At 41.0% G+C, this 116,091-nt stretch overlaps 2 protein-coding genes across 9 annotated transcripts; both read right to left on the minus strand.

Moving 5' to 3' along the window:
* Window positions 1-19,179: 19,179 nt before the first annotated feature.
* On the minus strand, window positions 19,180-38,270 carry DNAJC8 (DnaJ heat shock protein family (Hsp40) member C8). 3 transcript variants are annotated; one of them, XM_072136932.1, is made up of 10 exons: window positions 38,121-38,217; window positions 36,953-37,032; window positions 36,134-36,234; window positions 34,080-34,136; window positions 33,119-33,185; window positions 31,640-31,734; window positions 30,466-30,537; window positions 29,715-29,806; window positions 28,812-28,887; window positions 19,180-20,582 (listed from the first exon to the last, which is right to left on the minus strand). In XM_072136932.1, the coding sequence occupies exons 2-10, from the start codon at window positions 37,020-37,022 to the stop codon at window positions 20,460-20,462; spliced, it is 753 nt and encodes a 250-aa protein (XP_071993033.1). In that variant the 5' UTR covers window positions 37,023-37,032; window positions 38,121-38,217; the 3' UTR covers window positions 19,180-20,459. The 3 variants fall into 3 exon arrangements, with proteins under 3 accessions (XP_071993033.1, XP_071993032.1, XP_071993031.1); XM_072136931.1 differs by having other exon boundaries at window positions 36,953-37,142; XM_072136930.1 differs by lacking the exon at window positions 36,953-37,032 and having other exon boundaries at window positions 36,134-36,235; window positions 38,121-38,270.
* A 5,635-nt stretch (window positions 38,271-43,905) lies between these two features.
* Window positions 43,906-76,833, minus strand: PUM1 (pumilio RNA binding family member 1). 6 transcript variants are annotated; one of them, XM_072136940.1, is made up of 22 exons: window positions 76,682-76,833; window positions 66,363-66,739; window positions 63,530-63,598; window positions 62,498-62,606; window positions 61,942-62,120; window positions 61,327-61,493; window positions 59,986-60,256; window positions 59,812-59,905; window positions 59,154-59,255; window positions 58,883-59,034; window positions 58,549-58,687; window positions 57,397-57,540; window positions 54,282-54,566; window positions 53,921-54,157; window positions 53,534-53,801; window positions 51,786-51,915; window positions 51,502-51,636; window positions 51,185-51,322; window positions 50,953-51,078; window positions 49,415-49,536; window positions 46,785-46,977; window positions 43,906-45,541 (listed from the first exon to the last, which is right to left on the minus strand). In XM_072136940.1, the coding sequence occupies exons 2-22, from the start codon at window positions 66,726-66,728 to the stop codon at window positions 45,410-45,412; spliced, it is 3,558 nt and encodes a 1,185-aa protein (XP_071993041.1). In that variant the 5' UTR covers window positions 66,729-66,739; window positions 76,682-76,833; the 3' UTR covers window positions 43,906-45,409. The 6 variants fall into 6 exon arrangements, with proteins under 6 accessions (XP_071993041.1, XP_071993038.1, XP_071993037.1 ...); XM_072136937.1 differs by having other exon boundaries at window positions 59,154-59,270; XM_072136936.1 differs by having other exon boundaries at window positions 61,876-62,120.
* Between the last annotated feature and the right edge of the window lie 39,258 nt (window positions 76,834-116,091).

The raw sequence follows: 116,091 nt of genomic DNA on the forward strand, positions 1-116,091 counted from the left end.
AGGGCAGCGCAGCGCCGCCTCCAACTGCCCGCTCACCGACTGTTGTGCGACGTGCCCACGAGGTGGAATTCAACATTAACCATGTTATCCAGAGTTTACCAGCAGCGCAGAGCGATTGTAGACTGCCAGATGTCAACTTCCACCAGAACTGGTAGTCAGGTCAGTCAGCTTCCTCAAGTCTACAATGAGGAGTGGACGTGGATGTCTGATATCTGTCAGGTGCTGAGTAACTTCGAGGAGTCAACACAGATGGTCAGTGGCGATGCCGCCATCATCAGCCTCACCATCCCGCTGCTTGGCCTGTTGAAAAACTCTCTGATCAGCATGAAGTCGGAAGCTTTGCGCTCGTCACAAGCGACGGGGGAAGAAGATTCCCTTGTTGATAGCCAAAGCACCCTTAGTGGGTATTCACCTTACTGGGTATTCACTCTCCTGGACCCACGGTACAAGCAAAATCTTTCCACTCTCATCCCTGGAGAGGAAAGGAGTGTGAGAATGCATGAATACCAGCAGGCCCTGGTGCACAAGCTGAAACAGTATTTCCCTTCTGACAGCGCTAGCGGCAGAGTGCGTAGTTCTGCGGGACAAGTAGCGAGGGAGAGTAGGCGAGCAGGCAGCTTGTCCAGCACTGGCAAGGGTACGCTTTACAAGGCTTTTGTCAGCTTTATGTCACCCCAGCAAGACACTGTCACCTGTCCCCAGTCTCGGCAGAGTAGGGCTGATCTTTACAGAAAGATGGTGAGGGAGTACGTAGCTGACCATACCATCGTCCTAAATGATCACACAGCTCCCTACAACTACTGGGTTTCAAAGCTGGACATGTGGCACGAACTGGCGCTGTACGCCTTGGAGGTTCTTGCCTGCCCTGCCGCTAGCGTGTTGTCCGAGCGGGTTTTCAGTGCAGCTGGTGGCATCATCACCGATAAGCGTACACGCCTGTCGACTGACAGCGCTGACAGGCTGGCGCTTATTAAGATGAATAAAGCCTGGATTTCTCATAATTTCCAATCTCCACCAGGTGAAGGAAGCTCAACCTGAATAATTTATGCACTCCTCCTCCTCATTTTCCTCCTTCTCCTCCTCTTTGTACACTAAAGCAGAGGAAACTGGCTATTTTTTGACAGGGCCCACTGGCTCTAGCTATAGTACTTTATGTATTTAATTTTTCTGGAGGGCCACCTACCCGGTCCTCTGTTTTAAACAATTTTTGGGACTGCCACATACAGGCACTCAATCTATTCAATTTTTCTGGAGGGCCACCTACCTGCTCCTCTGGTTTGAAATCTTTTTTGGACTGCCACATACAGGCACTCAATCTATTTCATTTTTCTGGAGGGCCACCTACCTGCTCCTCTGGTTTGAAAACTTTTTTGGACTGCCACATACAGGCACTCAATCTATTTCATTTTTCTGGAGGACCACCTACCTGCTCCTCTGGTTTGAAAACTTTTTTGTACTGCCACATACAGGCACTCAATCTATTTCATTTTTCTGGAGGGCCACCTACCTGCTCCTCTGGTTTGAAAACTTTTTTGGACTGCCACATACAGGCACTCAATCTATTCAATTTTTCTGGAGGGCCGTACCTGCTCCTCTGGTTTGAAAACTTTTTTGGACTGCCACATACAGGCACTCAATCTATTTCATTTTTCTGGAGGGCCACCTACCTGCTCCTCTGGTTTGAAAACTTTTTTGGACTGCCACATACAGGCACTCAATCTATTTCATTTTTCTGGAGGGCCACCTACCTGCTCCTCTGGTTTGAAAACTTTTTTGGACTGCCACATACAGGCACTCAATCTATTCAATTTTTCTGGAGGGCCACCTACCTGCTCCTCTGGTTTGAAAACTTTTTTGGACTGCCACATACAGGCACTCAATCTATTTCATTTTTCTGGAGGGCCACCTACCTGCTCCTCTGGTTTGAAAACTTTTTTGGACTGCCACATACAGGCACTCAATCTATTCAATTTTTCTGGAGGGCCACCTACCTGCTCCTCTGGTTTGAAAACTTTTTTGGACTGCCACATACAGGCACTCAATCTATTTCATTTTTCTGGAGGGCCACCTACCTGCTCCTCTGGTTTGAAAACTTTTTTGGACTGCCACATACAGGCACTATCCAAATTAAATTGTCTCCATAGAAGCCTCCACACGTTGTCTCCATTGCTACCTCCAAAAGTCGTCCATATAGCTGCCTCCATACATCGTCCCCTTATCAAACGAGGTGTGTCAGGCAGAAATTTGGGTTGTTTTCATGGATTCCACATCAAAGTTGTTAACTTTGTCGCCACCCTGCTGTGTAATCCACAAAATATACTGGCAAACTTTTACCATTTACGGATATTATTTCAGCGCTTCTTGCACATCTGTTTACATTCCCCTCACCCGCCATATCCCAAACTTATAAGAACGCTACTACACTTAACTTGGTGGAGGCTGGGACCGAGTCTGACCATGGGGCTGGTCATATACTGCCGACGCAGAGGATTGCGGGGCCTACCTCGGTCCAGGTCTCAAAGGCCTACTATACCTCCTCCTCCTCCCACCCCTCCTCCACCTCCTCCTCCTCCGAATTACCATCCGTGGGCATGGCGCCATCAGTCGGTAGCTCTAGGCACAGCAGCAGTGCCGTCGCTAAGCGACAGCAGGCAGTGCTCAAACTGCTGAGCCTAGGCGATAAAAGGCACACCGCCCAAGAGCTATTACAGGGCATTCCACATCAAACTTGTTAACTTTGTCGCCACCCTGCTGTGTAATCCACAAAATATACTGGCAAACTTTTATCATTTACTGATATTATTTCAGCGCTTCTTGCGCATCTGTTTACATTCCCCTCACCCGCCATATCCCAAACTTATAAGAACGCTACTACACTTGATCTTATAGAAAAGGTGCTTAGAAGTGCTGTTTGGGGAGTAGCCTAGAGACAGGGGCTTGGATTGGCGAAAGCTCGCCTGGCAGCGGAGCGCCAGCTCCATCCCAAGATCCAACTAACATAGTTTTAACTGCAGCACCTTTAATCTACTACTAGTTCACTGCCTCCATACATGGTCCCCTTATCAAACGAGCTGTGTCAGGCAGAATTTTGGGTTGTTTTCATGGCTTCCACATCAAACTTGTTAACTTTGTCGCCACCCTGCTGTGTAATCCACAAAATATACTGGCAAACTTTTATCATTTACCGATATTATTTCAGCGCTTCTTGCTCACCTCCTTTGGTTCCTCTCTGCCACCCATTGGTTTTAAGCCTGAGTCCATTTGGGGTATGTTGCCAAGACACTCTCTAGCCTGCCGCTGCTGCCGCTGTCTCTGCATGCCGTCCCCTCTAGCTTCATTCTGTCACTCTGTCATGGCCATGCTGTTGCCCATAATTTTGGCATAATGGTGCGTTTAAGCAGCCTCAGAGGCATCCATGCATGCTGCCCCTGCTGTATCCTGTCCATTTCCGTGGTGTTTCCATCCTTTTCTGAGGTTTCCAGGTGTTTGGCCAAGCTTCCCTGTGCAGAGCCTTGGTCCCCTTGAAAAATGCTCGAGTCTCCCATTGACTTCAATGGGGCTCGTTATTCGAGACGAGCACTCGAGCATCGGGAAAAGTTTGTCTCGAATAACGAGTACCCGAGCATTTTAGTGCTCGCCCATCTCTACACTCAACCAAAAAGAAAAGAATACATTAGTTCTTTAAAAAATAAAAAAAGAAAATTCAAGAAACACTGGTTTTGCAAAGAAAAAATTTAATTATCTCTTCGAAATCCGAACAAATAAACAAATTTTCAGAAACAAAAAAATACATTAAAAACAACATCAATAATCATCTTGCCAAGGTACATAGCCATCTTCAGAAACAAAATCATTGGTAAAGCAATCTCTAACCCGCCACCCAGACACCACAGAACAATTACATGTTGATCGTGTATTTACACCAACACATTCTTGGTTGGTAACACTTTCTGCCAAACTTGATATGGGTTTGTTAAGGAAATTATGAAGCACGCAACACGCTTTAACTACATCATCCACTGTACTCCTTTCTAAACACATTGCAGTGCATAGTACCCGCCACTGATAGTGCAAGATAAAGGTGTTAAAAATTCTTTAACTTGCAGTTAAACCACGGTTGCAAAAGGGACGCATCAAATGAGACTTAATCTTAAAAGCTTCATCAGCTATGAAAGCAAAAGGTAAGGGAGGTGTATTTGGGGTAAGGGGTTGTGGATTGGGAATTTGAAAATGAAAATTCAAAAACCTGTTACTCATGTGGCTGCTCTCCAGAATTCGGGTATCATTGGTGCTCCCATAAGGCCGCGGTCACACGTACCGCTTGGCCTCCGTTCATAACATGATGCTAGCGCACAGGGGGAGGTCCTCGGCCCGAACACACATGCGTTTCCAGGGAATTGATGCGATTGATAAGCTGATCGTATGCCGAGGACCTCCCCCTGTGCGCTAGCGTCGCATTATGAACGGACACCTAGCGGTACGTGTGACCGCGGCCTAAGAGCCCATCTCAATGCAAACAAAATTTAAATTGCTATCTGCAATGGCCATTAAAACTAAAGAATTTTTTTTTTTTTTTATTACAGTATTGAATTTGGCAGCTGAATTACACGCACATGTTTTCCATCAATTGCACCAATACAATTTGGAAAGTTAGTCGATGCATTAAAATCATGAGCAATTTGTAAAAAAAAAATATGCCGGGTTGGAATGGGCATTACAATTGGTTGCAAAATGTCCCACAAAGCCACACTTGTCTCTTTAACAATTTTGCAAATTGAGCTTCTACCCACCAAAAAGAGGTAATGGAGAGAGGTGTAACTTTCGCCTGTTGTCAGAAATCTGTTAGAAAAAAAAAAAAGAAACGAACATGAAATTTACAAGAAAAAAAAATTAAACCAAAAAAAAAATTACCTTAAAGTTACAAATTTCGATGGAAAGCTGAATAAGGGAAAAAATGACACACTGAATATCTATCAAAGAATATCCAAAAATAGCCTAAAAAGATAAATAATTACCAACGCAGTGTGGAGAAAATTTTAACAAAAAGCCCATGAATGTCATGAAGTACCATTAGCGGATGAATCCAGTATCTTCTTTGTGCTTGATGCTGATTTACCTGATCAATTCAAAATAAAAATATTTATGTAAACAAAGAGACAAAAAATTACCCCCCCCCCCCAAAAAAAAATATACACAAAGGACAAAAAAAATACCAGACACAGACGCCTTCGCCTACTTTGCATCCCAAAATAAATAGCAGCAAAAACACCAGTAGATGGGAGACCTGTGGCATATCCTCCATTATTACAGCAGGATAAAAGAAGTATAATTATAGAAAAATGAAGTGTAACAAACACCAAAATCTAATACACTGTACACCCAGTAAGGACCACTGCAATGTCCAGGCAAAAAGCTGTTGCCTGCTTTTGTAATATGTAACTGAAACGCACCTGTATCTAATGAGGGCATTAGAATGTCTGCATTTTAAATTAATAAAACACACCCTGCATTGAAAACGCATATAGAAACGCATGCGTTCAGCCGCAGTGATTACAAACGCAGCCAAAACGCAACGTGGGACAGCGCCCTTAAAATGAAAAACAAACAGATGATAAATGACCTATCATGGCTCACATTCAAGGGTTTCTATCGCGGTGGTGTCTGTTTAGGCTGCAAAACTACAACATTCACAAAGAAGACCACTCTTGTAAAATCCACAACCAACAACTTTGAAGTGGAAATACAAGAATTCCTAACTTGCAATACCAAGGGCACTATATATTTATTAGTGTCCATGTCACTTAAAATATATAGGGCGGATATATAGACCCCTTAGGCCGGCGCCACACGTGGCGCTTTTGTCTGCGCTTGCAAACGCAGACAAAGTCGCGCCCACTGGGGCGGGCCTCGGCCCGATCGCATCGGCGTTTCTATGGAAACGCCTGCGATCGGGAACGAGCCGCCGGTGTTTCGCGTCAAATTAACGCAAAACACCGTCGGCTCGTTCCCGATCTCAGGCGTTTCCATAGAAACGCCGATGCGATCGGGCCGAGGCCCGCCCCAGTGGGCGCGACTTTGTCTGTGTTTGCGTTTGCAAGCGCAGACAAAAGCCGCCAGCATTAGGGTGATGCCACACATGGCGTTTTGAAACCATTTTTGGTCTGTTTTTAAGCAATCCGTTCAAAAACGCATCCGTTTTTTAAAAATGCATGCGTTTTTTGAAAACGCATCAGTTTCTGACAGGTTTCCTGAATTTGCGCAATAAAAAACGGACAATAACGGATGCATTTTCAAAAAACGCATGCGTTTTTATAAAACGGATGAGTTTTTTAACGCATGTGTTTTTTAACGGACTGCTTAAAAACGGACCAAAAACGGTTTCAAAACGCCATGTGTGGCATCACCCTTAACCCCTAGGCCAGTGATGGCGAACCTTTTAGAGACCGAGTGCCCAAACTACAACAAAGACCCACTTATTTATCGCAAAGTGCCAACACAGAAATTTAATTTGTGATTTATACTCCCTTTCTGTCACAGTTTTCATTGATACCAGCACCCTGAGGACACCAATAAAGCAGAAAATAGTCCCAGGTAGAGCTGTCACTTTAAAATAGCTCTGTGCACAGCAAGTCCTGGGCTGTCTGGGACTGCAGGAAGATACCTGGAGTCATCTCTGGTAATGGCCTGAGTGCCCACAGAAAGAGCTCCGAGTGCCACCTCTGGCACCAGTGCCATAGGTTAGCCATCACTGCCCTAGGCGCACCAGGACGTTATAGTACGTCCCCGGGGCTAGATGCTTAGCGCACGGGGATGTTCTATAACGTCCTGCTTCTGGCACCGGCTCACGAACGGAGCCGGTACCAGAAGCAGTGGCTGTCAGCTGTCTAGTACAGCTGACAGCCTGCGCTAACACCCGCGATCGGAGCCGGCTCCGATCGCGGGTGTTAACCCCTTACACGCCGCGGTCAAACATGACCGCTGCGTGTAAGGGTGTTTGCGCTGTGGATCGGATCCCCCGTGCCGCTTACCGGGGGACCCGATCCACTTCTGGGCAGCTCCGAGGACTGGCATGTGCCCCGGAGCTGCCCGGTCTCCATGGCAGCCAGACCCCTTCCGGGTCTGACTGTAAACTGTCTGAGCATGCGCAAGCTTGCTCAGACAGTTTACACTGCTCTACAATAAAATAGTATTGTAGAGCAGTGTATTGAACTTAAACCAGTGATCAGAGCATCACTGGTTCAAGTTCAAGTATGTATAAGTAAAAATATGCAAAAACACTTAACACTACACATTATAATAAATAAAAAATAAATACATAAAAATATAAGCCCCTAAAATGTCACTTTCCCATAAAAACACTTAATAAAGTATAAAAAACACAAAAACACAAAAAACCCCGCATATTTGGTATTGCCGCGTCCGTAACAATCTGTATAATAAAACAGAATCGTTACTGGACCTGCACGGTACACGCCGTAGAAAAAAAAACGCAAAAACTTTCCGAAAAAAGATAATTTTTAATTAATACCCTATAAAAAAAATGCTCTAAAAAGTAATTTAAAAAATGTTATGCACTCCAAAATAAGCCCACTAAAAAGAACAACTCTTCTCGCAAAAAATAAGCCCTTAACTAGATTTGTCAGCCGAAAAATAAAAAAGTTATGCATATGAAAGACGGTGATGCTAAAAGTAACAACATTTTTGCCAAATTACTTTTTATGCACTAAAAATGGGAAAAAAATAAAAAATCTATATAAATGAGGTCTTTTTGTAATCGTGGCGACCCATAGAATAAAAATAATATACTATTTTTATGGTATGGTAAACAGCCAAAAAAAAAACCCATAAAAATCTTCCTGAAAAGTGATGATTTTCATTTCCTCCACCAACAAAGAGTTAATAAAATCTCACCAATTAGCCTATAGATTCCCCCAAATTACGTACCAGAAAAGTGCATCTTTTGCATGGCAAAAGAAATAAGCCCCTATAGGTCCAAATTTAAAAAAGAAAAAAATTATAGCCTGTACAATGTGACATAGCAAATCTGCTCTGGATGGCGCCTCCTTCCCTTCTATGCCCGGCCGTGCGCCCATACAGCAGGTTACCACCACATATAGAGTATCCGTGTACTCGGGAGAAATTGGGTAACAAACTTTGCGGAGCCTTTATTCATTTAATCCATTGTAAATGTTTAATTTTCCACCCAAAATGAGTGTATTGTGAAAAAATATTACAATTTGCAGACTGCACCTCCATTTTGTTTTAACCCCTATAAAACACGTAAAGCGTTAACAAACTTCTTAAAAGTGGTTTTTCATACGTTGAGGTGTGTAGTTTCCACAATGGGGTATTTTACGAGTCCCACTATTATTTAGGCCTCTCAGTGTCAATTAGAAGTTGAGCAGGTCCATCTAAATACAGGTTTTGGTGATTTTACAAAAAATGTGAAAAATGATACCTAAATTCTGAGCCTCATAACATTCTAGTAAAATATGTGGAATCTTAAAAAACCATGCCAACATAAAGCAGACATTTGGGAAATGTAAGTTATGAATTTATTTGGGAGCTATGAATATCTGCATCAAAAGTAGAGAATTTAGAACGTTGAAAATAAAGAATTTTTCCAAATTTTTGCCAAATTTAGTTTTTTTCATAACTAAACACAAAAGATATCATCCAAATTTTTAAACTAATTTGAAGTACAATGTGTCACGAGAAAACAATCTCAAAATCCCCTGGATATCTCATAGCGTTCCAAAACTATAACCACTTATAGTGACACAGGTCAGATTTGAAGAATGGGGCCGCGTCCTTAAGGCCAAAATAGGCTGTGTCCCCTAAGGGTTAAAGAGCGAGTGAAAGAACATATTAGGAACATCAAAACAGGTTTTACCAACAATTCTCTATCTCTGCATTATTGGAAATACCACAATAGAGATCCAAAAACTCTGAAATTTTGCACACTACATACGGTACCCAAAGATTGGTGGGGGGCGGGAACTATGTTGCCAAAATGCCTAGAGCAGAGTCTTAAAAAATCTTTGAATTTCAGTCAATCACTAGAAAAGGTTTGAATGCGGAAATGGAGGTCTTTGGGTTTACATGAACTTTTGATTTTCCGTTTTATACTTTTAAGGATAGTTTTTAGCTTGGGGGGGGGGGGGTCGGCTGGTTCGGTGCATGTCAGGCTGTTTTCCAGCACACGGACCCTACTCCGCTTAACTCTCTTCCTCATTTGTTTGCCATTTGTTTACCATTTGTTTATCATTGGTTTATCATTTGTTTACCATTTGTTCACCATTCATTTGTTTATCATTGGTTTATCATTCATTTGTTTATCATTGGTTTATCATTCATTTGTTTATGATTGGTTTACCATTCATTTGTTTATCATTGGTATATCATTAATTTGTTTATCATTTGTTTATCATCAATTTGTTTACCATTTGTTTACTATTTGTTTTTCTTAAAAAATGATTTCTCAAAAAATGATATCTAAAAATTACATCCCATTTTGAACTTATGATTATCGCCACAACTGTATCTATTTACTCTTTATCCATCTAACTTTGCCCAGGTTTTGTAATCAGAGACATTCCCTGTCTTTATTTGATGTTGTCCGATATTTTTATATTTATATTTTTATTTCATATATCTTTGTAGTCAACATTTAGGAGACATAAACATGAATAGTATTGTGCATACAGTAAATAAAGAAATACAAAAAACATGTTGAAAGACCAAAAAAACACTAAAGAAAGAATAAAAGAAATCCAACACAGGTTTTCAGTTTCACCCAACATCCAGGTTTTTCTTCCCGCTGAAAGAAAGTATAAAGTAACAAAGCAGTCATTGAGCAGCAGCTATTGAGAAAGGAGGGAGAACCTCTGAAACGCGTCTAGCTTGGCGAGTGAACTTGACTGCGACCGAATCTTATTGCATTTTGACACTGAAACTCCACTGCGGCTTCACAGAAGACATATATGCACAGACCCCAAAGAACAAGTGTGATTTTTAAATCCTACCAAGGTTAAAACTCTCCTTGCACCATTTCCACAAAGGAATTTACTACACCTGGCCAGATGAACTTTGGTAGGAGTGGAGCACACCCTTGGAGAAACACTATCATTAAAAGGAACCAGCAGGTACGGAGCTACGGATTATTAAACACACCGGCTTCACGCCTGCGCAGTAAATCAGGCCAGACGCCGAAGAAGACACACGCTTGCATGATCCTACATTTCTCAAACACTTGCTTTCTTTACCATTTGCAAGCCTGATAAGACTGTTAATGTGTGTCATGCTTCATTCAACTAAGACACCAAAGTATTACGCTCTATCCAACTATTGCGTCTTTAATTGAGACTGTACATATAAGAAAGCAATAAAGAAAAGATTTTTGACTTTTACATTTTTGTATTCATTTCATGATTAAGACTTTTCTGAGAAACAATGTGTGTTTCAGGGACCTCTTTTACCAACCAGTGTATACAGCCATACTCACATGTATGTTGCTAGTGATTTTCTTAGGTGTATTAGCTTGATATATATTATTTTGATATATGCATATGCGATTGGTAGGGATTGGATGTTGGACCTTTAGTACATTAATATTTTAATAAAACTATTTTATTGAAAAACATTGTATTTTATTTGCAACTATAATTGGGTGTACCTTAAACTGGTGCTCTGGACACTTTTTTTTTTTTTTTTAGTTTTTGTTTGTTTGTTGCCGATACTTCAACTATCTGTGAGCACATGTTTTTGTACCCCTATTGGATGGAATGATTAATGTGGTATTCCCAGGGGCGGCGCTAGGTCAAAAGGTCTTTTGGCTGGAGTCCCGGATCTCCCCAGGTCAGCAGGACATCCTCCCCTCTTTCATCACGATTCGTAAAGAGAGTGTGTGCATTACTTTCCCCTGCAGGTCCTAGCCTCCGGGATAAATTAGAATAAGACTCCCGGAGGCTGATGGACCTGTAGTGATGTCACTGATCACATGATCGGCAGAGGAAAGTAATGTAGAGCTGCACAGGAGTGAGATGAGGAGGGAGACATGATAGGGACTAAGGAGGGGAGAACATGGGGTGCTGTGTGGGCACATTACTGGTGGGCTGTGTGGGGGACATTATGTACTGGGTGGCTTTGTTTGGGACACTCAATCCGCCACTGGTCTTTGTACTAAATCTCAGTGATGTGAGAAGCTCCAAGATTGTAACGTCAGCTAATAAGAATAGCCGTGTAATGTGGACTTTGCAGATTGACCAAATGGACATACAATAAATCAAAGCATGAGGAGACCCCACACTGACCGGCCAGACAAATCCATTTTATAGTACGGGGTGTTCACATGAAATTAGGATTTACACCTGTCAGCTAACCAGTCACATAAGAGTATTAGCAGATTTTAATTAATGTATATCACATTGATAAGACACCAGATCCATTCTGCTGCTCACACAATTTTGTACTTAACCATTTAGATAAAGAAGAACCTTCATTACCCATCCCTGTCTCTGCCGGGATCATTATGAGCATAAGCTGGCTGTGTCACTGCTAAGTTTCTGTACAACTGCTTACACATACCTCCCAGATCTGTTGGGACAGTTCCATATATTGCTAAGGTATTAGAAGTGTGTGTGGGTGGACCTATAAAAGGGCTGACAAAATGGGGATCTAAAAGTAATGGGGGCATCATATGTGAAGTGTATTTAGTGGGGGGGGGGGGGTGAAATGTATTAATTTATGATTATGTGACGGTGCTTGATGTTTCCCCCACCCCGCAGGTCACACTGTGTACACCAAGACCCTCAGTAAGTTGTGCAGGCTAAAGCTACATTTTTCAGCACTAGGTGTCCACTTGTGGAGGTGATGTAGGGGGGGAAGGGATTGCAATTCCTTACATGGCATCAGAAATTGCAACTTGGTGTAAAAGCATCAACTGCTGTAAATGCCAGTTTTAACTAAATTCAAAAACAAGTTTCCACTGGTGTAGTCTTGCTTTTTGCATGTGGGCGGTGAAAATTTCACAATATTTTTATTAAAGTTTTTCATGAATTTCTGGAAAGGGTACAGAAACCAAAAAAGGAAGGGAAGGGGGGGGGGTATCTTATGCAAACATCATACATTTCATTAGTTACACCACGGCTAGTCTGACAAGGCTGCCATATAAAAACATAAAGACCTGCCGGATCCATTATAACTCTATGTAAACAGCTATTTTCATTATAAGACGGAAGGGGAAATAGGAAGGTCAGGGGGCGGTGAAAATTTGTGTACATGTTACAACATATCATTTTGAAATATCACAAAACAGGGTCAGGTATTTCCTAACTAGAACAGAGGATGTGGAACCAAACATTTTCTCGAATTTTCTGTTTATTGTCTTATGTGCTAAGTTTAGTAATTTCTCATCACCTCATAAATTATCCCTTTTTAGGGGCTTTTCCATGGCTTGTACAGAACATGAGTATGCATTAATAAATTGACTGCAGGATACAGCCCCTATTAGATGATGTTAAAGCCCTCCCCTTAGGTCCCTTAGTCTTGTTCAGAAGTCAACACAATCATGGGGAAGGCTGCTGAATTGACAGATGCCCACAAGGCAGCCATGGACAAACTCCACAAGGAGGGTAAGCCACAAAAGGTCATTGCTAAAGTAGTTGGCTGTTTACAGAGTTCTGAATCAAAGCATATTAATGGAAAGCCGAGTAGAAGGAAAAAGTGGGGTAGAAAAAGGTGCACAAACAACCGGAATATCCAAAGCTTTTGTAGGATTGTTAAGAAAAGGGCATTCAAAAGTTTTGGGGAGATTCACAAGAAGTGGACTGCTGCTCGAGTCAGTGCTTCAAGAGCCACAACACACAGACATATCCAGGACATGGGCTATAAGTGTAGCATTCCATGTGTCATGTCACTCCTGACCAATAGACAATGCCAGAAGCATTTTACCTGGGCCAAGGAGAAAGAGGACTGGACTGATGCTCACTGGTCCAAGGTGTTCTTTTCTGATGAAAGTAAATTTAGCATTTTATTTGGAAATCAAGGTCCTAGAGTCCAGAGGAGAGTTACACAACCCAAGCTGCTTCAGTAACTTTATTTGACCCGCACAGTAAACGCAGTAAAAACAAAACCTGAAAAACTTTTTCACAAAATCCCTTTACAAAAATGTTCCATAAAGTGATCAAAAAAATTTGTGTGCCGAAATAACACTAATATGAAAATAAATGAGATTTTCTCTATATTTAGTTTTTCTTCAGTAAAATTGTAAAAATATATAAAAACCTATACAATGGGTTATCACTGTAATATTAGTGATATATGGAATAGAGATAATATATTATTTTTATGGTATCGTGTACAAACCCCAAAAAAAAATACAAAAAGAAAGGAAACCAAAATTGACTATTTTCTTTTTCTTCATACATTCAAGAGTTAATAAAATCTCATCAATAAGTTAAAGACCCACTAAAAGTATTTGTAAACTGCATCTTATGTTGCAGAAAATAAGCCCTTATTTGTCCAAACTGTCAAAAAAATAAAGATTTTATAGCCAGTAAAAAATTGACAATGCAAATCTGCTCTGAATGGCGCAGCTTCCCTTCAATGCATGTGTCAATACAGCAGGTTACCACCACATATGGGGTATTGGAATACTTGGGAGAAATTGAGTATCAAACTTTCTGGAGCATTTGGTATTTTATCCACTGAGAATGTGCAGATTTTTTGAAAAACACATTCATTTAGACAAAAAAAAAATTAAAATTTCAAAATTGCACACAATTTTGTTTTAAACCCTGTAAAACAATTAAAGGGTTAACAAACTTCAGAAAAGTTGTTTTATATATGTTGAGGGGTGTAGTTTCTATAATGCGTTATTATATTCGGTTTTAGGCATCTCAAAGTGACTTGACCTCTAAGCAGGTCCCTCAAAAGCAGGATTTTGCATTACTCCCATTAACACAGCTACATACAGCCGCCTCACCCCCAGGTGGAGGGCGATCGCGGGGGGGGAGGGGGTGTTATGATCGTGGGGGGTGGGCGATCGCAGGGGAGGTATAACATGAGAGGGGGGGGCAGCCTGTCTGGTCACTGCAAGCTGTCTCTAGCTGGGAGCGATTCTCTGCAGCAGTGCATCGCTCTATGCTTAGGCAGTCAGCTCACAGCATTGTTTGGGGGCAGGGCTGCGGGAGTGACAGCTCGCAGTCTGGGAGCGGGAGCAGCACACATTGCATAAACCAACATAGAAATGTCTGACTGGGGGGGGCAAGGTGGTGGGAGCCCCGCCTATAATCCGGCCCTGCCGACCTGGTTCACTCAGACCAAGTGGGGTTTATGCCTGAATCTTCAGGCGACCTCCAGATAACCCAGTCATTGTCTCCCTAGACATAGTAAAAGCAGTTTAACAGTATGGAATGGAATTATCTTTGGGTCGTTCGGGTGAAATTAGGCTTTGGCGCTAGATTTAACACATGTGATCAGCTCACTTTTACCTTGGTGCTCGCTGGACCAAACCGTGCTCGGATCCTCGAGGAGACACATTTCAGGATAGGTAAAGGATAGGTAAACTTTATATAACTATATATATGTAACCCATAAGCAACTAAGGAATCCCATGCACTCACACTTAGTAGAGCAGAGTGGTTGGGGATTTCATCCACCATAGGGCTTCCAGAGATCTTCGAGCAGGCAAGGTTATAATCATGGGTGTCTGTCACATCCCAGCTCTGATTGTCACTCACTTTTCCTCAATTCTTGTATGAATTTAGCAACATACTCTTGAAGTATTTTTGTGTATGATATATGGATGCATCATGTTGATATACCTTTTGCTGGCCACCGTCTTAATTTTACTATCTGGGGGAGAGGGGATCTTTGTGCTTTTTTTTGCTTTTAATTGTTTTTAATCATCTTTAAAAATAAATGATTTATGTTTCAAAAAAGCACTAGTGTATGCTTCCTTCTTGTCTTTATTTTGATGTATAAAGTCATAGGTCACATTACATTAACATTACCGAGTCCCCACAAATGTTTCCTACTGTAGAGGGACTTGTTTAAAGCGCAACTATAAAGTACTTTAAGCCTCATTATCATCTGGAGTTGTTCATTACTGATAAGTGATTACTAATATGTCACCAAGACTGGGGTGTCTTGTTAGCCTTCCTGCACACAAATGTGCTTTCAGAGGCCACAAACTAAAGATCCGTAGTCCAGTGTTTGCAGAGCAGCTCACAACTTCATGACAGCAGAAAAGGCTGTCCAAGACAAAAAGTCAGGTAGGGGTAAGATCTCATGCATTATGCTCGCTATGCGCCATTTCCTGACTATTTAAGGTTGCCCTTTATGTACACCCCGATTTTTAAAATTTGCACCTCCTGACAAAGCCTTGGGCGGTGGTGCTTTCTTCCAGTCAACTCTCGTCCTAGCTTGTAACATTGACCTTCTTTCTAACTATCTTTTTCCAATTCTATTGCCATACTATTTGAGTGATAATTATGTAATTTACCCCTAAAGGTGAGATTTCATATATACCATCTACTCTAATATTATAAAAAAATCATATAAAATCTGTGATGAGCTCTGAATGTATTCTGTTCATGTGAGAGATGATGTTTTATATATAGCTGGATAAATTATAACTGGTAGTACCCAGCTATTTTAAATATCATCAATTTTTTTCTTATTAATTTTGTATAATTTAGTTATTTTCCTTCTCGGCCCTCTCTCCTCGACCCTGGGATTCCCCGGAATGCCGACAACACTTAAAAACTGCCCTCTTTTACTAAATGACAATGGCAGTCATAAGACGCTAGGAGATATAATATCCACAACAGGGATACGGCCCCTAAATGATATCCTAGGAGGTGGGAGACCTTATCCTGGGGTTTGGCTACATTATTTACAACTACAGAGTGCTATCCAGGCTCTGACTCCGAGGGGAACTCTGCCAACCACACCTACGACATTTGAATCTATTTGCAGATCAGGCAGGCAGGATGCTGTCGGGGTGCGAAGGGGAGGACCTGACACTGCCCTACATGAGGACCTGGGAGGAGGAGCTGGGCAAAACTTTCACTAAAGAACAGTGGGAAAAGTCCCTCCAGGAGACTAGTTTTAAGATTCTAACCAGGTGGTACAGGACCCCCACTCGCTTGCACAGCATGTTTCCTTTGGTCTCTCCTATCTGCTGACGGTGTCAAAATGCCAGGGGCACCATGCTCCATGTCTGGTGGGATTACGGAGTGGTGGCAGCAGTTTGGAATGCCATTTGGGATCTTTATAAGCAGCTATGTGGCTCCACAGGGAGCATATTCCCTGTTATTGCCTTGTTGTCTATGCTCCCAGGAAGGCTTAGAGACATTAAAAAAGGTCTTCTACGTCACTTTATAGTGGCAATGAGATTGGTAATCCCCAGGATGTGGAAATCCACCTCCCCACCTACTAAACTACTCTGGGTTGAAGAAGTGGACCGACTTAGACATATGGAGGAGCTGAGGGCATTAGACAACAACCAATCTTATGTTTTTCATAAAACTTGGTATAAATGGGAGACATTCAGGAACTCACCCGCCCTACTCCCTTGGATTCAGGAGGCTTAGCAGTCAGACTCGCTAACCCAACAACAGTTGGCCTTTCCCTACCCTTGAGATGTAGTGATTGAACCTCTGTCCCCCCCCCCCCCCCCTTCCCTATTCCCCCCCCTTTTATTTTCTAGTTAATTGTTTGGTTAAACTATATGTATTTTCCGGTTTGCCTCTCTGAGCTTGAGACCTCCATGCATATGACGTCATGACATAACCAAATATGGGGCTGCGACCCGAACATGTGCCCGATCTGTAGGCTTTCTGCTCGTTTGCAATAAAGTTTATTGAACCATAATTTTGTTATTTTCCTTTTATGTGATGAATATTCATATACTATATAAGTGAGTGAGCTAGGTTTTCCACCCCCTAGCCATATTCAATCTAGGCCTGTTTTTATTCTTCCAACAATGTCTATAAAGGTTTATTGCATATACTTTTCTGTGAGGTCTTTAAAACTTGATGAAATAAAGATAACTGATTTTTTGGGGGGGTCTATGAGGTTTTAGAAGTAAAAAGTTGAGCAGTTTGCTCACACATAGGGCTGTTGAATAAATGGATAGCACATGGACAAAAACAATGGCCATGTGCTTGAGGGCTTAACCTGTAAAAAGTTGTGCAGAGGGTTCACACAGACATTAGTAGATGATACTAAGCTCTGTAAAGCCATCAACAAAGGAGAGGACTGTATTACATTAGTTAAGGATTTGTGAAAGCTAAAAGCTTGGGTTGATTAGAGATTAAAGTAAGATTTTATGCACTTGGGCCAGAGAAACAAAAAACACAATTTGGTATTAAATAAGGAAATTGCAGTGGAAAAGACTTAGGAATATTGATGGACAGTAAACTTGGCTTTATCTATTATGGGATGTACAAAGAACCGCATAGATGCTTATATATAGTTTTGCTGTTATAGGAATCACTAGTAAGACTACACCGAGTATCATGTAATGTTTTAGCCACCAGCGTATAACAAGGGCATAGCTGCACTCTAGTGGGTGCAGAGGAGAGCGACCGTGATAATTACGAGTATGCTGGGAACAAAGGATAAGGACAGGGGTTATTGAGTTTGGGATAAAATGACAGTTTAAGGGGTTGGACACTTTTCATTGAATGTTCCATTAGACAGGTCCTTACTTCCTGTGAGAGCTTCAATCTTTCCCTGTTAACCACATGCTGCACTTTGCATCTTTAAACAAATTCCTGTTTCTCACTCCTTCAGTCCGCCCTAAAGGCAGCTTCCAGTGTTTTTTTTCTCCTCACAGTCTGTCTCACTTACATACACAGGGAGAGGGTGTCAGTAGGATGAGTCATAATCTCCTGCTGCAGTCCCCCCTATTTACTAGTGTAGGATCTTTGTTTACATGTATATGCAGAGTGCAGAGTCTGCACACAGTAATAAAGTAAGCATCATGATAATGAGTCAATTGTTGAGCATTTAGGGATTATTATTAAGGCAGTAAAGGCACATATGCAATTTTAGAGTGGCCAACCCCTTAAAGAGGACCTGTCAACCAGAAATTTGGCACCTTAGTAAGCAGCTCCTAGTGCTGCAGTGTCAGAATGATAACGCTATCTAACACTGCTGCGGAGTACAATGTAAACGCCGGACTGCTCTCAAAGCTGTCAGATGTATTAATGAGGGGGTGGGATTGTGGGCGGGTTTAGGGGTGGTGACTGCCGCATGACACGCAGCAGTCACCGCCAGCCTATAGAGCAAGCAGGGCAGTTTTCTTCTAATTGTACTTCATCTTTTACATGTTTCCCCCTGTAACTAAGGCATCTATAAGAGCCTCAATTACAGGGAAATGACCACCTGTCACTCGCCTGTAGCTACAATAATAAAATATAGTTCCGACTTGCATGGTCTTCAAAGGGCATCTACAACCACGATGCACTGTATGCAAATGAGCCTGAGGGGCTCCCGACTCCATAGCTGTTAATGGAGCCCCTAAGGCTCATTTGCATACAGTCTTTCATCCTGGTGGCAGATATCCTTTAATATGCTCCATTTCATACATTACAAAGAGAAGGAGGGAGGTTGAACAGCTTAAGTTTATAAAGAAAGAAAAAAAAAAAAAAAACAACAGAAAAGAATATTATGCTGATAGACAAGGTGGATAAATGAGCTTGAAAACCCATAAGGAGAGAATGTGGAGGAAACTGCTCCATTATAGTCACACTAGTGTGTGATGGAATCATAGGAATAGGTAGAAATATATATACAGGTGGTCCCCTACTTAAGGGCAACCGACCTCTAGTTACAGATGGACCTCTCCGCCACTGTGACCTCTGGTGAAGTACTCTGGATGCTTTACTTTAGGCCTAGACTGCAATGATCAGCTGTAAGGTGTCTGTAATGCAGCTTTATTCATAATCCTTTGTCACATAACAGCAAAAAAATGTGGAAACAAATTGTCACTGGCGCAAAAAAAAAAAAAAAAAAAAAAAAATATTGTCTGGATTCAAATTCAACTAAGTACAAACCAAAGGAACCTATCTTGTACATAACCCGGGGACTGTAATTGTTTTTCGTAAATCAGCAAAATATTTTTGATAGGGCATGGGGATGTTTTTTTGTGAGTGAGAAACCTTAAAATGGTATTGAGTTTACTTTATTGGTTAAACAAAAAATTACTTATGTAATATCAAACTTAGACATGCAGCACACAGTGTCATTTTACTATTTATTAGAATACACATGTAACAGGTGTTTGAGTTCAGTTACATTTGCAACAACATATATTCCAAATCAGCTGACAGCAGGACTTCAGTGGTAGTCAGTGGTGCAGAGTAAGGCTGCATTTACACGATTGTCCAGTCCTGTATGAATCCGTATATATGCGACTTTATCATCCATATCTGCATGTATAGTACTGTATCCATATAAAATACGGTGGGCTGGCAAATGATGGATGGCTGACAGAATGCATGTTCCACTGGTTCTGGGTACAGGGCTTATATACAGCAGCATGGTGCACAACCACATGCAACTCGTATTTTATACATTCCCATAAACTTCTATGGGGCATATGGAACACAAATACATGAGAAAATATATCTATTTTTATTAAATAAATTGGGCCGTATGCCACCTGTATATACGGCAGTTATCTTACATTCGTGTGAATGCAGCCTAAGTAAGGTTTATTCTCTGTCATTTCATCAGTTATTTTAAAGCCAGATTCCCACCTATGTCAAGATGTTTCAGAGATGTATTATATAAAAAATGCAGGCTCCTGCGCTATTTTGTCTACTGTTAATAAAAGAAGGATCTAACAGAACCTGATGAATGCAGGTGTGAACTTGGCCTAAGAAGAAAAAAAAAACACTGATGAAAAATTGCAAACTGCCCTGACTTTTTAGTTGGTGAGGAGCATCACAAAAGGCATCCAGGAGCACTTCTAAAGTCTTCTACAAGCCAATAACAAAGGACCTATGAATCTATCACATAGAAGATACATTGGTTTTCAAAAAAAAGTGAGCATTTGAGGAAAATTCCTGCTATGACACATGTCAATGATTCCTCACGGTAAGAGATCATTACTCAAATTAACAGAAACTTGCATTCTCAATATTGTACTTGAAGACGATTTTACCTTACTGTGCTTTCTGCTTTTCACATGTGTACTTGGTTAAGTCATCCATGTACAAAACAGTTAATGGAAGCAACCCCCAACCCCACCGCACCCCACCCCAGTAGGAAAATGAAAAAATGAAATAAGAGTTGAGCAGAAACTGTACAAAACAGAAGTCAGGATGTAGTAACTATTCCAATAGCAGATGGACAGTCAGTGAAACAGATACTAGGGAAAAATATGAAAATGCTGTTCATAAAATGAAGTTTATCACAAAGTGACATTTGTCCTCTGTCAATGGTCACTCTCTCTGCTCCATCTTTACTTTAGGTGGTTTTAAGAATGTCCTCGATTTCTTTTCCTTTTTGCCTTTTTTATGCGACTGGAAGTTTCTCCAACTATCAACGCGTCCATCACGACTCTCCTGTAAATATACAAGTATTAGCATTCAGGACAAAACTAGCAAATAGAACACTGCATACAGATAGAACACCCGAATCTTTTCAATATTTAGTTCCAGAAAAGAAGGTAGATATATTTTCAAATATTTACAGCGTGCAATGGAGTTGGCCAGGACCTCAAATGCAACCCTAGTGTACAGTAATAAAAACTGTACAAAACCAGGGAGTTGTAGTCTGGGGGCTACAAAATGTAGTACATTATGTGTAGGACAGAATTTGTCATAATATGGTTAGATTGTTTTAGCAACCTTCAAGTACAGGTTTATGGTTTTCTTATACAAAATGCTGATGAAATCTGCAATGTGTGAGTTTGTAAATGGGTGAAAAGATTTTACAATGTGGGTTTTCACATTGTTCACTCCTTCCTACCAATGCCTTGTTATTTCAGTTTCTTTTTTTTTTCTCCCCTCCATTAAAAATGCAACTATTTATTTCTCTGAATATAGAGTTTTGAGTTCAGAACAAACTGTGCTTTCTAGTGGCAATAATTAACCCCTTACAGCCAAAGCCACTTTTCACCTTCCATCACTGCCCATTTTTAAATCTGCCCTGTGTCACTAAGTGGTTAAAACTTTGGAAAGCTTTAACATATCCAAGCGATTTTGAAGTTATTTTCTCATGACACTTTGTACATAATGTTAGTTGAAAAGTTTTGGTGGTATGTTTTGCGTTTATTTATGGAAAAAATATATATATATTCTGTGAAAATTTGGAAAAACTCAAAAATGTTCTACTTTTTCCACACAGTCATAACAGCAACAATTGATAACTAACATTTACTGAATGCCTGCTTTAATGTTGACACTTTTTTTATGCATCCTCTTGTTTTTGAAAGATGTTATGCCATGCACCCATACAACAGTTTACCATCACATATGGGGTTTCGGAACACACGGGAGAAAATGGGTTTCAAACTTTGCAGAGCCTTTCACCCATTTAATTCGTAATCATAACACCCCTCCCAGCAATCTCCGGTGACAGCCAACTTCCGCTCAGAAGAACACACTGTAGCCACTAGTAGGCTAAAGGACGCCACAGCCATGTGATCAATCACATACTTATCAGCCAGTGACGTTATCCAGCTGCAGAGAGGGCTGCATAACAAGTGGGAGAGTGCATAAATTAGGTATCGGAGGAGCTTGACCAACGGGAACCCGTCTCATCTGAATATTTTTAGAACCTTATTTTCTGGCTCTGACGGAGGCCCTGGAGAAAGCTTAAAAATCGCCATCTCCGGCAGATAGCGAGCGTGCGTTATAGGACAGCCTACTATGTAAATGTCCTACTAAAATGGTGGTAGAAGTGCTTTAATCCCTAGCGCTCTGCAATGTACAAGCATGGCGCCAGCACACCTGTTGCATGGCAAGACAGCAATAGGACTTTGGAAACTGAGGCAGGAGAACCCGCTACTGACGTCACCTGGCTAATTTGATTAGTCCTGTCGTGTGCGCGTTAACCACAAGGACAAGAGAGGGCCTTTTATTGACAACACATGGGCACACCAGCACCCCTGTTCCAGTACAAAGTACCAGTACAGGAACCCACAAGCCTGACTGTAAACTGAATTATAACAGGTACACAGGAGGGGTTGACTTGTCGGACCAGGTGCTTCAGCCATTTAACACCAAGCGGAAATCAAAGGGTGTGGTGCAAGAAACTGGTCGAGCACATCAGATAGCACTATATAATTCTTACTTGTTATATCAATGTGCAAGCCAGAGGAGAGCTTTCCTAGAATATCAAGAGGTGGTTATTAAGTATTTATTTTTTGGAGACCAGGAAGGGGAAATGAGGCCTCATAACTTATTGTACCAGGGCAGCACTTTCAAGGAGAAGTTCCCCAAACTGCCAAAAAGCTGTGACAAAAAAGGTGCAGGGTGTGCTCCAAAAAAAAGACATTCGGAAGGAGACCATTTACATTTTGAAACATGTCCAGAAAAACCAACACTATGTATGAAAGGCTGCTTCCGTATTTATCACACATCCTTGGGCCTATGCACAGCTTATACATCATGCCGTACCTTCCCTTCTAAGCCCTGCCATGTGCCCAGCTTGCAGATTATTGCCGTACCCAGAAGAACCCACATCAAGATTTTGGGGCGTTTCCCGTTGCAGGAGCTAGGCATAATATGACATAATGGATATTTTTACTACACACTATCCATTATGCATTTTATTTGGGGTCCACCTATGGGGTTAAAATACCAACTATAACCCTATATTAATTTATGGATGGGTTTAGTTTCCAAAATAAGGTCAGTTCTTCAAGGTTTCTACTGTTATGGAAATATAAAGAAGACGAAAGGCAAAAAAGTTTTCTACTTTTTAGACAAAATGTCATACCAGAATTTTTTTTATTTTATTTTTTTTGGTAGAACATTTGAAACTGTAAAAATTGAAATTTATTCATATTTCTCCTAAATTATAGAATTTTTAACTCCCCAAAAAAGTAACTGATCAGTGAAATTATACTACTAAAACTATAATGTCTCGAAAAAAAACAAACGGTTTTAAAATCAAAGGGGTATATTAAAGTGTTGAAAAGTTCTTACCACAGGAAAAGACACAATGGATAGCCTTAACGTACAAACAGGCTACGCCCCGAAGGGGTTAATCACACTTGTTTTAGTCCCTGTGACACACTTAAAGGGTGAGTAGTCTCAAAGTGGGGTAATTTATGGGGATTTACTATTATTTAGACCTTTCAAAGTCACTTGAAATCTGAGCTGTCCCTCAAAAGGCGAAGAAACAAAAAAACAAAAAAACAAAAAAACAAAAAAACAAAAAAACAAAAAAACAAAAAAACAAAAAAACAAAAAAACAAAAAAACAAAAAAACAAAAAAACAAAAAAACAAAAAAACAAAAAAACAAAAAAACAAAAAAACAAAAAAACAAAAAAACAAAAAAACAAAAAAACAAAAAAACAAAAAAACACAAATCGAGCCTACAGTTCTAAGCCTCAGAACATCTTAAAATAATGAGAGGACACAAAAAAAACTCATCATAAAGCAGGCATTCCAAAAATGTTCTCAAGCTTTTTGGGTAATCTGCTTGGAAAAATCAAAACTTATCACTTAGTTTACAACCAACATGAAGTATAATGTATCACTGGAAAACAAATCTCAAAATCACCTGGATATTTAAACCCCTTAATGACCGCTGTATCGGCTTTTTACGACGGCGCGTCAGAAGAAGATTTTGGGACATCGGGTCCTGCAAGTGCCGGTGTCGGGCTGTGATCTTACAGCCCAGACCCGAAACTAACACCGGGGATCGGAAAAACTCAGATCCCGGGTGTTGAACCCCTTACATGCCGCGGTGTGTAAGTGTCCACGCCATGGATCGGACCCCCCCCCGGTGTGCTTACCGGGGGATCCGATCCCTCCTGCCTCAGTCCCCGGTTCCGAAGAGTGACCCAAGGCTGTCGGCTCTTCTCTATGCCGGGTTCCGCCTCCTGGCAGGACCCATGTGTGTATAACTGAGCATGCTCAGTTACTTACACTATACACTGCAATACAAGTGTATCGCAGTGTAAAGGCTTGAACAAGCGATCGGATGATTGCTTGTTCAAGCCAAGAAGTAGAAAATGTAAAAAAAAAAAAAAAGTCATTTTAGAATATAATTAAATAAAAAGTCCCATAATCTCCCCAGTTATACATAAAATGCAAATAAAGTATATAAAACACAAAAACAGTACATATTTGGTATCACCGAGTCCGTATCAATCTGTACAATAAATCTAAATCAATATTGAACCGGCTCTGTGAACGACGTAAAAAAAAAAAAAAAAAAAAAACACACCTCTAAAAACTTCCTGTAATATACAATTTTTCATCAAACATCACTAAAAATGTTCTAAGAAGTGATCAAAAAAAGTTACGTTCCCTAATATGATACGACTGAAAAGAACAACTCTTTTTGCAAAAAATAAGCCCCCAACCATTTCTGACAACAGAAAAATACAGAAGTTATGGCCCTAAAAAGTTGTCAGTAGTAAAAACAATGCAATTTTCTCCAATATTGGTTTTGCTCAGGAAAATTGAGCAAAGATAAGAAAAACTATATAAATGAGGTATCACCGCAATCGTAGTGAACCAGAGAATAAAAATATTTTTATATTACGGTGAGCGGGGGGAAAAAAAATGCTAAAAATCCAAAATAAAAAATTGATTATTTTGTTTGTGTCCCCCTTACAAATCTGCTGTGAATGGCGCCTCCATTCTATGCTCGGCCGTGTGCCCTTACAGCAATTTACCACCACATATGGGGTATCGCTACACTCGGGAAGAACTGGGAGTCAAATGTTGCAGTGCGTTTCATCATTTAATTTATTCTGAAACTGTCAGTTTTGGCCTAAATTAATCTATTTTCCAAAAAATTTCGAAAGTTTCTAAATCGCAGGTCCATATTGTTTTAACCCACGTGAAACACTTAATAGAAGTTGTTTTACACGTTAAGTCTATTAACCCTTTGAGGGGTGAAGTTTGTATAGTGGGGTAATTTATGGGGTTTTACTATTATTTAGGCCTTTCAAAGTCACTTGGAAGCCGAGTTGGCCCTCAAAATGTGAGTTTTGGCAATTTTCAGGAAAATGAGAGGGAAGGAGAAAAAGAAAAAAAAAAAAAAAAATCGCACCTAAAGTTCTGCACCTCATAACATCCTAGAAAAATAAGAGGACGCATAAAATATCAACTGAACATAAATCAGACATTCCGTAAATGTTAATTAACAAGCTTTTTGGGTAGTTTTACTTCCTGTCTGGAAGTAAAGAATTTTTACGAACTTTTGCCAAATTTTCACGAAACGCAAAACTTATCACTTAAATTTTGTAACCAACATGAAGTACAATGTGTCACGAGAAAACAGTCTCAAAATCATTGGATATTTTACAGCGTTCCGAAGTTATAACCAATTATCGTGAGACATGTCAGATTTGAAAAATAGAGTCTGGTCATTGAGCTGAAAACTAGTGTCGGTGATAAGGGGTTAAAGCTTTACAAAGATATAACCAATTATCTTGATGCATGTCAGATTCTATTCTATGCGTCAATGGAGTCTGGTGAATAAGCTGAAAACAGGCGTCAGTGATAAGGGGTTAATATTCCATTCAATGTACTGAAAAAATATTCCAAATACAGCGAAATAAACAAAACTGTTTTAGCAGCATTTTTTGCTTTTTATAGCTTTAACTGCTAAATGACTCCTATTCATTCTGTGGATTAGTAAGATCATCGAGAAACCAAATTTATTTAAACTTTTTATGTCTTAATCCATTCTCTCCAAGCACCTTTTTCATTTTTGAGTTTCCATTTTTCAAACCCCACTTTCAAAAATCTGCATCTTAAAATTTTTACATGTTAGGAGCTGTATGAGGGCTTGTTTTCTGCGTAACAGATTGCACTTCATAGTGATGGTATTTAATATTCCATGCCATGTACTAAGACGCAGGGAAAAAAAAATCAAATGCAGTGAAAATGGTGAAAACATGCATTTCTGCCATTTTCTTGTGGGCTTCGATTTTACTGCTTTCACTGAGTGCCCCAGTCGGTAAGATCACGCCGATATCAAATTTATACCGTTTTTCTAAGGTTTTCTTACGTTTACAAACATTAAAACCTCCTGTACAAAAAAAAAAAAAAATCTTAATTTTACTATCTTCTGATTATAATAACTTTTTCATACTTCAGTGTACGGAGTTGTGGGTGCTGTAATTTTTTTCTGCGACTTGAAAATGTTTTCAATGCTACCATGGCAAAAAAAAAAAAAAAAAAAGGGCTATTTTGACTTGGGGCGCTGTTTTCTGTTACGGGGTTAAATGCCGGGAATAAATGCTATATTTTATTACATTGGACATTTTGGAACACGGAAATACCTAACATGTTTATGATTTTTTCTGTTAATTTATATCAGTTCTAGGGAAAGTGGGGCGATTTGAATTATTATTATTATATTTTTAAGTTAATAATAATTTTTTTTATTATTCTTCAGACCACCTATGGCAGGGATGGTGAACCTTTTAGGGTCTGAATACCGAAACTACAAGCAAAAGCAACATATTTTCCATAAAGTGCCATTTTAAAGTAGCTCAAAAGGGTTTCAAACTTATTGGCGTCCCGAGGACACCAATACAGTAGAAAGATGGAGAAATTTGTATTATTATTTTAGTTTCTCTGCAAGGTCCACTTGAATCACAGGTCCAGAGAAAGGGCTTCAATGTTAATCCTTGCTCCTCCCGCACTTTAAAATAGCGCTGAATGTGGCAAGTCCTGGGCTGTCTGTGGCTGCCGGAGGAGTTCTTGAGTCCTGAATGGTGAACTTTGTGCTTGGTGATGGCCAGGGTGCCCACAGAGAGGGCTCAGATTGCCACCTCTGGCACCCGTGCTATAGGTTTGCCACCACTGCCCTATGGTAATTTAATCCTAGGTTGTATGATTGATCCTACCATACTGTATGGCAGTAAATGGGGATTTTCCTCATAAGGCTACATTCACACTACAGTATGGGGGACGTATATACGGCCGACGTATATGCGGCCGATATACGTCCCCCTTACACTTCTATGGGCTCACGGCCCTGTACGGGAGCGGTACGGTGCCGCACACGTGCGGCACCATACCGCTCCGTAGCCCGGGGAAAGATAGGACCTGTCCTATCTTTCCCCGTATTACGGCGCCGTGCGGCATTACTTTCTATGGAGAGGGGCGGGGGTGAACTGCGCTCACCACCTCCTCCTCCTCTCCCCGCACTGCCGTGTGCCCGCCGCACTACGGCGCGGCGGGCTCACGGCAGTGTGAATTTAGCCTTACAATGTGAAAATCGCACATTGTAATGAATGGGTCTTCGTAAGAGCCGAGGCTGACATAATTCCTTTATTTATATAGCGCACACAGATTATGTAGCACAGAACTTGCCAAATGAGTCCCTGTGCTCACAATCCAAGTACCCAGGGCTCAGAATCTAATCAACCCACCAGTATGTTTTGGAGTGCGGGAGAAAGCCAGAGGACCCAGAGGAAACCCACAAACACGGAGAGAACATACAAACTCTTTGCAGATGTTGACTTGGATGGGACTTACACCCAGGACCCCAGCGCTACAAGGGTGTAGTGCTAACCACTAAGCCACCGTGCCGCCCATAACCGATTGCCCCCCCAATAACCTCAGGATTTTAATGCCTCTGGAAGTTTTCCCATATCCCGTGGCAAATCCATACTTTGTGGGAGGAGCTGATGTTTTCAGTGCTAGCATTTTGGGGACTGTTTGATTTTTTGAATACTTTTTAAGTGTTATGAAACTGCGAAAGTCATCATTCGGATGCCATTTTGCGGTTTAAAATGTATTTTTAAGACCTCTCGAGGGTATTTGAACCCTAGGGTGTCCGATCTAGGATGCTACCATATGCTGAAAAACTACTTTATTGCAGAATATCCGATTTTAGCGCTGATCGGTAAAGTTACAGATCTGGCTGAATGCTTTGACAGCCAAAAGTCTTTACGTGTCAACAATTCACCATCCTCTATCACCTCATTCGGTGGTGGTGGTGGGGCAATTGAAAACCAATATGGCTAGCACAGTGGATGTGTTAGTAGCAGTTTGGGAGAGCAGTGCCTCTCAAAACAGATGAATGTCTGATGAATGAGTTTTTCTGGTGTGTGGATGCTGGATTACCAAGCCATACTACCTGTACCACTGTCAGGCTCAGTTTTGAGAGCCACTGCTCTCAGAAACTCTATAAGCCACCAATATTATATACATAGGAGTCTCTGCAAAAATTGGACTTCTTTTACGACTTTGCACTTTACTTTTATCCCTGATTACAGCTTCACAGGTGCATGAAATGGACCCTTTATTTTGAAACAGTTTAGTATTAGGGCACTTTTAGCAGGGACAGAAGTGGGAGTGGGAGTCAAATGGGGTTAGTTGTCCAGCACTTACCCTATGGCTGAGAAAGTTGCCTGTGACCAAGAGCTACAGTATTCAAACTCTGGTGAGACCTGCCCCATTTTAATTTACTGGAGTTTGGCTCCATTCGTTTGAGGACCTACATTACCGTCTTCTATTAGAGGGGTTTTTGATGGCTTATAGTGTTGACCTGTAAGGGTCACTGACCACAGTGGCTTTATTATAAGAATGTGCCCCATGTGTGAGACTTGGAATAGCAAAATTTTTTCGCAAAGCAAAGATGGACATACCTCAAAGTTCTTCTGCCACTCTCTCTCACGTTTAGCCTTTTCCTGAGCTTCTATTTCTTCCTCTCGCTGCCTTTTTCTAAAAAGGAAACAATGGTCACTACATCGAGCACATTTCCATAAGTACAGATCATTGAACTATGAACAGCATAAATTAAGAAATGTCAATATCCCCTGACACACAGAACCAGTTTCTACAAGTTTATAACACATGTAAAACATTGTAGATAACCCCTTACCGACATGTGACGTAATAGTACAACACATGCCAGGTGCATGGAGAGGGCTCATGGGCTGAGCCTTCTCCATAGCCAGTTAAACATTGCTGCATATTGCAGCAAAGGCTTACTGGTAACACTCACTGTAAAAAAAAAAAAAAAAAAAGGCGCCGCATAGAAGCCACCATCTTGCTGAGGATCGGCGCTCCCCGTGACGTCATCGTGCCTTCCGAAGGCCCAAAGCCAACTCGTTTTAACCCTTTCATTACAATGAGAACGTTGTAATGAAGGAGGAGGAAAATCCCCATATATATGGCAGTATATGATAGGATCGATCAGACAACCAAGGGTTAAAGTACCCTAGGGAATCTAAATTTAAAAAACAAAAAAAAAAGTTAAAAAAAAATATTAAAAAATTAAACATTCACATCACCCCCCCCCCCTTTCCCTGTAACTGATATAAATATTAAATCAGTAAAAATCATAAACACATTAGGTATCACCGCATCCGAAAATGCCTTGTCAATATACCCACTGGGTACCATGCAAGAGGTGCAGTGCTGGAGAAAACCAGGCAAGTAGACTTTCATGTGCTCAGAGTCTGCATTTGGAGAAGTAATTTTAGACAATTCCAATATTTTTCATTTCAAATGATAAGATAATCACCAATAAATTTGGATTCACAAACCTTTCATGCATTTCTTTGGCTTCTCTCTCTTTCCTTTTTATTTCCAGCTCTGCAAAAAGCTTCATGGTTTGTTTGTATACTGCCTGTTTGAACTGAGAAAATCCTCTGCTTAGCATATCAAGTTTCACTTTTTTCTCACACAAAAAATGTACTCTGACAGACATGAAGGCACTGTAAGTAATGTGAATATGCATGACGACTTTTTCCCCCCATCTACAGGCTTGGATATATCCCACAGAAAGCATTTGTGGAAGTTGGCTCAGGAGAAATTACAAGTGGCTTGTACTCTTGATTCATGCAAAGTAAAGTAAGCTGCTTTTGACAATCTTGCGTTCAGTCAGCTTTTTGTTTGTTTTTTTTTCTTTTGCAAAGAAGCTTTTACACAAACATATTCATAGATTATTCTTATAAAAAATGCTCCTAAAAATTGTGTGTAAAGAAAGCACCTCACTGCAAGGCCGTGCTCTCACTAGACAAGAGGGCTGCTTCTTGACAGAACTTAAACCAAGCCATACCCTGTGGGGTATCCCAATAAGGCTACATGTACACTGCCTTGTAGTCAATGGAAGCCACAAACTGTGTGGTGATCTGCTGGGGGTGAGTGGTGTGCAGGAGGGTTGGGGTGGGGTGGGTGAGTGGTGCTCATTCTTCTCTCAGCTTGGGGCAGTGAGCACTTGGCCTCAGATGTTTATTTTCTAGAAATACATTTATGTTGATAACCCCCCATTAACAGTCCCATTGTGATACTTACAACTTCAGGGTCATCTTCTTCAACATCTAATGGCTTTCCATCTTTCTTTAATTGCTTCTTTTTTTCTTTTAACTAAAAAAGAAATACATGAGTAACTAAAATACAAATCTCTGGCAGTAACAACCCACGATTATATATGTGTTTTTCCATCCAGATATGGATGCAGTCCTAACCAGATAATTATACCATGGATCAAGCTATAATTGCCTACAGAGTGAATGCAAGAAATTTATTCCTACAACGCCAAACTGTAAAGTTCTCCAGAGTAAGCCCTCATATTTCAGCTTTGGCTCACAAAAGGGAGTGCATAAACAAATTTTTACATGCCTCCTGTCCTTTATGTAATCACTGATTATCACTGGTTATCATCTCCATAATCTAACCATATTGGGGGATATGTATCAATCTTTCTACACCAGAAAATAAATTTGAGCAATTCAAAGTTTGTTGAGGGTTCTGGACCATTTTTAGGCAGTTGTCTGAAAAAAGGGAATCGTCTTAGCATGTGCACCAGAAAATTCATTATTGTAATGCAGCAAACTAGACCAACCAGTAGGTTGGTCCAACAAGTATGACTTGCCGATCTTGTACTGCACAAGAATAATCATCAAGAATCGGACATCGCGATTAAGCTGTCTAGTTCTACTCTGCAGTGGTCTAATGATGAACACATTAAAACATCTTCCCCATTCACATGAGTTGAGGTGAAAGGATCTTGCCAAACCATATTCAAAATATGGAGAGTGAAGTCTTGACCTTTTAGCATATTAGTAATATAATAAGTCATTTAATCTTTATTGCCAAATAATCCAAATTAATGAGATGTACCAAGAAAGTCCTAGTTTCCCACAGCTCCAATAGAGACATTGTGGTAACAATATAGTATAATATTTGTGCATGACCTGCCAAGTAATGATCCTCTTTTGAAAATAAACAATTAAGTTTTTACCCAATATATTTGAAATACATATTAAGGCAGATGAAATAAACCTAACTTGCCAGACATTTTGAAATCGTTCATGCCCATCAGTGTTCTTACTATGCAGCTGCTGAAAACAAAATGAAACTTCCACTAGACTGATGTGACAGGTTACCAAGATCTAAAGCAATGTTATCACCCAATATTGTTACATAAAAAATATAATATAATATATATATATTGCACAGGACTTACCAAATGCTCAATGTATTCATGTCCCGCCTGGATAACGTCCAGTGCCCGCTTCTTATGCTCCGGGTCTAACAACTGCTTGTATGCCTTGTCCACAGCTGTAAGAAGCAAAATGGTTTAAAGACCTGGAGCTGAACAGATTAGCGTAAATGTGACAAATTATTATAATATCTGTAGAAATTAAATGATTAGTATTTAACTCAACAAATATCAGAATATAAACAATGGGGTTAGAAATTTAGCTCACTCCATTTCGCTTCTATACTCATTACTAAAATAGGAATTAAATAAAAGGAAAGGGAGGTTATTTTATTTATTTTAGCAAAGGGAAACAGGAACTGCACGATACAATCACACCCCAAGCAACAAAAATATTTTTTATTTACCCAGATACTTTCCTCAGCTTGCTCTTCTCAGAAGAAAACAAAAACTTTACAATATCCTCACACTGTGGTATGTCCCTGTATTAATGCACTCATTGTACCCTTATGCCTTGGATCTTTGCTGGCTTTGTGATTCTGGACTTGGAACCATGATCTACATTTGGCGGAAATGCGTAGGATCAACCAAGTATTCACCATCTACTAACAAGTATGAAGACGTCCAGTAACCACTTTACCAAAAATATAAATCTCCTATACACATGTAGGAGTCTGCCAGGATCTGCTCAGCTTCTGGATGTCCATACAAAAAAAAACTTTGGGCATGCTCTTAGAAAGTGTGCCTTATGTAGTCTAAGGAGCTACCTCAAGTATCTTAACCAGTCTCTGACCACTGGCTGACTTTAGACGTCAGCAGGCGCAGGTCCGCATGCTGCAGCGACGTCTTGAGACACCCGGAGACCCTAGGGAGAAGGGAGATGCAGTTTATTACTGCTTCTCCCTTCTGCGTTCCTCACAGCATGGCGCTGAAGAAACACAATGCACAGAGGAGCAGAGCTGGCACTGCCACCGGCCCTATAGACTTGGCGTTCACATGAACGCCGGGTCTAAAAGGGTTATTCAGAGCTGCTGGGTCTAATTAAACCCAGTCCTGCACCACCAGTGACAGGTGGTGGTTTTAATCTGTAACTGAGGCTTTTATAGATGCCTCAGTTACAGGGGAAAAGTAAAACAAAAAGGAATAAAGTAAAATTGGAAAAAAAAATTAAAAGGGGTCTTTTATGACCTCACGGGAGACGTATTAAGTGGGAAATAAACCCCCCACAAATTATTAACAAATATTCATAAAAATACATTAACATCTACCCATAAAATTACATAAAAAAAAAAAAAAAAGTGTTAAAAAAACCAAAACGTTTACCCACTTTTAACCCAAAATAAGAATATAAATGAATAAATGAAAAATGTTAAACTTAAAATGCCCAGTCACTACCTTTTCAGGTTGTGTCACTAAAAGGTTAACTATGCATTATGCAGCTGTGTTTTAATGTGAACCAGAGTATTGTACATTTTATCTAATGCTTTAAACATTGAGGATTACCTTCAAAAGCTTTCTGGGCTCTTTCAGGATCATCTTGATTTTTGTCTGGATGAACAAGAATTGATAACTGGAAAAGGCAATAATAAAGTTAATAATTTTATTCTAAATAATAAGATTTCAGGCTGGCACTGGGGAAGGAAAAAAGACATGCATTGCTGTGCATAAAGTGGTCATAATACTTGAGAAATTCAATACAAAGGAGGGAATTTATAAAAGGAAACCTGTCACAAGGATGCCCAATTTTCACCAAGGACAAGTTCCCCAAGACTATTGAATGAGTATTCCAAAGGATCTTTAGTTAGATTTCATAAAAGTACAGTTTTCTTAAAATCCTTTAGTCAGGAGGTGGCGGTAAGAAAAATTCATAGAGAGTTGTGTACCTCCTCACTGCCTAGCTACCGGCCAGGCAACGAGACATGTGCAGGAGTGAAGACATCTCAGTGTGCATGATCACCACGCAAGTGCAGGAGATGCTTGCTGCAGTCAGCCTGTGGCATGGAAAAGGAGGCACTGGAGCATGTGGGCATGGAGGAGGGACCCGAAAGCAGATGCCAGATTAGATTTGGGGTAAGCTAAACTAAAGGGGACAAGGTAACCTAAAGTAAATGATTTTAAGAAAATTTAAATCATAGGTCCTGCAGCCGCCACTTTGCTCTCTGGTGAGGTTCACATAGTGGTGACCTCATCACACGTCAACAGAATTGGTGGTTATCAGTTATTCACATTGCAAATGCACTAGTGGAAAATCTGTAATGAGGGACCTGCTGTTAAATACAACTTAGTAATGAAATTCCTGGTACTGATTCACTGGGCAACACTAGTGTATTATTATAAATAGAGGAAATTTGCACCAAGTTAAATCCTGCAACATAGGTTTAGAGAAGGAGTTCTAAAGAAATTGTGTATCTCAATTTACCATTGGTTGCACTTCCAGTAAAATGGATAACAAGGTATGGCTTACCTGTCGAAACCTCTTCTTAATTTCATCATCTGTCACTTCAGGATCAATCTGCAGCACCTACAGAAGATAAATTAAAAAAAAAAAAAAGTTTAAAGATTCCACCAGTACAGTTAACCAGAGAATAGAAATCACCCTGGGAAGTGAAATAATGTACAACTACATTATATTACAAATAAAACTTTTTTCTTCTTGCCAAGACTACATCCAGGAGACATAAATAGACTGGGTGTGCCCTACAAGAAGATTAATGGAGTAGTGAGTAGTGTGCCCCTCCCCCAGGCTGTAAATGAAGCAGATAAGAGGTGTTATTTGGATTGGAAAAAAAATAAAAATAAATAAATAACAGCAAGTTTTTTTTTTTGGTTCATTTAGCTCCAAAAGACTTCAATCTACCAAAGACATACACTCACCGGCCACTTTATTAGTTACACCATGCTAGTAACGGGTTGGACCCCCTTTTGCCTTCAGAACTGCCTCAATTCTTCGTGGCGTAGATTCAACAAGGTGCTGGAAGCATTGCTCAGAGATTTTGGTCCATATTGACATGATGGCATCACACAGTTGCCGCAGATTTGTCGGATGCACATCCATGATGCGAATCTCCCGTTCCACCACATCCCAAAGATGCTCTATTGGATTGAGATCTGGTGACTGTGGAGGCCATTTGAGTACAGTGAACTCATTGTCATGTTCAAGAAACCAGTCTGAGATGATTCCAGCTTTATGACATGGCGCATTATCCTGCTGAAAGTAGCCATCAGATGTTGGGTACATTGTGGTCATAAAGGGATGGACATGGTCAGCAACAATACTCAGGTAGGCTGTGGCGTTGCAACGATGCTCAATTGGTACCAAGGGGCCCAAAGAGTGCCAAGAAAATATTCCCCACACCATGACACCACCACCACCAGCCTGAACCGTTGATACAAGGCAGGATGGATCCATGCTTTCATGTTGTTGACGCCAAATTCTGACCCTACCATCCGAATGTCGCAGCAGAAATTGAGACTCATCAGACCAGGCAACGTTTCTCCAATCTTCTACTGTCCAATTTCGATGAGCTTGTGCAAATTGTAGCCTCAGTTTCCTGTTCTTAGCTGAAAGGAGTGGCACCCGGTGTGGTCTTCTGCTGCTGTAGCCCATCTGCCTCAAAGTTCAACGTACTGTGCATTCAGAGATGCTCTTCTGCCTATCTTGGTTGTAACGGGTGGCGATTTGAGTCACTGTTGCCTTTCTATCAGCTCGAACCAGTCTGCCCATTCTCCTCTGACCTCTGGCATCAACAAGGCATTTCCGCCCACAGAACTGCCGCTCACTGGATGTTTTTTCTTTTTCGGACCATTCTCTGTAAACCCTAGAGATGGTTGTGCGTGAAAATCCCAGTAGATCAGCAGTTTCTGAAATACTCAGACCAGCCCTTCTGGCACCAACAACCATGCCACATTCAAAGGCACTCAAATCACCTTTCTTCCCCATACGGATGCTCGGTTTGAACTGCAGGAGATTGTCTTGACTAAATGCCTACATGCACTGAGTTGCCGCCATGTGATTGGCTGATTAGAAATTAAGTGTTAACTAGCAGTTGGACAGGTGTACCTAATAAAGTGGCCGGTGAGTGTACAATGGGGCACAAGTATCATAAGTCGTGCTTTTGTATGTTTTTTTGACTAAGTCAGATGTATCTTAGTGGTTTTTCCTTGTTCATACAGGTGGTGTCAGGCCTTTAGTAAATTTGAGACTTTTAAAACAAAAGTTGCAAAAAGCCTCCAAAAGTCAAACAGGCCTAAGTTAATTCCTATTCATGGGCAGCCTTAGATTTGCGTTAAAAAAAAAAAAAAAATTAAGTCGGAACTTTCACATTTGGATTTGAGAGATAACTCAGGGAACCCTGCAGAAAACTAGACAAGGGCGAACTTTGAAGGGAGAATGTCTTAGGTGCAAAAAAAAAAAAGCCACTAATGAGCACTTGCACCATGAAAAGTCTCAAAAATTAAACAAAAAAGCAAGCCAAAAGTTTCATACATGTGCCACAATGTGTACTAGATAATAGTTACCTCGAAAGGATTCAAGTTGAAATATGAAGATCCAGGCCTTATCAGTCTCTCTATCTGCTGTTTTGGTGTGAGCACAGAGTCACGTTTTTCAATTTGTTTAACCTGTTCATTAAAAAAATAAGAAGCAAAAATAATTACAGACAATAGGGTTGTTTAGCCTTAAATGGACACCAACTTAGACATTTCATATAGGCCAGTGGAGTAAAAATGAATTAATCCAGGCTGAAGTTGGAAATAGATCTGTGGTTGGTAGTAACGAAAATACTCCAGTTAAACAAAAAACTTCTAAATATTTTATAATTCATTTAACTTTTGTTAACCTTTAACTAAATATTAATCATAAATATTTTTGATGTTCTATCAGTCTAAGGAAGGAGAGCACAACCTTTATTGGTCTGAGTGCCGCATTATGATAATGCTCATACTCAAGGTGCCGCACCAGTAACCAGAAGCCTAGATGCGTCAACATCTATAGTACAACACAAATGCCACCCCAGAAACAAAATACTGCATGTCTACAATAACTAAAACAGACCTCAGAGGAGACTACAAATACAGTACATAAACCAAACGATAATAATACTAGAGCCACCCACTCCCCATGGGCGGACCTTTAATAGAGGAGAACTTCAGAGTAGACCATAAAACCCTTGCAGAAAAGTTGGTAAAAAAATATGGAGCAGGCTCAAATGCCGAGCCTGTTCCTAGCACAAATTGTGGGTGTTAACTCCTTAAACGGGCTGCTCACATTAAATACATTCCAGCAAATAATTGATATTGTTTCTGTAAAGAAAAGTTATAAAATTTCCAATATACTTTCCGTATCAATTGACAGTTTTCTAGATCTCTGCTTGCCGTCTTCTTGCTGCCATGCAACAGGAAGCTTCATCCTTTACTTCCTGTAGATAAACATCGGTCCATAGTCATGTGACATCATACAGGTGCACGGCTTGCTATAACACAGTGTAATCAAAGGTGTGTGATGCTCAGCAAGAAGAGATCTAAAAAACTGAAGAATTGATAGGGTATTGGAAATTGAAATAACTACATTACACAAACATCAATTATTTTCTGGAATACGTTTAAAGTGGACAACCCCTTAAAGTGCCGCCAAATGTGTTGGCAGAACGGCTATTCTGGTTGCGGCCGGTGCCCCGAGCCCAGTGACGTTGGCGGCTTGCTATGACAGTCACAACCTTAACACAGGGTTCTGTGGCTTAGAAGGATCTATAAAAGAACCTTCTGTTAGTAGACTCCCTTACAGATCCAGTAAATTTACAATAAACTGCAATATCGCAATATATTGTATGAATGATAAGGCGCCCCAGAGTTACAGTACCATAGGAAGTCTAGAAATACAGTAAAAAAAAAGTCAATTTCTTCAAGTCACTCCCTTTCCCCTAGAACTGATAAAAAAGTTAGGTATTGCCGATCCCAAATGCCTGATGAAGGTGCTTCTTTCTACACTAACTTTTACTACAATCATTTCTAATATGCTATACTCCAAAATACCTGGAGAAAGCCATATTTACTATCAAAACAGACATAAGCGCCCTCAATTATGAAGAGGGTCTATACAGAGGAGGGAGTTGCAGAAGCTCAGTCTGGCCTCTACTCAGCAACTATGGGGAAGCTTTAAATTACTGATAGTGGTGGCGGAGGTGAAAGGTGTACGACTATGGGACAGCCCAGTTCTATATGTGAGGCCCGGTTCACAGCTCAGCTAAGCAAAGCATAGCAATTCACTATTAAAATGGACAGACAGCATCCCCCAAACTGAATTTTCACATAACAGAAATGGATTAGTAGCAGGATATGGAAGCACATTACACGACTAGATTAGCCACGGGCTGATAATGTATTATACTGATGATACGAGACATGTCACCACTGACTAAAAACCCAGAGCTTCCACCATCGTCGAATACGTGCATTCCCTCGTCTGCTAACACTATAGAATCACTTGCTAACAGCACAAGTTTGTCACCTCGGTATAAAACGTAGAGAACGCCTCATCCGCTGCTCCAGACGGTCCGTCTGCTCCGGGAGCCGCCATTTTACCACAGAGTACAAACTCTCGCGAGATCACAGTCCCCTGGAAATGAATGTGCGCACAGACAATACGTACAGCGGGCGGGACTTACACATCCGGGTCACCGAAACAGCGCGTTCTTGAGAATGGCCGGATCTCTCTGTAAAGTGCGGCGTATAAATGAAATGTACAATAGGGGGCGTTGTTAAGTGAGCCGGCTCTTTGGCGAACGAGCCATCACTAGAGGAGAGCTACCTGCTAGCGGTTATCACCAGCTCGACCATATTATACCGAGCCGCTAATAACCTTGTAAGAGGCCTCCTAGACCAGCTCAGTTGGTGGCCACTAGATGGCGCTATAACATTGCACTTTTATTCTGCTTTACTGCAAGCTCCGTCCTCTCAGGTTCTACATTCTATACCGTGACAAATGGCGTCCAATACGGTGGCGAGTCCTGATGGAAGTGTGACCAGAGACGCAATGTGTCGCAAAACGTTCTAATTTCATATTTTAATATATATTCCGGAATATTTGATTTGTAAAGATTTTCACATATCAATCTCTTTATAATAGTACGGCATGGCGGGATTTGACTTGACAGAAGATCACTTGCATACCTCCCAACTTTTGGGCGAGAGAAAGAGGGGCAAAAAGCCCCTCTCCTTTTTCTAAACCACGCCCATTGCCACACCCACAAACAGTATAATATTGACCTTGATGGTCCCCACATAGAACAATGCCCCTTACTTTAAAATTAAATTATTTTTATGCTACAGTGAATGCAACCCCCCCCCCCAAATGCTAAAAAACCTAAACAAAAATTGATGATTTCATTTTCCTCCACACGTAGAGAGTTAATAAAATCATATCAATAAGCTAAAGACCCACTAAAATGGTTTTTTTTTTTACAGTGTATCTCCTCCTTATTTGTCCAAATTGCCCAAAAAACAAATAAAGATTGTTATAGCCTATAAACCCCTTCCCGCCACGCGCTGTTCTATATAACGGTGCGTTGGGAAGTGGCTTGGCAACACGGTTCAGACACAATGATCGGGTCAAGATGGCGGCTGTTCCTGACGGCCACCCATCTTGTCCCATGTGCAGTGATGGCAGTTACACATCATTACTATGGTAACAAAGCATGACAGTCTGTTACATCATCACTAGGAGCAAAGCAGGAGAGGGAGGAACTGTTACTGAGAACTAAAGGATCTTGGGAGTTGTAGATGGCAGCCATCTTAAACATAACCCTGCCCACTTTAGAAAGCCCATAACATTTTGTGAATAATAAATTCAAATTATTTAAGCTCCGTTTTGTGATTTATGAAAGCTACAAAAACCCATAATGCTATAAATAAAGGCAACTAAACTCAGACGTCCAGCTATCAGGTATTCCGTGAATAACCCTTTAAGGAGTTTAAGTTTGTTTCCTGGCCGTGAATTAAATACTGCAGAAGACAACTGCATATTCACATTCAATTTAATTCTTCAGCTATATTCAAACATTTCTTCAATTGGATGTTATTAAATAAGGTAGCTGTGTGAAAAAAAAGGCCCATAAATGGAGTCATGTGGTCCCACAGAAATGGAGGACAGCTGTCCTTCGACATGACCAGGGTTCATAGATCCAGGCACCATGACTGGAAACGTCTCATAAGTTATCCATGGCCTCAATCTAAAATCAACTTTTTAAATTATGCTAATGAGCCCGAATGGCTCCCCTCTGTGCTGCAACTTTAAAGGCCATTAGTGTGTAGGATAGGTAATATTGGCAAAAGGTTTGTACATCTAATGGGTTGATAGTAACTTATTCCGATCTGGGCTATTAGAGCAGCAAGTGTTATGACAGCTGGTCACCTGCTCCTCCCTGTACGGGAGACCAGTGCAGCACTAAGGAAGTGGGTGTAACTGAAGGCCCCTTAGTGACAGACCTAGAAACCTGTATGGGTGGTCACAAAGGGGTTAAAGGACAACACAGTCATGACATATATACAATGAAGGAAATAAGTATTTGCTCCCTGGCTGATTTTGGAAGTTTGACCACTGACATGAAAAGTCTATAATTTTAAGGGTACAGAGGTTGCACTAACATTTTTCCAGAAGGGTGATAATACTCCTCTCACAATTTTTGAGGAGTATTCTTAACCGAGGAGGAGTACGAAATTTTTAATAATAAATGTATAACTCCCAGGCGTATACGTATACACGGGATAAGGTCTAATTTGAATTCTCAGGAAAACCCCTTTAGGGAGCATTCACACATTTTTTATGCATTTTTGACGTATGAAAAGGCTTCACATGTTGAAGTAACATAGCGTTTTAGCCAATGCAATGGAAACGCAATGTTACTTCAACATGTGATCAAGGCCGAAGCCTTTGGAATGCGTAAAAAATGCAACGCATCGTGTGAATGCACCCTCAAATAGCAACTATCTATTAAACGAGTGGTGCACAACATTTTTGTGGTGTGTTCACACATGGCGTTTTCTAACACATCAGAACAGCTGAGAAGAGATTTGTATAATTACATTGCTGTCAACATTGTGTTAACAAAACATGTATCAACACAATTTTATTGCGTTTTGTAATTGAAATGTTGACACCAATGTAATTAGGAAAATCTCTTCTTAGCTGTTGTGATGTGTTTGAAAATGTATGTAATAACCACACCCTGAGGGCGCGTTCACACGTTGCGTTTTGGTTGCGTTTTCATTGCGTTTGAAACGCATATACAACAGCTGATGAGAGGTGATTTGCCTAATTACATTACCGTTTACGATGCGTTTTGTAAACTGAAACGTTAACAGTGATGTAATTAGGCAAATCACCCCTCAGCTGTTGTATATGCGTTTCAAACGCAATGAAAACGCAGGTCAAAACGCAACGTGTGAACGCGCCCTCAGGCTACATTCACACTACCAAATGGGGGACGTATGTACGGCCACAAGCTTGTGGCTGTACATATGTCCTCAATAGATGGCAATGGCCGCACGGAGCGAAAATGTCTTTCCTCGTGTTACGGCCCTTACCCAATGCATTTTAATGGAGAGGGGTGGGGTGACCCCCTCCTCTCCATGTCACCGAACGCATGCCTGCATAGCTATGGCCTGGCGGGAATACGTTTGTGTGAATACTGCCTTATTGTCTACAGAGCGGACTATGGCTGATGGCCAGTCTGGGGCTGATGCTGCTGAAATTTTATTTAATTTATTTTCTTTTTTTTGTTTTTTATTTTTTGTTTACAGGGGCACATTTAGGGAGGAACACTATATATATATTTATTAGTGTGCCTTGCTTTACTCAAATATATATCACAGATAACAGTGATCTAATGGTAAAGCCATTTGGATCACTGTCATCAGTGATCTGTATACAGAGACAAGCAGAGAGGGTGCATACAGCACCTTCCCTGCATGCCTCTCACTGTATACAGGGGATGCTGTGACTGATAATCAGCCTCTGTCACAGTACACGATCGGGCTGTCACATAGACAGCACGATCCTGTTACTGGCTGTGTGCACGATCACACACAGACCATGAGCAACAGATATCCCGGCCCCTCACTCGGCTCCTCCCCCAGCCCACGCTGGGCTCCTCCATCTCTCACCTATCTCTCGGCGCCCCGCGGGAGAGGCTCGGACGGTGAGCAAGAAGGCCCTCCCTGTCCTGCCTCCAGCCACTCAGTGCTGCAATCCTGCAGAGAATATCTTACAGGATCGCAGTCGGCGCTGTCACAGCTTGGAAGCGGCAGCTCACAGGAAAATCACCAAGCATATTAATACGCTAGGTGATTTTTTTGGGGAGTAAATTAGCCTCTAAACGCGTCTATGACGCATGTAGAGGCGTTATCGCGACCCCTGTAAGGGTAGGTTACTGTCAACATTGTGATTTTCTGCAATTTATTTTTGATATTCTCTCTCGTATCATATTTAAATAATCAGAACTTTATTGAATGAAATAAGCATTTGATCCCATAGAAAAATTATCGTATTCATTACATAAAGACGTTCCCTGTATTACTTGACCACACACTGCAGCAGGGATTTTGGCCCAGTCATCAGTACAGATCTTTCAGCATCTGAGGCTGTTGCTGGGCAACATCAAGTTTCAGCCACCTCAAAATATTTCTTGTTGGGTTCATGTTAGGAGACGGGCTAGACCACTCCAGGACCTTTAAATGTTTCATGAAGAGCTGATGTATAGTTGCCCTGGCTGGCTGTTTTGGGTCAGTGTCATACTGGAAGACCGAACCATAACCGATCTTCAATGCTCAGATGGATATTTGTCCAAAATTTTTCAATATATGGTACCCCATACATCCTAGCTGTATATTACAGCGAACACCCCTGGCTGGAACACCAGCTATCAGAGATTCCTCCGATCGTGGGCATTAACCCCTTCTAATGAGGATGAGACACCCCACCCCCTCTCTCGTTGCTTACCGTGGGGTGGGTCCGATCCTCCGATGGCAGTCCCGTAGTCAGCAGAGTGCCTCGGGGCTGTGCAATGTGTTCATCCCCTTTTAAGATCACTGAGCTTGAACAAGCGATCAGAGCATTGTTTGTTCAAGCCAAACCCACAAGTTTAAAAAACAAATTACATTTTTTACTTCATGAGCAGGGGGCACTTCAGGATATTAAATCATTATGGCGCAATGTGTTATCAATGGTTTTCTTGGTGGCTGTGGAGCCCTCCGTCTTGAAATCATTAACAAGTCCCCCCCCAATGTAGTTTTAGGGTTGTCTGATGTCCCAGATTGATGTCAATTGACAGCTCTTTGGTGTTCCTCATGTTGTAAAGGTTAGAGTCTGTGGACAGGAGTCATATAGTCATACAGTTTATTAGGAAGCATCTAACTGGACAGTAGGTGCCAGAGCTCTTAATGGTTGGTAGGGGATCAAATAAATTTATTTCATTTTGCTGAGAGAAAAAGTAAATCATTTATGCAATGAGATTTAGAATATGAAAAATATAATTCCGAAAAATCAAAGTTAAAATTAACCTACTCTTAAAATTATAGACCGTTCATTGTCTGTGGTCATTCTCAAACTTACAAAACCAACCAGGGATCAAATAATCATTTCCTTTACTGTACAGGCAGTCCCCGGGTTACGTACAAGATAGGGTCCGGAGGTTTGTTCTTAAGTTGAATTTGTATGTAAGTCGAAACTGTATATTTTATAATTGTAGATCCAGATCAAAAAATTTTGGCCCCAGTTACAATTGGAGTTTAAACATTTTTTGCTCTAATGGGACCAAGGATTATCAATAAAGCTTCATTACAGACAGCTTACAGCTGATCATTGCAGCCTAGGACTATAGTAAAGCATTCAGAAAGATTCACCAGAGGTCAGAGGGGTCTGTCTGTAACTATGGGTTGTCTGTAAGTCGGGTGTCCTTAAGTAGTGGACCGCCTGTATATGTGCTGCACGGGGCATGTGCAAATAGGACATTTATAACAATATAGTAGTTGCCAATGGGTTAAGCCACTATTTCAGAGCATCAGGAAAAGGCCCTTACAATTTTTTTGGCATTGAAGGTCAAAACACCACAATACAAAAAAGGCATATTGGCTAGCAAGTGGCTTGAAAATCCTATGATAAATGTCTCCCAATGAGTTTACATGAAATTGTTTGAAATTTACAGGGCATAAATATTTTGCAGGTGAATACTGGTATCCAGTATATAATGGAAGTAGCAGTTTGTACTGGATGCATTAAAACATACCACAAACACAGAGAGATTCCAAAGTTCTGTAATTTTCAAAATAAAGATCACACATCGTTTATAGACATTCTACACAAAGTACAAAAAATAATTGCTAAATCAGAAGCATCCACAGGGCCAATAATGCCCCTTCCCCATTGCCCTCCTTCTGCTCCAACTGGCAATTGAAAAGGGGACTCTTAATTATACACATACAGTTAAACAAGTGTGCTTGGAAAATTCAATTGTAATATACACAAAAGAAGGGGGGTTTAATGTCTGTTGTAAATATACACCGTTTAACTATTACATTTGTATATTCAAACAAGAAAGAATTAAGTGGACAATATGTTACAGCAACTTACAAGTGAGACAAAATGCAAAACAAAACATTAGTCTGTACAGTAAAGAATAACTAACAAGATTTCATTGGGTTCTTCTGATTCAACTTGCAGTTGGCTAATTTTAGAAAGGTCCTGCACTAATTTAGAGCAAATTTAACACTTATCCAAATTCTTTCTGGAAATAAAATGATATATCAAACACCAATTAAAAAAAAAAGGTTAAGGAGGGGGGGGGGGGGGTGAAGTTTTGTTTTGCCTGGCTGAAATTACAATTTACAATTTACAACATCACGACCAATAGATCTGTAGAAGAATTCTGAAAATGCACAGTTTGGCCTAAATTTTTTTTTCCTTTTTTTTTTTTAAATCTTTTCTTTTCTCTTACCAAAAAGGAAGGGGGTTATGTCGATTTTCAAACTCACATTTACATTACTGAGGTTTTACAAATGTACAATTTTACAGTCAAAAGGGTTTATGTCCACTAACTGCAGGATACATCTGTATTTAAACATCAAAAAATTAAAAGAAAAAATACTACAAAGTTTTATATATATGCAAATATCTATATCAAGTATACACTACATATTTATACAAAGCGAAAAAAGGGTATAAGAGGGGTAGAATTAAGGTGGACATGCTAAAGAAAGTCTCTGGAAATCAAAATACACAGTCTCGTAAAATTGGCAGGTCATCTGCCTCAATCCCAATATCTGCACGATAAAACAGAATTTACTTGGAAAAGGGGAAAAAAAAAAAAAAAAAAAACAGATTATATTTGTATGTATATATATACACACACACACATATATATAATCTATCATGGATAGAGATTAGGAACTCTGGGTGGGATAAACAAAGCAGGTTTTAAAATAAAATATAGGGGGTGGGGTAAGTGTTTTGGCTTAAAAAGTTTCAGTATCCTTTTGGACTTCATAAAGAGCAAATTTATTCACACGGGCTCTGAGGCACAAAATGGAGTGTGCACTCAAAGGGAGGGGGTCATGTACAAGATATGTACAAGTGATTCTATACAGAAATACAGTGGGTAGGGTTAGATTGATCTTTAAAATAATAATTAAATGTGTCAGGTGTAATAAAATTAAAGACATTTACAAAGGTTTGTTGAAAGTTATAGCTACACCCCGAATCTCCCACGCGGCAGAAATAGGGAGATCCTGGGTCCAGGAAGATCTCTAGATGATGCCATTGGAGGGACCACACATTGGCCCCAGATCCATACCGTTCTTCATGTAGTACTTCTCCAGCTTAGCAAGAATGTGCTTGCCATACGTATACTTACGAAGGGTGGCAATATGTGGTCGAATCTAAGGATGAAAAACACATGTAATACTCCAGTTATTTAATGACAAGGTTCAATCTGTGTTACTGCACTGTAAAATGTATGTTAATGAAATCTGTAGGCAGTGTTCTGGACAGATAACAAATAAGGGCTATAAAATGAATGATCTAACATCCAGTAAAATGTCATTTAACCCACCAATAACAAAGTATTTCCGTTTTCCCATTTCCAATCCAAGCATTCCAAAAACCACAATTTAATATTTCCATTTCCAGATTTATATGGAGTCCAGTGATCTGTGGCAGGATTAGCAGCTCCCACCTGTCATGTCAACTGATCACAATACTCCAGTAACAGAGACACCAACTTTTAGGGCAGTGATGGTGAACCTATGGCACGGGTGCCAGAGGCGGCACTCAGAGTCCTTTCTGTGGGCACTCGGGCCATCGCCCCAGCACACCAGACAGGACTCAAAGAATCTTCCTGCAGTTCCAAGCAACTTAAAAGATGCTGCTTTCAGTCATTTTGATACTTCCTTCGCTACTTGGGACTGTAGGAAGAGGGAGAATAAATAGACGGGTCTGAATTATCTTTGGAGGACCTCCTGCTGGCCCCATGATTCTCTGTGTACAGAAGGACACTGGAAAGAAGTTTCTACTGTGTTGCTGTTCTCAGGAGGCCAATATGATTGAAAGTTGTTTAACAGGGAGCAATAAGTTACTGCTTTCATTTTTAGTTGGCACCTCGTGATAAATAAGGGGGGTTTGGGGTTCAGTTTGGGCACTTGGCCACTAAAAGCTTCGCCATCACTGTTTTAGGGCATAGGCCAAAAACTTAGGCCAAGTTCACAACAGGCTTTCAGCAGATACGGTTCCACCTTGTTATTTATAGATCAAAAAGTAGTAATGCAGTCTTGTAAAGTTATTTATGCTGAAAATAGACAAATGGAGTGATAACTTTTTTTAAATTTTTACAGAGGTGTATGAGTGCTTTCACTGTGCACCCCAAATTACTTCTCCTTTATTCTTTGGGTCCATACAATCACGGGGATACCAAATTTATATAGGTTTTATAATGCTTCCATACATTTACAAAAGAAAAAAATCTTCATGCCCAATGCCCTACCGTTTTTTTTTCTTTTAACCTGACTGCAGCTTTTCAGTTTGCGGTTGCAAATATGCCAGTGAGCCCTATCAATATACCGACATGTGACTAAAGCTGCACTAAAAAAAAAAAAAAAAAAGTTTTCCTATAGGGCTTTTCCTTACCTTGTGCATTACAATTTTACGCTGTGCAGGCTCTGCCACATCAATCATTTTCTGCACCACATAGTTGGCATACTGATCCTTCATCATGGTGTATAAGGCACTGTGAGGCCCATCATTCATTGAACAAACTTCATCAATAAGCATTGCTCGCTCTGTGCGGGAAGCATGTGTTACACACTTCTCAACCACATTACTGTAAGTAAATTAAATTGAAAAAAGTTAGCAAAGGAGTATTTTAATAATAAAAACAAGAAGGAGAACACATCCCAGCTGGGAACCCCACAATCACAAGAAACAGGACTCAGTTGCCCCCAATTGATAAACTGGTATACTTTCGGTATACCTCACCGATTGTTAAATCGCCAACAATTAAAGAAGACCTGCCACCAGAATTTTACCCCTCATACCAGTAATACCTGCTGGTACATTGATTACAGCCATTTTCTGATATGCAAATGCTTTTTCCGCCGGCAACGCCCCGGAAGAAGCCTTGCCGGCGAAACCCGGGGTCGGGCGGTTAGGAAAGCTAGCGCCCCGTTATGTGAATTTGTGATATGTGCATCTTTAATGGACTCTTGTGAGTATAATGAACTGAAATAAATTTTAACTTTATTGGAACGTACCACACAAGCTGCCTGCATATTTTCTTCCAGCTACAAATATAATTAAAGGAGGAGAATGAGAGTGCGATGGTGCTAGTCTGAATGGTGACATACTTTCAGCAGGAGAAACTGAAGATTGGTGCTGTTCATTGATGTTTTAAGATGGAATAACGAGGGAGAAGAATATTTGGAGCTCCGGTCATAGTGAAATTATTTTCTCTATTTCTGTGGGCTGAGAGATGGTGTTGGATGGGAGCTTCTGGCCGACCTGAAGCTCCCTGTGCGCCGTTGTAGTGAAACCGGCGCACAGAGAAGACTGGCTGCGGCGCGGGACATCGGCGGTGCCGGACGAGGCAAGTACATGTTTATTATTTTTAAATAGCCCTCCCCAGCCCGGGCCTCAGTTATTTTTAAAACCCGGATAACCCCTTTAAGTTCCATTCATGTCATGTGACCAGGGCGATGCCATCTAAGGTCCTCTACCCTTTACATTTGCAAAATGTATGTATGTGATTACATGAAATCACAGCATCCTCCGTGGAGGATGGAGAGGAGTAGAAGTCCATGGAGGCTGCTGTGATCTCATGTGATCAGATATATACATGGAGTACATTTTGCAAAATAAAAGGTTATAGGTCCTTAGATAACATCACCCTAGACACATGACATTGAGAACTGAATAGTAAGGAATCACAGCACAAAAAGTAGTCCAACAAGGATGTCTATACCCATTAGTCACTAAAGTTTAACTTTTATTTGTATAATTAAAAAGTGAATATTGAACCAACCAAAACAACAGTTCTGAGACACAGCTTCAGAGATTATTGAGGGGGTAGTCAGAGACAGATTAAACTGTGATTAGGTCCCATAACAGGGTGTAGTGAGAGTGCTCTAACTGTGGTGATCGACTGGGGCTCCCACGTAGTTACATTTGGGGTGACCACTTGATTTCACCCCAGCTCTTGTAACCGAGAGCCTGCATATAGTATATACTAGTCATCCCCGATGCAAGCACCGCATTCAGTCGGTATGGACAAATATATACCCCAACACTGAAGCTCAGCATGCTAAAGGGAGGAGGGGAAGGGAGGATTCCTTCACACTTGCCCTAGAGATTAAACACCCACTTCAGATGCACCAACACATAACTGATTCCCTAATAGAGCTGCTATTGTGAACTGCTGATTCTAAAAACATTCACACTGTAGCCCCCACTGTAGTAAGGAGGCATAAGACCAGGAGTAGAAGGGCGGGCCGGCCAAGAAGGATACACCCCTCTGATACTAGGTAATATAACAATGTTGATTTATGGGGATGGTAAAAGATGGGTGTCAGTTAATAGGGCTCTATAGGAACCGGTTACAAGTTGCATTGGTGAAAATGTGGTGACAGGTTCTCTTTAAACTTAGTACAACCTCTTTAAAGGAAACCTACCACTTGTAGTGGCAGGTTTCCGATGGCAATACCGGGCACCAGCTCAGGGTTAGCTGGTGCCAGAGCTTATTTTAGTTAGTGTTTTAAACCACGGTATCGCGGTTTAAAACACTTTTTAAACTTTATAGCCGGCGCAGGCAGGTATGCGCTCGGCGCTTACCATGCACGCGGCTACATAGGAAGTGAATGAGAGCCGCGTGCACGGTAAGCGCCGAGCGCGTACCTGCCTGCGCCGGCTATAACATTTAAAAAGTGTTTTAAACCGCGATACCGCGGTTTAAAACACTAACTAAAATAAGCTCCGGCACCAGCTCACCCTGAGCTGGTGCCCGGTATTTCCATCGGAAACCTGCCACTACAAGTGGTAGGTTTCCTTTAAAAGGAGCCATATTTAATAAATTCATGAAATTAAAAAAAAAAAAAAACTTCAGGATTTTACAATGTACTTGGTGCTTGCTTAGGGACTATGCATAGTGAATGCCAACTGTGCAAGACATAAGATACAAAGAAGAATCTATGAGGACATGCACAGAGTTTGAAATAAATACAATGTTTCTAAATTATTTGACATCACATGGTTTTAAGCAGACACACCTAGCAAACTTGTGTTGACTCAGAACCAGGACATTGCCCCGAATTTCTGCAACAATCTTACTCTTGTCTTCAGGTCGACCATGTTCTAAAACATGCTGAATGACATAGTTCCCATATTGATCCTGTAACCAAAATAGTCAAAATTAATAATACAATACAAACTGGACTGTCATTACAAAAGAGGAGATAAAATATGTTCATCAAAAAAATAAAAAATGATAAACCACTTACTCATAGATCCAGGCACTGTGACTGTGGTGCTCTTGATATCGGTCATCCTTTGCGCCTTCCTTCCAAAATCAATTTTTAAATTAAACTAATAAACCTGAAGGGTTCCTAGGGTTGTTACCAAAGCCCCCTTACATGCTACAGCTTCACAAAGTGTTACACTGCCCCCCCCCCAGCACCTCCCTCTCCATTATATGATCTCACAGCAGCAGAGGAACTCCGAGCACCCAGGAGGGGGGAGGTGCTCCTGTACAATGTAAAAGCCTGTCAAGATGCAGCATGGAGGCACTCTGGTAACACTCCCAGGAGCACAATTTATAAAGTTTATTTTAGAAGAAAGGAAGCCACGGATAACAAATATAAGATCATAGTTATGTAGTCTGGATCTTTGATGGTAGTGTGCCTTTAAAGGGAACCTGTCCCCAGGGACCTCATTTTCACTAAAGACAGGTTACAGAAGCACATTAAAGCTTCATTGCAAATATGCCTTTCTGCTTTCTCTAAGCATTTGCATTACTTTATAATTGTGTGTTATAGCTTACCTGGCTTCCTGACAAAATCCTCTAGTTGGTCCCAAGGGTTGGGCTTTGGTTTGGACGCATTTAAAAAAAAGATGTAACTTGTCTGTGCTGCAGACTGCTCAGGTCTCAGCCCCCACCTTTGTGCTACTGTACACTGTACTGTCCCCCCTGCTCTTTCACAGAGCTCACTGGGTGGAGGGAGGGAGGGAGGAGCTGTCCAGCAGCACAAAGATTCTTCCTTGGTTGAATTGACCTGTCTTTTTTCAACCGTCTGAACCATAACTATGTAACCTGTCTTTAGTGAAAATAAGGTCTGTGGTGACAGGTTGCCTTTAATTAGTATATACAAATAAAGGTCATTAATATAGTAGTACATTTGGCATCTCTGCAATCCGTCCAAGGAAATCGTTCTCAAAAGAATCTAAAAATGATTAAACACCCAAAATCAAAGTAATCTTCGATGCCAAGACAAAAATACACCAAAATATCAATTTGGTGTAAATCAATTTTTTTTTACTTTACTATACTAGCTCGTAGATAAAAGAGACCTGATAGTGTCTAAGGATTTAACTCCTTACCATCACTGGATAGTCTAAATGTTTGCATATATGCAATTGCTGCACCACAGAGGAAGGGATGTGACTATGCATATAACTGCCCTGTAATGTGGGTTATATTATCGATTCCATAGCATTATTGCCAAACCTTTTTCTCGTCATCTCTACGGTACAACATTAAATCATACCGATGGTACACTGCAACCCATTAACTAGGTAATTTTTCTCTTACCTGTACCAACTGCTCTGTGTGCTGATGCAACTCCTCCAAAATGGGCAAAGTCTGCTCCGGAAGGCAATGCTCCAAAATCCTTTGAATAACTCTACAACCATATGGATGTGTGGAGAGTGCAAAAACCTGCAAAATGAAACAAATTTGAAAAAATGTGCAGGGACAGAAATAGTCCAAAAAGACCTTGTAACCCATTCCCATTTACATAACGCTCATAGCTTTAAATATATACCTGACTCTTAAAGGCATCAATGATGAATTGCAGAGATTGTGGCTGAACACATTCTATACACTTCTGTACAACATGATTTCCATTTTGGTCCTTAACACACTTCAAAACATGACCATCCAGCTCCCGAACCATTTCATTCTATAAAAGTAAAGTGTTATTTCAGTTGTTTTTCTGACCATTTCCTGAGTCCATTTTTAAACATGTCACCTACACAGCGGACTGCAGAAAGATGCAGAGGGATCTACTAATCATCAAGCAAAGAACCACCTACTCAAAAGTATAACAAATTAAGAACATTTATGTCAGCAATTACTTACAATGACTTGCTGGTCAGGTGGTATAAACTCTAAAGCCTTCTGTATCACCCGACACCCATACATCTGTAAAGCCAGAGAAAGTACATGCCCACGGATACGTTCTGCTAGTGCCAACTTCTGTTCTAGACTTCCAAACTGAAAAGATCACATTAAATATTGAATTCATAGTTCTTTAAAATGATACAAACTGACTAAAATACATGAAATTATCCACTGTACACTGAAATTATCCACGGAAAACAACAACTTATTCACTTCTAATCAACATTGATTGATTAACCAACCTCAAAAAACTTCTGTATGACGTAGTTCCCAAACACATCCACCATTAATTGATAGGCCGCTTGCAGAATCTCATTGAACACCAGCTGCCTCTCTGCTGGAGTTGCTCGTTCTAGCTTCAGTTGTATGAATCTGACAGACAAAACACACATTTTGTTTCACGTAATAAAAGTATAATATTGGCAATATTTCTAAAATTTACAATAGATAACATGCATAAATGTCAGTCTTTATAAACTTACATGGAATCTGCAATTTTGACCAAAGATTTGTGGAATCGTACCCGAAGGGAAGTTATAATCCATAGCTTGTGATTTACAGCCTATAGAGTTGTACTCTTTTCACAGCCCCTCACCTCTGCTATGAGCAAGTGCTGTAGCAGGATTCTGGTTTGATATTACAGCAGTCGTTTGGGGAGGGAGAGTAAGGGGTTGGAAACAGTTTCGTGAAGTGAGCAGAGAGTTCCTCAGGATGAAGGACCAGACAGGCACCCTAACAGGAGCTGCAAACCCTTTATTATAAATTCACTTTTCATAGTAATGCTGCCCCTAGCACCATGTACAGAGAGCGCGATGACAAACATTTTTCCAGTGCTGCCAAGTCTAAACTTCTGAGATTCCCTTTTTATAACAAAACACGATGATGATTATTATTATTATTACTACATGTAATGGGATTTTCAACCACAAATGAAGCATGAAACAATACAAAAACTGGCATTATAGCTTTGTTCCTTGTAGTAACCCACGAGGGGGACCTCGGCTATGATACTATTCTAAGAGAGTAGGATGCACTCAGGGCTGCCACCTATCCAATATTGAAAACCTTTTAATCCCTTTGAGGTAAACTGTTGAAGTGTTATTAATTATACTATATTACACTGTTATTAATTACCGTATTTTTTTTAATTTTTTTTTTTTTTTATAGAAAAAATCTTGCTAAAAAGTTCCTGCGTCTTCAAGACCGAAGGTCAGGAGGATCCAGCACTGCCAGACCCTCCTGACCACTGTAATGGAGATCGGATGATGCCCTGACATAGCGCTTCATCCGATCTCGCAGAGAGCAGAGCTTCAGCACTGCGTTCTCCCTCTCCCCAGTGTCCCAACATGGCTATGCACTACCTGCACAGGACCTGCAGTGATGTCATAATCATGTGACTGGTCACATGCTTCTTACATCACTACAGAACCTGATACTGCCAAGAATGGAGATCTGCTGTGTGCAGGGTAAGAAGAAGAAAGGGGGGGGGGGGGATTTATGTGTGTGTATAGCAGAACTGTGTGTGTATATTCATGTGTATAGTACTTCCCAGTGTGTTCTTTGTGTGTGTGTATATTCATGTGTATAGTAGTGCCCGGTCAGTGTGTGTGTGTATTTATGTGTATAGTAGTGCGTGTGTATCTGTGTATAGTAGTGCCCGGTCAGTGTGTATTTGTGTAAGTTGCAGTGCCTACTGTGTATGCAGCAGTAATGAGTGTGATTGCGTGTGTGTGTGTGTGAGTGAGTGATCCTGTGTGTGTAAATGTGTGGATGAAGCAGCGTGTGTAATGTAATCTGGGGTGCGTCCTATAGTAAGAAGCATCTTATAGTCCGAAAAATATGGTATATTGAAATTAGGCAGATTCAGACATTTTAAATATAAAAAAAGGGGGAAAAAAAAATCAAGAGGGAAAAAAAAGCACAACATTTTGGCCTAAAAGTTTAGTAAAGCTTTTAAACACAAAAACAAGTAACAACTGCGGTGAATTACCTAGATCCATGCTGGTCCTGGGAAAACTCCATAATATGACCAGCTATTTCTCTTAGCTGTAAGTTGGGATAGCGGTTGTTCCGAAAATCTTCTAACAACCTACTTCTCCCTGACGGCATTACATCAGACATGCCATAACGCAGGCGGGAAGATGGGAAGAGCGTGCTGCTTGGACTAAACAAGCTTGATGCGCTACTTGCACTGCGGTACTTTGCCTCTGCTCCTGGTGCAGCAGATATGTAGCGACCACTACCATTAGTTAGGCCTCCTAGAAAATCAGAAAATATTACATTATAACATAAGAAACACATAATTTGAACATTTTAAGTAAAAACATTAAAAACACATTACACTTTACATTCAACAATTGATATAAGGATTGTTTACCAAGATTGAGGCTGGAAGACGACCCATGTGATGATAAAGAAGGTGGTGGTGTCTGGGAATGGCTGGGACCTTGGCTGGCAAGGGGCATTCCTACAGGTCCAGGAGAGGACGAAAACCCAAGACCATTGTAGAAACTATGGCCGATTGGATTCAAGCTACTGGAAGGCCTTTTGTATAAGTCAGTGCTGCCAGTAAGAGAATCACGGCGAGATCCACTGCCAGTGTTTGAATTGGCAACTGGTGTTCAGGAAAAAAGAAAAAAAAAACATTAAATCCATCTAAAATAACTACAGAAATAGTTAATCTTTATTTACATCTTTCAAATGCAATTCTAATTGGGAAAATGCTCCTTGAAGCTTACCTGCCGTTCCAAAGCCACCAAGTGCTGAACTAAGTGTAGCACCGAGTGATCCACTGCTACCAAAACCCAACGAGCTATTTGCTGGTTGACCCGTGCTCTGGGAAAACAAGGAGCTGCTTTGGGAGTTACTGGTCAAAGAATTATTGCCATAAAAAGAGCTTGATGCCAGATTTTGGTTGCCTTGTGGCTGAGGCTGTCCCTGAGGTTGCTGGGAATTCAATTGGCGAAAGGGTCCATTGGTATTTCCACCTGGTCCATTGGCTGAGGCAGCTGCGGCTGCAACAGCTAGATGTGAAAAAGAAATAACTGAATACACAAATATAACAAGTAATATTCTAATTTAAATACATTTAAATATACAAAAATAAGGATACATTGAAAGTAAATGTAAATGAATTTTCCTGATTCATAAATTCTTTAACACCTTCCTGACATTGGACGCAATAGTACTGGATGCAGAGATGGTGCCAGAAGCTGGGGGTGTCAGCTGTATATGACATATAACTCCCCAACATCCCCACCCACTATCTAATCCTTCTCCTGGCAACCCCAAGGTCTGTTGCTCGGATACAATACGCTCTGCTTCTTCACAGGGCCTGACTGCAACCAAGCATGCGCTAGAATGCTTAGCTACATTACACTGCACTGTAAAACAGTGATATGGACTTTAAAAGCAATTCTCTGATTGCTTTTTCAAGTCCCATTTTAATTTTTTTTTTTTTAAAGAAGAAAACATTCTAAAAAGTAAGTCCCTGAAACACCTCCCTTCCACATACACTCCTAATAAAGTATAAAAACCACATATTTGTTATTGCCGAGTCCATAATGTGTACAATAAATATGAAAGATTGCTCCCAAAGTTCTAAGCCTCCTAACATCCTGTAAAAATGAGAGGACACAAAAAACCAAGCCAACATAAAGCATTTGGGAAATGTTGGTAATTAAAGGAAACCTACCATTTGTTTTGATGCACTATGAAGCAAATATAGAGAATGTTGTAGTTACACTGATGCAGGATCGTGTGCTAAGTGGTTTAGCTGATGAAACAGATATAACATTATGGTAATGAAGCTCTGTGGCTTTTGTGGCTGGTTCAGTGCTTCTTGTAGTACATTAGTTATTCACTGCAAGAGAGCATGATGTAATCCCTGGGTTGTGCCTGGAGGCAGAATAATCAATTGCTGCACCATCCCCCAGCTGCTGTGTATGAGTGACCCAGCTCGGGTTGATTAGTCATGCTTGAGTAACCTTCATGTCTAATGGCAAGATCTGTGTGTAATGTGTTTATGTAAAGATATACTGGTTTGGCTTAATCCCACATCAGGTTTTTAGACTTCTTGTAGGTCATACTGGATGTTAAGGGGGCTGCCTTTCAAGGTAGCAAAAGGAGGTATTGTTTTCCATTTAACACCTTGGAAAACTTATTTGCATTCTTCCCAGAATTCCCTAGTGGAGCATCTATGGCTTTAAGTCTCCACATGCCTTTAAGGTGGCCTTAATTGGCATTGTCTCCTTAAGGAGAACACCTACTGTCTGATCCTAATGTGTTTATGTAGGCAGCCAGCCTGACCCAGCTTTCCCAAGGTCCTGAATGTTATAGTGGTTTTTCCAGCAAAACCACTGAACTCAGAGATTAACCAAGATATGAGAATTGTCAATCTGGAATAGCCTGCCTCAGTCTCTGGTCACAGCAGGGACAGCAGAGAGCTTCAAGAAGGGTCTAGATGACTTTTTACACCTAAATAACATTGATGGTTATGTTATATAGAATAGTTTCCCCTAAATTCCTTCCTCATGCAATCCCATCCCAAGGTATGTTTGGTTCATAATGTATGAAACCAAAAGCTAAGTTTCCTTTAAGTTACTTTGCTTGTAAGACTGTCTGAAAAATCAGAAAAAAAAATTTAAAAGAAATTTTTTCATAGTTTTCACCAAATTTCCTTTGTTTCTAATAAAAAAAAAGTACAATGTGTCATGAGAATCTCAAATTCAGCCAGATATAAAAATATAAAAACAAAAATGCCTGCCTCTGTTGGACACAGAAGCTCAGTGTTCCCATTACTGCCTCTGACTGGGGGTGCACTATAACGGAGGAATTGCAGTGCTAGACCTATGGCAAGTTCTTTATAAACCATCTGAAGTCTACAATCCCAGACAACCCCTTTTACCCCTTCCCGCCAATGCCCTTTTTGGTTTATGGGGTTTAATTTTTCACTCCCCACCTTCAAAAATCTATAACTTTTATTTTTCCATGTACAGACCTGTGTTATGGCTTATTTTCTGCGTAAGAAATAACACTTCAAATTGGTGGTATTGAATATTCGTACCGTGTACTGGGAAGCGGGAAAAAATAACTCCAAATGCATTGAAATTGGTGAAAAAACGCATACACGCATATTCTTCTGGGCTTGGATTTACAGACTTCACTGAACGCCCCAAATAACATGTCTACTTTATTCTTTGGGTTGGTACGATTACGGGGATACGTATAGGTTTTATATGTATAGGTTTTATAATGTTTTCATACATTTACACAAATTAAAACCTCCAGTACAAACAACATTTTTTGGATTTTTCCATCTTCTGGTGCTTTTTATACTTTGGTGTAAAGAGCTTTGGTTGGTGTCATTTTTGCGACTTGATGACGTTTTCAATGTTATCATTTTTAGGACTGTACGACCTTTTGATCACTTTTTATAGAATTTTTTATATTTTTCAAAATGGCAAAAAAGTGCCATTTTCGACTTTGGGCGCTATTTTCCGTTAAACACAGTGAAAAACAGTTATTATATTTTGATAGATCGGGCATTTTTGGACGCGGCGATAGGTAATGTGTTTATGATTTTTACTGTTTATTTATACTATTTTTCAGACTCCCTAGGGTACTTTAACCCTAGGTTGTTTGCTCGATCCTACCATATACTGCCATACTACAGTATTTTCCTTCCTATTCATTACAATGTGCTATCAACCAATGCCCATGGTGTCAACCAACAGCTTCTCAGATGTGAATTTGGATTATGTTGTTGTAGGGGTCCATACTGTTGCTGCTATAAACAAACCCCTAAAATCTTAATAGTTTTTCTGATATATGCAAGACTGGATAATGTAATACCTGCTTGAGCAGCCGATGGACTGATGATAACAGGTGCAGGAGCTACCAACCTAACAGGACCCCCAAGCCCATTTCGGGCACCAGTGTTTACAACAAGTGCCCCTGTTTGGTCGTAGTATGCAGCAGGAGCCAGTACTGGGTACCCTACAATAAAAAAGTACAACAGTTAAAAGGAAATATCTAGAAAACAAACAAGGAAAAATATTTTTATTCAGTTAGGTGTCCCCTTTTTTAAGTTATACTCTACAATTGATGTCCACAAAAATCTCTATACACATATGTTTTCAACAAAGTTGATACAACCAAATGTTCCTGCAAACTTCCAAATCTTAAAAGGCCATTTTCAATATATTTTTTTGCAGTTTACAAAAACGGCAAGGTCTAGGTTTAAAGCATGCTAGAAATAATTCAAGCAAAGGGGCTAATATCACCTATCTAGGAGAAGATCACTTCCACAGCGTTCTAAGTTGGGAATGAGTGCATTATTCACATATTTTGAATGAATTGAGGCAGAGCACTAGGAACATCATTTTAATAATTACAACAAAATTGCAGGGAATCTAGAGTATCCATCATAAGGAGAGATTTTCTACATAAGCAGTGGTATACAGTTATTTAAAAATTATACATCATATGATTATATTTAATCAGATCATCCACTCTCTTTCCTTGTTCCGAGACGGTAGCGCCCCAACGTCAATATGCCCAGCTTTGAATCTGAATACAATAATTTTCTGCATATTTGTTCGCAAGTATTATGAAAAGATGCAATGGCAGTAGATTCCACATTTAAGGAACCAATACAGAGGTTGCTTTAATGACCTTATAGTCTATAATGGTGGCATGTAGCAGCAATAGGAAAGGAGCTACAGCCAGGCAGACAGAAAACTCCAAAGATATCAGCCCCCTTTGGCATATTTCACTAAACTGCAAGTATGGAAAATGCAAGTTGAGCAGGGGCACTGGTGAAGTGGTGCAGATGCTATGCAAAATAGAGTTCTACGATTAGGCAAAGCATGCTTTAGGAGCACTGTGCCAAAACTGTTAGCGCTAAACAAGGTCTAGTGTAAGACTGAGTAGCAGGGGCTTTATTTTTCAAAGCAAAATATTTTATTCAGGTAAAAGTACACAAGTCACAATAAGATAACCCACCTGGCATGCCAGCAGCAAGGCCTTGACCAAATGCAAGTGCAGAGTTCACTGCAGCTGCTGCCACTAGCTGATCATTTTGCTGTCCCTGTTGGTTCTGATTAGGGGTCAGAGGCCGCTGGTTTCCACCTGGACGAAGAACCTTAAGAATATGGAGAATATGCAGTTCTTAGTCAGGCACAAAGTACAGACCCTTTTGCACATCCAATACAGAAACAGAATTTTGTCCTCAAATTGCTACTATACAATATTTAAAAAATACAAATAGATTTAGTCAATACCAACATATGTAAAATAGGCCAAGATAATAAATTATATAGACTTGTAGAATACATACTTGCTGCTGGCCTTGTTGATTCTGTGGATTATTTTGTTGGGATGCAGAATTACTTGCTGCTGCAGCAGCTGCAGCCTGCTGCTGGAAGATGTTGGCAGGATAGACTCCCCATGGAGTCACTCCATAATACTGGTGAGGGACAACAGCAGGGCCTGCAAGACAAACAACAGGTATGCCAAAATTGTGGACATACAATCTAACAAGCCATGGGATAAAATGTTCTGTAGATACATTGGAATGTTTTTGCGGACAGTGAGCGCACATCTCTTACCAAGTGTTGCAGCTGCTGCCAATCCAGCCGCATAGGGGTCAGTTCCAGGAGGGGCTGCGCTGATAATGTAAGGATTTGGTACAAATGCAGCGGGAGCTAAACCTGCTGAAAACATACCTGTCAGTGAAAGCAAACTTCAGTACATTAGCAGCAAAAGAGCAAAGTGACTTGTAACCACGCAGAGTAACCAACAAAATAATTGTAGAAGTGAATGCTGCTATATAAAAAGGGACTTTTTCATTAAAAAAAAATTGAATTTTAAAAAAATTCAAATAGCCTTCGATACTAGTAACATTGCTTTCAGTATGTTACAGAACTAAGAAAATAGAATTTTTCTTTAAAAAAAATATATGATAAACATCTGGCTAAAAAAAGTTCCTGGGCGCACATTGCCTTTAATTCACCAATATATAAAACAGTATGCAAATCATCTGGCCCTCTTCTCGCCAGTTAACACATTTAAAAGAACAAAAAAAAAAAAATAAAGGTTATGGGAAAGTAGTAAATGCAGATTCCAAACAGTTTTTTTTCTTACAATGTATGCTTTTATGTTACAAAATGTAAATGTAAAAAACAGGTATTAATTTCACATTTGTATGCAGTCGACAAATGTCTATAATAAACACTTATTTCTCTGTGCCACATCGACCTCCCTTACCTATGTGTGGTTGATGTGCTGCTGCAAGTGCATACTGCTGTTGCTGAGCAGCTGTAAGTTGCTGGACTGCAAGGGCATTCGGTCTTTGGAACAACTAAAGAAACAGTAGGTATTATTTCATAGTCACGGAGTAGAAGATAAACATTTATGCCATACAGTGGGCATCAGAATTACCTGCTGCTGTGAATTGTAGTCAAAGAGACCTACTGTAGTAGCCCCTGAATCCACCTGAACTTGGTTGCCTTGGTAGTCAAACTGAAGGGGTTCCATGCCAACATGCTCCATGGGATCCAGCTGCACACTCTGGGACTCCATGCCTCCAAAATCCTCCACAGGTTTGGCTCCATTGCTGTTGGTCAGTTGGGCAAGCCCTTCAGAACCATTCTGGCTTGACCCAAGTAGGTCCACCTCATTTGCAGAGTTTTGGCAGTTGCCTGGTGTACGACTGTAAAAGAACATTTGTTTTCTTAATACTTAAAAATACAAAAAAACCCTAAGTCTATATAGAGTAAGTCCCACGCAGACAACTCCAGTTTATGTCCCAATAGGATCAATACACAAGATCCTACTTCATCTCAGTTTATCTAAAATTAACAAGAAGCAATACAGTCTTTTCCTGTGCAAGTACATTGAAAGGGCCCTAGCTTTGACTTTTGTAATTGTCAGCATTTAATAGCTCATATTATATACTTAAAAGCAATATATCTTTACATGACAAATAACCTGAAAACTAATTTGTTCCATTAAAAGCCACTGACCAATTGATGCTGCTGCTAAAAACGACTGTATAGTCTGACAAATCTGCTTTACAACATATCAGAAATTAAATGTTCCTACTATTATAATTACATAATTGTTGCATTTAGTTCAATTCACATCTCACCACTAATGATCCCAGTGAAAAGGGGCAGGAGGGTCCTGTTTTTGAGCAATCAGCAGATATGACTTTGGTTTTATTGCCACAGAGATATAGATAAAAGATCTATAGGGATGAAGCTACCCCTACATCTACTAAGGTAAGTAGATTCCAGACTGAACATTTCCTTGAAAGACATAATTCAATTTTTTCAATGTTTTTGTCAATCATTCCTACATCTCAGGTAGGAAATATAGAAAGTGAGTGTGTCCATACCAAGTCTGGCAATGTCAAGTCAGTGGTGTAAGAGACACCCTCTTGAGGAGAACGGTAACCCCCAGTTAATTTACTCATGTATTTCTATGAACGAGAACAGATTAATGCACCATTAAAAAATGCTACAAAATAATCAGGAATATTAATATTGACTAAAATAGACAATGGGGTGCCTCCCATTTTGCCAACACTATTTCCAGTGAACCAGTGACAAATCTATATAACTACAGGTGACTTCCAGTAGTTTTGCACACCTCGTTGGCAACACTTGTGTAGGATTATGAAAAAAAGGATGACACAGTATAGGCTAAACCGGATATCAAAGCCATACAAGCAAAAAAATGTGCATATAAAATGACCCTACAACGGTCTAATGGACCCACCTGAAATCCTTTACATCACTGTCAATTCCATTCTGTACAGGCAGTCCATTAGCCTTATCCATCCCATCGACTTCCTCCTTCAGGTCTCCTAGCTTATCCCCTTCATAAACACCTTTGCTCTTTTTATCACTCTTCTCATTCTCATCTGCTTCTGGATCTCGATGACCCTAAAATAAAGGGAAGTTAGCACAGGTAACAATATTAGATGCAATAAGACAAACCATTATCTATTAATGTTCCAAAGGACACTAGATGGGAAATAGTTTTATTACAGATGAGCGAGAACATTTGAAACCATCTTTGAGGTTCCAACTGTCCAACCAAGAAAGAAAATATTTGCTTACTAATGTGATAGGGTGACTTGACCAAAAGACTGTTGCCTGAAACTACTCATCGCTGCAGTCTCAAAACCTACTTCAGGAGATTTACCATCAAGTATCCCAGAGTAATGTGTGTCTTACTGGTCATCTAAAAATTATACCTGCAACAGCCAGCAACATTATATTTCAGATCCTGACTCAATGAGACTGCAGCCACCTTTGTTTTTACCTGCATCTTTCTATATCTTGGCAATCGAAGGGCCCCCCTTGATTGTATTAAGGGAGAGGCACTTACGAATCCTCCTTTCCTCAGGCAGTTGTCTCCTGGAGAAGAGCTTAGGACATACTCCACCATGCTGACCCCCAGACCACCACTTTCAGAACGAGGGGAGAGAACAGAGTTTACTTCACTGCCAACATGAAATCCTTGACCTGGTCGCCTCTGGACCATGATGGGCTGGGAAACAGAGTGATCTAAAAAGGATTGAGACAAACAAAAATTAAAGAAAATCTACCACCAGGAATCCAGGAATGAGGATTGTAAACCAAGCGCACATACATGCTGGTTTGTACCCACTCTGACTGGACCTGCTCTTTTAGCTTCTTATGCTCTGGCTTAAAAAAAATTAATTGAAAAAAAAGTCTATAAAAATTTTGCAAATGAGCCTGAGAGGCTCCAGACACGACACCTGTTAATTAAGCCTCGAGCCCCACAGGCTCATTTGAATTAATTTTAAAAGAAGAGTGGAACCTGCCAGAGGTGACACACACAGTATGTAACTGTGCTTGGTTTACAATCTATGCTCCAGGTGGTAGATTTCCTTTAAGAATAAAAATTTAACTGTACTCACCAGATGTCCCCCATGCACTCTCTCGCCACTGATCCCCAAGAAAAATGCCCTTTGGTCCATCCTTGTTTGAGTCATCAGTCTCCCAAAATTTTTTGCCTGGCAACAGTTGCTTTTGGGGAAAATATTTTTATGAATTAGGAATACTCTACATATCAAATATACAAACAAAGTACAAATGGGCATGGTACAGTGTAATCCTGACATGGGGCAACATACTAAAGAAAAACAGGAAAACAGGCATCCTTTACTGTAGTAGGAGTGAGGATGTGAGACCGGACAAGTTCAGGGGGGGCCCTAGATGCCTTTATTTAAAATAGAAATATTTAAAAAGGTACTAGATTTTTGTAGACAGGTTGTTGATTCAGGTATTATTTCTCAGAACTATATTTCGGTGCAAATTTAAAAAATTACGTGAATCTTGGCTTATAGCTTACAAAAGTTTTTACCTCCATCTTGCTCAATGCTTAAAAAGGTTGCAATTTCTACACTAGACCATGTTCTAGGTACTGCTGGCACCCCATAAACATCCCCACCTTTTGAAAAAAAAACTTAATAGCACAGGAATTACTTTAGTTCTAAAGACCCAAGAGTAAAAGGTTAAGCTTTGTAGTGCCAAGCACAAGAATTAAAGGAGAAGAAAAAGGCTTGTGTGCTCCCACAGACTGCATGCAACAGCATGTTGCTCGACTGTCACCTGTTTAGGAGCAGCATTGGTACAGCCTCTGGACTCTGCAGTGTTGAACTATATGGCATTACTTTAGAAGATGGAAATCTCTCTTTATGACTAGCGCATTATAAAAAGAAAAAAAAAAAAAAAACACTTGGTTCAAGTGCTTAAAACAGATTAGAAATACCCAATAGTCTTTAGACTAGTTTAAACAGCATCCAAAAATAGAAGAAAAGTAAAGAACAGAAGACCATTTTGTGAACCTAGAATGGCCAAAGCCAAGCCTGGAAATTCTTAGGCCATCTGCACATGTAGTGTATTGTCATGCATCTATTAGTAGTTACAGTAAAAGACAAAATACGTACCTCTCCCATTGCTCTTCCTTCAAGTGCAAGGGCCTGAAAGTCATGATTTAACTCATCCATAGAACGAACCTATAACGAAGGACAGGATTAACCAGAGGTGGATTAAATGGAGTTCTTAAGACTTATTTTCTAAATGTTGCAGTTAATAAAGTATTCTCGCTTCTTCTCTTCTATTTCCAGATTTAAAATACTTCAACATCATTGCTATGCTGATAATTGTGGGGCAGGGTGTGTGTCCTTTTAGTTGGTCTAGATGCAAGTCACAACGCGGCGCTCGGCAATTTCCGTCAGCTCTATAGAGATTAATGGAGCAGAGCGAGCAAGCCGTCTGCTCCATTAGTCTGACAGAGCGACGAGGGGTCCGACGGAGGTATGTGATACCCCATTGACCCCTCGTTTTGGTGATCTGTGGGGGTCTCAGCACTAAACTCTTAGGAGCAAATACAGATTAGAGATCTGCTGTGCCTCATATACTGAGGTATATACATTTTGTTCACTTCCCAGAATCTTCCAGCATTGGACCTCTAAATGGGTCCTATTTCTGCAGTGCAGATATTAGAGCCGCCCAACCATCCAGGAATGAGACATGAGGGGTTTGCCATGGTTGGACTGGTGTACATTAACAGCAGGCAGCAGCTGCAGCTACTGATAATACAGATATATTCCTGTCCTATAAGTGCCATCAAGTGGCACGGTGACTGCATGGTTGACCTCCCCCACCCACTAGACTTTATCTTATGGAAGGAGGAGTCAGAATAAAACATATTTTTGGAAGAATGGTGCAACCTGGCAAATGTACACAATTATATTATTACATTCATTATTTGCCGACAATGCCTTTAACATCCAAGAAGGACTTGTTAACACATTACCAAGTTTCAGAAACTAAATTGAACTTGTTTACAAAAACTTTCACAAAATAAAATTCTACATTTACAAAAACAGTAAATTCTTTAAAATGGAACCTGTTGCGAGGAGACCTTTTTCTGGCTCTCCCAGTGAATAGTCTATACATTTGCAAAGAGTTTTTATAGTAAAACTAAAGAAAAAAGACAAGTTAGATCAAAGTTTACCTTTCTGTATGCAGAGCTGTGCCATGGCAGAGGCCAGCGAGGAGTGTGGCAGACATGAATGACATCCTAAAGGGGTGCAGCAACGGAGGGAGTAGATATTTGAAGGAGCGGTTTCCCTAGGGTAAGGGGAAACAACTAACTGACCACTCCCAGGAGACTAGGGACTCCACTCTGCATACAGGAAGGTGAACCTTGATCCAACTTCTTTTTGGAAAAAGTCAGTTTTATTATAAAAACTCTGACATTGTGTACACTGCTCACTATGGGAAAGCCAGAAAAATGGCTCCTGATGACAGGTTCCTTTTAAAGTATAACATGGGGTGCAGAAAAATATGATAAAGCACTAGCTAGGAGAAGTGAATCATAATACATCTACAGTATGTTGAATAGTTTAAGTCAAAATTTCACCCATAAGTCCAAAGTGAATAGTGCAATAAATACAGATTATCAATTTTTCCCCATCACTGCCTCTACTCTCACCATATAATTCATATGGTTTCTGTGTAATTGAAAATATATTGCAAAATTGTATAACTTTTTTAGTTTCAAATCATATTGTTCACTGCTTGCTGTCATTCTGTATGAAGCTTCATTATCTACTTCCAGTGGACAGAAATATGTCCATGGTCATGTGCTTTTGAAAAGGTGCACAGCCCCTCATAGCCCCCTTCCTTAAAGGCTTAAAGGAAACCTACCATGAGGAATCTAACAGAAGTAGATCTGATGGTAGATTACACCTGCCTGCCTAACTTGTTAAAAAGCATTATTTTAGTAATATGTAAATTAACTTGAGAGGGGATGTGTACTAGCCTGATCAGGCACTGGGAGCCAAAGCTACTCCACACCCCAAAAGTAGCAAAGTTTTTAACAAGTAAGGTTAGGTTCAGGGATTATTAAACTACAGATGGCCGAACGCCGCACCTCCCCCCACACGTCAATGGGGTTTGGTGATCCATTGCCACGGCAGCCTACAGTCTCAGACTCATAGGCTCGCCATGTATAATGATCTTCAAGTAAAATAGCTTTATGCAGCAATACAGTAGTATTGAAGTATGTAGTATGAGCAATCAGACCCAGTAGGGTTAAAGTACCCTAGAGTGTCTGAAATAATAGTTTAGAAAAAAAAAAAAGTAAAAGTTTAAATCAACCCCCTTTCCCTAGAACACATATAAAAATAAACAGTAAAAATATAACATGTTAGGTATCACCATGTCCTAAAATGTCCATTCAAAATATAAAAAGGATTATTCCCGGCCATGAACGTATAATAAGCCCAAATGTCACCACTTTTGCCATTTTTCCATCCACGAATATTTAAATTAAACAAAAACTATCAAACGGTCATATAGGATGCAAATTGTTACAAATTAAAACACCAGCACGTACTGCAAAAAATTACACATTGCATTCCAAAGTGTGAAAAAGTTATTGAAAGTTATATTGAAAAAATGTGCCAGATGAGGCAATACTAGTTATTTTTTTCATGCAGCCCACCCCTGACCAGTTCGTTTTCTTAGGTTAGTTAGTCTCGGACAACCCCTTAAAGTACAGTGCATTGTGATTGTGTCACAATAAATAATTCTGTGTTCAAAGACTGCTGTTCAAACTACATTTTAAAAGAGCTGTATTCAGGAAGGAAAAATATAGTCTAAGCTTTCAAAAGCCTATATGTTTTGTTATGCGCTAATGTACCAGACACATTAAGAATTCAAATTACATCTGCGATCTCAAATAAATATGGTTTGACAGCATTTGCTTACTTGATGTTCTGCATGAATATGGTCTCCAGTTGGCCAACGGTGCTTGCTGTTGTTGTAACCACCTCCACCACTTCCTCCACCCCCAAGCTGCTCGCCATGTTGCCGCTGAAAAAAATAATCTACCATGGCATCATCCTGTGAGCGTCCAGCCACACCCATTGAACTGCCAACAGGACTAGCATGGGGGCCAGCAGCCAATGCAGAATGGGTTGGATGCGGTGGTGGCTGCTGCTGGCCCACCGGTCCAGATGTCAGGACCACGGGCATGTTGTGGTTAAGGGTGCCTTCTGTGTACTGTTTCAGGTGGGGGCTGAAGGAGTCCTGCCAGAGAACGGTTTTCCTCTTCAAGACACATGCAACGCTCATTCCACCAACACCTGAAATAAATATATTAAAATTATTGAAAAATCGCAAATTAAAATATTACAAAACTTACCAAATTGAGTACCTGAATATTACATGCGTGTAGCGTACCTCATCTTTGCAAGCAGTTTTGCAATAGATATCACAATTAGGATAACATTAGGGAAAAATACTTAGCAAATTACCTGCTGTACAAACACTATCCACAGGCAATGAGAGAGATATATAAAAAGTGTGAGCGAATAGACCAGTGCAGAGTCAGACTCCACAGCTTTATTTTGCGCCCGATAAATCATGCTGCTGATGTGTCTGGAGTAGGATAGAACTATCGAGTCGTACGTTACACCAGTTTTTTCCTTATGTAAGAATTTTCTGACACTCATTAAAGTTTTTAGAACACTTGATGAAAAAGTACAGCAGTCTGCTGTATATCATCTTGCTTCCTGCTGGAGAGCAATGTATACACTAAGTGTTTACCAGCGATGTAACTTCCATATAAAGCACAGTAATGTCACTTGGGAGACACCCTGAATATAGGCAACAACCTGCTGCCAATGTTCATGCCTTCTCCCGCTTGAAGGAGGGAGGAGATAAACTGGTGAATGTATCCAACTATACGAGCATGAAGTGGAATAGATTCTAGTGCTCTGCTGCAAGGATACAATGGGAATTCTCCTGACATATCCTTACAACAGAAAGTGGAAAATTTTTTTTAAAAAAAATCAAGAACTGAAACCAGCCTTATACTGGTGTATAAAAATATAGCCCACATGCCATACAAATACACACAGTTGCACACTGGACACATACAGTTTCCTTTCCAGATGCAAAAAACGTATCATAACAGGCACGGGTGAAAAGCCTCCTGCACATCACCTCCCTCTACCTCTGTCCTGTCTATCAGCCACTTCCTGTGCAGGAGCCTACGGTCTATGAAGATGCTCTAGACTAGTGATGGGCAGTCCGGCTCTCCTTTGGCTCAGCTCACAAAGAGACCACTCTTCTGGCTCCTATTACACAGGGAGAGGTTTTCAGGTAGTAACCTACCCATCCCCATCGCACTTTTAACCCAAAGAGTTTAAATGAAACGGGTGTTATCCAAAAATAAGGTGGGATTACTTGATCAGGGGCATGGCTAAATGATCTGTCAGTTCTCTACCAAGAGCCGACTCTTATCTTTCACCACAAAGAGCTGGCTCTCAAAACCGGCTTGTCCATGAACAAGCCATCACTACTGCAGACACAAGCCTTTATGATCTAGTCCACAGGGATGCCTAGTCTGCCTCAGCCACACAAACTAAGGTGGCAAGAACCAGCTGCAGGCTGATACAAAGGAGAGTGCATGTACAGTTCTTAATGAGACAACTGCACTGCAGTGCTACTGCATTACACTGCAGATTTACCACACAGATATGCTGCATGGCAAATCCACAGCTAATATGCTACATGTGTGGCAGTGCAGGGTATTACACCTGATTTGTTTGCAAGATTAAGTCACACAAGTGTTTTAGATCTTTGACTTGGCCTGGCTGAATACCTTTTACTACCACTAATATGGCAATAGATGAACCCATGTTAGGAATAAATAGGCTACAAAGTGCCCCCTTAAATGCCAAGTTTAGTTACAAAATGAGCTGATCGGGTTGCCATGAGCTGGTTCAATATAAAAACAATATATGAATTTGGCTCATATACATCTTTATTGTAAACTTAGTTTTTACAACTCAATTAATGATTTCATTTAAGCAACTTCAGCTATGACAGCTTGTTAAGATACCCATTACTATATCGCCAGTATTGGACAGACTATTTTAAAGTGGATAAAACACTAGCAAGTAGGGGCTCCTGTCAATTAGCCTGAAGTAGGGTTAACACTGTTAGAAGCAAAGTGTCACGTCTGTTTTCAGTAATCCAAAGCTTCGATAAATCTCCAGCTGACGCACATTGACTAAAGTGGCTTTGGGAGAGAGGGCAGTTTAATAGATGCCTGTTCACAGGATGTTTAACATTACCAGTGCCACACTTCCAACATCCAAGCCCGCAAATGTGTTGTAAAGCACATAGCAAGCCAAACATCCAATGACCCATGTTCTAGTGGTTCCAAGGAGGTGAAACTTTAGGTCTCATGCTTACAGCAAAGACAAAAATGTATGTGGGAACACAGTGCCATATTGGTCCCCTGGGAACTCACTTTTCATGCTTTATCAGGTAACATGTAAAATTACGCATACACAGATCTTGATCGCTGTTCTTTTTGTGGACCTTTACAAATTGTAGTTGCACAAGATGCCTTAGCATATACAGTGCAAAAAATCTTTAAACATTCAGAATGGTAGTATTTTTCAGATTTACAAATTTCTGTGCAAAACTTATCAGATCCAATAGATGCAAGTCTCATGAATCCATTTATTAATGAAGCTAGACCCCTTTGGGAGATTAATTTTCATGATCTAACAAAAAGAGAAAAAAAAAAAAATACAGATGATACATTTCCCACATAGGATGCTAAAATGCTATTCTATAATATGCTATAAATGATTATTATTTTTAAATGATTATTTATGACAATCTTCTATACACACCGCAGATTTTTGATACATAACAAATATGTGGCCTGTTTTTTTTTTTTAGATCTGCAGTTCATGGTGCGGAAATCACTTCCACAGCATCGTATGACCAATTGTGACTGGTTTCTAATGCTTGCAGAAAGGCTACAAATATACCACCAGGGCAAATCCTGCAGCCATTCTACAACATGCGCAGATACCCATAGGGGACGGTTCTAGTAATGTATACTGTCAATGACAACTGAATAGGTATACACTGATGGTTGCTTGGAGTGCCAATTAGAATTGTGCGATTGCTAAAGGTGTCACAGAGGGAGCACATTCCCTCTAAAACCCCAATGCCATGGCCAATATCAAGTATGGAATCTAAAGCGTTAAATGCCCTGGGTCAAGGTTTTCCAGTCCTGGCCATTGAGAGCCTGTGGACAGTTGTAAGTACAGGCAGTCCCCGGGTTACATACAAGATAGGGTCTGTAGGTTTGTTCTTAAGTCGGAACTGTATATTTTATCATTGTAATCCCAGCCAGAACTTTTTTGGTCTCTGTGACAAATGGATTTAAAAAATGTTGGGTTGTCATAAGAACCAGGGTTATCAATAAATCTTCATTACAGACATCTGTGATAACTGTTACAGGTGTTTATTGTAGCCTAGTACTAAAGTACAATATATTACTAATATCCAGTGGTCCGTTTGTAACTAGGGGTCGTATGTAAGTCGAGTGTTCTTAAGTAGGGGACCGCCTGTATAAGGCTACATTCACAAGATGAATGGTAGGCACACGTCTGTACTGGGGAGAGGAGGAGGCAATTAGCGCCGCTCACCCCCGCCCCTCTCTCTAGTAATATATTGCTCACGGCAGCGTATTCCAGCGAAAGATAGGACATGTCCTATCTTTCTCCCGGCTACGGAACGGTACAGTGCCACACTTGTGCGGCACTGTACCGCTCCCATAGGGCACTGTGCGCCCATTGCCGCCTACAGGGGAGCTTGCCAAACTGGTTCCTGTCACCAATCTATTCAACCTACCAGTATGTTTTGGATTGTGGGAGGAAACTGGAGAACCCGGAGGAAACCCACGCAAACACGTAGAGAACATACAAACTTTTTGCAGATGTTGACCCTGGGACTTAAACCCAGGTCCCCAGCATTGCAAGGTTGTAGTTCTAACCACTAAGCCACCGTGCCGCCCTCAATTTATGAGTTTTCCAGACATACTTCCTTTTTGCTTTTTAATTTCAAAGAAAATGTCCCTGTTCTATAAATTGATACTGTGAAACAGGAATGTACCCAATGCCCATTAATATAATAACCTAGTCCCTGGCACATCAAGAAGTTTATTTGCAAGAAAATTAGAATTTTCATGTTTCACAAAGATATATATGGAAAGCTTATAAAATTCCCTTTGGAACGTGGTTCTCACTTGTGGGCAATAAGAAATGGTTTAATCTGATATCTTATTTCAAAAAAAAAAAAAAAAAAAAAGGTAGCCTGTCAAGATCACTGGTTACTGAGAGTGATACACGTGCAGCAGGCCACTGACCACGGCATCCAAATCGTTAGACAACTTTAGCAAAATGCCACAATTTATTAAAACATAACTTTTAATTCAGATAGATTAAAGGCGACCACCTTCAAGTCCGTGGTCCAATTCAACCACAATTCGTAAAAGAGAACAACTAGTAAACAAACAATCACATACACAGACAAAAATTGCCGTACCATAACCAATATTTACAAAAACAGCATGAGAGAGGGCCACATGTATTAGTGCAGATATGCCAGTGTTGGGAAGAAAAGGTTGGATCTCACCAGTCTTCGTCCAGAATTGGCCGCAGTAGGGACAGTTCCGTCCAGTGATGACCTATTATACCCTACTGTATCTGTTAGCCTGGTCCCCCCCCCTTGTATTGCTCCCAGCCCTTACAAGGGCGGTCCCAAGACTGCCCCTATATAGACTGTTATGCCCTTACTCTGAGCTGCACAAGTCCATTAACTCCCTACGCGTTTCGTGCACCAGTCCTTGTGCACTCCTCAGGGGAATCTAAAGTAGGTTATACTTGTGCTGGTATGCTTGGTGCGCCACGATGGGCTGCATAAGTATGCGCTAAGTAGCGCTAAGACTTTCTCCAAGACGGGCAGTGGCTCGTCCTAGGCTACTCCAAGAGGTGCTTTCAACCTAGTGACTAGGTGTATGCTTGCACCTCTTGGAGTAGCCTAGGACGAGCCACTGCCCGTCTTGGAGAAAGTCTTAGCGCTACTTAGCGCATACTTATGCAGCCCATCGTGGCGCACCAAGCATACCAGCACAAGTATAACCTACTTTAGATTCCCCTGAGGAGTGCACAAGGACTGGTGCACGAAACGCGTAGGGAGTTAATGGACTTGTGCAGCTCAGAGTAAGGGCATAACAGTCTATATAGGGGCAGTCTTGGGACCGCCCTTGTAAGGGCTGGGAGCAATACAAGGGGGGGACCAGGCTAACAGATACAGTAGGGTATAATAGGTCATCACTGGACGGAACAGTCCCTACTGCGGCCAATTCTGGACGAAGACTGGTGAGATCCAACCTTTTCTTCCCAACACTGGCATATCTGCACTAATACATGTGGCCCTCTCTCATGCTGTTTTTGTAAATATTGGTTATGGTACGGCAATTTTTGTCCGTGTAAGTGATTGATTGTTTACTAGTTGTTCTCTTTTACGAATTGTGGTTGAATTGGACCACGGACTTGAAGGTGGTCGCCTTTAATCTATCTGAATTAAAAGTTATGTTTTAATAAATTGTGGCATTTTGATATCTTATTTCAACATAATTTATTGGATGGTTTTCACCATCTGAAGTAGCCATCTCAATCTTTTGTTTGTGGTCCTTTCAAACAGACTTTGATAGCCCAAAGTAACATTCTTACACTTTTTCCTGCACCACTGTCCTGTCTAAACACGTCCAACAATCAGCTGACAGATAAGCTGCCATCATATCTTTAACGTTGGCATAAAAATCATAGTTTATTGGTAACATGTGAATGGGGCGGCTATTAGCAATAAGCAAACTAGTTATTCACCCCTAATATAACTGCAGCTGCGTTGCACGTAATAGAATGCAGGATGCTCAATTACTACATTTCAATACATCATTTATGGAGTGGTGTACTTCATTCTGTTTCTGCCATATCCCCCACTGGTCACCTATTTATGACATACCTTTAAGGATGCCTTCACAAGAATGTTTGTAGCCCATGGAAACACGCCATATGTCAGCCTGATTCCATGGATTGCAAACCTTGTACAGAACACATGTATAATACACTTTTGCTTTATACCGAAAATACGAGGCAAGGACTTGCTTGCCGACAGTAACAGTTTATACAGTGTCAGCTATGTAGTCCGGCAAGCAGAAGGGAAGTCCTTGCATCATAATCCGGGATAATGCAAAGACTGCCAAGTCTGTACAAGGTGTGGAGTTGTGTGAATGCAGCCTCAAAGGTGTGTTCCTGTGATCTACAAGTTAGCCCCTAATCACAGTATAGGGGCTAACTTGCTGATCGGTGGGGATCCAAGGGATGAGACCCCCAGGGTTCACGAGAACATGGATCCGTTGTACCCCCATTGTAGCTCCAGAGGAATAGAGCAGCCAGGCACTCTACTCATCCCTATGACGCTGACAGAGATTGCCAAGCTATGTACGTAACAATATCTGTCAGCTTCATAGAGATAAATAGAGCCGCTGGTGCATGCGCTTCCAGCGGCTCTCTTCATTTCGGGCTACACCTGTTAGGAACTAACTTGTATGTCGCCGGACAACCCCTTTAAGCTTTGCAAGGGACCTCCATAAACTGCTTTGAACCAACTGTAAGGCCCCTTTCACACTTGCGTTTTTCATGCGCGTTTTCTGCGCTTGCTTTTGACGCGCAGAACTTGCATTGCACTCTGGCCCATTGTAACCAATGGGTCTTTTCAGACTTGCATTTTTTTTAACGCGCGTTTAAATCTCGACATGCACTACTTTTGCAAGTCATGCGCATGAAAAACGCACCATACAAGTCTATGGAGATGCATCAAAAACGCATTGCACTCTGAGACACTTACAAGTGCAATGCGTTTTTCACGCATCAATTGCCATAGAAAAGATAGAGCTCAGTCCTGAGTCCATTTCACTAGCATTTTCTGCGCGTGAAAAACGCATTGAAATTGCATTGAAAATGCGCATGAAAAACTGAGACACTGAACAAACTCTGACTGAAAACTGATTGCACTCTGATGCAAAATGTGCGTTTTTCACTGACCAAACCCCGATCGCACCCTGATCAAACTCTGACGTGATCTGCAAAGCAAGTGTGGAAGGGGCCTAAGTGTGTTCATTAGCCACAACAGCATTTTAAGAGGCGAACCTGTGCCCTCGACCTTCCTGCAGCTGTACTTGATATTATAGCTTAGCCCCATTGAATAAGCTGCAAAAAAGGGGCACATGATGTGTCGGGTGTTGAAACTCCTAGGATTTAAAATATTTTATCTTTCATTCTATTACACCATGGTACATCGAAGGGAATCAAAACCAAAAGGAGAGAACTGTGTATTTCCACAAACATCATTGTCTGCTTGTGAAAGAAGGAACAGATATGGTCTATATTCTGAGCAGAATGTGCCTCAAATACCAACGTGAGAAGATACCTAGGATAGATATCCCATAATGCCCCTTCAACTAGACATGCTTTTCTGCAGAAAAACCATCTGGCTTCTTTAGAGCACCTCCAACAAGTACAGAAAGGAAACTGTATTCTTTAGGCAGCTGTGAATTAATTTTATGAAATCTTTTAAGATTTATCCAATTCGTACAATGTGTGCAAAACAGAGAGGTGACAGTCGTCCTTTTTCCAAGTTGCCAATGAGTTCCTGTATTGGTAGCTGTGCAGTAATACTGATATATAAGAATATGCCACTAAAGTCTACACTTAAGTTAAAGGATATGTTTATACACAGCGCAATAAAACTAATATATTCACTTAAAGTCTGGAAAAGTCAAAAGACATACTTTATTGTAGACCTATGATACTAGAAACCTGAAATTACAGATTGAAGTAACAAATCTGTTCCCTAGAGGGGACTGTCACTCCATATAGGAGAAAGGTGGCATGCAATCTGTCTCCAAAGAGCCTCTTACCGAATTTTGCACAAAATATTCAGTGGATGGAGAGCACAAGTTTATGAGATTGTTGATCACTTTGGAAAGATTCAGATTTTGGTAAGCAATATTACCAAAATAAATGTGTTGCAGACCAGAGTGACGACCCCTCACCACCTGTGTGTAACATTTCATGTCTCTTCCATTAGTCATTTATAAACAATATAGAAAATATGCTACATCAAACATATTTTACACACAATAAATGTCTAAAATGACTAAACAAATGCGCTTGGAGCCTCCCAGATCAGTATACACAAAAACCTGGTCTAGTATACACACAAAACTTGTGGCATTACCAATAATGACAATGTTTTCCCTGAAACATATTCTGCATTATGTAAGGAAAAAAATCCAAAAAAAAATAGTCCACGATTAGCCAATACAACATCCATTTCAATATCAATCCAGATGCACCCCCCAAACACACAGCAACACAGAGGTGAGTGTCTCTAATCTACTACACCAGACACCATGTCAGTCCTGTACAATGTAGAAGCATTCAGCATATATATGACCACACAAAATAAAAGGTGACCCAGAATAAAACCTTGATGCAATGCAGAGACAACCACTAAAGATAATTATAACAACAGATTTTGGGATATGCCCTGGACTGTAAAATGCAGTAAGTGTGATGTATAGGCTTTGCATGGTTGAAAGCTGCACATCCCCAGAGCACGGTGGATGAGAAACTATCTAGAGCGCTATAAACTTCTGTAAGAAATCACTTCCTCTTCTGAGTACACCACCATTTCTATAACCAATAAGTACCTACAGATCGTGTATATGGAAATCCCTTCACCAGGAATAAGAAAACCACAAAGATGTACTGATCCGATCCCGTGTGCAACTTCAACATTTGCAGTGACGTAGAAAAGTTATGAGAAGCTAAACAAATCCAAACGTTAATAGCTAAGTGATACATTAGTAAAAGTTCCTAAAAGTCACTTTCTCAAAAATCACAGGACACCATCATCTCTTGCTCGGTAAACACACAGCCTTCTTCGCTGGTAGCAACAATTACAAGATAGAAAAAAAATAAACTATGGTCATTTTCCTAAAGATGGTTACATTGAAAGAGAAAAATAGTGTAGAAAAGCTCAATAATCAGGTTACGTGAGGACAGTGTACTCCAAGTACTTTGCGTCAGATGACAGCAACCAGCTAATGGATGCCCAAAAACATCTGTCAAAAGGCAATGCCCAGAAGCAAGTCACTGGACGCAAGTGGATCCCTCCAAAGGGCGACAGTACTGGGGTAAAAAGTAAAATAAAACTTAAGCATGCGGTGGGGACTGAGCTGTATAGCGCCATCAAGGCCATTGTGTATGCATAAAACATCCATCATTTTATGTCAAACCGCAAAAGGAACATTTAAAAGGCATAACAAAACATGGTCAGAAATGGATCATTACAGCCTATACTATATACGGCCTATATGTAAAAACAAGACCACTAATGCCAAAAGCAAGCCTTAAGACATAAACAAAGAAGTAGTGAGGGACGAGCAATGACAGGAAGTTCTGGGGTGTGAAGGGTGAATGGCACAGAATGCCAGCTAGGTATAGACATACAATGTCGGGCAGGGTCTTTTGTTTCCTGGCTATTAGATGTAGGGTTAGCATTTCCCCCCATTCACAGTACATGTTAGTATTCTGTAAAGTTACACTCCAGCCACAGCACAACAAAGGAATCCATAGATGTGAGAACCGTCCACACTACCTGCCACACATCTGCTTCCATGCACCCCAGAGGATCATGGGAACGGCACAGACCTGTACAATAGAAGCAGCACCCTGCCATACACGTATACAAAGAGGCTGCACACAACATGGAGCACATTCCACATCCCGGGGCCTCCACATCACTGGCGCCCATACTCACAGCCTGGCACCCAGGAGCCGCACAGCCTGCCGGCCACCCGTCCCTACAGCCGCGGCCCCCTAATAACGAGTCAAAGCAAATCATTTACGTCAATCTCTACCCGTTTCACGGCACGTCCTCGCGTTAATGCGCTGCCCCCCGGCTGCTCCCGTAACAATAGAGGCCTCAAAACATGGGCAGGGGGAGGAACCACAAGCGGAGACCGGCCCCTTTTCTAACACCCGTCTCCCTCTTCCGGAGCTCTAAATGAACACAATATCGTCTTATGGCGGGAGCTTGCCGTCCCCGGCACCGTACGGTGGTAATGTAGACTCAATACTCACGGGCGGAGCGGGAGGATGGAGTCGGATTGAGTCAGTATCTCTCTCTGCTCCCGGAGCCGTCTCCCTACCGCTGCCTATCACTCCGACAACATGGCGGCGCACTGGGGGGACTTGGAGCCGTCTCGGTGCATCATGGGAGGAGGAGGGAGAACTGGGAGCTGTGTTACCTTGGAAACCCCGTGGCCTGCTGGGAAACCAGGCCAGGTTAAGAGAAATCTATGTTTCTGCCATTGCCTTTATGTATTACTAGAAGATAAGTTGTGAGGAACTTCACACAGGATGTAGTCACCTTAGTATTAGGAATTATTACTATAGCACTTAGTATGATGTGATTTTACAGTATAATATAATACTAATAGTAAGATTGTATTCCAATTATGAATAAACAGCTATTTACACTATTGCAGTATTTTACAGCCTTGCTCAAATTCTCTTATAACAACCAGGGTATTATAAAATCCATGTTCACACTGCTGCCCTATGTAGCCATAACTTTTTTATTTTTCCGTGTACAGAGTTTAATTAATTAACATTCCTTGCAATGTACTTTCCGAATGCAGGACAATTATAAAAAAGCACAGTTGTGCCATTTTCTTATGAAGTTTTCATATCTCCAAACCGTCTCTGATCCAGCAGGACAGTCCTGGATTTGGTGCTCTTCCCTTCCTCGTCAGCTGGAGGTATGGTAAGGGCTACAGATCCTCTCATCATCACTGGATGCCAGCCGCCTTCAGAGCTGCAGCGCTGCTACCAGAAAGGTAAGTAACTACGCTGTTTTTTGTTTTTAATTTTACAACAACAAAGAAAAGGGATAGAGGGGCACATAATGCAAGGAGATGAAGGGTCCACATTGTGAGGAATAGGGCACAATTTAAGGAGGGGCAGAACAGTAAGGTAGGGCATTATAATTGGGGAAAGTGACAGGAGTAATATGTACATATTATACATACTCGAGTATAAGCTGAGCCCTGCTTGACTTTTACTCGAGTATACACATAACACAAAAAAATGTATGTACTTGTGCTCCTCGCAGCTCATCGTCTCTCCACATGCTACAGAAGAGCAGGCAGAGACACACGTCCATGCACTCTGCCTGCACACACTCTATGACATCATCAGTGGCAACACCACAGTTTTACAATATGTGCATGGGTTGCGCTCATGGAAAGCCGAGGTAAGTACTGAGTTGTGTGGGTTGTTTTTTTTAATAGAACGGTGCAGGTTATTTCATTACAGGGAGGAAATTACATTACTATGTGAGGCTGCATGGGCATTTCAATACTAGAGGAGGCTGCATGGGCATTTCAATACTAGAGGAGGCTGCATGGGCATTTCAATACTAGAGGAGGCTGTATGGGCATTTCAATACTAGAGGAGGCTGCATGGGCATTTCAATACTAGAGGAGGCTGTATGGGCATTTCAATACTAGAGGAGGCTGCATGGGCATTTCAATACTAGAGGAGGCTGCATGGGCATTTCAATACTAGAGGAGGCTGTATGGGCATTTCTATACTAGAGGAGGCTGCATGGGCATTTCAATACTAGAGGAGGCTGCATGGGCATTTCAATACTAGAGGAGGCTGTATGGGCATTTCTATACTAGAGGAGGCTGTGACCAATGCATTTCTCAATCTAGGCTCTTCTTAGACAGCAGGCAGATTGAAGGAGGAGGGTGCACATGCATTTGCATGACTTTTTTGTTTTGGTATTTTTGGGAGGGTAAATTCTTGTTGATGTTTATTGTGGTATATATAAATCTGCTCACTTTGATTTTATTTTTTTTACATTCCTATTTGTGCCTAAACCTTTTTATGTAAAAATGGATGTTTTCATGCATTTAAAAAAAAAATAATAATTTGTGTTTGACACAAATTTGCATGATCGTGGTACGGGCTGACAACTGGTAAAATTGAATTTGCCAGGTTGTATGCTTTCAAAAAATATAAAGGTTTCAGGTGACTTTATTTTCCAATGTGGTTTTTTTGGTTACTTTAGTTCTAGTGATTTTATGATGCTATATGTGAATATAGGACTAAACTGTATCTATGATCTTTTATTTTAGTAACATTTAAATTATCTGCAAATGCTACTGGCGAGAGTACTAGCCTGGCCAGGCACTTGGAGCTAATGCTAATACACACCCCAGAAGCTTCTGCAGTTAATTTGCAGATGACTAAAACAAAGGTTTTTTTTAACAAGTTAGGTTAGGTTCCAGGATTATTCAATTACAGATCAGGGCAGAGGCAGGAGGAATCTACCATCAGATCTACTTCTCATAGTAGATTCCTCATGGTAGGTTTCCTTTAATGCAATTTTGAAAATGGAGCTTCTGCTTTCACAGAATATATGGTTTAATGGGGTTTAGTACAATTCAATATGTTGCTATTTTGCTTTTATTTCTACATGTAAAATTTCTCTGGCCAGCAACGCAACAAAATTTCCAGAAAAGCCTACAGTGTTTTTCAAACTGAAAATTAGTTACTAACTAATATTTACCATACCTCAGCTTTGTGTTGGCATCATTTAAAGGACACCTGTCATCAGGTCTGTGTCACTTGTCCTGTCACTACTACCTGTTGGAGCAGCTCACAAGTATCCCATCACAGCCTTTATCTAGTTATTTCATACATTATTCATTGTAAAATCATCTATTCTTTATCATGTAAATGAGGCTGGTCACATGGTCAGAGGCAGTGATGTCACCCCTGTTCCCCCTCCCCTCTCATCCCCCTGCTCATGTCTGTGTGTAATGTATAGTAAAGCATTGCTGGTGTGTGCTGCATCTGCTGACATGCTGCATCCTCCTTATATACAGGTGAGAGACACAGACATCAGCTACACATGAATCTGTGGTAACATGGCTGCCTGGAGCTGCTGTATCTCTCCTAAACACACACACATGCACACACAGGCTGCAGGGGGCGTGGCCACCAGCACCAGGAAGCACATCATTATACAGCCTCACATCATTATACAGGCTGTCAGTCAAGCACTGGGGGTGTGGCTGTGCCTCCCACTCATGAATAGAGTGGACAGCTTGAATATGCTAATGCTTCATTGGACATTTCACAGGTCATTTGCATACAACTTTAGGACCTCATTGCTTAGGTTTACAGGCATGTAGAGGGACAATGAAGGGATAGAGGCAATGCTCTCTAATGGCAGTTTATGGAAATATATTTAGCTTAGGGGGGTAATTTTGCATGACGGGTTCTCTTTAAGAAGTGTCGTTTTTGTTTTATTACAAAGCTAGAAAGATCACAAATTGAACAGCATTCTCTCAAATTTTCAAGAAAAATTTTAAATCAATTATTTTAGGGGCCATTTATTTCTATAGAGGTTTTGGAAGTTTTGCTAATATAAACCCCTCACATATCACCCTGTTCTACTAATTTCACCCCTCAAACTATTCAAAACAGCAGATAGGAAGCTTATTAACCCTTTATGTATTTTACAGAACTTCAAACAAAAAGGTTTGATTTAGAATTCACTAATATTTATCATTAATACATTCATTTAGTCACACAATTTACTCATGTTAACTGAATAAAAGTAGAAAATGCATCTAAGAATATATTGTGCAGTTTTTTACAAGTAAAAGTAGGACACCCACTGTCAGGGCACATTGCGGGGTGCAGAAGGGTAGGAGCCATTGTTCTTTTGTAGGGAAGGATTATTTTCAGGTGCCATGACGTGTTTGTAGAGCCCCTGGGGACACGTTCACACGTGGCATTTTGGTTGCGTTTTGAAACTCAAGCCAAAGGCTCTCCCTGTGATCGCACATTGATGTAAGATTGCATTTACTTTGTGTTTAGTTAACGTGTTAGAAACAAAATGTAACCAAATATGACATTGCGAGTGGAGCGCAATTTCTTTTTTTGGGAATTCTGGTATTAATGTTTCTGCCAGTTTTTTGGACAATAGACCTTGTTCTATTTTTTCTCTCGGAAAGGGTCTTCACTAAAAGGTTATTTAACTTCTTTTTTTCTTTTTTGGTTTGCGATGACTTCCCCCATTTGCGTCTTCCTCTCCTCGTCTTTCTTCCTGGCCCATTAGTGTGCTCCTCCTAAAAGAGTCAAGATAAGTAAATTTTTAAATAAAATAAAAATTTTGTGACAACTCTAGGTGCGCTGCCTTCCAGTTTTTTTTTTTTCTTTTACAAACTCTGGATCTTCTGTGGGATGGTTCCTTATAAACTCTTAGGCCTCTGGGTACCCTGCAGCTTGTGATATAAGATCGTAGGGAGTTAGTGGTCCAAAAGAGATGCGTTTCCTTCTGGGCCAACATTTTTATCTTGCATTTTAATGTCACCCACAATTTATTAGAAAAAAAAAAAAACATGTTACCATATGGTCAGTTAAACCACACACACATTAACAATTCAGATAAAGGATTTATGATGAAACAAAGGCTCCTAAATAGAGGGTACCCAAATTCTATCATACAAGAGGCTTATGAGCAACAGAAGATGACCATGAAACAGTGCTAAAGAGAAGTATTTTCAAAAAATTTTACATTTTGTTTCGTTTTTTTCCCCCATGGCAGATACAATTAGATCAACCGATGCTGACGTCATACTAGGCGCTGCCTGGAAGAAAAACAATGGCGGCGCCCGGCACGAAGTTAGAGAAGCAAGAAGACGGCCGCGGAAGCCAGAAGAGGACCCGCGCGGACATATCTTAAATATTTTTTAAGTATATATATATAGTATTGACTCGTGTAAAAGCCGAGGGGACGTTTTTCAGCACATTTTTTGTGCTGAAAAACTCGGCTTATACGCGAGTATATACGGTAATCATGAATCTGTCATGTACTGTTATAACATGGCTGCCTGAAGCTGTTGTATCTCTCCTATACACACACAGGCTGCAGGGGGCGCCAGAACCAGGAAGCACATGGAGGAGCCATTATCATACATACCATTTTACAGGCTATCAGTCATGCACTGGGGTGATGAATAAGCTGGACAGCTTGAATATGCTAATGACTCATTGGACATTTCACAGGTCATTTGCATACAGCTTTAGGACCTAATTGCTTCAGTTTACAGGCATGTAGAGGGACAATGAAGGGATAGAGGCAATGCTTTCTAATGGCAGTTTATGAAAATTTAGTTTATTTAGTTTAGGGGGTTAATTTGCCTGAGGGTTTTTTTTTAAGTGCGATTTGATAGGAGGTGGAGTAGTCGTGCAGAGGTGTAGTATTCTTGAGGAGTAGTAGTTTTAGTAAAGGGAGTTGGAACTCCGGCTCAAAAGTAAACTTCAATCCAGGTAGGTAAAATCGAAGAGACTTTTATTGAAGATATACAAATAACATGATAAAACAGATTGGCATGGGTAGCTGGAAGGGTCCCTGGAACGCCTACGCGTTTCGGATAAACTCTGTATGCTTATTCATGGCTAGTGAAGGTCAGAATGACTAACTATATATATGGACATCAGAACGGTCACACCCGCACCGAGGGCCAATCAGCTCGAAGGTGAGGGAATGATCCGGAAACATTAAAACTTGTTAACACATTTGTTTACAAAACTTGTTTACAAACCATCACAAATTTTTAAGAGAACATAGTTATGCATCATATTGTAAAGAGAGCAAAATACATGTTGATTACATGATAATAAATTCATTGCAGTTTATATCTGACAGATTACATCCAAACGTTTGTTTAAACCATTGGGAACCCGAGTTTCCAGACAAAAAATCCAGTATGTTTCCCTGTTGAACATCTTTTTCCGGTCACCTCCACGCGGCGAACTGGAGATCCTTTCTATGCCAAGGCACGAAAAGGAACTGCAGTCACCACCATGGATGGTGCGAAAATGTTTTGATGCCATGGAAACGTTAACTATATCTTTGTTTTTAGCGTCAGAGAGATGTCTCCTGATGCGTGTTTTTAGGACACCACTCGTACAACCTACGTGCTGGAGTAGCATGATTGCAACAAGTGCATTTATTATGACCACATTTGAAAAAACCTGTTGTGGAAAACCAGTGGTTCCTTTTGATGTCATTTTTTGAAGTAAATAGGCAAGGGGACAGAATATTTCCTAATGTAGGTGCCTTTTTGGAAACAAATCGAATACTGTTGTTGGAAAAACTGGGGATAGAATCATCTGTCTGTAATAAGGGTAAGTATTTTTTAATGATCTTTACAATTTGTGGATATTGGTCACTGTACGAGGTGGAGAAGGTAATGTGGGCATCAGATTTAGTGGTATTATGACTCTTATTTTTTCTTTTTTTACTGGTCTGTAACAGATCAGTTCTGGGAATGTTATCAACTATGTTAGACGCCCTATGAAGCCTCCATGATGGATAGCCTCGTTCCTGTAAGTCTTTTTGTACTCACTGACTGGTAATCAAGAAATCGGAGGGATTTGTACAATTACGTTTAAACCTAATCAGTTCACCAACTGGGATATTTTGGGTGACATGAGTTGGCTTTCAGAATGGAATTAGTGGAAGTGGGTTTTACATATGGAGTGATTTTAACCCTATCACCACTCCAAAGCGAAATGTCCAGAAAATGCATAGTATGGGAGTTCAAGGACCAGGTAAATTTAAGGTTCATATTATTATTATTTATGAATCTGACAAAGTCCTCAGCTTGATCCTCCGCTCCCTCCCATACCAAGAGCAGGTCATCTATATAACGACCATACCACTTGATATGGGAGAGAAATGGGTTATCGGCTGAAAACAGTAGTTTTAGTGTGCACAAGTTTGTGTACTATCCCCCCAATCCTCTGTATTCCCTTTTTCAGGTCAGGGAAAATCATGGCCCTGAAAACGTACACAGTATTGGAGGCTTACAGTTACACTGCCTCCGATACCAAATCCGCTAGTGAGTGTCCATTTTATTTGTCCACCTCTTCATCCCAGAGTAATCCTGAAGATCCCCCGAGAAAGCGCTTTTGGACTAGTGCTGAAGTGCCTGGGACTTCTGACCCCACATGGGTGACCCTCAGTAATTATGCACATCAACTATGGACTTTTTAAAGTTGTTTTTTTTTTTTAATAAAATCTTTTTAATGAGGGCATAATTGGTCTGACTGTATCCCAGACCAATCTCTATGCTGCACAACATAGAATCCAAAAGTCCACAGGTGGACTCCAGTGCAGCAGAGGTTGAGAAATATTGGAGCATAGTGCTTCTTATGAGACTAGTAAAAAAGTCCAAAATCGGTGACTGATTGGAGCACAAACATATTGTACCACAATTAATGTTTTGCATGGCGATGAGCAGGATGCACTTTTGAAGCCATCCTTAAGTTTTTACATTTTGCCAACAACGCACAATGCCCACCCAGAGATAAGGTCAGGCCCATATTAGACTATTTGAGTGCCAAATTTATGGAAATGTATACCCCCAAGAGGAACATATCTATTGACGAATCCCTAGTACATTTCAAAGGAAGACTTCAGTTCTGCCATTACCTGCCAAATAAGAGGGAAAGGTGTGGCGTAAAGATGTATATGCTTTGTGAGAGTGCATCAGGGTGCAGATATGTTCAGGGTATATGAAGGGAAGGACTCCAGAATAGTGAAAGCACCCACGATCGGTAATCTGATTTCACCTAGCTTTAAATCCATCAACAAAAATAAAACCACTTGGCTGTCACACAGAGGTTTCTTTCACTGTGGGGCACAAAGATGCAAGACATGCACAGTAGTAAAGACAAGAAGCAAATTCACTAACTCCTCTAACTCATTAGAATTTGAGATCAAAAACTACATTAACTGTAACAGTAACTTTGTAGTGTATATCATAGAATGTACCATCTGTGAATGCAAATATGTAGGTGCCATTACCCGTAAATGAAAAAAAAGCATTCTTGAACATTTAGGGGATATAGGAAAAAAAGAATTGAACACTTTGGCCCCCCAAAAAACTATTTCGGGTGCCTCGAGACACTTCAATGATAAACATGAAGGAAACAATAAAGGTTTCTTGGCATATGGCATCGAACACATTCGACACAATATTAGAGGTGGGGATCGTAGTAAGCAGCTCTTTGACCGTGAAGCATTTTGGATACTGCATTTAGATACAAGATTCCCAAAAGGCATGAACTATAAACACGAATTTATGTTCCACTATTGAAATTATCGGTTATATACAAACTATTCTACATGCGGCTTATCCATCACACACTTAAAAGCTGTCTTTACGATTGTCACTCACCTCTTCTACCTCAATGCGGGTACTCCGCTCTGCTGTGGGCTTGATCCGTGTAATTTTTGGTCCCCCTTTATATTACATTATCAATCTACTATTGTGAAATAGGTTCCGAATGATCCAGACCAGGGACCTGGCAGAGTATACCTCTACCCCTCTTTTTCTTCTTTTCCTGTCTCTTTTTGTTTTATCAATAATTTATGAATAGGTGTTTGTTGCTGATCTCTCTACAAATATGTGTTTTCGGGGAATACAAATCCACACTTTGGATTTGATAGTCATCCTTTTCTCCCATTGGGGACTACCGGTTACCTTAACATTTGTTTTTAACATTACTGAAACATATAATTCATTTTAAAGCTAAATAAATAAACTACCGTATGTTTTTTAAAAGCATTACCACACACCTGAAAGCGACGCTGATTGCTCCCAAGAGCACACACGTCACAATTTGCAGGCGGGGTTTCGCCCACCTGGCTGGCTGACATACTTCCGGCAAAGGTATATTACCTGTTTTCTCAGATTTGTGGCAGCCATGAGTAAGAGTGCATAATGCACTCGAAACGCGTAGGCAAGGAACCACAGCCCTCGCTGTGGACGCAGTGCTAGAGCGTATGTGATTGCATATCTGTTATCATTGGAGCCTATAAAAGTGCCTAAGATTTTTTCACTACTCCACGCTGGATCGTTGCATTCCTTTGGATTTTTCCCTATTGAACACGTTGGTCACGTGGAGATCCGAGTCGCAGAAGTGGAAGCTGGTGCCGAAAGCGCCTATTGGGTGAGCGTTGTTGGCTTTTTTTATAATGTTTTTTTTCTTCTACTCCAGAATAGTATCCCGAGAATATTCCCCCTTCTTCCAATTGCTGTCAAAGTAGTGTGGGATTTGGTGCACCCACTAGTGGACCGGGGCTACCACCACTACTTAGAGCCTCGCTTTTAGAAAAACTGTGGCATGCGGGACTGTTAGGAAAAATTAGAGTTGTCTCCCGAAGTCACTGCTAGGGGAAAAGCTCAGAATGCACGAGAGCCAAGCACTATGCAGCAACTCAACTATTTTGTGTTAAGTACAAGGACAAGAGAGACGTCCTTGTATTCACAACAATACATGGGCAAGCGAGTTGACTTGTCGGACCAGGTGCTTCAGCCATATAATGCCATGGGGAAATTGAGGGTGTGGTATAAGCTGGCCATGCACATCATGCAGACAGCACTATGTAATGCTTTTGTGCTACATCAATGTGCAGGCCAGAGGGGAATTTTCCTGGAATTTCAAGAAGTGGTAGGCAAACATTGGATTTTTGGAAACCAGGAAGTGGGAATTGCTAGTAATTCTGGAAGCAAGGCCACACAGATTCTACCAGGGCAGCACCTTCCAGGAGAACGTCCTGGAAACTTAGCAAGGGAAGGACACAAAAAAGGTGCAGCGTGTGCCACAAAAGGAGTATAAGGAGGCACACCAGTTACCAGAGTGACATGTGCCCCGATACACCTGGACTATTTGTGTATGTACAGTATGTTTTTGGGATTTATCACACCTCACTAGATATATAATTATTTTATTTCTTTATTTTTTATTTTATTTCTACTGTACTGATCCCTAAGGGCATCTACAAATTTTTTCATGATGCCGCAAAAAAATATGCAAAATGTCTGTGCGCCAAACTCCACCCTGGATAAATCCTTTCAAAATGGGGTCACTTCTCAGGGTGTTTCTATTGTACTCAGGTAACTCAGGAGCACCCCAATACCAATCTAGTGAAAAGGGAGCTCCAAAAGCTAAATTTTGATTGACCCTTCCCAGCCCTGCCGTGCCCCCAGCCTATAGATAGGATAGGATATTGCCATAACCAGGATAACCCGCAAAATGATTTTTGATGTGTTTGTCCCCAGTAGCATGAGTGGGGCAAAATACATTGGCACTAACATGGCATATTTGAGAAATAAATGTAATTTTTACTCTGCTCCATTCACTTTGCATTACATTTTGGCCAGCACCTCGTGGCGGGGGAGGTGTGTTTAAAATGCACACTACAACCCTAGATAAATTCATTGAGGGATATAGTTACCCAGGGACTCTGCTAACACTACATGGTACTCCAAAACCAAACCCATGAAAACAGACTTCCAAAAGCAAAATTTTACTCCTTCCATTCTCACCTCTCACCCCAGCCTGTAGAATATTGCCACATATGGGGTATTGCCGTACTCGAAACAACCTGCAGAATGATATTTGGGGTGTTTGTCTGAAGTGGCATGAGTTTGGCACAATGGGGCACATTTACTAAGGGTCCTCAGCCGCGAATCCGGCGGGTTTTTCCCGAATATTTCCTCTTTGCGCTGTATTTCACGGGATTGTGGCGCACGCATCAATTTTTGGCGCAATCGCGCCGACTTTCGCGCGACAGAAATCGGGGGGCATGGCCACCGGACAACCCGAAGGATTCGGAAAAACCGCAGAATTTAAAAAGCCATTTGTGTCGCAAGATCAAGCACTCACATACACCAGAAAAAAGCAGGTGAACTCCAGCGAACCTCGGCGCAGCAGCGACACCTGGTGAATATCGGCGCACGGACCTTAGTGAATCCCAGCAGAACCCGAATCAGCGTCAGAGAACCCGCCGCTGGATCGCGACTGGACCGGGTAAGTAAATGTGCCCCAATATGTTTGGTAGTAAAAAGACATATCTAAAAAAAATGTTGGGGGCAAAAATGCTGACCACAACCAACTTTAGTTTCTAAAATGGTGTCATTTCTCGGGGGTTTCTATTGTTCTGGTACTTCAAGGGCTCTGCGAACGTGACATGGTGTCCAAATCCAAACTCGTAAAAACTTAGCTCCTAAAGACAAATTTTTCTGCTTCCCATCAATTTTTTGGGATGTATATTTACCTATAATACCTTCGAAAAGTGTACATTTTAGGACTAAATGAAAATATTCTTATACAAAAATTGAAAAGTAAAAAATTCTAATCCATATTTGTTTGATTTCTGAGAAACAATTAAAGTGTTGACAGACTTCCAAAATGTTTATTTGAATAGTTTGAATTAGGTTAATAAAATGGTGTTACTTGTGGGGGTTTATTGGGCACTGCCAAACTAAATTGGTCACCAAAAATTTAGCATTTTTCAAGTCTTAAAAATCTAAGAACTTGCTACTAAAACTATAAACCTTCTAACATCCATTATAAAAAGGAAATGTAAAACTAATTAATACACTTTTTGTCTAAAAATTTGAAGATTTGAAATGTTTTTTCCAATTTTTTTCCTAAATTATGGAATTTTTACCCCCAAAAATCTAACTGTTTTCTAGTGAGACATTTCACTGATCAATCTCAAAATCACAGGGATATGTGAATAAAGTGTTAAAAAATTATTACCACAGGAAGAGACACTGGTCAGATTTAAAAAAAAAAAAAAAAAAACATACAGAGTGGCTTCGTCCTTAACCCCTTAACGCTCTGCGCCGTAGCTCTACGGCGCAGAGGTATAAGGGATGTATGAAGAGGGCTCACGGGCTGAGTCCTCTTCATACAAAGGTGGGGTTTTTTGCATATTGCATAAAACCCCCACCGCTATTAACCCCTTCAACTCCACCGGCAAAGTCGCCAGCGGCGTTTAAAAGACGGCGGCGGGCGCCGCCATCTTTTTTGCGATCGCCGCGCCCCCGAACGTCATCGGGGGGCGGCGATCGGTTACCATGGTAGCCTCGGGTCTTCGTTTGACCCAAGACTATCTGGCATCTGCAGATTCGTTACAATGAGCCAGTGGCTCATTGTAACGAATGTGCTGCAAAAATGCCATATATTGCAATACAGAAGTATTGCAGTATATGGTAGCAGCGATCTGACCATCTAGGGTTAATGTACCCTAGATCAGTGATGGCGAACCTTTTAGAGACCGAGTGCCCAAACTACAACCAAGACCCACTTATTTATCGCAAAGTGCCAACACAGAAATTTTATTAGTGATTTATACTCCCTTCTCTGTCACAGCTTTCATTGATACCAGCACCTGAGGACACCAATAAAGCAGAAAATAGAAGAAATTTGGATGATCATTGTAGTTTCCCTTCAAGGTCCCATAAACAGGTAGAATTGTTAGGGCCGGAGCAAGAGCTACAATGATAATCCAGATCTGTCCACACATTCCCACTCCTCCAGTGGTCCCAAGTAGCACTGTTACTTTAAAATAGCTCTGTGCACAGCAAGTCCTGGGCTGCCTGGGACTGCAGAAAGATACCTGGAGTCCTCTCTGGTGATGGCCTGAGTGCCCACAGAAAGGGCTCCGAGTGCCACCTCTGGCACCAGTGCCATAGGTTCGCCACCACTGCCCTAGATGGTCTAAAAAATAGTGAAAAAAAAAGAAAAGTTTAAAAAAAAAAAATTTGTATAAAATATTAAAAATTCAAATCACCCCCCTTTCCCTAGAACGGATATAAAACATAATAAACAGTAAAAATCACAAACATATTAGGTATCGCCGCGTCCCAAAATGCCCGATCTATAAAAATATAAAAACGGTTACGGGCGGCAGTGACCTCCGAAGCGGGAAATGGCGCCCAAATGTCCAAAATGCGACACCTTTTTACATAACATAAAAAATGAAATAAAAAATCATCAAAATGTCGCACAGACCTCAAAATGGTAGCAATGAAAACGTCGCCTCATTTCGCAAAAAATGACCCCTCACACATCTCCATGCGCCAAAGTATGAAAAAGTTATTAGCGTCAGAAGATGGCAAAAAAATTTTTTTTTTTTTGTACACATTCGTTTAATTTTTGAAAATGTATTAAAACACAATAAAACCTATATAAATTTGGTATCGCACCGAACCAAAGAATAAAGTAGGTGTGCTATTTGGAGCAAAGAGTGAAAGTCGTAAAAACTGAGCCCACAAGAACGTGACGCACGTGCGTTTTTTAAAAAATTTTTCCACATTTGGATTTTTTTTTCAGCTTCGCAGTACACGACATGTTAAAATAAATAACATCACGGGAAAGTAAAATTTGTTACGCACAAAATAAGCCCTCACACAGGTCTGTACACGTAAAAATGAAAAAGTTATGGATTTTTGAAGTTGGAGAGCGAGAAATGAGCCGAAAAACCCTCCGTCCTTAAGGGGTTAAAACTTTTGTTTTAATTTAATACATGGAAGTATATGAGTAGGTTCCATGTTTTTGTTATATTTGCATGAATTGGAACCGAGTATAAGGCTTCATATTTCTTTGACGTCATTGGGGGTGTGTTATAGAGATCGGTATTAGCCATTAGGCTACGCACAAAGTGTAGCAAGGGGATTCAGAAAGCATTCACCGTGGGGCAACACAAATTTCTGCACATAAAGGGACGTTCCGGTGTGCAGTTGGACCGTTTGCCACATTTAACATGCAGAGTCTGACAGAAGTGTGTCACCTGCACCATGTTTAAGGTGCACCAAAAACAACTTGGTGCACTCTGCCAGGCACCCTGCACCCTTCACAGGCAAATTGCACATAGTGTAGTTTGCACTGTTTTTAGTAAATGTGCCAACATGTCTTTTGACAGACTCCTCGTCCGATGATAAGGAAAGCACACTGCTAAACACAACCTATTCTTTTCACTAAAGTCCTTACGGGCTCGTCAGAGTTTTTATATTGGCCGTCATCAACATGATATTATGATTCCTTTATCTTTATATTTTTCTTAGGTCTTATTGCTTAGATGGGCTTCCCTGTCCCCTTTCCCTTTTCCCCCCATGTGTTTCCCTGTGTGTGTGTCTTCGCACATAGAGGAGACATCCAATACCTGGGTTGCAGGGTGACCTCAGCTATCATCTGTATCATTATGCTGGAATTCATATAACTTCCTTTTTTTTAAAAAGACTTTATTTTCATTTTTAAGAATACAACGGTGCACAAAGGCAAACATCCGCCTCAGGGAAGTACAAGGTACAATCATGGAAATTAGGCTATCAGAATGAAAATATCAACATGAGACAATTGCATCAACTTCAGGAAGGGTCCAGGAAGGGTTTACTAACTCATTCTTTGTTGTGAGTGAATTGTAGGTTGAAGCTATTGGTATTAATGTATTTTATGAAGGATTACATAAATGGAAACATAAATGTTAGCATATGATGGGGAAAACCACGACCCCATGGTACAGCTGTAATGATGGCTCGGGGATACAGGGGCAACAAACCAGACAGTGAGCCCTAAGTCTGAGCCCCCCAATGCTGTCACCTGCCTACTTGCCTCCGGTATCCTATTGATACGGGACAACCACGAAGACTATCCCTTCCTAGGCCACAGTGCAGACAAAGAACATGACAAACAAACAATACACACAGGTAGCGAAGTCAGGTAAACCGGGTCACAACGGAGAGAGCAATATATAAGCAGAATCAGAAAGCGAAAGCCGAGGTAAGTAACGAAAGCCAAAGTCAGAATGCCAGAGAAGTCAATATAAGAACAAAACGCTGAAAGGACTGGGGAGCTGAAAATACGAGTATTACCAGCGCTGGGGAACCTGTGCTGGGAAGTAATATAGGTGACTGGGGAACCTCCCCTCAAGGTGACTGGAGGAGAGATCTGTCATTCACAGCAGGTTAACTGTTGCTAGACTGCAGGGAAGCGGGTGTGGTGCAACAATCAACCCTGCAGCAATCTCAGTCCCAGTTCACACACAGGAACACTGAACAACCTCAACGCCTTCTAAGCCGCATACCGCGGACAGAAGACGATACAGGCAAAGACGTAACAGTACCCCCCCTTTTATGAGGGGCCACTGGACCCTCACTATTCCCACCTGGTTTAGAAGGATTTTGGCAGTGGTATATGTTGAGGAGACGTGGAGCATGGAGATCTTTACCAGAGACCCAGGTACGATGTTCCGGGCCATAACCCTTCCAATGGACCAGATATTGGACAGAGTTTTGTACCCTGCAGGAATCCAAAATCTTTTCTACCTCAAACTCTAGTTCACCTTGGACCACCACAGGAGCTGGTGGTTTAGTCACGGGTAACAAGGGAGGGATATATTTTTTCAGAAGAGATTTGTGAAAAACATTATGAATGCGAAGAGAGCTAGGTAATTGTAACCTAAAAGAGACAGGATTAATAATTTCGTTAATCGTGTATGGCCCAATAAATCGAGGAGCAAATTTCCCAGATGGCACTCTGAGACGCAAATTTCTTGTAGATAGCCACACTCGTTCCCCCACATTATATTCAGGACCGGGAGATCGTTTTTTATTAGCCTGACGCCGTTGGGTATCTTGGGCTTTCACCAGGTTCGACAGAACCCGTGCCCAGACTGAGCTCAGCCTTTGGAACGTTGCTTCAGCGGAAGGGTTAACAGACTCAATGTCTTGGCAGGACGAAAACTTTGGGTTGAACCCGTAATTACAAAAGAACGGCGACATTTTAGATGAGGTACTAACCCTGTTGTTTAAGGCAAATTCGGCGAGCGGGAGGAAGGATCTCCATTTCTCCTGGTTATCGGAAATAAAGCATCTTAAAAACTGTTCAAGCGATTGGTTGAGTCTCTCTGTCTGCCCATTAGTCTCAGGATGGAAAGCGGAAGAAAACGAAAGAGAGATTCCCAATTGACCACAAAATTCTCTCCAGAATTTAGAGACAAACTGTACCCCCCGATCAGAGACAATATTTTCTGGTATACCATGAAGACGCAAAGTATTGTTTATGAACAATGAGGCCAATAATTTAGCACTGGGTAATTTCCTGAGGGGTACTAAATGACACATTTTCGAGAATCGGTCACAAACCACCCAAATGACAGTTTTCCCTTGAGAGACAGGTAAGTCAGTTATAAAGTCCATGGAGATATGAGTCCAGGGTTTTTTAGGCAGAGGGAGAGGTTGGAGAAGTCCCTCTGGTACTCTTCTGGGCACCTTAGACCTGGCACATATATCACATGCTGCTACGAACTCCTGAACGTCACGTGACCACGAGGGCCACCAGTACAACCTTTCTAAGAGATACTTAGTGCCGGCAATACCAGGATGTCTGGCGAGCACAGAACAATGGATCTCCTCCAAGACCCGGAGCCGAAGATTATGTGGCACAAACAATTTACCCATAGGAAGATTACTAGGCGCAAGATCTTGAGAGTTTGAGATAGCGGTGGCGAGGTCATGGTCAATAGCAGATAACACAATACCAGGCGATAGAATCTTATCTGGGACAACCTCTGGGGTATTGTCGTTACCAAAGCTACGTGATAGAGCATCTGCTTTGATATTCTTAGTGCCTGGACGGTAAGTAACAACAAAATTAAAACGAGTAAAGAAGAGTGCCCAGCGAGCTTGTCTGGGGGACAGTCGTTTAGCATTATCTAAGTATAACAGGTTCTTATGGTCAGTAATCACAGTTATGGGATGTTTAGCTCCTTCTAGGAAGTGTCTCCATTCCTCGAATGCCCATTTTATGGCCAAAAGCTCTCTGTTACCCACATCATAATTATGTTCGGCAGAGGAGAACTTCCTGGAGAAGAAAGCTACAGGTTTTAGGTTAGTGAGAGACTTTGATCCCTGAGATAACACTGCTCCCATCCCTACTTCGGATGCATCAACTTCAACTACAAAAGGGTGATTCAAATCAGGTTGAGTCAAAACTGGCGCGGTTCCAAAACATCTTTTGAGCTGTGCAAATGCTTGCTCCGCCTCTGGAGTCCAAATTGGTCAGATCAGCACCCTTTTTAGTGAGATCCGTCAACGGCTTAGCCACAACAGAAAAATTCTTAATAAATTTGCGGTAATAGTTGGCAAACCCTAAAAACCGCTGAAGGGCTTTAAGAGTGTTGGGATGTTCCCATTTCTCGATAGCCGTGACCTTGAGTGGATCCATACAAAAAGATTTAGGGGTGATGATATAACCCAAAAAAGTAATCTTTTGGACCCCAAACAGACATTTAGACAACTTAGCACATAAGGAATTCTTACGTAATCTAGAGAGAACATCCCTGATCTGTCGGTTATGGGTTGACCAGTCAGGGGAAAAAAATCAGAATATCATCCAGATAGACTACCACATATTGACCCAGTATATCACGAAAAATATCATTCACAAATTCTTGAAATACTGCTGGTGCATTACACAACCCGAAGGGCATCACACAATATTCAAAGTGTCCTTCGGGGGTATTAAAAGCAGTTTTCCACTTGTCCCCCTTTTTGATGCGAATCAGGTTGTAGGCCCCACGGAGGTCAATTTTGGAGAACCAGCGGGCACCCACCACCTGGTTAAGCAAATCAGGGATAAGAGGAAGTGGGTATTGGTTTTTGACAGTGATGTTATTCAGTTCACGGTAATCAATACAGGGTCTAAGTCCACCATCTTTTTTCCCAACAAAGAAAAAACCAGCCCCCATAGGGGAATTCGAGGATCGTATATGACCCTTTTGAAGGCTCTCTTGTATATACTCTCGCATAGCCTCTCGTTCTGGGGAAGACAAATTAAAAATCCTTCCCTTGGGATATTTAGACCCGGGAATGAGATCGATCCCACAGTCATAAGGCCGATGTGGAGGCAGGGACTCGGCAGTCTTTTTATCAAAAACATCAGAGAAATCAGAGATAAATTCAGGCAGAGTTTCTTCCTCTGACTGACATTCAGAGAGGAACAGCGTATTACAATGGGAGGAACACAGCGGATCCCATTTAACCAGTTCTCCAGTGGTCCAATTAAATACAGGATTGTGTACAGATAACCATGGAAACCCCAAAATGACATCAGCGGACAAGTTTTTTTAAAACAAAAAACACTACCTGTTCGGTGTGGATAGCACCAACCTGCATGATTATCTGTGGAGTTCTGAAACAAACTCTACCCCCCCTTAAAGGGGTAGAATCTGCCCCCACAACCAGGACAGGAGGATTCTGGTTAACCAACTCCAGCCCTAAGACTGAAACAAAAGCAGAGTCAATAAAATTAGCAACGGATCCAGAATCAACCATAGCTTGTCCAGATATAGATTTATCTTTAGCAAACAGAGACACTGGCAACAAAATTTTAGATACAGAGTCGGAAGATACCTGTGCGCCTGAGTGACACTCCCGATTACCACTCAGGCGCTGAAGTTTTCCGCCTGTGGCCTGGGTCTGGTAGGGCAGCCTCTCAGGAAGTGTCCAGATTCACCGCAGTAAAAGCAAAGACGATTCTTCTGGCGATGCTCTTTCCGGGTTTTGGCTCTCGCCGTGCCCAACTGCATAGGTTCTTGTTCAGATATAGGAGAGACAGAGTTTTTAGGAGAAAGTAAAGGTGACCCGGAGGAGTGACTCGCACCTACTCTATCTTTTCGTCTGTCCCGTAGGCGACGATCAATGCGGACTGCTAAGGCCATGGTTTGCTCCAGTGAGTTTGGATCAGGATGACCAATCCAAGCATCCTTTACAGGTTCTGACAGGCCTTTTCTGAAGAGGGCTTTCAAGGACGGTTCACACCAGTTCAAGGTTACTCGGTGTTTGCGGAATTCCATGCAGTATTCCTCCGCAGAGCGGGTACCCTGCGAAAGAGACAGCAAACTGAACTCCGCAAGCCCAACATGATCGGGTTCTGAGTATATGGCCCCCAAGGATTGAAAAAAGCGTTCCAAAGAGGACCACTCCTCTGCGGCTGGAGGTAGTTTCAGGGCCCATGCCTGGGGATCCCCCTGGAGTAAGGAAATAACCACCCCTACCATTTGAGTTTGGGAGTATAACGGGTTAACCCGAAAATAAAGCAAACAGGATTCCCTGAAAGCCTCAAATTTCTCTCTATCACCTGAGAATCGATCCGGGAGTAACATTTTTACCTTGTTAATACTGGGGAGTGGAGGTTGCGGAGCAGCAGGAGACGTGGCAGGGGTCTCTGCTCTAAACTGAGTTAGAACATGGACCTGGTTAGCCAGATCAGCCACAATGCCTGCTAGGCCTTCCATGCGATGCACAAGATCCGGGACGGAGCTCATCCTGGCGGGTCCGGAAGACGTAGCAAACTAAGGATTTTTAATAGGCTGGTAATAATGTAATGATGGCTCGGGGATACAGGGGCAACAAACCAGACAGTGAGCCCTAAGTCTGAGCCCCCCAATGCTGTCACCTGCCTACTTGCCTCCGGTATCCTATTGATACGGGACAACCACGAAGACGATCCCTTCCTAGGCCACAGTGCAGACAAAGAACACGACAAACAAACAATACACACAGGTAGCGAAGTCAGGTAAACCGGGTCACAACGGAGAGAGCAATATATAAGCAGAATCAGAAAGCGAAAGCCGAGGTAAGTAACGAAAGCCAAAGTCAGAATGCCAGAGAAGTCAATATAAGAACAAAACGCTGAAAGGACTGGGGAGCTGAAAATACGAGTATTACCAGCGCTGGGGAACCTGTGCTGGGAAGTAATATAGGTGACTGGGGAACCTCCCCTCAAGGTGACTGGAGGAGAGATCTGTCATTCACAGCAGGTTAACTGTTGCTAGACTGCAGGGAAGCGGGTGTGGTGCAACAATCAACCCTGCAGCAATCTCAGTCCCAGTTCACACACAGGAACACTGAACAACCTCAACGCCTTCTAAGCCGCATACCACGGACAGAAGACGATACAGGCAAAGACGTAACAACAGCCTTGTATTTGGTAAAAAAAATTCCCATCAAAAGAAAAAAAATTGTAACACAAAAGAAAATCTGTAACTGATAACAAAACTTGTCTCAAGTCCTGAAAAATCAGTATATTTACTGAATTGATGTTCTAAGGCTAATAAACCATTGGTGTATGGGATACAAGTGTACAATGCCGAAATGTCACAGGATAGCCAGGTAAAGTGTGAATCCCACCCCATTTTGGACATAGCATTCATAGCCTTGGAGTCCTGCAAATAACCCGGGATCTTTTTAACTATGGGTTGCAGGAAGCAATCTAACCATGAACTTAACCTTTCTGTCAGAGAGTCAACCCCTGACACTATTGGGCGCAAGAGGGGAGGGAAGACTCCCTTGTGAATCTTAGGGAGGGCATGAAAAATACAGGTTCTAGGTGAATCCGGTATCAAAAAATCTGATTCTCTATGTGACAATACCCCTAAGGACACGCCCCATTTCAAGAGACGATCCAGTATGTTAGTTATTTCAGATGTTGGGTTTGTATGCCTGTCTATCAGATAACATCTTATTGATTTCCTTTTCATATAAGTTTTGATCACAATGCCCCCCCCCCCCTTATCTGCACTTTTGACTATGATATGTGTGTCCTGCTGTATCCACTCAAGAGCTCGGAAAGCTTTTCTAGACAAATTGTTAGTAGTTTTAACATCACGTTCTTTTAGTTCTCTTAAATCCCGTTCTACCAACATCTGAAAAACTTTCATATCTGAAGTTCTGGAAGCAATGGGCTAGAAATTAGGATTTTTTACATCTAAAGGTTTTACATCATTAGAACTGATTCTAACCCCATTGCTTTCATCACTATACAGATGATGTAAATTCAACAAAGCACAATTTTCTGAAACAGACATAAAACATATTAAATTCATTGGCATGTGTTTTGTCTTGTCAACATTTGACAGTTGAAGAAATGTTTCTTGGCAGTTAATGTCCTGATAAAGCGGTTAACGTCCAGGAAGGTATTATATGGATCGAACCGCCTTGCAGGTACATAGTTAAGGCCCTTTCTAAGTACATCTTCCTGTTCAAAGTCAAGTGTGCATGCAGGCAAATTAAGTTAATTTTTGTGTTTGTCCACACTCTTGTACTTCTGTATGTTCGAGTAATAGTGGGGAATGTCTCTTATGTTTCATGCCAGCTCTCCTGCACGACTTTTTAGAGGATGTCCCGGATTCCTTTGACCATATGAGTTTTTTTTATTTTCGGGTATAAATCCTGAGTTTGTATGACCAAAAAAGTTTTTCTATGGCTGTCCTTAACCGTTGCTTCCTTAGACACTGTTCATGCCAACAGCTCCCAATGATTCGAAGATCATGGAAAATTAGAAGAAATATTTTCATTCTCAGAAAAATTTGTATTGCAATCTGTAGAATCCTGATCAGAAGATATAGCATCCGTCCATCCTACTTTCCTGGAACTATTCCTTTTTTCAGGATAGATCATAGATACCGATTTTTTTTTTTTTTTTTTTTCCTCCCCCTATTCTGTTGCCAAGTATATATTCTGTTGCCCCCACCTAACCAGTCCCTGCAAGTCCCATCCACAGACTAAACATCAAACTGCCGATCATTGCTTGTCTCTTTTTTGTCTTTTTATCCCCCTTTTCTTTTTGTTCATTTATCCCTAATATTATTGTTGTCATAGTTTGTACTTCACTCTCTGTACCCTCTCTGCTGCTGTAACGCTGTGAATTTCCCCACTGTGGGACTAATAAAGGATTATCTTATTTTATCTTAAACAGTACCTTTTTGGTAATCCATTAGATCACGATTAAATTTGGTTTGTTTGGTTGTTACAATAATGTTTTCGACCTTGTTTACATTAGCTTTCATTTTAGTAACCAGATCTTTAAACACTGAAGAACTAGTGTATTGTTTCAGAGACTATTGTATGCCCAGAATATGCTTGCCTACTTGTTGTAGGTGTTGTGCAGCAATTAATTGCATTAACTTTTGGGAACACTCCGATAATGTGCCATTCCACTTTTTCATAAACTCATCATTATACCTTTTACCCGGGGATAATTAGTATGTATATGAGCTACACAAATAGGTTTGTTAGACCATGAGTAAGGACATGAATTTTTTTGTCGGAAACGCATAGGTCATTTAAGTGTTTCTCTTTTGTGTTCCATGGATATATATTAGCATTATTCACTTTAACCTGGCATACTGGTGTTTTTAATTTTTGGATGAAATTGAGGAATGAACTTTTTTATATACCACAAGTGCTGGATCTCTCATTGTATACTTTCTACCATAATGGTCTTGTATCCATTCCTATTGCTCATATAAACCATGCCATTCTTTATTTTCTCCCAACTTTTTAGTTACCTTATATACTTAAAAATATGCTGCAAAACCCCACCTCCGCTTATACACGGGTCTATAAAAAAATAAACTTATATTCTCACCTTCCAGCGTTCTCCTCTTCTTTCTTCTCTCTGCTGTATTAGCCGGCAGAGGCGCGGCCATGTGCTCTGCCGGCCGGCCCACAATATGATGCGGCTGTGTCGCAGCTGATTAAGTCATATTGTGTACCGGCTGGCAGAGCGCATGAACGCATCTCTGCCAGCTAATACAGCAGAGTGAAGAAAGAAGAAGAGCCGCGGGGACGGGAGCATCGGGGACTGCCAGAAACTGAGTGTGAAGGAAACGGGACGTTCCAGACCCCTGAAGGGTACGCAAGGTCACTCAGTTATCCTTTTATAGACGCTTCCAGAACGCACGTGTTCTGAGAGGCGCAGGAAGTGATTTAAAGTTGTCCACACAGCTTCCGGATATGGCACAACAATAAATCACAGCTCTGAATCCCTACAAGATCCCTCTCACTAGCCTCAGTGAGACAGAATATTATCAGCCTTGTGCTGCCACCAGTTCTTCTTTAATATAAGCCCGGTCCGTAACGGGATTATATAGGGTGAGGAACCAGCCCGGTAGCATGTATATAAGCGAGAAACCCAGACGTGAGATTTGTGATCGAGATAAAGTAAAGTTTTATATTTAATTGCCTTAAGGGCACACTAGACAAAACAATATATATATATATATATATATATATATATATATATATATATATATATATATATATATATATATACAGTTACACAGAGTACAAAATACAAGGTAGCGCTACAAATAACAGCAGTTCCGTAAGTTAGTTACCTTGTTTGTGTGGCCCTAATGGGGATGGATCTTCCCTGCGCTGGTTGATGGTAAGATTTCTCCCAGGTGAAAGACCATGTTGGCTGAGAGAAACCTGAATATATCAGGTGTGGACACTGCCAACCCAAAAGGAGGAGTCCCCCCTTCTTCCTGGTACTACAACTAGAGCCTTGGAGAAGCCATAGCCTCTCAAGGGAAAGTCGTAGGGCCATGGTTCTGGTATCATTGGATCCGGGTGAATCCCTGGATTGCATTGATACCAAACTTGACCCATTTTCTATGGTCCTATCCAGAGATATTGATATCTCTGGAACAGAGTATCCTAGAGTTCCAAAAATAGCAGCCCCATGATCACCGGAATATCATGAATGCATAAATATATTTATTCTTCTGGTGAGATTGACCATAACTTCATAACTGTCCCTATTGAACTTAGTGGTTTTGGAGTTTATGGCCCTATTTGTGTATAGAGTGGGGGGGTGGGATGCCTGGAGTCGATCTGTTTGCAAAAGTCTTTAAAGCCCAGTCACATGCTGTGTTTGTCAGCAATCTAGCTCAATTAGGCCAATTAAGGTGGTGAAGGTAGTGAATTTGTGTACTAGCAGGCCTCCCCTCCCCCTGGTCACATTTATCACACTGAGTATGTAAGTTTATTTTATGCACTGGGGGCTGGCTGGCTATCTACTCTGAGACTGTGACCAATGTATTTCCCACCCTTGGCTTATACTTGAGTCAATAGGTTTTCCCAGTTTTTGATGGTAAAATTAGGGGCCTCGGCATTATAAGCAGGTTGGCTTATACTCGGATATATGCGGTAATTAACAAATTGTTTTATTTTGCAGAAGTGAAATAAAAAAAAAAAAACACACACATGTTTGGTATTGCCGTAACCACAATGGCGCAAATGTATAAATAGAATGTCATATTACCCTACAGTGATGAAAGAAAAGAAAGAAGTAAAAATAAAAGTATTACAGTATAGTATAAACAATTATTTATAGTACTTTTGTATATATTAAAATTAATACTATGGGGCACATTATGGGTAAATAACGGGTAAACTATGGCTAAATAATGGAGGATTGTGTAAATAAAAACTTTATTGTAGAACACGTGTGTTTTTGGTGTTACATATAGCTTTATGGACATGTTCTGGGTTGCAGTGTTAATATGTGGTGAAGAGGATTAAAATTTTCATCCTATCAGTCAATTTTCGCAAATAAAAAAAAAATATCACGAAATAAAAGGCAATAAGGTAGAAATTTATTTCTTAGATAGTCCTGCATAGAGAAGGGTTAAAAAACATGAATATTAGTTGATATTATCCCTTCTCAAAATGTAGTAACATATATTTCCATTATCTGTGAGGTGCAGCTGCTCCTGTGTCCAGCAAATTCTACTTGTAGCCTGATGGCTAATACATGTGAGGCTCTGTGACACATAGAACCTCACTTCTTTTTTCCTATTTTTTCCTCTTTTATATGAATCTAAATTTGTGTTTCTAAGTGTCAGGAAAACTGACATAAACTGCCGTTGGGAGTGATTTTTACATATAAAGAGATTCTCCCCTTTTTGGGGGCCCTGGGCAATTGCCCACTTTGCCTACCCATAGCACCGGCCCTGCACCTACAGAGATCTTCAGCGTTTCTATCCCTTCCTGCACTGATGTTTCAGTTACTATTCTATGTTTTATCATAAATCTTTTTTAAAAAACTAAGAAAATATTGGTTCTATTTTATAGTACACTCATACTCATAAACAGTCTTGAGGTGGATTCTTTTGTTTCAGAATAAAAATAAAATATTTACTCATGCTATAAAATGTATGTACATATAAGCATGGCCATGGCTAAACAGGTGTATTCTGCGGAGGCCTATGCCTACATGTGTTCAGATACAGACACTGCAAGTGAGGGTGAAGAACACTTTCTAATATCCTCCACTAGTGACAGTGATGAATGCAGTTAAGTGATTTCCGTTGGGAGCCCCCAAATATATTTTCTACCCATATTCCAGCATTCAGTTCCAACCCAGGAATACATTTTAATACAGATGGCTATTTTTACAGATGAATTTGTAGACCTAAAGGTTACACAGACAAATCTGTATGCAGAACAATTTCTAACCAGTCACCCCACATCATATTATGCTAGAAGCCAGAGTAGGCACGCCACAAAATTGCAAAAATTCAGGGTGCTCCTTCTTAATATTGGACTTGTTAAAAAGCCTACCATCCGGTCATATTGGTCAAGCAAAGTTTTATACAACCTGCCGATGTACAGGGCTCTAATAACAAGACCACTTTTTGAGGCGCTGTTAAAAGTTCTGCATTACAGCGATAATAGTCAATGTCCTGCTGCTGGTGACCATGCCCAAGACCGATTGTACAAAATTAGGCCAGTAGTGACTCATTTTAATGGGAAATTTATGGAGGCTTACACCCCACTCAGTGAAGGTGAAAGCGGATACACCTACAAATTCTGCATCTATGAGGGAAAGGACTCCCAGATCTGTCTACCTGAGTGCCCCCCTGTCCTAACCACAAGCGGTAAAATTGTGTGGGATCTTTTATTCCCCCTGATGGGTAAAGGCTATCACCTTTACATAGATCATTTCTATACAAGTGTCCCTCTCTTTCAGTGCCTCCTTGAAAAAGGAACAGTGGCCTGCGGAACAATAAGGAGGAATCAAAGAGGCCTCCCAAAAAATCTAGTGGATTTTATGTGATGTCACACAGCCCTATAAAAACAGGCAGCCATTTTAAATCTCTGCATTTCGCAATGCATGTGCTGTCTGTAGCATCTAGCTGCTTGTACTGTACTGTATTGTGCTGTAGTGATTTCTGCTCCAATCCCAGGGTGTCCGTTTTGGAGGTTCTGTATACCCCAAATAGCAGTTCTTTTTTGTTGCTGAAGTGAATAGGAAGGAATCTGTGTCAAATCTACATACTTTGTGTCGTGATTTCTGCTTGTATCCCAGGGTGTCCGTTTTGGGGGATCTGTATACCCCAAATAGCAGTTCTTTCTGGTTGCTGAGGTGAATAGGAAGGAATCTGTGTCAAATCTACATACTTTGTGTCGTGATTTCTGCTCCAATCCCATGGTGTCTGTTTTGGGGGATCTGTATACCACAAATTGCAGTTCTTTTTTTGTTGCTGAAGTGAATAGGAAGAAATCTGTGTAAAATCCACATAATTTCTGTAGTGATTTCTGCTCGTATCCCAGGGTGTCAATTCTTGTGCTTCTTTATACCCCAAATTTAAAGTTTTTCTGGTAAAGTAGATCCTTGTCAAATCAACATAGTTGAGGTGACAGGTGGAGCAGGCACAGGTCGCACCACAGTAAGGGGATGTTACGGCAGGGGTAACTCTGTGAGGCCATACCTGCCGTTGTCATCTAGCAGCAGTGTGTTGATAAACAACCCGATTGTCGATTGGTTGAATCGGTCATCCACTTCCTCCCAGATGACATTTGACAACCCCTGGGTCCGTGAGTTCATCAGATACAACACTTAGTTGGCATGGCCCAGCAGCAGGTCTGCGGCCCTCACCTGTCCTCAACCAGCCTCTGTCCTGTTCATTTCCCTCAGACTTCACACTCTGTTATTGTGCCACTCTGTGGCCCCCCTGCTTCTGCTCCTACCTCCAAACTCTGTCATTGTGCCACTCTGGCCTACCAGGTTGCTGCCACCTCCACACCCTGTCATTGTGCCACTCTGTGGCCTACCATGTTTCCGCCACCTCCATAATTTGCCATTGTACTCATACTGCTGACAACTGACCGTTGTCTTCCTGGAACACCGTGTAATTTAAATAACACTGTTCTCACTCTCCACCACTCTATGACGTTGCAACTATGTTTGGTTTTCCCCATTCATTTCATCTGTCAGAAGGAATGAAAAGCCTCAGGATTGATAGCCAAAAGCAGGAGTGGATACAAAACACAGAGGACATGCAAATATCCCATTTACTGGTTATCTCTGTTTTGGATCAACTCAATACTGATGAATTATTGACCGATGAAAGCGGACACTGACGGATAAAATGAAGGATAAAATGATCAATGGTCAATGCAAAATTACTGCCGACACCCTCTCCACTCATTTGGAGGGTTTCGACATGTATCCGCGTTTAACAGAACAGGTTCTGTCGTAATCTATGGAATCATCTGATGTCAGTGTAAAAAGAGTGCACTCTTTGATGTTATAGTGGGATCTTGGCCCTCAGCTTAGTCCTTTCGAGCTGGCATAGACATTATATTGTCAGGCTGCGTTCCCACTTCACTTATTTGGTGAAGTTGCCATCTGTAAGTGCCCATGGAATTAAAGAGGGAAGTGATTCTAAAAGTGATTCTGTCATGTGCATGTCATACTAAAACACAGCATTATTTGAAGACCAAACCACGCTCCCTATGCATATTTGAGCATGGCACAAGGTTCTAAAATACCCTACAGGCTCTCTGCACCCAGGAAATACCTGTTTTTTTAATGTGATTTATTATGATAAATATATTATCATCATTATACCAGAAATTTAAAACCACATTTCATTATACCCCTAGATGAATACTGAAGAAAAAAGTTTTTTCTTCACTACATATGCAAATAGATTTTGCCTGGATTTCATTTTAGTAGCCCCCCAAAAATTTCATTATACCCCTAGATAATTACTTTCTGCTTCCTGGGTGTCGTTTTCAATAACGTTCACTTATGGTGGTGTTACATTATTCTGACAGTTTAAATATACTATAAGTGTGGAATGGGGCCTATAAGTGACTAATTCTATATTCTGGAAGCCTTGAAGGTAGTACAGGCGGTCCCCTACTTAAGAACACCTGACTTGCAGACGTCCCCTAGCTACAAACGGACCTCTGGATTTTGATAAATTACTGTACTTTAGTCCTAGGCTACAATAAACATTTATTACAGTTATCAAAGGTGTTTGTAATTAAGAATTATTGTTAATCCTGGTTCTTATGACAACCCCACATTTTTAAAATCCAATAGTCATAGAGACCAAAAAAAAAATGTGACTGGGGTTACAATAATAATGTATACAGTTCTGACTTACATACAAACTCAACTTAAGAACAAACCTACAGAACCTTGTACATAACCCGGGGACTGCCTGTAGTTTACAAAAAGTGGTCACTGGTTGGGGGCTAAAACTGTCCTGATACATTATGGGTCCACCAAATGCATCATGGGAACTAAATGATTCTGGCAGAATGTCCGTTTCCAAAAGCCTAATGGCATGGGCATAACTATAAGAGCTAGGGCCCCATAGTGGATTTCTGTAAGGGGCCACCCTTCCGCTTAAACAAAATATATACATATTGGTACAGACACGTTTATACAATTGCATACATTTACGCACTCATGTACATACATTTATATTATATACACACAGGCAAAGTTCTAAACTCGTACACTAACAAGTATATACTTGTATACACTTTTATGCATACATTTATGCACTCATACATACATTTATACACTAATATATACAGTTTATCCAAACTCATACAGTATATATAGGCCTATACAACGGCCTCTTGATGTATCCAGCAGGATGCTGGGCAGTGTCTATCTCTACGCAAGGCCCTGCCTGGCATAGAAATAAACAAAGCCAGCAAATTTTCACATCTGAAAATTCATCCGGGGGAAGAAAGTGCACAGGCGCTGGGACAGGGACACTCCGCACCACACTGGCCTGAAAGTGGCGGATTGGCGCACAAGGGTGTAAAAGCCCTGATTAATGCCCCCCATGCATATACATACAGCATCTACACATATACTGCGTTTACATACAGCATATACACATACAGCAAATATACACATATATACATACACACCATATACACTCATACATAAATTTTCCTTCATACAGCAGATACACACATACACACTATGGGGCACATTTACATACCTGTCCTGCGTGATCCCCGAAAGTGCATTGTCTGACTGGAATGCACATCTGCCGTGATTCAAGAAGATCGTGCGCCCGATTTCCTGCACGTGTCGCATCCCCGCTCAGGTCCGCCGGAGTACACCTTCTTCCTGGTATATGTAAATGCATTGTCTTGCGACACAATTTGAAAGGTACATCCCGTGCTCAGTCCGAATCCGACAGATTGTCCGACGGGCCGCCTGATTTCTGTTGCATGAAAGCCAGCGCATCTGCGCCAATATCCAATCGCATGCAACACAATCCCCTCGAAAACGTCAGAAATGCAGCCAATGCAGAAATGCAGGTGTTTGTGTGGGAAAAGTGTGTAAATTCTAGATCTTCTGGGTTCCTCTGTCACCATATATCAATAAGGCCTACGTCTCTCAAAACGTTTCTAAGGATGTAGTCCGAGTCCCTAGCCTGACTCATCCCTGGATTACTACAACGTCTATCCTCCACCGAGGATGCCACAGAGAGATGAGACAAATCAAAGATGATAGTTGATGAGATCCATGAGATGCATAGAAGACACAATTACATTCTCAGCCCTGCTACATCTCAGCCACAACATACACTGTAAGCTCTGTGGTGCCTTCCTCCCCCTCCCCTGGATAAAGAGCATATCTATCTGTACCTTGTAGCTTTTCTCTCCTCACGCAAGAGTGGGGGCCCCCTGCACAGAGGTGCTCAGTGCAGCGTCAGACAGGAGATCAATATGTCTTCCCGATCCTAAAGTTTAATGGTCGGATCCTGGGGGGGGCAACCAAAATTGTGTACAGGTTACAATTATATCTATGAAATGCTGTATTTTTGTTAATAACCATGAATTAAATTATATTTAAGAATCTTGTCTTCGTGGGAATACCCCTTTATTGGAAAGAATCTGGGGACTTTGAGTAGTACTGTGTGGCACCTTAATGTTGATCCCTTACAAATTTGGGCTCTTCTCTCATAATGGGCTGCTTTTTGGCAGAATAAACTTTGTTAAAATTGTAGTGCAGTCAATATGTGTTTATTTTTTTACAGAACCTTTTTGTGCCTGTATGTTTTACCAGTGGCGTAACTTGAAGCTGTTGGGCCCCAGTGCAAAATGTGTGCCAGGCCCCCAATTATAATGTAATGTATAGTACTAGTCTTCTCAATTAGGAAATGTACACCATATGGGCCCCCTTGGCCTCTTGGGCCTGGTTGCAACCGCACCGTCTGTACCCCCTTAAGTTACTCCCCTGCCTTTTACCTTTTGCATGGAACTAAACTCTCTTCATTTGGGGTATATTTCGGTCTAAATTAGTTAAGCTACAAAGGCCCCCTTTTCCTTCTGGTATCGAATTGCCTAAAATCTATCTATATTACTTGACAGCTCAGTCAAAATATTTGGGTCCCCATGTAAGTGGAGATGTTTGGCTACCACCCTGGGTGTTACCTGCCAATGGTCTGTTCTGGAGGCCCCTAATGGTCTTATAAGTAATATGTTACCCATCCATAGGATGGCGGATGGGGTCTCTTTAGCATGAATCCTCTCCCTCCTGGAAACCATGTTACTGCATAACACTTGCATGTCACAACTCTCCAATTTGCATGATGCGCAGAACTGGTTGTTGTTAGGTCATAGAACTTTAGATTATTTCTATGGTTTGAATACTATTAAGTCTTTTTTGCCAGAAGTAGAACAAAATGCTATTCCACAATGTGAATTTTACAGTTATGTCATGCCCTTGGCACAATTTCTTGATTCTCAACCCCCATAATTCTATACCCTGATAGATGTTGTCCAATCCCAAGGCTCTGATGCCCCTTTTTCTACAATCCTAATCTCTTCTCACACATTTACTTACCCGGTCCTGTCACGATCCCCAATACGGACGGTCCGACGAAGATGAAGTCCGGCGCGATTCACCAAGATCGTGCGCCCAATATCCTGCATGTTTCGCTTCCCCGGAGTTCACCTTCTTCTTCCTGGTGTATGTGAGTGCATATCTTACGACACAATTTGAGATGTCAAATCCAGCGAGTTGTCCGACTACGCCCCCTGATTTGTGTTGCATGAGAGCTGATGCAAAATCCGATCACGTGCGCCACAAACCCCAGTGAAATGCGTCGCAAAACTGAAAATTCAGGAAGGCCGGCGGAAATGCGTTCCGTGGACCCTTAGTAAATGTGCCCCATTAGGTCTAATTCTTGTCCCTTACCCATACTGGATACCTGATATGCTGTGATTCCAGAACTAGAAGAGGAATTATTTTCTGGCATATTAAATTCACACCTTCTGGTCGCTCCAGCAGTAAATAATAAAATCATACAACTGCATATTATCCGTCAGAGCTATCTGACCCCAGAATGTCTTTGTAAAAAGTTAACACCAGTGCCCAATTGCCATTGCAGCATTTTGGCATATGTTATGGGAATAACCACATTTACAATCCTACTCTTTCCTCCTCTTTAGGGATAATATTGTATTTCATTATGTACAGTTGACTTTGTATTAATTAGATTTTTCTCTATTAACTTAATTATATTAATTTTACTTATATTCATTTTTTTTCTGTACTGAATTTTTATTTTGTCTACCAAAAAACAGTTTAAAAAAAACAGCATACAGCAAAACAGTGATGGCAACAAAAAAATAAAAAAGCAAAAACACTGAAAAAAAAATTTAGATGAAAAATAGCCTAAAGGTCAAAGGGTTAGTTAATGAACATCAATGGTTTGATTTCTTGGCCAGTGGGGATTGGTCAGGTAAAATTTCATATCAACACCTTTAGAAGTAATCTTAGAACATTGGTAAATGGTGGGATGACATTGCTCTGCTGTCATATAGGAGCTCATTTACTAAGGGCCTCGCTGCTTTCGTCGGACTTTGCACCTTTTTCGGGGATTGCACGGCTTGCACAGGTATTTAAGAAGTGTCTGTGCTGGGATTGTGTTGCACGCAATAGGCTTTTGGATTTCTGGATTCCCAGTGACACAAATTAGGGGCGTGACGTCGTACGATCCGATTGATTCGGACTGAGTGCGGGATTAAACTTTCAAATTGTGTCACAAGACAATGCGCTTACATGCACCACGAAGAAGAAGGTGAACGTAGGACCTGAGTGGGGAAAAGGCACATGCAGGATATCAGTTGAACGAGATTAGTGGATCGCGGCGCGGTGCATTATCGTCGCACAATGCACTATCGGTGAACTCTGCGGACCGGGTAAGTAAATGTGCCCCATAGAGTGTGCTTCTCAGAGCTTTAGATAGGAAGCCCTGCAATAGCATTCTCTGAAGAAATCATCTAATCGCTGTCCTCTGCTGCAGGTCCCTGTGAGAGTGTATTATCTCCACTCCTCCTCTTCTATACACATATGTGTGCCACTGTATGATGAAGTCTCCACCCATCTGGCACCACCAAATACTTTAGCAGGCTATCCCAGGTCATTACGCTGTATAGAAAGAAATGAAATCCTGCTCACCTCCAGCCTCGTTGTGAGACGGAACAGGCACGGAACCAGCCAAGCTTTGAGGGCACTCATAGCATGAAAAATTTTCCAATAGTCCAGCCAGTTTCCAAAGCAATTTCAAATTTTAATCGGTTAAATTCTTATACATCCACAGTGCAATCCCGATAATCACCACCAATGCGCTTCAAACGGCTGTGTCGTTCTTAGTCTGACCATGACTAAGAACGGCTCAGCCGTTTGAAATGCGTTGGTGGTGATTATCGGGATTGGACTGTGGATCTATAAGAATTTAATCGAATAAAATTTGAAGTTGCTTTGGTAACTGGCTGGACTATTGGAAAATTTTTCATGCTATGAGTGCCCTCACAGCTCGGCTAGTTCCGTGCCTGTTCCGTCTATTCTGAGACCTAGGACTTACATGTTAATTTTTTAACTTCTGTTTGTAGATGTTTTCATTGTTTGAAACTATTTTTAACCTTTTGTACCCTTAAAGAACTCAAACATCTGATATTTCAATCATCAGTACAATCTAAAGCAATACTTCAGTGTTGCAGCTTGCTGCCATCGGGCAATGCTGAATAGGATCAGTACAATTATAGGTCTCGGAGCCTTTTATAAGGCACAGTAAGTCACCAACCAATAAGGCAGGCGTTTGTTGGTAGTTGCCACTTAGATTAAACAATTTTCTGAAATTTTTAGGTCTGCATTATCACCAGTGGGTGTCAGCTGTGTAACACCGTCATCAAGCACATATTTCGAAGGTACATTCACATGTTCAGTTTTTCAGATGCAATTCTTCATGTCCAAGTCAGGAGTGAAGTCATTTGTCTAAAACGGGATCCAGTGGGACAGTCACGACTATCGGGCTCTGTCTGGGTGTCCCACCCAGTAGGAGGTATATACCGTGACATCAGCTCTGCAGGCATCCTCCACAGTGATAGTGCAGAGAGTCAGCAGCTGTGACTCTTCTTCTGCTGTGTGTAGCAGAGGCGGCAGGTGATGACATTAGGTGGTAATGTCATCCCTGCCTGCTGGCTTTGCTGCTGCATACAGCAGAAGGAGACACAGGAGCTGCTGCAGGGGAACAGGGAAAGGTGAGTATCTGTTTATTATTTTACTGTGGGGCACAATAAAAGGGAGAGCTGCTTTGTGTGGCAAAATAAGAGTAAGAGCTGCTGTGTGGGGGCTCAATAAGAAGGAGAGCTACTGTGGGGAGGGGCACAATAAGTGGGGAAACTTCTGTGGGGAGGGGCACAATAAGAGGGGTAACTTCTGTGGGGAGGGGCACAATAAGAGGGGTAGCTTCTGTGGAGGACAGAATAAGAGGGGGAGCTTCCGTGGAGGGGGAACAATGAGAGGGGGAACTGTTGCACAATAAAAGGGGTAATTCCCATGGCACACATTGTGCACATTTTTTGTCCCGCTTCCTTTGTGAAAGTTGGGAGGTATGCCTCAGCCTCAGTGTAAAAAAGAGGAGGAGCAGCTTCTCTCATTGTTATGCTCTTTTGCAGACAGCCGGTGATAACACAATCCGTGGGCGGGAACAGGCCAAAAGGAAGAGTGTGACGGCGTGCATATCTTATCTGGCCATAACATTAGATCCGAAAAACAAACTTTGCAACTTTGGACAGTCTATCAGTAAATATGATATATGTCCTTTAATTCCAATCATCATCTGATTCTGGTTTCTCAGTATAGATGAGTTATACTGTGGGTGGTAGTGTATATTGTTCTGCTGGCAGGAGACAGTATCACTGTGTGGTGCTGCCACCTGCTGGACACACACTATATTTCTTTTACCAAATCCGGTATATGTGCCTGCCATATATTGGTATATTGGTGACTGCTTTTAACTCCTACGAAACTCAACAAGTTTTGGCCTTAGACATAGTTATTATCTTTTTTGTGCTTTTTTTTTCTTTAACATCGGGTTCCAAAGGCTGCAACTTTTACATTTCTAAGATTGAGTAAAGAGCAGATGTGTCCTCCTGTACAGACACACGGCCTGCAGATACCAGTCCTGCTCCTGCAGCAGCTCTAAACCTTACAGAGCTGGCATAAAACCACTGCTAGATTCTAACCTCTTCAGCCTAAAGCTACCTAAACCAGGTTGTGAAAACCTTTTGCCGAACACAATCCAACCAGTGACCTGGGACCCAGACCACTTAGAGCAGTGATGGCGAACCTTTTAGAGACCAAGTGCCCAAATTTCAAGTGCCATCAAAGTTACTAACTGTTCTGCCACAACTTTCAATCGTTTCGGCCTCTTGACGACACCAATACAGTTGACAGGCAAATTTGGACTATCATTGTAGCTTCTCTTCAGGGTCCTCCTGTACAAGGAAGAAATGTGGGGCAAGCACGAGGACCTCAAAAAAAATAATGTAGCCCTTTACACAACTCTCACTCTTACACAACTCTCACACTCTCACAGTAGACAATTAGTGCTGAGAGCAGCTTGGGTCTCCTGGGACTGCAGGAGGATTCTTTGAGTTTGTTTGGTGAACTCTGTGCTGGGTAAATGGTTTGGGTGCCCACAAAGAGGGCTCTGAGTGCCACCTCTGGCACCCGTGCCATAGGTTCGCCACCACTGACTTAGAGTGATACCTGGGCCTGTTGCATCTGTCAAATTGGTGTTCTGGAATAAAGGAACCGTGAATTGATGGTTTCACACCCCTTTTCTCAGTGCCCTCCCTGGAAGATGGATAACATCAAGGGTCTTCCCTCTACCATCTACCCGGGGATCCTCCCACACACATACATTGGGAGTACTCCTGGGAGAACTGTTTCCATCCACCCGCGGCATCTCCCTCTTTCTTGTAATCCACCTGTTGGACACCTTCTCGGCGTGGACAAGGCCTGTACCACCTGTACCAGCCACTAAGGTGTCAGGGGAATCCAGCTGCCCCCAAGCCCAAAAGGTCAGGCCCTGGTGGGTGATGTTGCACATAGTCACGCACAGACTCTGGTCTGCCTCCAGCCTAGGGCACTCAGAACAGCTCTCCAGCGCACTTTACCAGACACCAAGAGACTAGCAATCAGAAAACACAGCTCAAAAAGAATCATTTCACATATTTTTCACACTGCACCGAAAACCTTTTATTTCTCTATTGAGCCATGTGACAGGGGAAGAAGGTCTCTTGTAGTGGCTGTGGATCAGTCTATCCTGTATATATTACATCCACATCTATATGTTATGCTTGGATATTCAGGGTACATATTGACCTCATGCTAACACTTCTTGGCATATCTGACCCCGAATTTTAGAATCTCTGACCCTTATATGGGCACACTATTATCTCTGTCTCTTTTGATGCTATAAGCTAGGGATAGTTTGCCAGATTCAAGGGACAGGTTGCAGTTGGGGTGGCAGGTATTTAAGGCTGCAGCTCCGGGGTTAGGACTTTTAGGGCGACCTAGGCCCCAGCCACTACTTTAGGGTCTGTTCAGATTTCTGCCCAACATTATCTGTTCCTATGCACCCCGGAGCTTACATGTTCTGCACCCCACCATCCTGTCGCTCCTACCCTCTTTTCACCTCAGTCTGCATAAAACCTCAACTAGAGTTTTGCCATACACCTGTACTCCTGGCCTCCTGAACCTTCGTGGGCAACGTTGGACATGGCACAGCAGGTATGTGTTCTTACTGGTGATTAGCTGATGCGGCATCTAGTTGATTGTGCCACTGGTCAGACAGTTTTTCTCTCTTGCTGGTTTGTTGACTGATTTTAGGAACTCATTATTAAAAGTTATGTTTTATAAATTTTGAAGCACCATTTGGATTTTGGCTCTTGCATCTAATAGGTGCTGACCTTTTTGTACTTTTTGAAGTTTTCCTATGACTGTGACATACAGTGACCTCTGATGACTCAATGTTTGCTTCTCCCCTCCCCAGGCAGATCGCTAGTGTGTGACTGGATGATTTTGGCTGTTAGAGCTGCTAGTCTTAATAAACAAAAAATTTATAGTTTACTAAGTGCAGGGTGAGATTTAGCTGTAAAAATGCATGTAGGCAGCAGCAGGGAGAGTGCAGACTTTTTATTCCATTTTTTATGTGATATAAAATGGTGTAAAAGTCCGGTTTCAGACATTTGGGGCGCTATTTTCCATTATGTGGTTCACTGCTGGCAATAACCGTTTTTATATTTTAATCAGGCATTTTGGGACGCTGAAATACCTATTGTGTCTGTGATTTTTACTGTTTATTACGTTCTAGGGAAAGGGGGTGATTTGAACTTTTAGGTTTTTTACTTTTTAAAAATTATTTTTGAAACTTTTTTTTACTATTTTTTTAGACTCTCTAGGGTAAAATAAAACTCTAGATGGTCTGATCGTTCCTACCATATACTGCAATACAGCATTTTTGCACAGTATTCATAGCAATGAGCCACTGGCTCATTGTAAAAAAAATCTGCAGAAACCAGAGGGTCTGACGAAGACCCGAGGCTTCCATGCCAACCGATAGCCGCCCGCCAATGACGTTCGGGATCTAAGATGGTGGCACCCACGCAAAGCTGCCGGGGGCATCAGAAGACTTAACAGCTGTTATTAGCTTAGGATATTGGCGGCGGAAATTTGCTGCAATATGCAAAGGGCTTAGCCCGTAAGCCCTCTTCATTATCCCCCACACCTCTGCACTGCCCAGCTATGGCACGGAGCATTGTGTGGTTAAACTTCTACATACTACGTATAAGGGAAGTGACAAGATTGACATAAGGTTTATTACATGAATTAAAACTTTACGATCATTCATTTAAAATGTGCAAAATAATACACACAAAATATTACAGTAGAGAAGAGAGGAGGCTTGTTAGGAGGTAGTGATGTGTGAGCCGATGGTTCACTTAACCCTGCCCCTAACCTGTTCATCACGCCTCTTTAACCTAATACAATCGGGTTGAACCCCTTCCCGACATTTGATGTAATAATACCGCATGGAGGGAGGTGCGTTCCCGCAATTTGCAGTGTTATTACGTCATGCTTTTGTTACAGTTTGCCCCCATCTCTAGTACTCGCGAACAGAGTTTCCTCCGATCGCGGGCATTAACCCCTTACACGCCGCGGTCACGCTTACCAGGAGGGTCCGATGCTCCGCTGGAATACCCGGGGTCTGCCAGTGCCCCGGGGATGTGCGGTTTCGCAGTGTGTCACCTAATACAGTGTAATACATCTATATTACACTGTATTTGGTGAAGAAGAGCTTGAACAAGCGATCAGAGGATTGCTTGTTCAAGCCCACCTGTAAAAGTAAAAAAAAAAGTTAAAAAGTTAACAACATTTTATATAAATATTTATTAATAATAATAATTCTTTATTTATATAGCGCACACAGATTATGCAGCGCTGCACAAGCATGTCAAATTGGTCCCTATCCCCATGGGGCTCACAATCTAAACAACCTTACAGTATGTTTTGGAGTGTGGGAGGAAACCGGAGTACCCGGAGGAAACCCACGCAAACACGGAGAGAACATACAAACTCTTTTGCAGATGTTGACCTGAGTGGGATTCGAACCCAGGACCCCAGTGCTGCAAGGCAGAAGTGCTACTCACTCAGCCACCGTGCCGCCCTATAAAAATAATTAATGTAAATGTAAATGTAATGTAATGTAAATTTTTCATTAAATCCCTTCACAAAAATGTTCTAAAAAGTGATCAAAAAAACTTATGTACGCCAAAATGGTATCACTGAAAAGGACTACTGAACACGCAAAAAATAAGACCTAAACTAGCTCTGTCAACCAAAAACTATTAGCGTTATATCTCCGTAAAGATGGTGATACGAAAATAAATGAGATTTTTTGTATTATTTTTTTTTATGTTACGGTGAATGGACCCATAAGAATACAAGAAGAAAAATGAAATGTACAATTTTTTCCTACATACATTTAAGAGTTAATAAAATGTCATCAATAAGCTAATGACCCACTTGAATGAAGTATTTGTGAAGTGTATCTAATGTCACAAAAAATAAGCCCTTATATGTCCAAATTTCCCAAAAAATAAAGATTGTATAACCAATAAAAAGAGACAAGGCATAATCTGCTCTGAATGGCGCAGCTTCCCTTCAGTGCTCTGGCGTGTGCCCATACAGCAGTTTACCACCACATATGGGGCATTGTTACACTCATGAGAAATTGGGTATCAAACTTTGTGGACAGTTTTGGTATTTTATCCATTGAGAATTTGTAAATTTTTTGAAAAACACATTCATTTAGCCAAAAAATATATATTTTAAAATTGCATCCGATTTTGCTTTATCCTCTGTAAAATAATTAAAGGGTAAAAACAAACTTCATGAAAGTTGTTTTACATACATTAAGGGTAATTTATGGGGTTTTACTTTTATTTAGGCCTCTTAAAGTGACTTGAAATCCAAGCAGGTCCTGCAAAAGCGTGATTTTGTGTTTTTTATGAGAAATCGTACCTAAAGTTCAAAGCCCCATAACATCTTAAAAAAATGAGAGAATGCATAAAAAACTATGGATATATAAAGCAGACATTCGGTTAATGTTAGTTATCAAGTTTTTTTGCTGTCATGACAACGTATGGAAAAAGTAGAACATTTTCAATTTCAAAAATCAAGACTTTTTCCAAATTTTCACCAAATATCAGTACATGAATGCAACACATACCACCAAATTTTTTCAACTTACATGAAGTACAAAGTGTCATGAGAAAACAAATTCAAAATCACTTGGATATGTTAAAGCGTTCCAAAGTTATAACCACTTATAGTGACACAGGGCATATTTGAAAAAATGGGCAGTGTCAGGAAGGTGAAAAGTGGCTTCGGCGTTTAGGGGTTAAAGAGGACTGGTGTGGTGTAACTGACTGGCCTGCGGCCATAATTCTCATCACTATTGGGAGGGGCAGAAGTAGAGAAGTGCATGAAAATGGGACCAGGAGTGATGGCACAAGCATGTGACTCATAACATGCTTCAGATTGTCCAAGTACAAACATGCCGTCCTGATTTATATGAATGCCTCAGTGCTGTGGCCTCAGTGACTTAAAGGGAACCTGTCACCAGGAGA

This window comes from Engystomops pustulosus, chromosome 2 (assembly GCF_040894005.1).
Source record: "Engystomops pustulosus chromosome 2, aEngPut4.maternal, whole genome shotgun sequence".
NCBI classification, from domain to species: Eukaryota; Metazoa; Chordata; class Amphibia; order Anura; family Leptodactylidae; genus Engystomops; species Engystomops pustulosus.

Bases quoted from the DNA above. Each gene is read 5' to 3' on its own strand.
- DNAJC8 (XM_072136930.1), bottom strand. From the start codon at position 38,189: ATGGCGGCTCCCGGAGCAGACGGACCGTCTGGAGCAGCGGATGAGGCG. The intron at 31,735-33,118 runs GTAATCCTCAAT...TGCTTCTTACAG, and splicing joins AGCCCAGAAAGCTTTTGAAG to CTGTGGACAAGGCATACAAG. The intron at 30,538-31,639 runs GTAAGTCCTGTG...TTTCTTTTTTAG, and splicing joins ATGAATACATTGAGCATTTG to TTAAAAGAAAAAAAGAAGCA.
- PUM1 (XM_072136933.1), bottom strand. From the start codon at position 66,728: ATGAGCGTTGCATGTGTCTTGAAGAGGAAAACCGTTCTCTGGCAGGAC. The intron at 62,607-63,529 runs GTACGTATTTTG...TTTCCCCAAAAG, and splicing joins AAGGAAGAGCAATGGGAGAG to CAACTGTTGCCAGGCAAAAA. The intron at 59,906-59,985 runs GTAATTCTGATG...CTGTTTCTTTAG, and splicing joins ACTACAATTCACAGCAGCAG to TTGTTCCAAAGACCGAATGC.